We start from the raw sequence: 142,220 nt of genomic DNA on the forward strand, positions 1-142,220 counted from the left end.
AGATCATTCCCTGACTTATCCCTCTGCCGTCAGACCACCTCGGGATCCAAGAAAGCCGCTGACTGTGTCTGCAATATCAAGAATTGTCCTCAGATCTCCTCTAATCCTCTGTCCTCTCTCAGGAGGTGTTACCTGAACCTGGACCAAGCCTCCCGCAGATGATTATAAGCATTAAATAAAGATTGTTCATTTCCATCTTTTTTCCTCTCTGCGTTTCCTGCATTTGGGTCCACCTCCTAGCTCCGGTCCCTGACCATGACACTAAACCACATCCTGCATCCATCACAACAACATGGCTTCACAGGAGCGTTTGAGTGCTGAACTGGCCTGCCTGCAGTCCAGACCAACATCTACACACAATGCATTAAAAATGAATAAAGGAGAGATGTGAGAAGGTGTCTGCCACTCTGAAGGTTGTTGGTTTAATTCTTGACCTCTAAGCATTTAAGTGTACTGAACTGTGTAAATGTGAATAGGTGAATGCTGCTGGTAGTTTAAAAAGAAAAGTGCTATACAGATACAGGACATTTACCATTAAACAGCGCGGAGAGTGTGTGATAATCAGTCAGTAAAGCAACAATACATTTAAAAATGACTGATTATCTCAAAAGAACAGTAGCGGGTTATTAAAATGCAGAGTTGTGAGGGGGCTGGAGCTGCTCCTGGTCCATCACAGAACCAACACAAAGAGACGAACATTCAATCAGACTTACAGTCACTCCCAGCAAGAATTTAGAGAATCTACATGCATACATGAGGAGAACATGCTAACTCCACACAGCTTTCCTTCCGAAACCTACTTGTTAATATATAAGTGCTCCTTGGCGCTTCAGCATCTGGCCCTGAAGGAGGTCTGCAGGGCTGTAAGGTTCGCTCACATTGCACCGGTTCTGCACTGGGATGCTTCAGAACAGCATTGGACGCAAGCTGACATCAGATCAAGCAACCTCCATCACTGATCAATATGTCCGATTTTATTTCTATCAGGTCTGTCAAAGGCTGAAATTGTGACATTTCTGACTGTTTTACCAATCACCCATATATATAATTACTCATTTACACCACGAGTGTGGCCCTTCCCATCAGCTGTCATGGGGTTTGTGTTTTGACCATTGAAGTGTCACACACTTGCTTTTGAGCCCACCTCAATCATCTCATTATTTCGAGATAACAAGATAAATTATCCTGTTATCACAGGGAAACAGTCCTCGTTATCTCGAGATAACTATTACGAAAAGAATAATAGCCTATAATAATAGCCTAGTCCAAATTCTGTTCATCATCTTTTGTTTGTAGATAACTGGGCCCCTATTATAAGCTTTAAGTGCTTTCTTGGGGTGACCCAGTCACACTCCTACCACTCTTGGCCAAATGTTGTACTTCTTTATGTGCATGTGTGTGAATAAAACTAAAAATCATCCCAAATAAAATAAATTGAATTTGAAACCATCCATCCATCATTTTATTTTATTTTCCATCCATCCATCCATCCATCCATTTTTTTCCGCTTATCCGGAGTCGGGTTGCTGGGGCAGCTGCCTAAGCAGGGAAACCCAGACTTCCCTCTCCCCGGCCACATTCACCAGCTCATCCGAAGGGATCCCGAGGCGTTCCCAGGCCAGCCGAGAGATGTAGTCTGTCCAGCATGTCCTGGGTCTGCCCGGGGCCTCCTTCCGGTGGGACGTGCCCGGAACACCTCACCAGGGAGGCGTCCAGGAGGCATCCTAACCAGATGCCCGAGCCACCTCATCATTATTTTCCATTTAGTCAAATTTGGGTCGCAGGGAAGCTGGAGCCTATCCCATCAATTCGCGGGTCAGAGGCAGGTACACCTTGACAGATCGCCAGTCCATCACAATGAAATTAAAACAAGTCATCTTAATATCATTTGATCATTTGAAAAGGTTCATTGAAGCTTTCATCACATCTGTACAGGACTGTTGAAATGTCCCTCTAACTCTGTGTCAGTCAGGCCTCCCTTTTAAGACAGGAGATGGTGCAGAATGTTGAAGCTGGTCTAGAATATTATGGTTGGTCCAGGACATTGCAATTAGTCCAGATTGTTGTATTTGATTCATATTTTTATGAACAGAAAACATTTGGAGCATCATGAAATCAAAAATCCAGCAACGAATGTCCAGGACTGTTGAGCAGCTAGAATTCTGCTTCAGAGCAGAATGGGACAGCATTCCTCTACTAAAACTCTACAAACAGTAAAAGAGAAAGAAGAGGCGATGATACACAGTTGGGTTTCTGCCACTAGATTCGAAATTAGCTAATATTTTCCATAAAATGGTAAAATGTCTCAGTTTCAGCATCTGATATCTTGTTTATCTTCTATTGGGATAAAATATGAGTTGATGAGATTTGGAAATCATTGAATTTTTTTTAGTGACATTTTACACAGCTGTACTTTGCTCAAACATCAAACACATTTCTGACAAATTGATATTGTGTTGGATCATTAGAATTCAACTTAAACGTGTCTTCTGTCTTATAATTATCGATTGATTGGTTGTAAAGTTTATTTAAAAATAATGACAAATCATAAAAACAAAAATAGAAATAAAATAATTTGTCATAATTCTCTTTTGAAGAATAGCACTATATCTTCAGAATTTTCTTTTTCTTTTTATTTATTTGCCTATCTGACGGAATGTAAAACTTCATGTGGACTCCGGTCCAGTAGGTGGCACTGTGGAGCTGCTGTTGTCCTGCTGCCGTGACCCGAGAAGAAGAAAAAGGGCGACATCTGGCTGTTCCACACCTGATTTAATTGAATGAGGGTTAACAAAACTATAGATTAGTGTCGTTTTGGTTTCAAACAAAAAAGGAAATAAACAAACATATTCACTATTCAGTCAAATCTGCCGCTGAAGGGTAAGCATGCAATACTTACATGCTGCAACGTTATGCATGCACGCGCCGGGTGTTTGATGTAGTTGTTGCTAGCATGCTAATCTGCCTTGATACATCGCAGTTAGCCGACAACACGGCTACCAGCTAACATGCTAACACGAACTGATTAGAAATGAAGGAAGCATTTCGGTTATTTAACTTATTGCAGATTGTTTTTCGCAGTGGATCCGCGACTTTAATTCATTAAAATATCAGATTTAACATTTTTATACATGGAAATAGGTGTGTTGAGGCTGAATCGATAAGACTGGCGGCCGCTCTGTTCTGCGCGCAGCAGATAGCTTTAGCATGGCTAATTCTTGGAACACTTTTATTATGAGCTGGCTTACAAAGACTAGTTTAAATTAATCTGTTCTTCACATTACCAACCATGGTCGGTGCTCAGCTTTATTTATTTTTTAATTTATTCTTTTTGTTTTTATTTATGTTTGTGGAGCTGTGTAATCCAGGTTAACGTTCTGGAGGTAGATCGTATCTGACGTGCACATGGCGATAAGAAACTTGGATTCTGGATCCAGATTTTTTACTGTGTCTTGAAAATTAGCTTTCACATACAAAGTGTTTGTTTATAATAACTGAACATGTGGGTGATGAGTGGTTTACTTCTCGGTGGATTTCTGAGAGAGTTTTAGGTGGAAATCTTTGCAGGATATTGACATTAATTTAAACCTGATGTGACCTGCTGCAGCCACATTAACAAACTGAAGGCACAGATGGGTAATCTGACCCCTGATTAGCCGCTCTAGTCCTGATATTTAATCAATAACATGATTGTTGATCATTTGAATTCATCATTAGTCACATTCTAGCTTTAACACTCCAATGAATGATTATTAAACTGGTCCTGGTTTGTATCAGGAGTGAATGAAAACAGAACTTTTCATCTTGAAACCCCCTCCAGTCATGGAAAAGTTTCAGTCTTCTCCTTGTACAGAAATTAGATTTAAATTGCTCAGTTGTTAGCCACTATTAAAGTTCGGGTCAGACTGACCAGTTACTTGTGTTTTAACCTCCTATAAACACCAGTTCAGGTGGAATGGAGTGTATTTCTCAGATTGGTGAACCTCTGTCCATCTTAACAGCTGAGAGACTCTGCCTCTTTGAAGTGTGATGTTACTGACCTGTTGCCAGTTAACCTAATTAGTTGTCAAATGCTCCTCCAGTTGTTTTTTATTTGTACCAATAACTTTTCCAGCCTTTCCTGTTGCTGCCATTTTCCACATTGTCCCAACAGTTTCTACCCTGAAGTTCTGTATTTGATGTGACATGTCTGTTAATGCATTGGGAAACAAACTGAAATGCTGAGTCAAAAGTGGCGATATTTGGATTTAATGGCTTCAAACATGATGTAGTAGATGATGAAGACTCCACAGATGAAGACCTTTTAAAGAGATCGGTGTGGAGCAGCTGCATTATGATGATGTCTGACTCCACAGACTGCGTTTTCTTGTTTACAGGTGACGAGCTGGCGCAGGTGGTGGGTTGTCCGTGGACCATGCGAGACAGTGGCGGTAGCCTGACCCAGAACCGCTGGCAGGGGGACCTGGGACTGACTGCTGTGGGCCAGGACAACACAGGAGGAGGTGGGAACTTTAAAGGTAGTTACAGGCTGGTAAACATCTGTCTTTTAAACCTTAAAGTCTGAATCCAGCTGACAGGAAGTTTCTCCATGTTTGTTTAGGTGGGATCCCTGGAGACCACCTCATAGACCCGGTGTCGGGCCACAGTGTGTCCACCTCCATGCACCTCAGGCTTGGACAGAAGGATAAACTATGGACAGGAGAGTTTGTGGAGGAGGAAGACGAGGAGGAAGAGACAGGCTGCATGGAAACAATAGGTGATGAAGAAGAAGTGAACAATATGTATCCTGAAGCTCTGGCAGAGTTTCAGGGTAAGGGCTGGGATAGAAACAATGAGGAGGAGGAGGAGGAGGAGGAGATGGACGAGGCCAGAGACCATGAGAAGGTGGAGTGGGATGTCCCAGATCCCGGGCCCGACTCCTTCCATCACCATCATCCTCCACAACAACACCAGCATCATGGACCACAGCAGAAGGCCGAGAGAGACGCCTCCATGGAGGACATGTTCTCCCCACCTGAAGGAAGAGACTTGTTCAGGTCCCACCTAAGCAGGTACAGGGCCCTGAAGAGGCTTCAGAGACTCAGGTGCCAAGGGGGCCTTGGAGTCCGCCTTGCCCAACACTGGAAGAACTGGCGCCAGAGGGCCCGCTGGATATGCTCCCAGGGGCCCCAGTGGAGTCGGAGAGGACAGAAGAAGAGGCGGTACGACAAGGAGAGGAAGAGACGTCAGGTTTCTCTGTACAGTGATGAAGAGGAGGAGGAAAGCAACGAAGAGCAGTTCTCTTACAGAGGTACCATTCGCCCGTACCGTCAAATAATATTGATCCAAATGACGTAAACAAGACAGTTCACCTTGTTTGTTTGTCTGTGGTAGATAAACGGATAAACGGACCTTCGTCAGACAGACAGGAGGACCGAGGAAGACGGGACGTGGACTTCAAACCAGCAGAAGTGTCTCTCAGTGAGGAACATACCAGCTGTGTGACAGGTATGTAATAACATGCTTATTATGCTTTAAGCAGTGAAGATGGCAGACTGTCTTACTCCTCTCTGTTCACAGGTATCCTTGAAGAGTCACTGCAGCAGTACGGAAGTTTGATTCCCATCCACGTGGATGATATTGTAGAGAAACTTCAGGACATCTTCAGTGAGAGCTTCTCTCAGCCTCACAGGTCAGTTGGACTAGCTTTCTGGGAGCAATTACTGTTTGAATCTTCCTGAAGGTTATGTTTCCTAACTGAGATATTCCTACTGGCATGGGGTTTCCTCTGGGATGAGGTTCCCGCTGGGATGGTTTGGGTTGCTACTGGAACTTGGTTCCAGTTGGGTCTGGATTCTTCTGGTCAAGCTGTGAAACCAGCTCTAGGTCTGGATTCAGAAGGTCTTGGCAGGGTCCAGATGAAGACATCATGTCCAGTGTCTGAAAATGCTGCCATGGTGTCCATCTCTGTAGACTGAGTGGATAATTTCTAATCTGCTTTTCCATGTGACCGAGGTCTATCAGGATATTTATTGATTTTATAAACTTTAAATGAAACTTCATTGACTCCACCTGAAACAGAATCTGGGGCACAAAGAATAAATAGATGAATAATAATAACAGGTCACTAATATCTGTCTTGTTTTTAATTAGGAAGGCGATGGTCCAACATCTCATTCAGTCCTTCCAGCGTTCGTCAGGATCAGCTGTAGCTAAAACATTCAGAGTCAACTACAAGAGACATGTGTTGACCATGGATGACCTGGGAACTCTGTATGGACAGAACTGGCTCAATGACCAGGTAAAGTCTACAAACATGTCTCAGCGACCAGGGAAAATCTGAAGACATGTTGTTCCACCTGGAAACATATTATTAAAACATCAATACTGTTCTGGTAATCTACGTGAAAAGAACAGCCCGATTCAGGGACCCTGACCCAGCTCCGTAGAAAAATAAAGGGAATCTACATTTATTAATATAATGTGTGCAACAGGACGGTCAGACCACAATTTAGTTTGATCTGATCACAGTAAAATAACAGTGTAACCAATAAATAATGAAAACTCCACATTTCCCTTATATAAAAATTAGTGCAGGGCAACGATTAAAATTTTTAATCGCGAATAATCGCATGACATGCTGCGATTAATCGCATCGTTACGCGCAAAATGTCTCTTTCCTTTAAAAGAAGGCCTACAGCTATATAAAGAAAATACAGCAAAATTTTGGTTTACAAGCATCAGGGGTCTCCAACCTGCAACTCTGGCGCTGCAAGTGTCTCTCTGGATCTTCCACAATGCCTCTAAATACGTGGCTAAAATATTTTTTTAAAATCTATCTTTCTTGTCATTAGGCTGGAAACCATGGACTTTTTTTCCTTTCTTTTACATCATTTTCCACAAATATCTACATTCCTTAGCAGAAAGTCTGTCTATCCTCTTTTTTTTTATAAAGGTTTTTTGTTTTTCTTTATTTTAAAACCTTAAAATGGAAATAAAAATGTGGTTCTTCAAAAATAACAAACATCCTATGGTGGCTCTTCATTAAAAATATATATTAACTTGCCTTTTTAAAAAGTCTCGTAACATTTGCGTCTCTAAAGTAGTTTTATTTAGCTGGCTGAGGGAAAAATGGCTCTTTGGATTGGAAAGGCTGCAGACCCCAAAACTAAACACATAAACAGGTTTAGCAGCAGTTTTCAGATAAAATATTTCTTCATATATATTTATAAAATCAAATATTTATGACAAAGAAGGATGAAATGTTCAGGATTTACTAACTAAAAGGTAAAAAGTCAGCAGGATGAATTTAAAGCTGTGAAGCTGCTTCCTTCTAAACACAGAAGGAACAATATGTGATTAATATCAGCATCAGGTGAACAGACAGAAAGCAGGGTTAGAATCTCACAGCTTCTAGATGGTGAGGAGAGAGAAATATTCACAATATGCACAATAACTTCCATCCATGCACCTTCAGTGCTTCATTATCCAGATTTCTTGCCTGTAAATTCTCTAGCTAAATTCTTAGATTGGCTGCTTAGCTCTTGGTCCTGCACCCTCCACTACCGGGAATTCAGGGATTACCATCCAATTTTACAGGTGTAATGTCAGGTTTGTATGTAACTAAAATGTAACGTGTGGTATCCACAGAAAGTCCAGAATCTCAGCTAACAGCTCAGTAAAACCATTTTTTAGTTTTCAGTCCTGATCAGTCAGCCATCCATGCACCTTCACTGCTTCATTATCCAGGTTTCTGACCTATAAATTCTCTAAGCTTTCATTCTTAGCTTGACTGTTTAGCTTAACACCTCTGCACCTGCAGCCTCCGCTACCGGGAGTTAAGGGGTTAACATCTCGTTTCCGGGTGTAACGTCAGGTCTGTAGATGTAAATATAAACATGTGTGGTATCCACAGAAAGTCCAGAATCTCAGCTACCAGCTCTCTAAAACCATTTCTATCACCAACAAACACAGTTAAGACAACAATAATAAAAAGACCAGGTACACAAAGTCCGAAAAATACATAAACACAGATGATGTCTCCCCATGAACACGAACAAACGATTCCTCTGCTGAAAGCTCACATCTCACAGATTCCACAGCTGGAAGTTTCATCTCACTATGACCAAGATTCACCGAACCAGATGCGTTGATTAAAATTTTTAACCATTTGACAGCCCTTAAATATATAGATAGATAGAGATATGTGGTTGCAGATGTCTTGAAACGTTTTTGTAAAGGGGGAGAATAATGAAATGATTGCCTAGTGGTTACAGAAGTGAGCTTGGGTCTGGAGGACCCAGGTGTAGCAAAAGAGCTGAAGCAACGTGCATGTCAGTTTGTACTGTAATATCTCCTCTATGTTGATGAATAAGTTACCATGTCATTGAGTAGACAGTATCCCCTCGACATGGGCAAGATTGATCAGATCTGGGCCCCTGAGCATTAATAAAGTAAAATAAATTAAAATTAAAGTTAATTTAGATATAGTAGAAGTGTGTATCAACTTAACATGTTCCGTGTTGTTTCTTGTGTCCAGGTAATGAATATGTACGGTGACCTGGTTATGGACTTTGTTCCAGAGAAGGTAAGAAAACTAAAAGAAAAAACTGTCAGACATTAAAACACCCCACCCCCAGTTCAGCTCATCATTAGCTTTTTCTTTGGTTGAGGTGATGGGCATACAAGGCATGCACAATTACCTGGTTGATGTGGCGATGATGGTCAACCTCTTTATGCACATCACACATGGTGCAGATTTAAAATTAGAAAAGAAGAAAGGGAAAAATACTCAAGAGAATCGCAAGTCCAAACATGTTAAAAAGCCGCATTTGATCCTCCAAAAACACTGACTAAATATAAAAGGTGACAGGAAGTCGCAGCCTGTATGTAAATAAATGAAAGTCAGGAAAAGTGGGCATTTTCTGGAAACTTCCCTATCTTATTGTTTCCTGTTCTCCTCCTCAGGTCCACTTTTTCAACAGCTTCTTTTATGATAAGCTAAGGACTAAAGGATATGAAGGAGTTAAACGGTGGACAAAAAATGTGAGTACAATTCTGGATGTTCCCCAAGTCTGTTTCTTAGTTTTCTTCAAGGTTTATTGGATGTGTGAATGAACACGCGTCATGTTTTAGCTTTTCACAGATGATGATAAACTTATTCATTCACAAAGCTGAATTAGTAATCAAGGTTTACTCACTGAGGTAAATGGCTGGTAATAACTGACACACCTGTCTTTACCTGAACATGAATATCTACCTCTGTCTCTTCCCTTCTGTTGAGTCAGGTTGACATCTTTCAGAAGGATCTGTTGTTGATTCCCATCCACCTGGAAGTCCACTGGTCACTGGTCAGTGTTGACATTCCCCGTAGAGCCATTACATACTTTGACTCCCAGCGGACCCTCAACAGGCGCTGCCCAAAGGTAGGACTGGATCAGCACCACCCACAGGGGTACTGGCAGATGATATATTAAGAAATCAATTTAAAGACCTTCTGCATAAAGAACCAGGTCACAGTTCTGGTGTAATATGGACAGGAGGTCTTAACTTTTACATACTGTTCATATTTTGTACCTTCATAGTATAGTCGGGGTCAATTATGACCCAAACCAAGAATTCCCTCCAAGTTAGGTGTCCAAATTATTTTCTGGAATTTACAATATAACCATGTTTTTCCATTATAACCATTGAACACTGTCTTAATAGCTATATCATAAGAAATCATAAGTGTATTTTTTTTCAAAGATTTTCTTTGCTCTAGTGGTCTTCATTAATCAGTTAGTGGACAGGAAAGGGGATCAGAGAGAAAGGGTTAGACATGCAGCAAAAACCACCTTGTAGAAAAGCTACAGCCTCTGTAAATGAAGTGGCTGTTCAACCAGTTGAGCTAAACACCATCCCGCAATTATCAAAATTAATTCAAAATTTTGTCACTCAGAAGAAAAAACCAAGGTTTTGAGTAATAGAAGTTACATCTCCTTCTCTTCAGTCCCCTTATGTTGACTTCTTGTGTTAAGACCAACATTTATTTTATTTTATTTTATTTTCCTGCCGGCTCCTCACCATCAGTCATCAGTCATCTTGGGAATGGCCTTTTCCTGACAATCTTTTCCAGGCTGTGGTTATCCCTGCTGGTTGTTCCACCTTTTTCCTCCACATTTTCCCCTTCCACTCAGCTTTTTATTGATGTGCTTTGATGCAGCACTTGGACAGCATCCAACTTCTTTTGCAATCACCTTTCTAGGCCTTCCCTCCTTGTAGAGGGTGTCAGTGATGGTTTTCTGCTCAACTGACAGATCAGCAACCTTCTCCATGGTTATGAATTCTAATGAAATAGACTGACAGACCATTTAAATGCTCAGGAGTCCTTTGCAGATGTTTTAGATTAATTAGCTGATTACAGTGTGGCACTTAGAGGCTACAACATTGAACCTTTTCACATTTTTCTAATTTTCTGGGATATTGATTTTTGGGTTTCCATAAGCTGTAAACCGCAATCATCAGAATTATATCAAATAAATGCTTGAAAAATTTGTTCATTCAGGCAAGTACACCCTGGACAGGTCACCAGTCCATCGCAGGGACAAACAACCATGCTTGAAATATCATACTTGCATATAATGAGTCTAAATAATATATTAGTTTACCTTTTTAAGTTAAATTACTAGAATAAGTTTTGAGCAATATTCTAATTTTTTTAGTTTCACCTGTATTTGACCCTGAACCAGAGATACTCACAAGTCCTTTTTTACAAGTCCAAGTCAATCTCAAGTCTTTGATCTCAAGTCCAAGTCAAGTCACAAGTCACTTTTAGTTGTAATGAGTAAACCGCCATTCAACGCTTGCCGTCTGGTCTGCTAAGAACCTCAGAATATCTAAGGAATTTATAATCTCACATTTTATCTACCAGCATTTAGTGACAGCACTGATCTTTAGCTGAGAAATGCTCTGTCCCTCTCCTCTGGACAATTTCTGTGCTTTACTGAATTTAGAAACCTGTAGATAAACATGGAACTTTATTTAGATTAGTAAATATGCTCTTAACATAACTTGCCCAAGAGTTTTTAATGTGAACCAAAATCCATTTGGACCCAGTGAGAAATTTAAAATACTAATACTGCAGTTCATAGCAGTTGAGAGGAAACCAACATGCTGCACTTTAGTTCAGAATCAGCAGCTGTTCTGCAGGTTTTAGCTGTTTCCATGTAACAACACTTCTGGGGCTTTTTCCAGAAAGCATGTTATGTCAAACCTCTGAGTATGTTATTCCAATGTGACTCCATAAAGTAAACCTCCTCGCTGGCAGGTTCATCATAAACACTGAGACACTGAGTTTCCACCTGAAGCATCTGTCAGACATGGCTTGTCCATATCAATGGGATGCCAGAAATTAAGAATCTGAATTAATACACAATGTTTTACGTAGGGAGAAGATTTTTTATTTTTATATTTTTCAGAAATCAAACGTGATATAATTTCTTCAATATTTCATTAAACGGTACTGTTTTTGCTGTCATTCAGGTTCTTCTGCTGTACATATCCAACATGACACGCGGTGAACATGAGATGACGCAGCAATATTGGTACTTTGGGTTGCAATAGTTTTTAAAAAATGGGACCTTTATTCATAATGTTGGCAACAGAGAATATTTTAGAAAGACATCGGTATGTTTCTTGATCAGGAAAGTCCTCATGCATGTCTGACATTATAATTCCTTACACGCCCAACCAGAAGACGAGCTGCAGCATTTTGGACGAGTTGGAGATGTGAGAGAGATGACTGGCTAGGACTGGGCAATATATCGAGATTTTCAAATATATCGAGACTTTATCAAACGCAATATAGAAGGAGGGAATATCGTTTACATTGATATCTTGTTTTGAGTTAAAAGAATCTTTTCTTTTGCATTTTGCACATCTGTATTTTTGCTTTGGTCATTGAAAAGTATTTTTAATTTATTTTGTCTTAGGAGCATTTAATATAAATATACTTTAATTTCAGTCAGCTGTTTTAATGCACATGCACTGCTGAGCCTTAATAAAAGTATATTTAGCACTGAAAGGCTGTAAATTAGAACTGTCTCTTTGGTTACTTGACAAAAAATATATAGAGATATATATCGTATATTGTGATTCAGGTAAAAAATATTGAGATATAAGATTTGGTTCATATCGCCCAGCCCTATGACTGGCTTACTCCAAGATTAAGTGCATTACAGTAATCCAGCCGGGAAGTGATGAAGGCATAAATTACTGTCTCAAAGTGCGTAGCAGTTAAAAATTATTTTGCCTTAGTGAGTTGACAAAGGTTAAAAACAGCTAGACTTTACCTCCAATTTATTCTGGCAATCTCGTTTAAAATCACTGTCCAATGTAAAACTGAAATTAGTGACAATTGGATTTAAAAAGCTAGACAATAGAATAGAATAGAAATACTTTATTAATCCCTTCGGAGAGCCCTCAGGGAAATTTGGGTACCGGCAGCAATACAACACCAACAGTAAAGCAGGACAAGCACAAGACACAATATATACAGGTACAGAGCAAAATAGAGGCAAATAGAATGCAATAAATATAACAATAAGATAAGTTAAATAAACAATATAAACAAGCATTGCACACAGTAGAGGTGGTACAGATTCCCAGTTCACTATTGCACGTATAAGTTATAGCAACTGTTTGTATGGGTTATTGTGCATGTGTTGTATCAGGCGGACTGCACACCTCCCTCTCCCCCCTCCTTCTCCCCCTCCTCCTGCCTAATGCAGAGTTGTACAGTTTGATGGCTCGGGGGACAAAGGAGTCTCTGAGCCGGTTGGTCCTACTCTTGGGGAGGAGCAGCCTGTTACTGGTCAGGCTTCTCTGTGCACTGATGACAGTGTGCAGAGGGTGACTGGCATCATTCACAATAGCCAGTAGTTTTTTTTAGTGTTCTCCTCTCTGCCACTGTCACCAGGGAGTCCAGCTTCATGCCAACCACAGAGCCCGCCCGCCTGATGAGTTTCCAGCCTGTTAGCACACCTTTTTGTCATGTTACCCCCCCAGCAGACAACAGCATAAAAAAGCGTACTAGCCACCACAGACTGATAGAACATCCACAGGAGCTTCCTGCAGATGTTAAAAGATCTCAGTCTTCGCAGGAAGTACAGACGGCTTTGGCCCTTCTTGTACAGGTGATCTGTACAGCATGTCCAGTCCAGCTTGTTATCCAGCCACAACCCAAGGTACCTGTAGTTGTCTACAAATGGGCCCAGATCAACTGTGGAGGGGCCTCTGGAGCCGTTTGGCCTAAACGCTGTAGCCTTTGTTTTTTTTTTTTCATTAAAATTCAGGAAACTCTGGGCCATTCCTGGCCATCTGCTCCTTGATGTCATGGAGGCTTGACACAAGAGGCATAAGAGAAAAGGCACCTTTCTGTTTTTAAGGTAGATATATCTGGCTAGTAGTGATGCGCGGTCCGCCTCCTAACCCGCGGGTCCCGCGGGTTACCCGCGGGTCGGGTTGGGGCGGGTCAAAGAATTTTCGCTTCACTGCGGGGCGGGTTGGTGTGGTTTACTATTCTGAAATATCTAGTTCTATCTATTAATTTTATTTTTTGTCAAACTGAAAATAAAGACCTTAATCAGTGTCTACATTTTGTTACTATAATATGTAAGACAAAATATTTATCAGTTATTTAAACACAGGTCACGTTTTATAACGTAATGTCCACGTAGGCGCGTAGTAGGCTACGCAGGCTACGTGCAGAAAGCGCCAAGCAGACAAGCAACAAAAGATGGAAGAAGTGTTGAATAACATTCGTTCGGGAGTTTACGTCCTTAAAAAGAAGAAAGAGGGTCAAATGGCTAAATCACAGGTTTGGCACAGGTTCAATGAGGTAATCAGTGCAGACAACAGCAGCAGCATTGGCTTTATAACACTTAAACGCTTTAAAACACTTTTTTTGTTTGCCTATTTATGTTTATAGACTTAACGTTCAAAAGAAAATACATTTTGTGTTGCCAGGTTCCAGTGCCAATTTAGGAGACCATATGCACCTTTCTCAGACTAAATAAAAGCATTCGTCAATATCATAACATGTGTTTTAATGGGGCGGGGCGGGTTAAAAAAATAGAAGCGGAGGTGCGGGGCGGGTTGGTGCGGTCCAATTTTTTTAAAAGAGCGGGACCCGCGGGTCGGAAAAAAACCCGACCCGCGCATCACTACTGGCTAGCATCAGTATACAAATGGAAAAGAATGCCAGGCTTTCTCAGGATGGACCTTAAAGGAAGCAGATATAGCGAAAACAGGATGGGCCCAAAACTGAGCCCTGTGGAACTCCATAGGACACCAGAGTAACTGACGACAAGCCACACATGCCGGCACATGCTCTTTAGAGTCATCTAATGTGTACAAAATAAAAATTCAGCACGAAGACATATTCATCACTACAGATTTGAAGTGCAGGTAAAGGTAAAAGTGAACATTTCTGTGAGGTGCAGTGAAAAACCTTGGCTGAGTGTCTGATAAAAAAACAGGTCATTTAGTGAGGTGATTAAATGAATAAATGTTGTAGAGGGAGGTGGGGGAGACTGAAAATCCTAGAAATTCTAGTCACAACATAGCAGAAAGTGTTTTATTGCTTTCTAGGTTTATTCTTTTTTAAAAATGCCTTCTGCTAAATAGTATAGACTTTTCTTTTATTCCTGTTTTCTGTAAGCAGATTCCCTGCAATATAAAGTGCTATACAAATAAAATTTATTATTATTATTGTTATTATTATTATTATTACTAGGTTGACTCCATGTAAACATTTACAGAGTTTTTACATTAAGAGGATGCTTTATTTATCCTTTTCAGACCAGATCTGTAGTTTTGGCATCCAGGTCAGATTTAAGATTTTGAGTTGAGTCATTTTCTTTACATAGTTTGTGTGGAATTGATAAAGATTATAAGCTACTCCACTCTTTTTAGAGCTTCGTCAGACAGTCTTTTGACACCATAAATCGTGTTGTAGATAATTGTGTGTTCTTAAAAAAATTGGGTCAGATATTGGTAAGAAAATCAATAAAATGTTATTTCCCATCCCTAGTGATGGGATTAATCGCGATTAATCGCATCGTTACTGGCAAAATGTCTCTTTCCTTTGAATAAAGGCCTACAGCTAAAAAAAGAAAATGCAGTAAGTTTTGGTTTACGAACACTTCATCAGGGGTCTCCAACCTGCAACTCTGGAGCTGCAAGTGTGTCTCTGGACCTTCCACAATGCCTCTAAATACGTGGCTAAAATATTTTTTTAAATCTATCTTTCTTGTCACTAGGTTGGAAACCATGGACTTTTTTTTTCTTTCTTTTACATCATTTTCCACAAATATCTACATTCCTTAGCAGAAAGTCTGTCTAAAAAAATTAACGACGTTAATTAAGCGTTGCGTTAACGCGCGATTAAAGCATTAATGTGCCCAGCACTAATATATATATATATATATATATATATATATATATATATATATATATATATATATATATATATATATATATATATATGGTCCCATATTACGCAAAATTCACTTTCTAACTGACTGTATGTGTATTCATAGCCTGTGTATGAGGCCCAAAAATGAGAAAATTGTCTCCTCTCTCACTTGCTTGCTCCACTTTTTAGTTTGTGCTCAAACGGGTGAGTCTGAGATCTTTCCCTTTGTGACCTCACGAAGGGAAATAACTACTCCTCCCGGTAGTAGATACTTTGGCTGGAAGATTAATGTAATTTTAATCTGAATTACGATCTGGGTTTTCAACGATCATAAAAATTAAATTATCTGATTTTTTTTTTCCCCCGCTCCTTCTCAGTTTACTCTTGTGCTGTTTTCAGTTGTAAATCGAGCGTCGCTGGCATTGCAGCGCTCTGCTGCAGACTCCTCCCACAGCTTCAAACACTTTGGCTTTATTTAGCGCGAGTTGCCAACACCTCTCAAGTTAGATTGAAGAGTCGCAACTAAATAATCCACCAGCTCCCAGAGACACAAAGAGACAAACGTTACAAACAAACATAACTTTTTTTTCTTGCCAAAGACCAAGGCTCAATTAACACAGTGGATTTAACCCTGGATTTAAGAAACTCATCAACACTTTGAACAAACTGGATCACTGCCATGTCGTCAGCATTTTAGTGGAGTGTCTTTCCTGCCCTGTATGATGAGAGTTGTAAGGGTGTTGTGGAGGACGACGCTACAGGCCAACGTTCCGCCACCGCTACTGACCTGTGGTCATGCCACACCATAGGGCCACATATAAATGTCACGCTGCATTTTTTTGGCGCAGATTTCAATAGATAGATAGATAGATATAAATTCACATTATTAAAGTGAATAATACATAATTGTAGATCCTTTCCAGGAGAGGGGCGTGGACAGGCACCACCCATGAACATTCAAAGGTTGAGACACAGAAACAGCCTGTTCTCAGTAGAGCTCACTAGAGCCACATTTGGAATGGCTGAGATTAAGGAACAAGGCAGAATTTGGTGTAATACACTTTGAAAACAATAATGTTGGACCTCTGACACCTGTATGAAATTGTTGAAAAAATGTATAATATGAGACCTTTAAATTTTTTTAAAGCTCTTGAAATATCAGCGAGATGAGTACAGGCCTAATAAGTATACATTCCTAAATCAGCAACAGCTGGTCTTTTCTAATAAACAGACCCAGTAAAACCATGTTTACAGTAAGTGTGATACCAGTTAACATTATCATGGTGAAGTCACAGTTGATGGAAAGTATTCAGTAAATTTATTTATATATTTCTAACAATGCTGTGAAATTAAGAATGACTCTACTAGTCACTCCTAGTTTTAAGTTTTTAGAAAATACTAGAACGTGATTCAGGCTGTAACAGCAGCTCACTGTGTTGTTGTGGAGTGGCATAAATGACAGACTATTTGTGACCATTATATGTTTAAAATGCAGCTCTGTCAAAGAGGACATGTGTTGACATCTGAGAAAAGCGTTTCTAGTTTTTATTTTGGTTTATATGAGTCACTTAATGGCAAAGAAAATAATGGAGTAGAGAAAATGTGATTTCACACTGAAGGGCATCAGAGGGCTGCATAAATCATGTTTTGACAGTAACTTCACTCATTATATTACTTATATATAGTGTACACCTATGGTCTAAATCAAAAAATAAATTAATTAGTACAACTGGTAGCTATATTAATGCATGATCCATTGAAAGAAAATTTCACAATGCAAATTTAAAGTAAAATAAATAAAATAGAACTCTTTTTATTCATATATATTTTTTGATTAATTGGTTATCAGAATTTTTTTTCGACTAAATATCGGAACCAGCATCGGCCTCAAAAATCCATATCTGTTAGGCTCTAGTTTTAGAGTAGGTGAAGGTGGATGTGGTGGATCCAGAGTTCTGGATTTTTATAACCCTGACGTTCCTGCTTTTTATTTGTCCCTTTTTATTAAGTTTTTAAATCCTATAAGGTAAAACGGGGCTATAGCAACACCTGCATTTACCGGTGCTGTCAGTGTTTTGATTGATTGCCGGTGCTTTTGTGTGACGTCAGTGTTTCATCTGGAGAAATGACAGCAGACAGGTGGTCAGACAGCTAGCTCATGAAGAAAATAAGATTATTCACCAGTCTCTTGAGTGCGAGTCCAAATCTTCTGAAGTCACTGAAAATGCAACTTTAGTGTGACATGGGCGACACTGTTCATGATGTAGGTGGTATCCCCTCAGCATTGATGAAATCAGTCATCATGTCAGTGTCTGATGTAGACAGTATACCAGGGCTATTCAGCTACATTTTCCCATAGGTCAAATACTCGGAAGGCTTTGGCCAATGGGCCACATTCCCCTCTACTGTTGGATGGCAACTGTTTCTGGTCTGTGGGCTGCCAGTTGAATAGCCATGTGCTATACCCTCAACATGGGTTAGATCATTCATCATGTGAGCCTGTGATGTAGACGGTATCCCCTCAACATAGATCAGTCATGTCAGTGTAAGAGGCTACATGTTTTTTGTTTTTTTACATTAATTTGATTCAGTTTACTTCTATCCAAAATAACAGAAGGCTAATTGTCCTGAGTTTGTGACGGACTTTCAGTTCTCGACTTCAACATGTTGTAGAAAAGATCAAAATGAAGGGTCCTTCACTCTGTACAGGATTTGAGAAAAAAACAATTGTCAGTAGGGATGCTCCGATACTCGTACTTTGATATTACAAAACCGATAACAATGCGAAAATAATAGTGCTCTCAAACTTAAGACGTTAGTGTGAAGAGATTAATCTGTTTAATTGACACACATTTCTTTTAAATGCATTAACACATAAAACACTAAAAACCACGAAACCAGGTGAAAAGTCTGAGGCTGGCACCCATGTTAGCAAACACTACTAGCTGAGCACAGATCAGCTCTGCTTTCCAAGACGTCCTTCCAAAAACATAATGACAAGTTGAACAGAGTTCAAGCAACTGTCGCTAGGCACCACAGCCACTGTCGTCACTGGATGACGATGCTGACTCTGTTCACCTACAGGATGGATCCCCTGTCAGTGACTGAGGCAGAGCAGCATTTAATAAACCCTCCTGACTCTTTTCTTGATTATTTCTGGGGTTAAAAATATAATCAGACCTGAAGATGATCATGTTTGCTATGCTCAAATATAACCACTTTAAATTGAAGTGGTCATCACAATCATTACTAGTATTCTCCTTTTTTATTTAACTTTTTGTCTCCTAACATTTTTATTTAATTCTATTTAACAAAGTTATGCCATCTTAAAAATCTGAGTTTGGCACCTAAAGTGAACAGAATCCACCAAAATCACTTTATCCTCCTTATTTATGAAGAAGTCGTATGATATAACACAATTAACCACACATCTGGTCCACACTCCTTACCAGTGAACTATAATAGGTTTTATTAGTAGTACTCGTATCGGTACTTGGCATCAGCAAGTTCTCACATGTAAGTACTTGAACTCAGTTTGTAAAAATGTGGTGTTGGAGCCAGTTTAGTAATTTTCATTGTTCCAGTTGATGAATAAAAGCAACAAATGCCTAAAACAAACTTTTTGTTAAATAGAGCCGATTCTGACTTCATTCATGTAAAACAAGAGAAATTCCTTTATTTCAGCCAGTAAACTAAACACAGTGTGTTAACATGGACAGTCGCTGATGTGACCCCCCCACCCCCCCTTTTGTGGGAGCACTTGCTGAACAAATACAAGTAATGCAATGAAGGGAGAGATGGGGTGTATTTACCATTAGAAGGTTGGGTCACGTTTTACATCCTACGTCATCGGGTTGGGTCCAGATTTCTCTGGAAGATATCCATGTGTTGGGTTTGGTAATCATCCTAACGAGGTCGGGTGGGTACGGGTTGGTAGGACTCTGCAGACAAACTCAGCTGCATTGTCTGTACATGCCTCTGTACAGAAGTAGGAACCCTACTCCACAAAAGGCCATTGTTACCATCCTTTTTCTGTCTCCTCTTTTCATTCATCAACTGGGCATAATTTTATTGGTTCAAAGTGGACAAGTACTTCCAAACCGATAAACGGACATGAAGCATCCATTACATCAGTCAATGCTACGCACTATGTTACATCATGTAATCCCCTGACATACGTGTCATTTCAGGGCCACATACCGTTCACATTTCAGCCTGATGAAAGTCGCATTTAAATGATGTGAACGACCACACAAAAAAAATGGGATTTCATTAAAAAATTGGATTTGAGCATCAAGACCAGCAGTGTGAATGTAGCCCCTGAAAACTTCTGTGGTTTTTCTGACATATTAACGCGGTAACTTCATTTTGTTCAGTTTCTTGTTGAAGAACTCAAATCCCTTCCACCTGGATCCACTTCTGTTTTAAAGAAAAACATTTATTTACCAACTCTGAGCACTCACAAACTCCTCTTTTAATTTTCACTGTGTTGAAAATGTTTTGCAGGCTGTTCTATAACATTTGTTTTCTTTGATTACAGCATATTTTCAAGTATCTTCAAGCTGAAGCCATAAAAAAAAACCAAGAAGACTTTTTGAGTGGGTGGAAAGGCTTTTTTAAAATGGTAATTCCTTCTAGTTTGACTTTTCTTACCATATCCATCCTCTGATGTTCATTAATCCCTGTGATTGGCTGATGGTCCGTTTGGGAAAAGTGGTTGTCTGATGATTGTGATGTTTATGGTGTGTTTCAGAACGTGGGTCGCCAGAACAATGACAGTGACTGTGGAGCTTTTGTACTCCAGGTAAGTTCTTCATGTCTGTAGAGAAATATCTTAAGGAGGCCTTTGGTTCATGTTGGGCTCATATCCAGCTTCAAGGCCTGACTTCAGTGACCTTTTCCCAGTAACCCTGTCCATGTAAAGATTCCTGACCTTGAACTGTTTCCTGTTTTTCTTCAATTTTCCTGCAGTACTGTAAGTGTCTGGCACTTGGGCAGCCGTTCAGTTTTGGGCAGCAGGATATGCCCCGGCTCCGACGGCAAATGTACAAAGAACTGTGCCACTGTAAGCTCACCCTGTGACCTGGCGGCACCCCCACCCTGACCTTTCCAACATGGAGTCCCAACATAATACAGAAGGATAATTGGATGGAAAAAGAAAAGCTTTTCTCTCTGCCAACACCAAGAGAAATAACTTCTACCATAATGGATGTCATCTATTCTGTTTGATTAGTCGGTCACTGCCTCCTCTCTTCATCCTGGAAGATATGTTTGAGTTTTCATGTCAGTAATTTACTGTGGTTCACAGAGGTCAAGGCTAGCTTCCATGTTGGGAATGTGGTAAATTCCCATCCTGTTAAAGTCCACTTTTCTTTTTTTTCTGAATGGGAACATGAACAATGTTAAGACGAAATGAGATGAATGCCTGTGTTGGCAGTTGACAGAATGATTCAAACTGGTGGGTTTCATCACGTCCAACACCTCAGGTGATCTACAGGCGGCGATGTGGACGTTACAGTACAGATGATTATCAGCAATGCCACATTTCCAAAGTATACTCTCAAGTTTCCATCTCTGTGTTTGGAGTTCATGGATGACACTGCTGGTTTTCCTGAAGGAAATCAGGCTTTCCATCCACATTTTGGCCTTTTCTATGATAAATTTGTTCCATCATTCAGATGGGATCTGCATCTATGGATCGCAGTTCAGATCTTTACATTTATCTTTTTCATGTGTTTTCTTGCTGTCAGTAAACGTGGTGATATGCTTAAAAAAAACTGTGTTAAAAGGACGAATGTGTTATTTTGGAATAAGTACAGAACATGTTCCATTTAGTATTTCACAAAAAAAAGCCATTTTTGGTAAGGACCACGACAGCTACACAACAGGCACAGTATGTCCACCATGGAGTTACAGTGCTTTCATTTTTTTATAATTAAAAATAGTTTTAAAAATCTTTCAGTTTTTGCATTATTTTTATCTGAGTGGTGACAACAGATTGTTTTCTATATCTGCAACGATGCATTATGGTTGCTAAAAATAAAAAAACCTGGCAAACGTTCAATGGTGTAATTTATTAACCAGATGTAGGAGGCATCTGGTTAGGAGGCAAATGTAATCAGGCCGACGTCCTCTGGCAGCTGTCTGGCATCTCAGCTCATCCTGGGATGCCGTGGTCCAGGTCACCTAAGGCATTCATGTGTCTGCTATATAGACATCTTTTACTTTCAACTTTAACCTTCATCCACTACAACAGGTATTTTACTGTCCTGTGATTCCCAAAGAACCATAATATTCCCAAGACCTTCATCCACCAACTGGCCGAGTACAACTAAGCTGTGAATCTGGAAAAAAAAAAACAACAAATGAAAACCAAACATCACCAGACAAAGCTTTGCATTGTTGGGAATATTTTACCTGCAAGAAAGATTCAATAAAATGATCAGGTATAGTTAAAAACAAGTGCTCCCAGAGAGGATTATTGATTATTGTTCTAAAATTTGACAAACTTTAACATCAATGCTACACAGGACCTGGAGCTGCATCCTGAGAATATTGGTGTATAAAATTTGTAAATCATTCTGTTTTAACATTTCCACAGCTTCACAGCGCCCTTGGAAGTGAAGTTGTTTAGCATTTCTGGTGTAAGCTCTTGTCTTCCACATGAAAACTGAACATTTCTACATTTAAAAAACTGGTAGAAGCCACTCTGTTTCAGCTGAAAGTGTTTATAAATATTGTTATTCTTGCTGCTTGTTTCTTTCTATTTCAGGAGTGCTGATAATAAATGACTTGTGTCGGAACGTGCAGATAAACTTAATGTAAATACAGTATGAAGTGTCTTGAGTTTATGGTGTAACTGGAGGATTGGGATGACATAGATGATCTGATGGTATCTATCTATCTATCTATCTATCTATCTATCTATCTATCTATCTATCTATCTATCTATCTATCTATCTATCTATCTATCTATCTATCTATCTATCTATCTATCTATCTATCTATCTATCTATCTATCTATCGTGTATTAAGAGGTCCAGACTTCTGTTTCTTTAAAGGAAAAATGAAACAAGCTCCGCCCTTCTGTCGAATGCGTAATGCAATATCAACCAATCATCAACGACCTAGGCGGGGTCACAGCTGAATGACGGCTATTTTCTCCAATGACAATGCCTGCTGATCTGTTCAGCGTATAAAAGACTTTCCTGCCACTATTTCTTTCTTTGGAATAATGTCGGCTGAATATGATAACAGGTGAGTTCATGTACAGCTGCTGCCGCTGTGAAAACCAACATTTTAACCTGCAATTAAATCTGTATACGTCGGGATATGAGAGATTGTTAGTGAAAGACGTTTTGAGGAAACGGACATTAAGTGGGCCGTCTTGCTATTTCTGAACCGGACCAGCGGTTAGGCCCGTTTGTCCCTCAACCGTTCAAGAATAAAAAGCTCAAAAAGCCTTAAACCCAAATGTCTGATCTGATATTAGTATGAATCTTAGGAGCTTTACGAACGGTAATCTGTAGGTTTATTTCACGGGTGGAATGATGGCGGCTGTTTATCCGGAACATGACTGGGTGAAATGAACCGGCAGCCGGCGCCTTGAACAGCACGTGAGCAAGCCGGGCCTTCTCTGGTTGTGGACTTTAATCTCTATTGGTTCCGATCTAGTCGAAAAGACTGCTAGTTTGGATCAGAGAAAACCCACACCCGGTCGTATCGTTTGAGACTCGTCGAGCAATGGTAAAACCGTGACACTTTTACTTCCTTTATAAGGGCACATGGCCACCGGCAGTACGAGCTACAGTAATGGCGGCGGCCCCTCGCTGGCCCCCCTTCTTCCTTTTCGTTTTTCTTTCTCGTGTGTGTGTTTTTTCTTTCTCTCATCCCCATATTACAGCTTGTAGATGTTGGTAATTCTACAACGGTGTTGTTTAATTTTTTTTAAACTGTTAAACTGCCTCGTTACTCGCTGTTTCCTCTATAAAGCGAACAGAAGGCCTGAGCTGTGGGAGCTAACTAAGCTAACTGCTAGCAGGCCGCGGCTACCTCAGTTAGCTCCTTTTTATTCTCCCGCTTTATGATAGAACAGCGTTATAAACACCCATCGGCTCGTTCAAGTTTATGCAAAACGGGCTGAAATGATTCTCTGCTCAGTCTTTGGTAGTTTTGTCGTGGCTTTTACGTGTTTTCTTTTTCGTGTCCTGATTGGAGAAAGGACCGTCTTTAATGAGCTGAACTTAAGAGAAATGGCGGATTCGGGAGTTGGCTCAACAACATGTGGATTAAATTTAATACAGTTCACTGAGATGTACACACACATTTACGCCAAAATCTGTTATTTATTTAGCGCATTATTTTCTGGGCTGATTGGACCTGGAATGTCCAGTGGTATGCTGATGTGGCATGGAAAAATGTGGCTTTCATGGAATACTGACAAACTGTTTTGTCTTTCCCAGAGACAATGGCCCAGAGGGCATGGAGCCAGATGGCATCATTGAGGTGAGTTCACTTTACCTTTTCAGCCAAGTTAATGCTCATTATTTCTTAGTCTTTGGGGAAACCTTTGTTATAGCTGACAATAATTGGTTAGATTTGGATTTTGGATAGTTTGTGTTTACCCCCCCCCCCCCCCCTCCCCCTCCCCCGCCGGCACACACACAACCACCACAAAAAAGTTTCAAATTTCCAACTTGTTTTAACTTGGAGGTGATTGTCATTATCTATCAGAGTATCAGGTGTAAACAAATGATTCTAAGCTTTTCCCAGAAACATATGTAAAGAGAAGGTCTCAGGAATGTACTTTTTTGGTGCCTCTCAGGGTTTTTTTGTTTTTTTTAAAACCATGTCACAAAATGTTCTGGAAACCTATTGGTTAGTTACCACCATCTTCTGGTGTCAGAGGTGAACTACCAGCTAGATGTCATTGACTGACTTGAATATCAGTGTGTCCGATGTAAAGAGCAAAGCCAACATTAGGCTCTCTGACTTGGTTCTGTCACTTTCACTCTGCAGAGCAACTGGAACCAGATCGTGGACAGTTTTGATGAGATGAACTTGCGTGAGACTCTGCTCAGGGGAATTTATGCCTATGGTTTTGAGAAGCCTTCTGCTATCCAGCAAAGAGCCATTATCCCTTGTATCAAGGGTAAGTAAGAGAACCATGGGTAAGTCCTGAAGGAAGACCTGAAGTTCCTCCTGTCATTAATATTTTTCTTGTCAGGCTACGATGTGATTGCTCAGGCCCAGTCTGGTACTGGGAAGACCGCCACCTTTGCCATTTCCATCCTGCAGCAGATTGATGTGGAGCTAAAAGGCACTCAGGCTTTGGTTCTTGCTCCCACCAGGGAACTGGCCCAGCAGGTAGGATCGCATTATGGCATGATGGTGTCAGAGCTCAGTCTGACACATTTATCATTCACGGCTGATTGTGGCTATGGTTACAGTACTTCAATTAAACTCAATATTTTTCCTGTCATTGCTTCCTCTAAGATTCAGAAGGTGGTTCTGGCTCTGGGCGACTATATGGGCGCAAGCTGCTATGCTTGCATTGGAGGCACCAACATCCGCAGCGAGGTCCAGAAGCTGCAGGCTGAGGCCCCTCACATCGTGGTGGGGACCCCCGGACGAGTCTTTGACATGTTGACTCGCAAAAACCTTGGTAAGTTCAAATCAAACTTTATTTATAAAGCGCTTTTCATGCTATAGGCAATGCAGTGCTTTATATGCTTAAAACATTAATGCATATTTCTGTTCATGCATATTAAAAATAAAACTTTACAAATGTCCAAGTAGAATTACAAAGCAATAAAACATTCATTAAAATCTTTCACATGGTTGCACACACACATTTACACACTCACACATTCTGTACAAACATGACTCTGATTTCCATCTCCAAACTGGATGTTTGTATAAAATACTAAGTGATAAAACATCTGGTCTGATGCTGCTGTGAGGAAACAATATCATGGTGATCCATCCTTACCAGGAGCCAGTCCACCATGTCTAACAGCGTCAACTCATGTTTGATACTGAGACACTACTGTCCACCACCTCTAGGTGGACCTGTGGGCTAGATGGCTCTTAGTCTGTGGTCTGAAGATTGAAACCAGTAGTCTCTTACAACAAAAGGACAGGATGTGAGCAGCAACGTCTGCTTTCAGACACCCAGACTGATACACTGTCAACCTGTCTGTTTACACTCATGTATCGTCTGGGGTTTAGTCTGACAAATCTGTTGGTCCAGGTTTACTGTAACTGATCAAACTGATCTGTGTGTGTCAGGCGTGGTAGAACTGGTCTGTATGGTGATGAGATCCATGCGTGTCAACTGACTCTCAGACCTCCTGCTGTGGTGGTCATCTGGTCAACGTTCTGCTGACTGGGTTTTTCCACACAGCAGGAATTCTGAGGAATGATCTTGCATCCATGGTTCTGAGTACAGTACCAGGACTAGCACTTGAACTGGGTTTGGTTTATGACTGCAACAGAAGAAAACCAGTTCGGTCCAGTTAGTTTACTGTCTTGCATGATTAGTTTAGGGAAACGAGAAACTTCCTGACTTGATTATGGTTTTCCAGCTTCCAAGTACATCAAGATGTTTGTGCTGGACGAAGCCGACGAGATGCTGAGTCGAGGATTCAAGGACCAGATCTACGAGATCTTCCAGAAACTGTCGAGCAGCACACAGGTAATCTTGAAGCTCAGACTTCTCTATAAAGGGGTGTGTTTTTATTGGGAGCAGTAAAAAGTAGCTTGGTCCTGGTACTAGTCTTTTTTCTGGTCTTCAGGTTGTCCTTCTGTCAGCCACCATGCCAGCTGATGTTCTGGAGGTCACCAAGAAGTTCATGCGAGAACCAATCCGAATCCTGGTCAAGAAGGAGGAGCTGACCCTGGAGGGTATCCGTCAGTTCTACATCAATGTAGAGAAAGAGGTGAAGTCCAGTTAATCAGATTAAATGGATCAATAGTCGTTACACTTGACAAACCCTGCACTCCTGAGCACTTTTTATATCATCACCAGTGTCTGAGGAACAGCAGTGCGTAACTCTGTGGGGTAAATTCTGACGGATAGCTTACCCTTTAGGTCAGGGATCTCCAACTCCGGTCCTTGTGAGCTACTGTCCTGCAGGTTTTGGATTCTACCCTGATGCAACACACCTGACTCAAATCAGGCTTGTACAGAGGTGTGTTGTAGTAGGAGACATCTGAAACCTGACTGAAACCCCTTTAGGTGATCTACAGCAGTTTTCCAGGCATTTATATATGCTGTCCAGCTACAAATTGTAGTGTTTATTCAAAGACTCCATGGTAAATCCACAATGAGTCATCCATGATAAAATCATTATTCATTATTTTTTCATAATAATAAAAAACAATTACTACTATGTTAAGAGACCTCTATTTTGACCTGGATGTTTATGATGGAACCGCTACCTGTCAAACTGTCCACCAGTCAGTTTAAGTTGATGTAACGTCCAATCAGGAGCAGCCAAAGATCAACAAGTGAGCAAAGTGTCCTGAAAATTGAACGTTGACTGGGATTAAAATGGTTGAGCTTCTACATGCAGTTTAATAAAGGTTCAATAAGTCAGATGTTGGACAAAACATGTAACTAAATGAAGGTCTGACCACTGATCCATCCGTCCTACAGGAGTGGAAACTGGACACTCTCTGTGACTTGTATGAGACCCTGACCATCACCCAGGCAGTCATCTTCATCAACACCAGGAGGAAAGTGGACTGGCTGACGGAGAAGATGCATGCCAGAGACTTCACCGTTTCTGCTCTGGTGAGGAGACGTTCTGACAGCCCCGCTGGGTCTGCAGGTGGTTTCTGGTCTGAACTGCTCTGTTTGTCTTCCAGCATGGAGACATGGACCAGAAGGAGAGGGACCTGATCATGAGAGAGTTCCGCTCTGGTTCCAGTCGTGTCCTGATCACCACTGACCTGCTGGTAGGTTCATCTGGTATCTGCTGACTTCACGGATGATTGACATAAATCCACACAAGACTGGGAACTGGTCAAACTGGAACCCTTTGGTTCCAGTTTGGATGTTCTGTGGTCCAAGGTTCCCTCTCCTACCATCTGCTGTGTTGGTAAAGGACTGAATGTTCCTTGGAAGAGAAACTTACTGCCCTCCACTGTAGTCTGGTTGAAGTTCTGGACTCACAACTAAATGGCAGCTCACACTTGATAATGATGAAAAGTCAGATTTCCAGACTACGATTACACAGGACTCACCCAGAATAGCTCCCATCGTTTTAACTCTGAGTCTCACCTGTTCACCTGCTTCTAAGTCCATATCCTGGTTGTGTAACCCTGTGTGTATCTTTTTCTTCAGGCCAGAGGTATTGATGTTCAGCAGGTGTCCCTGGTCATTAACTATGACCTGCCGACCAACAGAGAAAACTACATCCACAGGTAAAGTTGGGACCGGTTCTTGTCTCACTGGGTCCTTTTTTATTATTCCCAAAAAAAACTTACACAGTCATTACAAAACTACAAATGTATAGAAAACCGTCACAATGATATAAAAGATAAAAGTGAGCTAAAAGTAGCACAGAACAGAAGTTGACTGCGTTCCAGCATAGACCACCAGTTTTCTCTTAAAGGTGGAAGAAAATGTTCTGAATTACCTTTTTTAAGATGGTCAAAAACACAAAAAAATGGGAAAAAGAGTCAAATTTTTGATTAATTTCAGTCCAGTTCTTACATAAGTTTCATTCTAAAGTCCACCTTTCTGTAGCAAGTCTGAGGTTCTTTAGGCACGTGAGAAAAGACTGGTTGCCATTTTTTTAACAATCTTGTGTAGCTCTCTAGCACTGTGCTACTGTTTGTGGATTATCTTCAATCCACTGAAACAAAATACAAGGTTAAGCTAGTAAGAGTAGTTTTGTTAGAGAATACTGTGTGGGATGAAGATGACTTTCTGGTGGACAAACCCAAGAAACTGGTCTGTGTGGCCAGTCAGGAGTGGTAGAACTGGTCTGTATGGTGATGAGATCCATGCGTGTCAGCTGACTCTCAGACCTCCTGCTGTGGTGGTCATCTGGTCAACGTTCTGCTGACTGGGTTTTTCCACACAGCAGGAATTCTGAGGAATGATCTTGCATCCATGGTTCTGAGTACAGTAGCAGGACTAGCACTTGAACCGGGTTTGGTTTATGACTGCAACCGAAGAAAACCAGTTTGGTCCAGTTAGGAGTTCGGACAGTTGGCACACGTGGAATGAAGACTGAAACTAATTGTGTGGTCTTCCTCTAAAACATGTTTGGTTTTTTTTTTTTTACACCAGGATTGGTCGAGGAGGCCGTTTTGGGAGGAAGGGCGTAGCCATCAACATGGTGACGGAGGATGACAAACGGACCCTGAGGGACATCGAGACGTTCTACAACACCACCGTCGAGGAGATGCCCATGAACGTGGCTGATCTGATCTAGAAGATTCCTCATGTCCTGATTGTTTTAGAAGTAAAATCTTGTTTCTCAGCTGAATTCCTCCATGACTGTACCTTTTACATCCAAACATCTTGGCGTGTTTTTAGCCTGTCTTGAAAGGAGAACTTCATGGACTGGTTCTGGTTTCATAGCAGCGGTTGAATCTCAACTCCAGCCGCCTCCACATTTTAACAGAATATTGATTTAAATTTTTAGAGCCGTCACTAAACTGCAGAAGGCTAATACCACAATGATGCTAACAGACGAGACGGTATCACTCCAGTATTTCAGTTCTAGGACTGATCCAATAAATACCAGTATGATAAATCCACGAACCACTGGTTAACCAGTTTCACCTCCAAGGCTTTTTTTTTTTTTTTTTTTTTTTTTCCCTTACCAACACATTTGTTTTTTTTGAGTCACTTTTTGGGGGGTGGGGGGGATGGGGTGACTGACCAGAACGGACCAAATTACAGCTGATTACAAACTCCATGTCACCAAACGCGCTGAGCTCATTATTAAAATAGTTTCATCATGGGGTGTAAGGTGTTTTTTTTTTTTTTTTTTTTTTTTTTTTTTTTTTTTCTCCTTTCTTTCTTCTGCCTCTAAATGACTATGAATTGTTAACCTTTTTTGAGACGCTGTTTCAAGTTTTCTACATTGGATTCTGTAAAGTATTTATTTTAATGGTCTTACAAATAAAAAGGTTTCTCCATTTAACAGTAAACTGGTCTGAGTTGACTGGGATGGAAACTAAAACGAGTTCATCTTTAGCAACTCAACCACAGCATCGTTCACCAGACTCGTAAACATTGTGATGTCTGGTTTTTTATTTTAGATTTAATTAAACTTTTAGATAACATGAACCATTTGGAATTTCATGGGGAAAGTAAAGATTCAGCTGTTCTGTCTCACTTAAACTTTTTTTTATGTACAAATTTAAATTTTTTGTGTAAAATGAATACGTTTTTGTGAAAGTTTCACATTTCTTCTTCAATGACTTGCCATGTATGTTTACATCTGTGTATGTATATACATGTATGTGTCTATGTATGTGTGTATACATATATATATATATATATATATATATAGGGGCAAAAAAGTATTTGGCAGCCACCAAATGTGCAAATTATCCCACTTAAAAAGATGAGAGGTCTTTCATTTTCATCACAGGTACACTTCAACTGTGAGAGACGCTGTGAAAAAACAAATCCAGGAAATCCATTGTATGATTTTTAAACAATTTATTTGTAAATTCTTGTGTAAAACAAGCGTTTGGCACCTACAAAAAAGCAAGAATTCTGGCCCTCGCAGACCTGTTACTTATTTAAGAAGCTCTTCTATCCTCCACTCATTACCTGTATTAATGGCATCTGCTTGAACTTATCTGTATAGAAGACACCTGTCCACACCTTCAAACAGTCAGACCTCTATCACCATGGCCTAGAACTGTCCAAGGACACTGGGGACAAAAATGTTGACACGCTCAAGGCTGGGATCAGCCAGTTTACAATAGGCAAGCAGCTTGGTGAGAAGAGAGCAACTGTTAGGGGAATTATTAAAAAATTGAAGAAATACAAGATCACTGACAGGCTCCCTCGACCTGGAGCCCCATGCAAGATCGAATGATCTTGAGAACGGTGAGGAATCAGCCCAGAACTACATGGGTGATGCTGGTCAATGACCTGGAGAGGGCTGGAGCTAGAGTCACAAAGGTCACTGTTGGTAACTAAAATCATGAAACTCAGAAGGGTCCCATGCTTAAGCCAGCATATGTCCAGGCCCGTCTAAAGTTTGCCAGTGACCATCTGGATGATCCAGAGGAGGACTGGGAGAAGGTCATGTGGTCAGATGAGACAAAAATAGAACTTTTGGTATAAACCCCACTTGCCATGTTTGGAGGGGGAAGAATACTGAGTTGTGTCGGTTGCATCCCAAGAACACCATACCCACTGGAAACATTATGCTTTGGGGCTGCTTTTCTGCAAAGGGGACAGGGTAGTGGGGCCATGTATGGTGTGATTTTGGGCAAAAACATCCTTCCGCCAATGAGAGCATTGAAAATTAAATGTGGCTGCGTCTTCCAGCATGACAATGATCCCAAACACACCGCAACTAGGGAGTGGCTCCATAAGAAGCATGTCAAGGTCCTGGAGTGGCCTAGCCAGTCTCCAGACCTCAACCCACTAGAAAGTGTGTTAGCCAGTAGTAATCCTGACTACCTGAACGGACTCACCTGACAATAACAACTGAAGTTGGATCTATTACGTAAGAAAGATATAAAAGAGGGAACAAGTTATCCTCTTGCCAGAAAGGGACAGAACAAGAGTCAAGAAAGCTCACAGTATAGGTAGGATGCAAGGTGGATGTGGAATTAGCCGACGATAGGGTGCGCATAGTTCGTCTTTCAAATAAATGGATGACCTACCTACTTAAATGGAGCATAAATGAAGCCTATCACTAATAAGTCGTAAACTTACACTTACATACTGACATATGACGTTTAAATCATACAACTCTGCGGTATGCGTTCAGACAGCGAAAAACAACAGATAAGTCATAGCACACCACCAAAGATTTACTTGAAAAATGGCGGGAAAACGGTTATTCATACGGCTGCGATGGCCGAGTGGTTAAGGCGTTGGACTTGAAATCCAATGGGATCTTCCCGCGCAGGTTCGAACCCTGCTCGCAGCGTTTTTATACTTTTTTTTTTTTTTTTTACAATATAAACTTAAGGACACAAAATATATTCTAAAGATTTTTTTTTAAAATAAAAGACAGCAATGAACTAGTACTGGGCACAGTACACTAATTGAGCATAAGAACACTATTTTTTTGTTTTCAATTTGTCATTTTATCTAGTGGCCACTGAGCTGCTGTCAGTCAATCATTTCTGCATGTGTAACCCGACCCACTCACTCTCCACTCCCTGATCACACCACATTTTCCACTCCAAACCTTGCAGTTCAAGCATTTGGCAATGGGTGGAGTTACACTATATATATATATACAACTTTCTGAAGTCAAAGTGTGACTTCAGACTGTAAATCTTGTAACAAAACTAGCTAAATACATCAAATTGTCATCATGCACAGCTGTCTATAAAAGGCACCGCTGGGATTCGAACCCAGGATCTCCTGTTTACTAGACAGGCGCTTTAACCAACTAAGCCACGGCGCCGCCGGTACGAGAGGGGGTCACGTGACAATATAATACAGCTACCCACTACTCAGCTACAGTCTCCGCCTCTGAAGCCTCAAAACTCCAGCAGCTGGGAGAGGGAGGAGTGCAGTGACAGAACTGAGAGCGAACGGGTCACTGCTGCGAGGACATTGGTCCACATATGTGAACACAGTGGATTGATGCGCTCTCACGAGGGTGATTCTCTGCTTGTACATACTGTGTTATTCCCTCGCAATGCAGAAATGCCTCCTCGTGATGTGTGTTTTAACTCACGGGTACTAATTTATTGCAAGCCAAAGTGGTCAAAATTCGCCACTTTATTGGTGCATTTGTAATAAAACGGCGTTAAATACGCCGTTTTGTGGTCAAAAACGGCGTTAAAAGCGTCGTTTTATGTGGCAAAAACGGCGTATTTTACGCCGTTTCTTAAAGCTTCGGTTAACGCCGAAAAATACGACGTTTTTGGTGGTCATTAAACGCCGCTTTTTGCGGCGTTCAATGAACGCGCGAAAAAAGCGCTGTTTTGTCGCACTTTAACGCGCGTTAAAAACGGCGTTTTGTGCAACTAAAACGCGCTTAAAAGGCGCCGTTTTGTTGTATTAGAATTATCCCAGCCCCTTTTTTGTACAGCCAGTAAAATTGAACCGTGATCATCCAGTCAGTAAAGAATAAGAGCAGACCACTCCAGTTCATCACTGATCTCTGCTGAAGGATCGTCTGCATTGTTCCAGTAACCCTGTGGTCTGCTTGTGTGCTTACATCTCCAGTCATATTCAAATGCACTGCCAGGATATCCATTCAGATATTGATCAAATCTTATTAATCCCACAACATGTAAATTTGTGTGTTACTATAACTCAACTACAGGAGAAAAAAGAGGGACAAAAGCAGATTAAAAAAAATACAAACATTAAATACAAATGCAATAGAATGAAAACTATATACCACAGTAACTGGCGTTCTATGTATAAGCACACACAGTATGCATTATGGAGTGCTGTTCTTCTTTAAGTACAATATACTATAGTAAATATATTAGAAAATACGCTTTATTATCTATAATATTAAATATAGACGTTATTAATTTAGTCTGTCTCATTGCAATCAATAGGTTGGTGCTCAGTGTGTGGTTTCAGACAATAATGCATGTATGTCGACATCTGTGAAGAAAGAATTCTCTTTCTTTCTTTCTTTCTTTCTTTCTTTTTATTCAGAAAAGATAAAACAGATTTGATCAATATCTGAATCTATATCCTGGCAGTGCATTTGAATATGGTTGGAGATGTAAGTACACAAGCAGACCACAGGGTTACTGGATCAATGCAGACGATCCTTCAGCAGAGATCAGTGATGAACTGGAGTGGTCTGCTCTTATTCTTTACTGATTGGATGATCACGGTTCAATTTTACTGGCTGTACAAAAAAGGGGCTGGGATAATTCTAATACAACAAAACGGCGCTTATTACGCGCGTTTTAGTTGCACAAAACGCCGTTTTTAACGCGCGTTAAAGTGCGACAAAAAAGCGGCGTTTAATGACCACCATAAACGTCGTATTTTTCGGCGTTAACCGAAGCTTTAAGAAACGGCGTATTTTACGCCGTTTTTGCCACACAAAACGACGCTTTTAACGCCATTTTTGACCACAAAACGGCGTATTTAACGCCGTTTTATTACAAACACGCCAATAAAGTGGCGAATTTTGACCACTTTGGCTTGCCACACTAATTTACTCGCTCATATCACGTACTCGCGCGCCTTTTGGAACTGAAAAAACGCCATACTTGTGCCATAGTCATATTTGTCAAGGAAATGTAGCCTTCTGGCAACAAACAGCATGTCTGTTTATTTGTCGTCACTGAGATGGCCAACACCAGTAGCACCAATAGAGAGCAACGATGAGCCCAGTGACACACGATTCTGGTGTTTTGGATAAGGTACAAGGTTTTAATATCATCCCTAATCATGATGCAGAAAAGCAGTTATATTGTGAAGCATTTGAAAGATGGTAATATTACTTTTTGTATCACAACTGTGGACCAACAACGAGCATGTTTGGTTATGAATAGATGAATAAATCATGGTTGTAACAGTTCACTGTGCTGAGATAAAGTCAATGATCAGATGATAACGCATCTCTCAGATCTAAAAGTCTGTTATCTGAGGCCATGAGATGTTTGGGATCTTTTTGCTGTTTCTGTGTTCTGAATCCTGACTGAAACTGTCCATAGTGAACAACAACTTCACTCAAGAATTTTTAAAATTAATTTAAGTTGGTTAGTTTCAACTGGATCAGAACCTGGAAATGTTTTAAAACCATCCTTCAGAATCATGTTGTTGTTCAGACTTCTGCCTCATGATGCATAAAAGAATGCTGTCAGGGTGAAACATTCCCTTTTTCTGGTTTAAATATAGCCTACTATTTTCTATCGTTTATCACTTCTCTGAAAATAGAAATCTCCTGTGTGTAATGTTCTTTTTCCATGAGTAACTTCCTGTTGCTTATCATCCCAAATACCAGGCAGGGTTCTTCCAGCTTCCCCCTCTCTCTTTCCACATTCCCACTTTCTTTGGAATGAATTTCACACTGTCATGTTTGCAGAGTTTGAAAAACCACACCTTTGTTAACTCAGCTTCAACCCCTTTTACAGCTTACTTTTTCTTTTTCAAATAAAATAAATATGACAGGCTATCATGTATTTGGAGCAAACCAGCTAAGTTGTCCGGTGAACAACCATTTCTGTTGATGTTAGCTAATGAGGCTAACAGATACAGTTGTTCAGGATAACTGTTGACTTCAGCTAAAGAGGCTGACACCCTTTAGTTGTTTTGCTGGACAACTGTGAATGTGAACTTGGCTAACAGGTAGCTTATGATTGTACAACTGACAACTGTACCTCTTATCTTACTAAGGAACTGATATTTTTTTTTACATTTACTGCATTATGCTGTGCTTCCTAACTCAGAGGAGTACAGCAGGGACGATCCTCGAGGCCAGTGGTTCCCAACCTGGGGTCCGGAACCCCCAAGGGGGTCCCCCAAAAAGCACAGGGGGTCCCAGAGGTTGAACACTCAGAGCCATTGTGATTACTGTCCATATATTGTCCCTATTTTAAGAAAAAAGTAAGGTTATATGTTGTTATTTTAACATAGGCTTTATGGAAGGACAGGACTCAGCCAGAATACATTATTTATGGTGAGAATCTCACTTTTGAAAGGATAAAACCAAGCATGGTTTCAGCATGGGGTTCCATGGCTTTTTAGTATTTGCATGAAGGGGGTCCCCAAGGAAAATAGGTTGGGAACCACTGCTCCAGGCCACACAACCAGGGCAATCAAGGTCTGTATGGAGGATCACCACATCAAGAGTCTGTTACGGCCAGTTCTATCTCCAGATCTGAACCCTGTTGAAAAGCTCTGGAATGACATCAAAAGGAAGATGGATGGTAAAAACCCATCAAGCAAAGCTAAGCAGTTAGATTTCTTTTTTTTTTTCTTTTTCTTTTTTTTTTCTTTTGTAGAAAGAGTGATAGAGAGTTAATCAACGGCAGTTTGAGCAGTGGTCTCTTATGTTTTTCCTGGAGCTGTAATAACACACACACACACACATATATATAGATATATACAGTTAATTAATATTGCAGTTAATATTGTCTGTGTGATTTTCATATTTATCAGATTCATTCTGCAAACCACATTGGACGGTCGGTTTTGGTCCACGGGCCATATGTTTGGCTGTAAGGTGACATCGGCTTTGATTACAGACCATCTCTGACCAGGGTCTCCTCATGTTGGTGAACTTCAGATGGCTTCCTCTCTTGGTATGGGCTGCTTTAAAGATCCCAGACTGAATAAAGCTGAGAAATGGTGATGTGGACTGGGTTGAGTTAGCATTCAGCCTCCACCCAGTATGATTGCATAACAACGTTGTCTGGGAGATAAATAAACTGAAGTCAGCTGAGGAAGGTGTTGAAGGTTTTCACAGAGCCACTTTTAAGCCCATCTTTACATCTGAGAGGCTCTGCCTCTCTGAAACGCTCATTTTATACCCAGTCATGTTAGTGACCGGTTGATTCATTCACAGTTTTATCCTTAAACCTGTGAATGAATCAATAAGTTAATGTGATCCATCTAATTCTACCAGGCAACTGCGTGCCATGAGCTCAGCATAGAAACAAACACCTCTGGATGGAGACAAATTGCCCAGAGAAGTGAGTGGGTGGTTCAAACCAAATTTCCATTCACAGCCTTTTATGGAATCTGTGGAGTCCTTGGGGTTAGGGGAGTTGGCAGCAGTGGACAAACAGCTCAGTGATCAGATCGTACTTAAAAGATGACTCAGAATTCCTGTTGGTTTAAAGACCACGGCACAGGTTCACAACAAGCCACCTCCTCTACAGACACAATCCACTTCATAGTAGGCCACTTACTATCCACTTAAAACAATATGATCCGCATCAGTCGTATAATAACCAAACCAGGGGTGTCAAAACAATTTATTGTTGTTTAAAGTCACATGGTAAATAGACAGAACACAAACTGCTGGATGTCTAGTATCCTCATTTGTTTCTGGGTCTTGTTCTTCCTCATTAAAATTTAAACAAGGCATCACACTGTATGATGCCATGCTGTTATGTAGCTGACCCATCCAGCTGATACCCACTTACCAGGTAAGGGCACAGTTTGCTTGGAAATGCAACAGAGATCCGGGTTTACCGAACTAAACCGTAATGTAACAACACAGACCCATTGATGGAAACGGGTCTTTAGAGTTTGCCTCCTGTTGGAGGACCTTTAGGTCAAGTTCATCCAGCCTCTGGAAAAACAATAGAGCAGACAATCATCAGGAGCATACAGGAAGATAAACTGAGAAAACTATGAAGGAGTATTTATAAACATAATTAGCTGTTGGTGATTAATAATGTGTTCCAACTGTTTCGTAATTCTGAGTACTTGAAAGGAGGTGACGTCATTACTAGGAAAAAATTCTTGTTTGGTATTCTTGCTGTGCTGCATCAGCAAACAACCGACTTAATAGACCTCCAACATAGTTAATTAGTGAGTATCTACAATTATGCTGCATAAACATCACAGCATAACATTACGTTAATATATAGATAAATTTATATGTCTATGATCAAAATGTGACGTTACATTACATTAGTTACACTACACTTTAAATTGACATTACGTTACATAATATTTGCATGTAAATGAAAAAACTGTTAACATTACATTACCTTTAAAGGTCCCATACTACGCAAAATTCACTTTCTAAAGGTTTTCTAACCGTCATATGTGCCCTTTAAATAGCATTACGTTACATTATATTAGTTTACATTTACATCAAAATACATTACATTATGCTCCATAACTTTACATACTATTAACATGACATTGATACTAGTAACATTACATTACTTTTAAATAACATAAGATGATGTCACCTTAGTTACCATTTACATCAAATTGCATTGCATTACACTCCATTACATTAGATACTGACATCCTTACATAATATTTACATTTACATTACTTCAAAAATGCATTTCATTACATAGTAATACCATTACACAATGTAACTTCACACTCAGTTTACATAAAATGACATTACATTATATTTACATGAAATTACAATGCACTGAAATTACATTAATATAACATTACGTAACAATAACATCACATCAACACAAAACTGCATTTACATTTACATTAACATTAACATTACATTTACTTAAAATTACATTTCTTTTTCATTACATTTACATAAAATGACATTGCCCAAAATGTCTAAAAAATCTCTAAAGTTAGGATAATGTTGTCAGATTCAGATCTTGAAATGATCTTTCTTGCTTTTATCTCATATCGTATTGATTATTGTAATTATGTTTTTACTTGTTTAAATAAGGCGACTCTCAACAGAGTGTGCAGAACTCTGCTGCCAGACCATTGACAGGTATGCCCAGAACATCCCACATTGCCCCTGTTTTATCACCAAATCAACCAAATTTTGTACTGACTCTAAAATTTTTGTTTTGACTATCCGGGCGTTACATGGTCAGGCCCCCCAGTATATTGCTGACTTGAGGTGTCCCTACTCCTCAGGGCTCACCCTTTGGTTTTCAGGCCAGAGCCTCCGGAAAGTCCCAAAGACCTGTTTAAAAACTCGGGCAGACCTGGCTTTTCAGGCTGTAGCCCCCAGACTGGAATGACTTGCCTCCGTCCCTCCATGTGGTCGACTCTGTGGACTCTTTTAAAAAGCAGTTGAAAACTGTTTTATTTAGGAAAGCTTTTTGTTGATGGTTGTTATTTATGAAATTATTATGTTTGTTTATGTAAAGCACTTCGTGATTTTTCTCTGTTAAAAGCGGTTTATAAATAAATTTTACTTATAATTATATTTACATAAAAAAGTCATATTATAATTAAATTACATTAAATTACATTTACATAAAATTATATTTAAACATAAAATCACAATATTATTACATTACAGTTACACAAAATTACGTAACATTGCGTTATACATCCCATCCATCTATCCATCCACCCACACACCCACCCATCCATCCATCTATCTATCCATCCACCCACACACCCACCCATCCATCCATCCATCCATCCACCCACCCACACATCCATCATCCATCCATCCATCCATCCATCCATCCACCCATCCATCCATCATCCATCCATCCATCCATCCATCCATCCATCCATCCATCCACCCATCCATCCATACACCCATCCATCCATCCATCCATCCATCCATCCATCCATCCACACACCCATCCATCCATCCATCCACCCATCCATCCATACACCCATCCATCCATCCATCCATCCATCCATCCACACACCCATCCATCCATCCATCCACCCACCCACCCATCCATCCATCCATCCACCCATCCATCCATACACCCATCCATCCATCCATCCATCCATCCATCCATCCATCCATCCATCCATCCATCCATCCATCCACCCACACATCCATCATCCATCCATCCATCCATCCATCCATCCATCCATCCATCCATCCCTCAGTATTGCTTAAACCAGTTCATGTTTGTAGGGTTGGAAAATATTCCAGCTGCTATCAGGTGAGATACAGGGTACACCTTATCATGTCACCAGTCCACCACAGAGATAAACAGCCATTCACCACCAACTTTATTTATTTGTTTGTTTGTTTATTTGTTTGTGTATTTTCATTCATTCATTCATGTTTGTAAGAGTATCATGACTCAATCGGAAGCAGGAGAATTCAAGTCCAGAATCCCATCCCCCCGGTTCCTGAGTGGGTCTGGGGGCCCAGCAGCAGTGATGGATCTTTAGTGGTTCTCTTAAAGAAAACAGAAACAACACCTCTGATAAACTAAACATGAAGTCTGACTCATTCATCCTTCTTTATCATCAACAGGCTTTTAGATAAGGAATGTTTTTCCTTCTCTGTCTCTGTCCTGTTTACCAGGTTTGGTGAGAAAACTACAGTTGGACTTGGTGTTTTGATGTGTCCAGTAAGAGTGTGTGAAAGGTAGAGACAGGTTGAAGCTGTGCTTGGAATAATCAGGAAGATGACAGCACATGTTGTTCTGGGATGATGCGGCTTCAGATGGATGTTCCACTGAAGAACCTTTCTGGAGGAAGCATCAAATGTTCCAGGTTGGATTTTTAGCTTAAACTTGGACATTTTGCAGTAAACAGGAAGAGAGAGTTAATGAAAACTCCTGCTATGCTGAACCACATCTTCATGCTCCTGCTTCATCCTAACTCTTTGCTCCTGTTTGGAAAGCTTCACGTGAGTCATGTGTTCAGATTCCAATTCCTGACATAGCAGAATCTGAAACATCCCAGCCATATTCATGTGCTTATCCTTCAGGAATGGACTGATTTCAGACCATCCACAACTTTCCAACCCTTTTCCTGCGTGAGTAAGGTGGACATAGAGAATGTGAAAACAACTGGATGACTTTCCATCTGCTGTGTCATGTTTTAGTCAGAGGAGAGTGGAAAAGTGTGTTCATGAAGAGGAAACCGTTCCAGACGCTGTCAGATGATGTCATCGTCTAATGAATTTAGGGTGTGTGTGTGTGTGTGTGTGTGTGTGTGTGTGTGTGTGTGTGTGTGCAGGAGGAGGGAGGATCTATAAAATGCTGCAGAAAAGGACAAACTCTTCACTTCTTCACACTCCAGCAGCAGCAAAGCAGAACAGAGACCACAGAAACCTAAAACCACAAGGTAAGACCTGCCGAACAAGACCAGGAACCAGATGTTAACTCAGGAAAGTTTCCACTTTCACCCGGTGAAGAGGGAACTTTCTGTTCTTTCTTGGAGGACTACAACTAATCTAGCTTTCAGACATCCTGATACATCAGGATATGGTAGTGGGAACACGTCTGACTTATTTAACCAAACACAGAAATGTTCTTTCTATAAGACATAATTTCATGTGACATCATTTTGAACTCAGATCGACCTGCAGTTTATGTAGGAACAGGGATGTTTTAGACCAGAGGTGTCAAACATGTGGACTGGAAGCCTGAAATGGCCCACCAGAAGGTCCAGTTGAAAGATATTAAATGTAAAATTTTTTATAAAAGTAAATGTAATTCCTAATTTTACCACATGAGGTTTCATTTTTTATGTTTTAAAGTAAAACATTTCTAAAGCAGGGCATTAACTTGCTTTATCTTTTCTATTTTTCTGACTTAATAGATCCGATTTTAGTTTTTATTATGTGGTGAGTCCGTTCAGGTGGTCAGGATAACTACACATTATGTGGAAATGGACACGTATGTTTATTTAAAATAACCTCTAGATCTGGAAAACTTACCCTGATCATAATGTGAATTACCGGATTTGTCACTTTCAGTTGTTTGGTGATTTATTGATTGTGATCTGCAAGCTGTAATTCATGTGGAAATGAGAAGAAATACATTCTGTTAAATAAATAAAATGTGTAAATACATAATATAAATATAGATCAAAATATATATAGGTTGAAGAAATTGATAAAATCTTCTATAATCTACTAAATTATATAAATGCCTAACTAAAATAAATCATAGTTGAACCTGCATTTCATTTTCTCCAGAAAATTCAGGTAATTCATTGTGTTATCTAAAAGGATAGTTCATTAAATGTAAACATCTTGATAATGTTCTTGTACTTCTTTGTACTAAAACAAAGGGGAAATGTGTAGTTTTACATTATTTATAGGTTATTCTGTTGTTATTTTACTGGTCCAGACTACTAGAGATCAGATTAGCTGAATGTGGAACATGAACTAAGATGAGTCTGACTCTCCTGGTTTGCGGTTACAGCTAATGGTCTCAGAGGTTAGTTGGGACTGAAGGGATCTGATTCACCCTGATCTCACCCAGAGATACTGATCTACTGTTTAGTCCTGGGTTTGGTAGATCTGCAGATCTGTAGTTGCAGCTACAAGCTGCCTGGACTTGCACAAGCCAATAGAAATGTATTCAAGAGAGAAGAATCCAGAAATACATAATTTAATCATATTAACATTTAAACAGATACAAACAGCAAAACTCTTCTTCATTTATAAAAGGTTTTCAGGGAAATTAGGTTTGGGTCAGACTTCAGGTTTTCCAGGACTCTCCAGGTCTGGATTCAGGTTTTCTGGTAGTTTGTTCCAGATATCAGGAGCAGGAAAAATAAATGTTTGGTTTCAACCCTCGGGGTGGAAAGCAAACTGGACCCAGATGATCCTAGAGGTCTCAGCGGCTCATATGGTGCCAGCAGATCAGATCTATGTTATAGACCAGAATCAGAACCAGTGTAGAGATGGAAACTTTTTCTGGTCTTTGCGAGGACACGAGCAGCAGCAATCTGGATTAGCTGCAGTCGTCTTAGTTGTGTTTTTGGAGAGACCCATAAAAACATTACAGTAGGCAAGTCTACTAAAAACAGAAGATAATGATGTTTTTCTACATCAAGCTATCAGTCCCTTATTCTAGGTATATTCTTAAGGATGCAAAAGGCAGATTTGGTCCCTCCTTTAATATGGATGTTAAAAATTAGGTCAGAGTCCGAAATGACTCCAAGATTTCTGGATTGGACCATTGCTTGTGACATGGCTGACTGAAGCTGGACCCTAATCTTTGTACTCTAATCTTTGAACACGTGCACTCTGCTGTAAAACCTGGTTTGCTGAGGATGTGCTGTAAAGATAACATGTCACAGACTGAACAAGATCAGGAGAACAGTCAGATTCTTGTCTTCTATTGGCATGAAGACGTGATGTTCCCTCAAATGGAAAACATGAGGAACCGCCTCAATTTTTGTTTCTAGAACAAGAAGCAGAAACTGATTGCTTGTAATACAGAATGTGAATGTGTCTTTTTCCTTCCCAGCATGCAGTGTATGTACATCTTGCTGTTGCTGACCCTGAGCAGAGTGGGACTGGCTTCTCTGCAGGATAAGCAGACTGATTTTGGCCTGAAGGTCTTTTCCCAGCTGGTCCAAGACTCTGCAAACAACAGTCTGGTCTTCTCCCCATATGGAGTGGCCAGTGTGATGGCCATGGCTCAGCTAGGTGCAGGTGGAAACACCCACAGAGCCTTGGCTGTAGCTTTGGGGTTTTCTCTGCAAGGTGAGTGAATCACAAATTTATGTGAATATGCAAACTATGTCACAGCTTCTGATAATAAACTTGGATATAGAGTTCAGTCCATGTCACAGCCCAGACCTGAACGGTACTGAGGCTTTCTAAGATGGTAACGGTGTTCAGAAATGAGAGACCAAAGCAAACAACCACAGGGATCATTTACTGTGTAGGGCTTGTGCATGAGGTAACAAACCAGAGGAGATCCAGTGTTGTTCAGCCTTTGGGTATTAAACTTAACCAAGACATTCCAGACAATTTCAAACAATGCCAGACTTCCCATTCATCCCAGATGTCCCATATTATCTCAGGCATCCCTCTTTTATTGACCTTCTTCTTCTCTGGTAGAGCGAGGGATGCCTCGACAGCAGCGTCTGCTGCAGAGAGACCTGGCCAGTGAGGAGGGAGTGGACATTACCAGTGGAGTGATGGTGGAGAGAAAGATGAGCCTGGAGAAGGGGTACCGTCGGGCCCTGGCCAAGACCTTCCAGACCCACCCCCACCAAGTTGACTTCACCAATCCAGAGCAGGCCATCAGTGTCATCAATGCATGGGTCTCAGACCACACTGCAGGTACCAATAGCACCTCTGGAGTCACCGACGTCATGTAGAAGAATTTCCAAAATAAGACATGTCCATGTCATCTCCAGGTACCATTCCGGAGCTCCTGGCATCTGGATCTCTGACAGAGGAGACTCGCCTGGTCCTCCTGAATGCTCTCCACTTCCAGGGTATCTGGAAGATTCCCTTTGACCCCAGACTGAGCCAGGAAAGGATGTTTCACTGTGCTAACGGCAGTGATGTTCCGGTCCACATGATGAGACTCACCCACAACTTTAACTATGGTAGGTTGGCCACACAGCTGATCAACAGTGTCTTCTCTAGAACAATACGGAGCTTCATCTGTTCTCTACGCCTGACAGGTGAATTTGTGACTGCTGATGGGGTGGACTATGATGTGATTGAGGTACCATATGAGGGGGATTCACTGAGCATGCTCCTGGTGTCACCGTTTGAACCTGAAGTTCCTCTGAGCATCTTGACGGCGGGCCTGAGCAGCCAGATGATTCGGCAGTGGAGGTTGGAGCTGAGGAATGTCAGGAAGCAGCTGGCCATGCCGAGGTGAGGAGGAAAGCCTTCATCTGAAGGACTAAGGTCACATAACCTAGATTTCACTGGAACTGGAGGATTTTTGTGTTTTCACAGGTTTTCTCTAAACTCTGATCTGAATCTGAAGAACGCTCTTCGTAACATGGGACTAGGAGACATGTTCAACCAGGCAAAGGCTGACTTCACACGTATAACCTGTAAGTTCATGTCAAAGACACCAGTTAGTATGATTAAATATGGTTCAGGTTAAAATCTGACCTGCATGTGTTTCTGTCTTCCAGCTGATGAGCGGCTCTGCGTGTCCAAGGTCCTTCAGAGGGTGAAGATCGAGGTGGATGAACAAGGAACTAAAGGAGCATCAGCAACAGGTAGGACTGAATACTAGGGATCGGCCGACAGAATTACTTGCCGATCCTACCAGAAGTAAGGGGATCGGTGTCTGCAAGTAATTCTGTCTAACACCATCCAGTACCATGGAAACTGAATCATAATAACCACACACAGACAAGGGAAGCTACGCAGTCCTGTGTGACCGTTGTTTTGAGCTGGTAGGTGGAGAAGAAGCTGTACATGAGTCACTGTTGCGATAACATTTAGCATTAATGGCATGTTAGTAATTTGCCGTCATTACTCATTAGAAAATCCCGCTAGCAAAACAGAGACATGCCTCATATGCACGGCTGAAGTGTCCAGAGGCGACATGAATACTGCCAAATTTACCAGCAGTGACTTTATAAAGCATTTTGGTTAAAATCACGTGAAAGAGCACGAGTTTGTTGCCTTAAAGGAAATGTGCATCGAACCACAGCAATAACAGGAACCATGTTTTTTAAAAAACATGAGGAATTCGCAGAAGAAAGCCACCACAATAACAGAAGTCTTAGAATTTATTGTCCTGGATTAACAGCCCCTGTTCTTTGTGGAAAACATTCATTGTACGTCTAATTTCAAGATAGTTTTTAATAGAAATTCTTTGATCCGAGTTTATTTACTCAATGATTAAAACAGTTCTGTGGCCATCATGGATTTGACGTGTTAATAAAACATTAATTAAATAAATATTAAGGCTGTCAAAAATAACATGTTAACAACAGTAACTAATTATGTAATTAATTGCGTTAACCAGAATTAACGCTCCCTCATCCCCCACACTTTTCCCTTTGAGAGGGTTCAGCACTCGCACTCTTTCATTAAAAAAAAAAAAAAAGAAATGTTTCCTGCAGTTTTGTACTAATTTGCCTTCTCCGTTTCTCCTCCTCCTCTCTCTCCTGTTGTTCCGTGTCCGGCTGTCATGATCAGCTGATCGGCTTCTCTGGTGCTAACACCGTCTTTCTCGTTTCACTTGTTTATTGTTCACCTGAGAAGGAGGAAACTAGCAGTTCGTGGTTCATCTTATATTTAACCCAAAGTATTGTTACTGGACGCAGAAATGTATCAGTCTCATTTCAATCAGATCCAAGCTGAAGAAAGAAATACAGTTTATACACCTTTTAACAAAATATCACTAGTATCGATCTGTACTTGGTATCGGCAGATACCTAAACACTGGGTATCGGAATCGTATCGGACAAAAAAAATGACATCGGAACCTCCTCACACACCTATAAATGGTTATTATACCCGTGGATGGTACATCCTTGGAGTTTTTTAAAACACTTAATCTTTGTAAATCAAACCTTGAATTTAAATTTAAATCTAAGCACCAGTCACACATCTTCCTGTTGGTCCTACTCCATTTTACCTCTGCATGCTGGAGACGTCTAAGTGTTGGATGGCCGTGACTCAGGAATGGCTTGAAGAAAATGGACACACTGCTGCTCTCTGTAAACTCTATGGTTGTGTGTGAAAATGCCAGTAGATCAGCAGTTTATGAAATACTCAGACCAACAGCCATGTCACTTAAATCCTCTTGAAATCCTCCTTCACTTCACTTCAGCAAGTCGTCTTCACCATGACTAAATTACTAAATGCATTGAGCTGCTGCCATGTGATTGGCTCATAGATGTTCACAAGTTTCTGTTTTTTGTTTGTATTTCTTTTTTATTTTTTTGCAAGTCGAGTTACTTTTGGTTGTTATAAGTAATCTGCCATCTATTATGCTCAGAACATTATAATATGCAAAGAATTTAAAATTCATCCTTCATCTTTATCTCCCTTTTGTCAAGGCTAGTGGGTTTTGTTTGGGTTTTTGTTAGATTTACTGTCGCTGTTTAAGTTACTGTCCTTGCTTCCTGTTTTATTTGGAATTTTTTAGCCCCTTCTGTATTCTGTTGAGTCTACTTCCTTTCAGTACACACCTGCTCTTACGTTGCTGATTGCTCCACCTGCTCCTCATTTGGTTAGTTCTTCTCTGTATAAATACCCAGTGGTTTCTTTTGTTGTCTGTCAGGTCATCGTCTTTGCGTAGTCCCTTTCCTTGTCGTCATAGTTGTTCCCTCAGTGCGGTCTGTTTATCTATTTTTCATTTGGTTTGTGTTAGTCTTCATCCACCTTCCTCCTGCCTGGTTCCACATTTTTGGTCCTGTCACCACACGACACGGTGACACCAGCATTTAATAACATCACAGTAAACTAAACTGACAAATACTCTGTCCCTCTCGACTGGATGATTTATTTACTTTAGAAAAACCTGCAAATGAATATTGATTTTTTCAGATTAGTAAATATGCTCCTAACAGAGAAAATAACTTAAAGTTTTTCTAATACTGCAGCTTTTAGCAATTTCTTTCCTTAATGGAGAGATGATGGAAAAAATGCTACCAACTCCAGATCTCTAGGGCCGCCATCCTGCAGGTTTTAGATGTTTCCTGCTGCAGCACACCTCACTCAGATGAATGGGTCATTAAGATGCTTGTGCAGAACTTGACATCAAGATGTTTGAGAACCATTTAATTTGAGTCAGGTGTATTGTAACAGGGAAACATCTAAACCTGAAAGACAGAAGCCAAAGAGGTCTGCAGTTGGCAATCCCTGCACTGGTGCATCAAATGTTAATTTAAAAATAAAAAAAAAAGCTTTAAAAAACTTTATGTGAGACGAGTACAGAAACCTTGAACATTAAACGTCAGGTAAACACTGTAACTCACCATGTGATGATGTCTTTTCTTACTCTGTAGCTGCAATCATGTTCTCTCGTATGGCAGTGGAGGAGATCACTCTGGACCGACCCTTCCTCTTTCTCATTCAGCACAAACACACAGGTAACACTCAGGAAACATTTCCATAGATATTCACAGCAGCAGCAGAGTGTAACTGATATCCTTCTGTCTGTTTTCAGGTGCAGTTTTGTTCATGGGTCAGTTCAACCAACCTCAATAAGACTACATCTCCTCCGGATTCCCACCCTTACTTCTCATCTCCTTTATTTATAAATTTGTATTTTTAAGTATTTATATTTATTAAAGTTTAATGATTTTGAAAAGTTTACTGTCTCCCTCATTTCCATCTCTTTGGATATTTTTGTTCACTTCAGCTTTCTTTAGACAGCACCAGTTTACAATAAAGTCTTCTCAAGTCAGTTTTACAGATAGTCTCATTCAATCCAAATAACTGTGGTCCAGTTCTAATTCACTTAAATCCATCATATGATCCACATTAGTCCAGTTTATAATAACTGTGTTCATATGAACTAATTATTCAAATAATTACATAGTTCAGGAAACCAATGGACTCTCTTTGATTCAAACCTGGAGACAGCGGCGATAAAAACCTCCATCAGAACCAGGACTAGGAATCTAGTTGTAGTGTTGTGATTCACTGTCTTTGTCAAATATCAGTCTGAGACTCAGACTTAAAACCCTAAACATTTGTCTTTAGATGTGAGCTGGTAGTTTTCTAGAGTCTTTTGCAAATCTTTTAAAAGTCTTCTGATGTAAACCCAGCATAAGCCAGGGATACCTGTTGAGAAAGAAGAAGGAAAACACAAATTAATGACAACAATAATAATGTCACATGGAGAGTAAAGAGTCACAGATGAAAAGCAAGCTGTGACATGATGTCCAAATATGCCGTGTTCTTCCCCATGCCGTGTTCCAGTCAGCTCAGTAATAGTTTTTTCTTATGAATCTTCCTAAAATGAATTAAATAACCTGGAAGTATCTGAGCAGCAGCCATGATGAGCTGTTCAAATTCTCCAAATTCTGAGAAAACAAACTCCAGTGTTTCCTTTATCATCGCCTGCAGCTCAGTCATGGACTGTAACACAGCCTCATCTCCCTCCACATCAGAACACGCTGAGACCTCCTCTGCCTCCACCTCTAGCCTGTCTGTCTCCTGCAGTCAGGTAAAAAACAACGGGAGAGACTGAACTGGAGAAAGGCTGCCGGTCTAGATGGAGTCAGTCCAAGGGTTATGAAAACCTGCTCATAACAACTTTGTTGGATTTTATGTTGCACCTCCTTTTCAACACCAGCCTGAGTCAGAAAAGAATTCATGCTGCTCCATTTAAAGGGGAAATAAACAGACTTTCTAATGGTAGAAAATTCATCACCAAGAAGCAGTGTTGCAACAAAGAAGTAATCCATCAGTTTACTGACATTTTCTGCTAAGTTTAGATGTTTGCAAGAAAAGAAACAAACGTGTGGTGAACCAGAGTAACACCAGACAGGAAACACAGGAAACAAAACAGTAATTAACTTAAAAGACAGCTGTAGGTGCATAAATAAATAAAACGAATGATAAAAGCCAAGCAGTGTTCACTGCTTATTATTTTAGGTACAGGTGAGAGAATGATCTAAAACATTTATTTATTTATTTATTTATTTGCTTGCTTGCTTTTCATTTGGTTATTTTACATTTAAAGTATGTTCAATCTCGTCATTTCCTAAATATTTTGTCAAAAATTTTCCTAATAATCATATTTTTGTTAAAACATAATTATGTCACTGTCACGTTAACGTGCAAGGCAACTGCGAAGTGCGCATGCTCAGTGGATGCGGAACTGCTTCGTGGTGTGTGGTTCGGCAGGGCTGTAGTACAGCTCCGTAGTGTAGTGACGGACACCGTTATGGGCTTTAAGTGTTAACTCCGGTGTCACGTCGGGCGGGGAAGTTCGGAGTTCGTTTGTAACGTTACAAAAACGTCCTCAAATTCCACAGGATGGTAAGTTTTATGTCTCATTGGTTGAAATGTTCCAGGAGCTATGCTAATGTTAGCAAGGTGTAGGATTCCCGGAAGTGTCCACCTGTATTCACCTGGCTGCAGTCAGCTAACAGGCCTTAAAGCAGCGGAAGGCGTCTTTCTTGAAGACTGTACAGCTTGTAGTCACCATATAGGCTGTGTTATAGTAAATATGTTTGGAAGTAGGGAAATTTGAGGTTCGGGTTTGAGCCGAACCTTCCCGGTCCGTCTGACAGCAAGGTTATTCAGTTGCACGGACTGACTTTTTTTTTTTCCCCCGGTCCTGGGTCGGAACGGAAGACGATCAGTCTGAATGCTTGGCTCAGAAATACTTTGTTAGGTGTTAGCTGTTTGTCAGATTGTTCTTAAAACACTTTTTAAAAGTTTGAATGAGATCCGTTCGGCTACTTCCGGTAAGTCTGGAGAAAATGGAGAAAAACCCACCAAAAAGCTACATCCTGTCATTAACCTGCTTCATTTCATGATGGCATTAGTTTTCTCTAATGAGCATATAAGTTGTACGGAATCAGTTATACTGTTAACAAACCCCATGCTGAATGTCCACCTGTGTAAACATGTCATGTTGTTTGTGCAGATGCGTTTCATGCTGCTGTTCAGCCGGCAGGGGAAGCTGCGACTTCAGAAGTGGTACACAGCTACAGCCGAACGGGACAAGAAGAAGATGGTCAGGGAGCTGATGCAGATCGTCCTCGCCCGCAAACCAAAGATGTGCAGTTTTCTAGAGTGGAGAGACCTCAAGATTGTCTATAAAAGGTGAAAATCTGCACAGGTGTTTAGGAAGTTTCACATAGTTTCTGATTATTAGAGTTCAGGGAGATCTTCCTGTCAGCTTCAAAGCTTTCCTGAGTTCTACATTTATATTTAAATTTTTACAATTCCAGTTAAAAAAAGCTTAGATGCTGGGCACATGTAAATTATAAGCTCATTTTTAATCTGATGTCAGAAACACATCTGTAAAAAGTAGTTCCAGGGTGATGTTTATCTTTGTGTAGCATCTCTTCTTTTAACAACTGTCTGTAAACATCTGGGAAATGAGGAGACCAGTTGTTGGACTGTTGATAGAGGAATGTCGTCCCACTCTGGTCTGATGTAGGATTCTATCTGCTCAACAATCCTGGACTCTGTTGCTGGATTTTTGCTTTCATGATGTTCCATATGTTTTAATTTGAATTATATTACGGAAATGTCTGTCACATGCTCCTTCTGTTGTTTTTTATTCACACCAATTACTTGTCCAGCCTTTTTGTTGCCCCTGTTCCAACTTTTTGCAGATGTGCTGTCATTAGATACACAATTAGTTCATATTTTCCATCCATCCATCCATTTTCTTCCGTTTATCTGGAGTCGGGTCGCGGGGGCAGCTGCCTAAGCAGGGAAACCCAGACTTCCCTCTCCCTGCCGCATTCACCAGCTCATCCGGAGGGATCCCAAGGCGTTCCCAGGCCAGCCGAGAGATGTAGTCCATCGAGCGTGTCCTGGGTCTTCCCCGGGGCCTCTTTCCGGTGGGACGTGCCCAGAACACCTCACCAGGGAGGCGTCCAGGAGGCATCCTAACCAGATGCCCGAGCCACCTCATCTGGCTCCTCTCGATGTGGAGGAACAGCAGCTCTACTCTGAGCCCCTCCCGGATCACCGAGCTTCTCACCCTATCTCTAAGGGAGAGCCCGGCCACCCTGCAGAGAAAACTCATTTCGGCCACTTGTATTCGAGATCTTGTACTTTCGGTCACTACCCACGGCTCGTGACCATAGGTGAGGGTAGGAACGTAGATCGACCGGTAAATCGAGAGGTTTGCCTTTTGGCTCAACTCCTTCTTCACCACGACAGACCGATGCAGAGTCCGCATCACTGCAGACGCCGCGCCGATCCGCCTGTCGATCTCCTGCTCCATCCTTCCCTCACACTTGAACAAGACCCAGAGATACGTGAACTCCTCCACTTGGAGCAGAACCCTATTGCAGACCCGGAGAGAGCACTCCACCCTTTTCCTGCTGAGGACCATGGTCTCGGACTTGGAGACCATGGTCCTTGGTGCATAGGTGTTCGTTATGGACAGTCCATGACAAGCACAGAAGTCCAGCAACAAAACACCACTCGGATTCAGATCAGGGGGGCCGTTCCTCCCAATCATGCCCCTTCAGGTCTCGCTGTCATTGCCCACGTGAGCATTGAAGTCCCCCAGCAGAACGAGGGAGTCCCTCGAGGGAGGGAGCACACCTGAGGGAGTCATATTTTCCATGAAATTGTAAAATGTCTTAGTTTCAACATAAGTTCTAAAAGTCCCAACTGTTATGGATCTGGAGTCGTGTTTATTTATTTTTCTTAGTTATTAAGTAATTGTTAAACAAATGCCATAAATGCTGTTTTTATTCAAAATGACAACTGCTGACAGGAATGACCCTTTCTGTCTCCAGCAGACCAGAAGAAGGGTGCATGTGTGCTGCGGCCTCCACAGCTATTCAGAGCCATTTTTAGTCAGTGGTTTACACCGGGTGCGCCGCGGTGTGTGTCTCCGCTAAACATACATGCCAAGTCTATTTTTGATGGAGCACACATCCAGAACGCATCAAATTCAGCAGTTCAGATAGGGACAGACAGGAAATCAGCCCTGTTAGCAGTGTAAAAGCTTCCACTAATTTTCAAAATAAAAGCCCCTGTACAGATTTACGCTGCTGAAGCACATAAACATTACACCATTGACTGGTCAGGGTGTCTCCGTTTTTTTTTTTCCTCTCATCATGGACGATGAGATGTTTATCCTAGAAGTGGAGAAACACAAGATTCTCCACTTCTCCTGTGATTTTCTGATTCAGGCGGATTCAGGTGGACTGCACTTGACTCGGCACCTGACAAGCTCTGTGTGGACTGACCCTCCACGGAGGTTTGATCGAATTGTGGGGCACATGCACCCTTTGTAAATTAACAGCTGGATAGCTCAGGTGGCAGGGCATCCATCTATCAAGCGGGAGGCTGGGGGGTCTTAGGATAGATCCTTAATTCTACTCGGTCTAATAAATATAAATAAAGTAACAGCAGCAATAGTAACTCAGTACACATTCTATAGTGAGTCATATTGCAAATAATAAAAAATAATTATTTACATATAATTGTGTGATAAGGTGGCAGATAGACAGGGTGATGGGTTGACAGGAACTGAATGGCATATTGGGTGTTATATGGAGGTGTTATACATTCGAATGTATGTAGGAAAGAATGACCTGCTGTAGTTCGCCTTCCTGTACTGGGGGTGTAGAGGTATCCGAAGTGCCCACACAGGAAAAATAATACAAACAAAATAAACATCAAACAATGAAATAAACAATAATGGACAACAGAGAAGAGATTGTGCAAAGCCTGGCCTAATGATTGTGCTCTCTGGAGTTAAAAGTCAATGTAAAAAGCAGAGTTTTTTAAAGAGATTTAAATTCATCCAGGGTTCTGGCAGACCTCACAACAAAAGGGAGACCATTCCAACGTTCAGGGGTTGCTGAGGAAAAAGCTCTGTCTCTGAGTCACAGTCCTGGGGACTAACAACCTTTGTTCTTCAGATCTCTGAGCGCTACAAGGACGCTGAAGGTGTTAAAGCACCATGGCAGCTGGATTGCCAGAGTTCACTGTTAAAATAAGATCATTAAAAATGTTTAAAAGAGCAGTTTCAGTATGGGGATGCGCTTTAAAACTAGACTGAAATTGATTAACAATTCCGTTTGACACTAACTAAAAAAGGAGTTTATAAATGTAATTGGACAAGACATTTGGCTCCAGATGGTGATAATTAATTAAAGGATTTACAAAAAACAAAAAGCAGTAGGAACACAATTGAATTAAACATTGATCAGGTGATCATGGCATGGCTCAGTGGGTAGAGTGGTCGTCCTGTAGCCCAAGGGTTGCTGGTTCGATCCCGGACCGTCGAACTCATGTCGAGGTGTCCCTGAGCAAGACACAGAACCCCTAATTGTTCCTGATGGGTCGTGGTTGAGCACCGTTCATGGCAGCTTCCGCCATCAGTGTGTGAATGTGACGTACATGTAAAGTGCTATATAAGTACAGACCATTACCAGACGTTTTCTAGGGACCCCCAGTTTGGGAATCATTAGTGTACAGGAACTGAAACATTGTTCATCATGGACAGTCAGCTGCAGGAGTTGCAGATCAGTCCCCAGAACAGAAACAGAAACAGATTAGTCCCCAGAACTGAACTAGATCAGTCACCAGACCCAGATCAGTCCCCAGAAACAGACCCAGATCAGCGCTCAGTGGTCTAAACAGCAGTAAAACCAGTGAAATCTGTGAGGTGAGCTGTGGTGTTTCTATGGTTGCAGGTATGCCAGCCTGTACTTCTGTTGTGCTGTAGAGGAGCAGGACAACGAGCTGATCACTCTGGAGGTCATCCACCGCTTCGTGGAGCTCCTGGATAAATACTTTGGCAGCGTGAGTGAGAAACTGTGTCTGAATTAGGGATGGAGGATGTTTTATGATCCCTTCATGGAGAACTGGTGTGTGTGTGTGTGTATGTGTGTGCGCGCGTGCAGGTGTGTGAGCTGGACATCATCTTCAACTTTGAGAAGGCCTACTTCATTTTAGACGAGTTCCTGATGGGAGGAGAGATCCAGGACACGTCTAAGAAGAGCGTCCTGAAGGCCATTGAACAAGCTGATCTGCTGCAGGAGGTAAACTGAGATTAATGGTTTCTTCTTCAGGACTGACTGGAGAACTGCTGCTGTTAACATCCACAGAGATTCAGTTTTTCTCCTCAGAACTGATCAGAGCCAGGTCTTTGTCAGTATGGATTGTGATGGCGTTGGTTATCTCCATCCATCAGTATCTCCAGTGACCTCCGTCTTTTCCACTTCAACATGAAGATCAGGAGGGTGTTGATCTTGGTTTCAGATATTCTTGGTTTTCTGAAGTATTTTAGCAGCCAAGTGATGCAGCAGATTATCCGTAACTAGAACTTGGGTCCACGTTGTTAATCACAATTTTATGATTATCGTGATTATTAGTTAATTAATTTCCCAACACTATAAATGTGTCTTAAGTTTTAATTAAGGCTGTCAAAATGAGTTAGTGCAGAGATTAATCTCTAGAATTGATACATTTTCTTTTTCTTTCGCATTAGCTCATAAACAGCAAAGTTATTACTCATGTTATACTAAAATCCTGCGTTATCTCAGAGAAAGAAGCACATTTTTGTCATATAGGTGACTTGCCACAGCGGTGAACCGAATCCACCAAAAACAGTTTATCCTCCATATTTATGAAGATTCTGACAGTTTTCAGGCCTTTTGTTTAGAGGATGGCTGCAGGATGATTTGATATTAACCTCTTCATTCTAGCTGAACTGTTATGTTCAGACATTATCTTTTATATAAAGTTACAATATTGAGGGATCTTTTTGATTATTTGATCGTGGCATTAAATACCACAATTAATTCTTATCAATTAATTACACAATCGGGACATTCCTATTTCACGTCTGATCTTTTATAAACAAAGTATGTCCAGACAACAAATACATCTTCATGTTTAACGTCTGCTTCAGCTTCACTTCCTGAACTTTCTCCATCCATCCATCCATCCATTTTTTTTTTTTTTTTTTTTTTTTTTTTTTTTTTTTTTTTATAAATGCTTGTTGGCTCTTTTGTTCGAGCCCCCGAAGAGCTGGATGGGAAGTTGAGACTCCAGTGTTTTTAAAAATTTAGTTATTGGCAGAGCAGTGTCACATTTATACGATTTCACACTCTTGTTTTGGTCCGTAAATGTGCGCAAATATAGACTTCATGTTTATATGGATTCATTTATACAAAAATATTTTAAAAGTATAGTAAATAACACTAATAAATAATTATTTAAAAAAAAGTTGAAGATGGCGCCGAGGATGGCTGCTGCATCTCAAGCGCTTTCCCCTAACGTTATTTATTCCTTATTTATTCTTCTTATTTATTCTCTTGTAGTTATGCAACCTCCTAAAGCGAGCCCTGTCATACAGAATGATAAAGATAAATTACTATGAATCAGGTCGCTGGTGGAAAAAACTTTTTTTTATCGCCACCTCCACCAGCTTACAGCGGGGAATCTCCATGGCGGCGCCTACCTGTTGCGCCGGAGGAAAAGATAGTCACGAGCTGGATTCCTGGTCCAGCTAAGGAAACGTGGGAATCAGCCTCCTCTACCGAGTATTCTTCTGGCAAATGTTCAGTCTTTGGACAACAAGCTGGATGAACTTTGGAGCAGGATGGCGTTTCAACGGGAGATTAAAATCTGTAACATTTTTGCTTTAACGGAAACTTGGCTCGACCTCTCGATCCCGGACTAGGCCATTTTTCCCGAGGGACTCTTTGTTTATCGGTTGGACCGGACTCTGCATTCAGGAAAGAGGAAGGGAGGTGGTGTCTGTTTTATGATGAACAACAAGTGGTGCTCAGATATGGGAATTATTTCTACAGCCTGTACTTCGGACCTGGAGCACCTCATGATCAGATGTCGGCCTTATTATCTTCCATGTGAATTCACATCGGTTGTTATGACAGCAGTGTATGTTCCACCACATGCTAAAACCAACGAGGTCATGGAAGAAGTGTTTGAAGTTATCGACAGGGCAGAGACTTCATGGCCGGAGGCTGCGTTTATTGTAGCCGCGCATTTTAACAACGCCAACCTGAGGAAAGTCCTGCCGAGATACAACCAACGCATCCGCTGTTCTACGTGTGGCAAGAACACAAACATGTATAAGGCCCGCCCTTGCTCTCCATTTTGGAAATCTAATTACACCTCAGTTCTGCTGCTGCCTTCCTATAGACATAAACTGAAGTGTCACGGACCAGTCGTCAACAGTGGTCCGTCCAATCAGACTCGGCTCTGAAAGCATGTTTTCTTTGACCCTAAAAAACATCATCAGTTTTTCCAAAACAAAAATATGAACATTTCAGCTGAATGCAGCTTCTCCATGTCTGGTTCTGACTCTGGGAACTGATAAGAAACTGGAACCAGGTTCATACTGGGTCAAGAGGTCACTGATGTATTTTGGTCCTAAACCATTCAGAGCTTTATAGACCGGCAGCAGAACTTTAAAATCTATTCTCTGATGAACAGGCAGCCAGTGTAAAGACCTCAGAGCTGGACTGATGTGGTCCATTCTCTTGGTCTTAGTGAGGACTCGAGCAGCAGAGTTCTGAATCAGCTGCAGGTGTCTAATTGATTTTTTAGGTAGAACCTGTAAAAACACTGTTACAACAATCAAGCCGACTAAAGATGAAAGCATGGACTAGTTTTTCCAGGTCCTGCTGAGACATCAGATCTTTTACCCTTGATAGGTTCTTAAGGTGATAGTAGGCTGACTTTGTAATTCCATTAATGTGTTTCTCAAAGTTAAGGTCTGAGTCCATAGACTGAAGTTCTGTGGTGACCTTTAGTTGTTTCTCTTTGGCTCCAAATACAATCACCTCAGTTTTGTTTTTGTTAAATGAAGAAAATTCAGGCACATCTAGTCATTAATCTTCTCAGTGCATTTACCAAGAGCCTGTACGGGGCCTCGGTCTCCTGGTGACATTGTAATATATATCTGTGTGTCATCTGCGTAGCTATGGTAACTAATTTTGTTTTACCTCATGACCTGTGCCAGTGGGAGCATGTAGGTGTTAAACAGAAGAGGCCCCAGGATGGAACCTTGGGGAACTCCACATGTAATTATTGTCTGCTCAGATGTAAAATTACCTATTGACACAAAGTGCTTTCTGTTCTCTAAATAAGATTTAAACCAGTGTAGTGCAGCACCAGGGACACCCACCCAGTTTTCCAGTTGTTTAAGTAATCACTCCTAGGAAGAATTTAGAGTGACGTGCATGTTTTTGTACGATTTTGTTCAATAAACTCTAAAACATCTCCAATAACACTTTTGTCAATATAGGCATGCTATACTTCGTTAGAAAGCTTAGATTCTCTGCAATCGAGCCACATAATTTATTTTACAGTACTCCTAAACACCCAAACACAGTTAATAAAAGAAACACTATGGCTAGCAACAAAGCTAATGGGACCTACCTGTTTCATGGTAATGACGTCACATTATCATCTATTCCATGATCAGTTGTATTACTTTTCCACAGTGTTAAAAAATATCAAAAATGGTTTGCCATAAAATTATTCTAAGTTATGTATTTTCCCAGTATAGTCCTTATGAATGTCTGTCTGCAAACTCCTTCTTCACATATAAAATCAAATTTGTGGTCCAATAGCCATTAGACCTTTCTGTGAATCCAGTGTTGTTTGGTACGTTGCATTCCTCACCTTTCTGGCCAAAAATGAAACGTGTCCCCACTGTTTTATGTGGCATTTTCATCCTAGGACATCTGGACATACACAACAAGTGCACCCTGCTTGGCTAGCCAAAACGCATGCGCGTCTTTTCGTTGCGGCCTGAAAAAGTCTGTGATTATAGGCTGTGATTATATCATTCATGCAAGTCACAAGTGTAGCCAATCACTGAGTGGTTACGCAAACACTTCGGGTGGGTTTTTCTTTGTTGGTGTTCGGAGGATTTGTCTTCTGTTCAGCGGTCCGGGTATTGAGATTAGGAATCGAAATTTAAAAATTTGAACGATTCCGGGACAATTGGAAAATAAGTCCCGGTTCCAGTCGATACTCGATGCCCAACCCTAACACTGAGCAGGGAGACTGTTAGTGCAGGGAGAGCTATGCAGCCGAGCCTGCCTGCCTGGCTCTGACTGGCTCTCCTGCGTTTGGTCTCTGGGGGGAAATGAAGGTTTTAGGTGGGTACAACTCCAGCAGAAATGGCTGACTTCCAACAGGAGACTATACAGGATCTTTGGCACAAAATCACATAATTTACTGATGACTGTTTACTGTTTGGTGGGGGTGCAGTAACTAAGAGGGTGTTCCAGCTGCTGATAGTCTGGCTGCAGAGCTCCACTGTGGCGTCAGTTCAGGTGCATGCTCCATACTCAGGTGACTTCCACCATAGGGAAGGAAGAAATAGCATGTTGGACCCGTTCAGTCTGTTGACACATAAATAAAAAAAATAATAAATAACGAGACAATGATTTCTTTCATTTTTTTTTATATTTATTTGTCTCTTTATTTCCTCTTTTAAATTGTCCTGTTGTTTTAACAGATTTTTTTTTATCTCATTCTGTATTCTTGATCTGAGCTAAAAGAACTGGTTCTGGTTGGTTCCATCTTTGTCCTGTAGGAAATGGGCTGAGTCTTTTTTTAACTGTGTTTGTGTCCACAGGAGGACGAGTCTCCCAGGAGCGTCCTGGAGGAGATGGGTTTGGCATAGTCTGCTGTCGAGATCCAAGGAGGATGGTCTGAACTGACGGTGTTGGTTCTGTTTTGGAGACTCAGTCACTGGACTCGGTTCTGTGTGTATGTGTGTGTGTGCGCGTGTGTTTGTGTGTGATTGTGTGCGCGTGTGCGTGCATGCCCATATGTAAGTGAGTGTATGGTTCAGGTCATGGTGACAGGTTTTATTTAAATGTGAGCGTGTGGTCCAGGATGAACCGGATCCGGAAAATTCTGACGGGAAGCAGGTTCTACAGCAGGCAGCTCAGATTGACATTCACCTCTATTCTTGGTACTGATCCAGATAGAACCGGGCAGCTGGGTTGGGTTCTGATGATTTTCATGGGTCTTTACTATTGTACTGACTTTCCTACAACACAGAGAAGAACCAGACTGGCTGGTTTTGAAAGTGGACCAATTTTCCTGATCCAATGGGAACCAGGTTCTGCCCCAGACTTGACACTATGTTGTCCTGGTTCCTGAGATATTCTGATGATGTTTTCTCCTCTTCATCAGTCTCTTCATCAGTCCTTCCTACAGAAAGAATAAATCTATTTCCTGCCCAGTTTACCTTCTCCATCCAAAACACAGAACACCAAACAGAACCTTCACCTTCCTGGACAAAGTCCTGACACCTCCCATCACCCCATCATCATCGTGAGGGTTGGTTTGATGTTCAGGATGGAGCTGGAGGACTCCTTGGATCTGAACCTGTTGATCACAACTGTTCTGGACAAAACTGTAGTCAGTCGGGGTGTGACTGACCTTTGAACTAATCCTCAACTCGCCTTTCAGTCATTCAGTCCTGGTGGTTAGTTTCAGGTTCTGATCTGCACTGTTGGATTGATGCTTCATGGTTCTGATTACAGGGGCAGCCTGACCTGTTGGGGTCACACCAGGATTTTAAATGATTGTTAAACTGGACCATCTGTTGGGCTCAGATAAAAAGTCTATCATGGTTTTAAAGAACCGGGTGGTTCTGAAAGGCTCAGAATTCCAACTGAAGCAAAAGCTCATGATGGAGTAATCCTGCTGTAGTTCTGTTTGGTTCAAGATCAGGGGTCCTCCACTCTGGTCCTCAAGGCCCACTATCCTACAGGTCTTAGATGTCGCCCTTCTGCAACACACCTGATTCAAATTAAACGGCTTTCAGACAAACTCTGCACAAGTCTGCTAATGAGCCATTAATTTGAATCAGGTGTGTTGCAGCAGGGAGACATCTAAGACCTGCAGGATAGTGGGCCTTGAGGACCTGAGTGGAGGACCTCTGGTCTAAACGACTGCTGGTTTGATCTGGACAGTTTCAGATGGGATTGTCGCCCCCTGCGGCTCATGTAGGGAACTTCTGCTTCAGTGGATTAAAACTGACCTGCAACAAAGAGAAAAGTTCCTTTTACTTACTTCCTGTTTCCTGTCCAGGTTTGTTATTTTAATGAATACACACAGGGAATTATAAACTACACAAATAGTACAGGAAGGTGGGAATCTAACTTATTAAACTGTCTGAACCTTTTCATCTAATCTGATCAGAAACGGTCACTATGTTTACATGGAGCACTTTTAATTGAATCAAACATCCAATCAAAGTAAAAATGGGTCATGTAAACATGTCAGCTGATCCGATCGGCCTGATTGGAAAGATTTTTCAATCCAAAGGGTGATTTAAACTTTTTCACAGTTGGATCAGCAGGAAAAAAATGATTCAGATAGGTTGTTGATAGTTTGTGGAGTATGTTGTCTCTGCGCATGCTTGACCCACATGGGGGTTACGTGACATGAGTTTCAGGAAAAATGGCGGCAGCAAAACAGAACTGGACTGTGGTGGATAAGTTTTTGTTAGAGACTGAAAAAGTTGAGGATTGTTGAGCCTTTTTTCTAGTGAACTAGCAGGCACATATCACAAGTGTTACGATTTTTTAAAATGTAAAAACTACTGACTGGATCACTTTATCTAACATCCATGTAAACGTGTTTGCTGGAATCTCTGATCCGGTTGATTTTACCTCTGCTGCATATCCCATAAACACATTTTCCCTCCAGATGTGGCTCCATTTAAAAGGGAAACAAACTGTTTTTTTGTTACAAAAGAAATAATGCACCACTCGCTGTTTCTGATCAGATTAATTTATGTACCTCAGATAACTTCCTATCAGTTAAAACTGGTTTGATAATACAACTGTAAAGTTTTCACTAAAAACAATCTGCTAGCAGTTAGCCTGTTTATGACTTGCTGTCACACAGGACGGAGACAGTTTCCACATTGTTTAAAGAATCATTAAGAATTAGAAAGGAACAGTTTGAAATGTGTTTTTCCAGTAGTAGCTACTCCACTTGGTTTGTAGGGTTTTCCATTAGCATCTTTCCAGACAGGGTACATAACCTTTTATAAGACTTTCCTGATCCCTGAGGGAGCTGAAGCAGCCTCTGACTGAACACACCTCACTGTGGTGTGGGCTCCATCTGGGTGAAATAAAGTAGTGAAGTGAGGTTTCTCAGCCTCAGGATGCTACAGGACTACGACGGCTCCATGAATGTACATAAATAAAAAACAGGTGGATTTATTCCTGGTTTTGTTTTTGTTCTTTTGTCTTTCCACACCCACATTAGTGGGGCTGAACACGAGCTGAAACGTGATTTGTCATGTCCTGTGCACACAGGAAGTTGTTTCAAACTGAAATTGAGCTTTTAGACCAACTTTCTGACCTCCAGAACCAAGTAGAGCCCATCGGACTGCAGCTCTGCGTCCTCACATGGAGCACCGTCTCTGGAGAGCTGAGCCTGAACATGTCGGCCTGGTTTCTGAGTTTACTTTTACCTTTATTTTAAAGTGAATTTTTATCTTTAAGACTGTAAAAATTACTAATTTTTAAAAAATAATCAGCTCTGTGTTTCTTCAGTCTGACACTGAGTTGATTATTTTTTTGTCTCAACACACTGCAGAAGCTGAATCAAGTAGTAGTTAAAAACATTTTGGCTGCAGTTGATGGAAAATGCTTTTCATCTCTCTGGAGGATGTTTGATTTCTTACCAAGAATCCATCGGCTCATATCCAACGACAATCATTTCCTGGAAATGAGACTAAAACATCTGGAATCTGTTAGATGTTTGGAGCAAGTGGACACAAGATGTAGATCTAACTGTAAAGGCTGAAGGGACTCTTGGTGTTTGAATGTAATTTTTCACAGTGACAAGAAATAAAACCTCTTTAATTGAATAATTGTTTTTTTTTTATCAGTTTGTTTCTATCAACTGGCAAAAGGTTGATGATAAAATTAATTCATAGTGTGCTGTGTTCATGGTTCACACCAGATTGAGATTCAATGAGATTTCTTCATTATCTGTTCAGTCCGGCTTCTCTTAACAAACAACACCGACTGTAAAATTTAAAAACAGATTTCAATGATTTCCAAATCTCATCCATTTTATTCCCAATTCACGGTAGAAGGCAACGACTCTTCAAACAAACAACAATCTGTACAGAAACACAATTTCCTACAGCTTTTACAGGAAAATCATGACAATTGGCATCAGATTCAAAAGTAGCTGATATGGACTGAAGAGACCTGGAAATCTTGAATTCTTTTATTTATGTGGTGGTGCACACAAAGCAGGAAGTTAAAGATGTATTAAAATGTTTACATGTTGTGGAAGCAGAAAGATGAGAATGAAGCAACAAGTCTTATGAGACTGTAATAGGGAAACTGTCATTCTGATCTTTTGGAGGTATTTTTGAGGCGGAAACTCATTCCATCCCACATTTCAGGATAAGGCTGCTTGTGTGATGATTTCTCCTTCAGCAGTAAATCAGAGATAAAGACCATGAAGGGTTCAGAGAGGAATCTGAATCCATTCAGCTTCTGGAGGAGTAGGTGAATGAAGGTGGGGGCAATCTCATGAATGAAAACCTGCCTGGTGACGTCAATGGGGATCGCTTGACGCAAAAGTCACGTGGGCAGAAAGGCGGAGGCACACAGTTCGCGATCCGCAGCCGCTGTCCACAGTTCTGAAAACGACGATCCGGATCAAGAAGCAGGATCCAGGAGCAGACCGACATCAACAAAAGGAAAATACACAAGCACGCGACGAGGTCTCCGTGCGCGAGAGCAGGCGGTCCAGTAGCTGACGTGAGGAGGACGGGAAGCTGGATTTCCCAGAAGCTCCCACTCACCTGCAGGTATGAGAATCATCATCATCAGTGAATCTGGTCGTGCTTGCCTGTTGGTTTCCAGTAGAGCGCGTGCACTCATGTTGACAGCAGGCTGGAGGTGACGCCCTCTGCTTCTTCTTTCTTTTAGATTTTACAGGTTGGTCATGGTTCTAGTTCTGGATCTGGATCTGGATCTGGAAGATTTTCAATTATAAAATCTAACATTTTGTAAATTTTATCATTGTTAAGGTAATTTTAGATATTAAAAAAAACTTCATATAAACTATAAGAGTTATTACACACACACACACACACACACACACACATATATATATATATATATATATATATATATGTATATTAGAGCGAGAGAGAGAGAGGTGGGGGTTCGGGTACTTATTATCGCCGCTAATTGTTCTATCACGTTAACGCCATTATTTATTTATTTATTTATTTATTTGTTTATTTAACGTATTTACTCATTGGCTCTGAACACAGATAAATCACATGCAGAGGCTCCTCTTGCCAACAGTCAAATGCTTGGGTCCGGAAGGGGTTTTCCGAAGACCAACCAACTGTGACTCGCTACAGAACAGTGACAGTGGTCGACTGGAGTAGAGCTCCCTAAAGGGGACCCACCTCCACTACTAGGTCTTGCTGCAGCTATGCGTCTTATGTAAATAGGAGAGAACAGGTTTATCAAAATGAATAGAAGTTTTCTGCACTATATAAATATATTTTTTAATTATTAAAAACATTTAACCACGGTTAAATTAATGACATATATTAACCTACAACTTCCAGATTACAATGGATCTACAAAATTATTAAACATTTAATTATAGGTTACTGGAAGTGAAAAATCCAGTTTTCTACATTATGATCACAGTAACTTTTCCATTTTTCATTGTAAATGTACATACATGTTTATTTCCGCATGTGTGTAGTAATCCTGCACCACCTGAATACAAACTGAAGTCAGATCTAATAAGTCAGAAAGATATAAAAGATGGAACAAGTCACCCCCTGCATTGGAAATGTTTTACATTTAAACATTATAAATGAAACCTCATGGACACATTAGGAATTACAAATACTTACAGTTAAGATCTTCTATGTTATTTTTATATTTGTTTGTTTGACGCCCCTGTGCTGTTTGAGGCTTAAATGGTTGAGGGAAGTTCATGAGCTATTAAACCTGGAAACCTAACTTTGTACTCCTGTCTCCTCTCCAGGTGTTTCTGGTTTTCTCCAGTCTGAACTTCAGGATTTGATCCATGATGCAAACTTATCCCAACTCAAGTGTCCTTACGCCCCTGGTCCTCCTCATGTCAGTGTCCCTCCTCCATCTGTCCACCTCCAGCTTCATCAGCAACCTCCAACATGCTGATGGCTCTCACAGACATGCTCTCTCTGAGTCTGAAAACCTGGTCCAGTCATCAGTCCAGGAGGAGCAGGAGGAGCTCTTCAAAGATATTGATCCCAGAACGTTAGCAGCTGTTCTACTGGAGGCCCTGAATCACTCACGAGTGGAGAAGGAGAAGGAGGGGAAAGAAGGAGGGTTGAAGGATGAGAGAGGGGTGGAGGGAGCAGACAGACACAGAGATGGACGACAGGAGTTAGAGATGCTGATTGCCTCCCAGGGAAAGGACTGGGAAAAAGAGGAGGAGGAGGAGAGGAAGAAAGCTCTGGAAGAGGAGGAGAAGATGACTGAGAAAGTGACCAGCCGGACCACCAGCCAGACAATTCCAATCCAAATGGAGCAGCAGCCAGGAGCTTCTGACGGAGGAGTCGAGGGTGCTCTGCAGAGCAACCCTGAGGAGGAGGAGCAGCTCAGCCCAGAGGAGCTGAAGAGCCTGGAGACCATGATGAAGGAGTTTCCCCGTCTGGACACAAAGACAGAGGAAGAACCGCAGCAAATGCATCGGGAGAATCGAGCGTACAGCAGCTACAACGACATAATTCCCGTAGGGAAAGGAAGTGACCTTGCCATGTCCAAGAAAAAACTCAAGTGGCAAGAGGAGACGCAGAAGGCTTTGCTCCTGCCAACCTTCACAGGAAGTAACTCCCTGGATGAAGGTAAGGACAGGCAGTATGGCAGCGACGCAGCCCAGCAGGAAGAGGAGGTGGAGGAGGAGGTGCTGAGTCCACAGGAGGAGGAAGCTCGAGCCAGAGTGGAGCAGGAGGAGATGATGAGGCAAGCAGCCGAGGCCCAAAGAGCTAAGCTGGAGGAGGAGAAGCTGGCCGACATGGCATCCGACATGCTGCTGCGCTACATGGTGAAGGAGAACAACAGAAAGTACGGCTCATCTGTGTCCAATGCCGCTGAGGACAAGCGGTCCGAGGAGGAGCTGGACCAAAACGAGGAGGAGGACATTGATCCTCAGACCATCGACAAGCTCATTGAGATCTCCAACAAACTGCACCTCCCTGCCGATGATGTGGTGGACATTATCACTGATGTAGAGAAGAAGAAGAAGAAAGACGTGCCTCCTGAGGTTACCTCAGCTTGGCAGCGTCCTCCATCTCCTCAGTCTTCGTCTTTTCTACCTGGATGGCAGGTTGAGACCAGTCAAAACAACCCTCCTGTCTCCAAACAGCCATCTCCAGCTGCCAATCTCCTCAAATCCTGGTTCCAAAAGAAGAAAACACTCAAATCTGAGGATTCACAGAGAAAGCTCTCCAAGTTCTGGTCCAAACCTGAGAGGTCTCGGCTCAAGTCCTCCACATCTCTTTGGGCCAATTTCCCCTATATTTCCCCTCCATACCATCAGAGGAGGGTCTTCCCAGACTATTACCCCAACCATGTCCGCCGTCTCCCCGGACCCAAATCCCGTTACTACCACTCCAAACCGGCTCTAACCTTTAACAACTTCCTGGATAACTCTGTAGACGACACCTACACGCTCCAGCCCAGGTGGTATTATCCCAGCTGGATCCACCCTCAGCTGAGGGAACCTCCTATGTCCTACTATCCCCCCATCACGTACCCCCGACCATTTCTGAGAGCGCAGCCCCCTCCCCAAACCACTCAGAAGCAGTTTTATGGCTCTGCTCTGGGAAGAAACAGGGATTATTATGAATCCAGAAAGCCACTGGACAGCAGCTTGGGTGAGGTAGAGAAATACATCCAGCAGATCCTAAAGAAGAGACCACAGAGGATGAACTGAAACAGGACCAGAGACTGAAATGGAAAAGAAGACAGGAACTCTTTCCTTTATTTTTGGTTTAAAATACCTATGAAGTTTCATTGCCCTGTTTTGATTGGTTGTTTACAAACAGCTGTTTCCCAAGGTGTTGCTTTGATAAAAAGCTCGGACTGAATGGATTTAACTCCTGAGTGACATTAAAGCATCCGATTACACTGACTGTCTGTAGTTACAGAAGGAAGGTCTGTGGGATTATCTAATGGAAATTGAAATTATGAACCACATGTGACCATTCAACATTTCAGCTAGATGGAAGTGATGAAGAGGAATTAGGATCCTTCTGATTCCCAGACTGGGAAGATCTTTTTCTTCATGGAGCTCATCTGGTGATTTGATTGGCTGAGTTTATGGTGCAGTTAGAGACCTGAAGCAAGAATACTGAGCTCCAGCAATTCATTTCAGATCAATTCAGTTAAATATTTTCATTTAATTCATTCATGCATTTTCTATACCGCTTAGGCACATATTTATTTATTTATTTAGGGTCAAGAAAGCTGGAGTCCATCCCAGCAATTAGCAGGTGAGAGGCAGGTACACCCTGGGCAGGTCACCAGTCTATCCTGCGATGGACTGGTGAATTTAATTCAATAGCTTAAATTAAATTAAATTAAATTAAATTAAATTAAATTAAATTAAATTAACCCATTTAATCCAACTGTATTGAGTTCAAAGAAAGTCTCTTTAAGAAATTCAATTCAGTTAAAACTAATTCAATTCAAACCAAATAAATTCACTTTAGTTCAATTCAATTTATCTTAAATTTAATGTAAAACATTATAATACATTTAAAACAGTTCACTTAAAACTAAGTCAATTGAAACAAATTAAGTTCAGTCAATCAATTCAGCTATAGTTATACAGCACCAGTTTACAAGAAAGTCATCCAAGTTACTTTTACAGACATAGTCCAATTCAATCTAATTAATTGTTGTCCATTTATAATCCAATTAAAACAAATTAATTCAATGATCCACATAAGTCCAATTTATAATAACTGTTGATGTAAACCAATTCATAAAAATAATTACAAAGCAAAGGAAACCAACATATTAGATAAAATATTCTCTTTGATTAAATTCTCATCCTGAGCTGCACAATGAGACAGTGCAACTTGTGAGTAACACTAGGGGGCAGTGTAGGGACCAGTTAGGCCAGATTTAAGGTCACAGGGTCAGCAGCGGTAAAAATGGCAGGAAACTTAAGCCTCGTTTTCACCAAGGGGTGGGGGTCGGAATGGGATGTTTAGGGTGTGGATATGGTTTGTAAACTGTAATCTTGTCCCACAGCCAAACCTGAGAGGCGGAGTATCAACCGGATAGCTACGTAAGAGCATAACACCATCGCAGCGCAGTGCCTTCCTTAAAGCAGAACCAAAACACAACTCAGAAACAAAGGAGGAGAATGGTGGTCATCCTACAATTTGTGTTCTTTCTTCTTGGCGGTGCTTCGTAACGCCATTTTAAACGGATATTTAATCAAAAGAATAAAAAAAGAAAATCTGTTGCTCAAAACAAGGAACCATTTCTGCTTTGTTTTATGCCAGGTCATACGGAAGGTGACTTTTTTTTCCACCAATCAATGGATTGCAGTGTGTCGAGCTCTATCCCTTTGGGTCAGATTGGTTAGATTGGTACCCCAACGGATGGTTCCAAAAAAAGTAGGATGTGTCGAAAACAAACAAACAAAAAAAAAAAAGCACCCCACCCTGACCTGCACCCATTGGTGGAAATGGGGCTTTTGCTATTGTGTAAACTATTCAAACACTAAACTCAATTATTTTCTCCACGTGTATTGTTTTGTTTACACCCTACAAACTCAGCGACTGTATTTGGGCTAAGTTCTCTCATGTGCCCCCTGGTGGAATCCTCTGGTAACAACTGTAGTACCCAAGCTAGTATGTGAACAGTTACATTCACAATGGCACCCTTTGGCTAAGATAACGTTAGCTTAAACAGGAAGCATATTTACAGCCTAAGTAATATTATGTAGGTTCATTAGTTTTGTTCCCACTGAGGTCGAATATAGATTGAGTCAACTGATTGTAAAAGTGGGTGGTAGCAAGGTATGGCACAATCTGGAAAAGAAGATAGAATAATACAGCAGTTAATATGTGCTAGCTTGAATTATGCTAGCTTTGGCATGCTAGCAACCGCAGCAGTAGACAGTGTAGTAGGATGGCAGCTTCTCCATGCGTACTGCCAGTCGAGGCAGTATGTAGTCCAATGGGTCATTAGCACACAGAAGCTACCAGCTAGATTCTCTGAAGCTAACATATAATAGACAGTTATCTTAATTTATTTGTGTCATACAGGTTTCACCTGCACCAGAAAAACAGATCTCACTCAGATCACCTCATGTTTTAAATGAGTGCATCATTTTAAATTCACCCCACCGACATGTCCACCACAGCTCTATGTGATGGCACCTAAAAGCATATTTCATATAAAGGCCAGAGGAAACCACACCAACATGATGTAACAGCATGGATGACTCATTCGTGCGCTTGACTTTAGGTACCTTGTTGCTATGGTGCCAAATCCTGGAAAACTGCTCATTTCACAGCATTGTGGTTGCCTTAAACATACTGAATAACTCAACCACTGAAGCTTTAAGGTGTATAAAAACAAAGGAAGGTTGGTTTGTATCAAACTTACTGTAGTTTCTAACCTAAAAGAAGATGTTTCAGTGCTGGTTGGTGATTTGTCAGCTCTGCAAATTGGAACTTGTCATCATTTTCACCTCAGTGACTTTTCAGCTAATTTTTCCTGGTGCATCTTTATCATCAGTGAGGAAGGATGTGTTCCAAACTGAAATTTGCTGTTCTAAAGTCACCATGATGTTCCTCTTATTCCTGTTCATGTATGTTTCTCCATTCTTTGACCATTGTGGGATGTAATCTAAAAGCAGACAGAAAACAACAGGACTAGATGATTATTTGAACTCTGTTCTGAGGTAGATGCTGATAATCAGTAATCAATCAATCAACTGATGCTTGCTTTGTTGGTACTGACCTCTGCAGCTAAAAAAAAAAAAGGAAAATGAAAAAGAATGTTGACATAATGATGTCTGTCAGTAGAGACGGTGAACTGAATTAAGAGACGGAGCTTTAAAACCTTTGATTTGTTTGAGATGAAGAAGGCGGTTACAGATTGGAGATGAATGTCTGCACGTTTCTGTATACTTGCATCTAAAATAGCTTCTTTGGAGATGTCAAAGCATCAGTAAAAAAGTTTTAAAAAAATCTTAAAGCCTAAAGAAACAGTGATGTTGGTATATGTAAAAACCTGCATATGTGTGCAGTGAAAGTTGTCCTGGGTCTTTCTTTGTGTATCTTGTTGTAACCGTCGTAATAAACATTCGTTTGCTGAATGTTGGTATGTGCATGTCAGTCACTGCTTTTACACATAAACAGTCAAATAAATATTTTATTACAATCAATTTTCCTTGTAAACCACGAGAATTTTTAAAGTGGATGATGAGAAAAAAACAACTGAGGTCTAGATAAGCAGGTCAGGCCGATACCACAGGTTCTCCAGGTCCTGAACGATCCATCAAAGATCAACCTAACGTCTAAAGAAATAGTACAATTTTCTTGTTGAGAAGTCCAGTTACAGAGCAGCTGATGATCGATCCAAGTCAAGTCAGTTCAATTAATTCATTTCAAATTAACCAGCGGATTGGATCAAATCTTGTCATTGAATCAAGTCTTCAGTATTTAAAACTTGTTTTATCTTGTTTTATTTATTAATATATAATTTATTTATATATTTATAATAATTTTGTCCCAGTTTTTCTGATGAAACCTGGTGGTTGTCAGGGTGACGGAGGGAATGAAGACATCTCAGATGCCTCCAGCTTTTCTATCCAGGCTGTGGAGGAGTTTCTATTAGAACAGGATGTGGGTGTGTTTAACAGAAACATAAAGACAAACAGGAGAACGGAGATAAAACCATTTTCAGGTAGAATTCAGCCAAGGGATGATGGTAAAAGATGAGAGGAGGAGGAATGAGATGAAGGAGTGCAGCTCTGCCCACACAGAGGTGCGGTGAGTCATGATGTCACGTGATGAAGACCGGCTGACTCATCCACCACCATCATCATCCTCATGCAGCCACTGCAGAGCACCAAACATGTGTGTGTGGGAGGGGTTATATATCAGTGTGAGGACCAACAACTGGCATGACTGGAGACAGAACATTTTATTTGGTTAGACACAGAAACGTTTGTAAAGCAGATTTCATGGTTTGGGCTCTGTGTGCCACCATGCTGGATGTGAAATGAAAGAACTGATTTTCAGGTTTAATTCGAGTGGTCGAACAAAAATATCCTACAAAACCTTTAGGAACACAACCATTTTATATAAAGTCTCCTCATTTCAGAGACTCCAAAATAACTGGACAATTAACATCAGCACAAATAAAATTTTCATTTCTAATATTTTGAGGGAATCCTTTACAGTCAGTGACTGCCTGAATCTGGAAACATCAACATCACCAAACGCTGGGTTTCCTCCTTTGCAGGGGTGTTGCCAGACATAGGGCTATAGTGCCCCCCCCCCCCACACTCAGATCACATTTTCATTTTTTTTTTTTTAACTTGTCCTGTCCAGCATCATAGCAGCAAAATGATAATCTGGTTGCTGTATCGTGCTGAACAAATTTGCTCTGCCAAGGGGAGGCCTATGGGTAAGGCTCCTCTTGATAATGTGATTCATTTATTTATTTATTTACTTTGAATCACGGAATCTATGTAATCTTGCTGGACCTGACCGGAGGGGACAGAAAAGGATGGAAAATAGCAAAAAGAGCAAAAGGGAAAGAAGAAAGGAGACAAAAAGATCACAGACAGAAGGAAACGACCCTTCAGTCCACACCATCACCAGACAACAAACTGTTACACCTGTACATGAACACACCAGAAAAACACTGAGTTGTCCAGTGGGTTTTAATACTGAGCAATAATTTTTTTTATTTATTTATTTATTTTTTTTATTTTTCCTGTGAGTTAGTATCTGGTCGCTGTTATGTCTTTTGATTTGGTTATTATTTAAAAACTCTTAATGACTAGCAGCCCTGTTTTTTCTGTGGGTGTGTTTCTGCTTTGGTAAAAGTTGTAGGAAATTTTCTGGTGTGTTCAGATCACATTTTCATTGGGACCTGCTATGTTTATGAAATATTATGTTGCATCAAATTATTTTTCTAAGCCTGTTACTGCAACTGAAACTGGAACCCAAGTAATATAATAAATGATGGTAAAGAAACAGGCTTCCGAAAAAAGACTAATAGAGAACTCAGGATCAAATCAGATTATAAATTCATATGCATTGACGTTAGAAAATAATTTTACCTGAAACTCAGATAGTTGTAATAAATACAGTCAGATGATGGATTTTTGATCTAATCTGAATTTGGAGTTCACGTTGGAAAAACCAGCAGAATAAAAGGCAAATATTTAGACTTCACTCATCTTCATTTTTATTCGCAGAAAAAATTTCTATAGCTTTTTAAAAATCTGTTTGAACAAATGTGTTGTTTTACAAAGTGATGTTAGAATTTATGCTCCAGTAAATGTCTAGTAGGTCATGTTTAATATTTAACCTGTGAAGTTTCAAATTCTGGATGAATGACATATAAATGGACACTTTTCTGATGGATAGTACGGATAACTTTATTTTTATAATCCATTCAATTAAGTAAAAAACAAATTAATATTAGACCTTTTTCAATATCATATAGTTTATTTTATTTGTTTATTTTTTTTTATAAATCATTAAGTCCTCCTCAGATGCATTGGCCATTGTTAGACTCTGGTTTAATCATCTTTTTTTATTATTAATTAATAAAAAATCAACAAAAGACAACTAAACAACATCAAACATATTTAAACACAAAACAATGACAAAACGATAAGATTATAACAAAAGAGCACCCAGATCAAGGCTAATGGCAACAGACCAATACATAATATATGCTCAGAAGTAGTTTGACATTGATACTAGAACAAAACACAAAGACTTTGCATACATCTCGAAATTCAGAAAAGAAATGTTAATTGTGGTTGTTTCATTTTCTCGGGACAAACAGACTTCATGACCTCTCTGTTTGGATAAAACTGTATTGTTTTACCCCAGAACAGAAAATAAATAAAAAAATCTTTCTTTTTTTTTAATTTAAAGTTAATAAGTCTAAATCAGTAGTTATTTCTTCCTTCCTAAGGTCATGGCTAAAAGATAAATAGACTGATGTATCTGAAGAATCATGCTGGAGGACACTGAACAGTGTTGTGAAAGTTCATGTTTCTCATGAACTAGTTCAAAGTTCAGTTCATTCAGTTTAAAATTAATAGTTCACATTCATAGTTCACCATTTTTAACCAGTTTAAATAATAACGAAAGATAATGAAAGACTGTTGATGAAGCTGATGTTTAACTTGTTTTTTAAGTACAAGCAGACAACTTGCATAAAAATGTTAGATGTTTACTGTTGGAATCTTCTGCAGACAGTAAAATTCACGTAGGTAATCATAAGCACACAAAGCTTGTGATGCACACACTGCATCAGCAGCTTCTCCTTTTACCTTTACTTGCCATTTCAGAGCAGGACTGCACCAGCGTTGCAGAGGAGCATTGCTGGTTCATTATGTGCGAGTGTGCAGCATGGATGTATTATAAGAACTGGATAACGGACTGAACAATGGCGGCACGCCGATTTTTCCCAGTGGCCACTCGTGGTACTGCAACAAAAAATCCCATGGGGCCCAAAAAGCATTTTTCCCATAGGCCACAATGGTAAAAGACACGGCTGTAAAACTGTTGACAGGACGTCTTCAGCTTTAAACACAGCTAATTACTAATCTTTCTATTCAATATTTTTAATTCATGGACATTTAATCCGTCAATTATTTTTCAAAAGGCCATAAAAGCCACAGAAAAGTCTCTATTTCTCCGGTGACGTCACGGCTGTGCACATGCACTGCCGAAGCGCGGTCATGCTGTGTCGGGAGCGAGGAGGACGGCTGTTGACTTCAATATGATGGGAAAGCTGTTCGTAAAAGTTAAGTTAAAGTTAAGTTTCTTTTTTCTGATATCGAGTAACTTAATACATTTGTATTCTTAATGTTTGATATTACATGCATGATAGTTCCTGTTTTTAAACGTATTGTGACCTAAATCCTAATTAGCTCTAGGTTGTAGTTACGACCACCTGTTTAAACCACCTGATAGTGCGTTTTACTGGTTTATTTTATGTAAAGAGAGATTCAGCCCATGAATAGATCGGGGAAAGTGAGGGTGGCTTTTTTTTTTATTTGTTAATTTCTTATATTTTGGTTCACATTAGTTCACTTTTTGTTAAGTAGTTTAATCACACTGTTCACCCAGAGGGCAATAGAATTTTTTTTAATTAAAATATTTTGTCTTATGAGCTGCTATTCTATTTTCGTTAGTTCAAATAAAATATGAATAACAGTCTTGACGCATCGCTGTCAGTGATATTTTGTTATACATATACAGTTAAATATTTTGGGAGTGTTGAGCCATTTCATGACAGCGACACAATGTCGCCAAGTTAGGTAAAATAGCCTACAAAACCATTTTCAATCCCTAACGGAAATCACGATACATAAAATACATAACTACATAATAAATATGGAATGGTGATAACCCAAGTGGCCTAGTTTTCCTTAACATAGTCCTCAGTTTAAACAAAGTTTTTTTTTCTTTGTCAATTAAAAAACTGCAGCATTTAACAAAGTGGAATCCGGCAAAACACAAGAAAGGAACATTTTAAGAGACGCAATTGATAATCTTGGTGTCATCCAGGGAATAGCAGAAAAATAAAGAGAATATGCATGGGTAGCACAATGAAATAATGCATTAACAAGGACTTCTAACATTTATTACAAAAGACGTGCCTGAAATTATTCATGAATAAAGGTAGGAATTGTAAGTCATCGTGAAAATTTGACACGGGATTATACAAATATACAATATAGACTGACTTATATTGGGCTATTACGAATCCCATATAGAAATTCATCAGATTAAAACAAACCATCATTTTAACAATTACTACACAACTTTTTCCACGTATATTATATCATTACTTTACATCGAGGTCCGATCGTGTGCCGTAGAAAATCATCATCTGAGTTTGTACAGCTCTCATACTGCAGATTAATGTCGTGACCGCGCGTCGCTGGATCAGATCACTGGGCTGCGCATTGCTCGTTCACAGTGACGTGAAGCATGATGGGAGGTGACACTACTGCGCATGCTCTATGGGCCCAATATGCGGAAGTAACCCGGAAGCCTGAGAACTTTTTCGGCGTATGCGCTGGGTGAGCAACTTCCATAGAAATGAATGGGCCGCCATTTTCAGTCCGTTATCCAGTTCTTATAATACATCCATGGTGTGCAGTGCTTGGTGGGTAACGTAGCGTGAAGTTGGTATAGCACTTGTGAAAATGTAGGCATTGACTGTTACTGAACCTCACATAATCCGAATAAGTTCATATTCAAGTTCATCATTTACAGTTGTGTTGAGTTCAGTTCAGCATTCAGAGAAAAATGAACATATTCATTAAACGCGTTCATGTACAACACTGTTGCTGACTGATGTTCATTTTGATTTTTTAGTTCTTGCAGAGCAGAACATGAAGAGAAGTCATTAATTAAGAGAAACACAAAAGAAAATTTTAAGAAGATTGTTATTATCATTATATATATATATATATATTTTTTGAGTGATGTTGCTAACAAACAGGAGGACACACCAAATGCCGCCGACAACAAACTCCGCTTTGGCGAAGGTAATAATAATTAAAGCCGCAAGCGGCATCCATCGGGTCCGAGCGGCCTGGACCCCGCCACCCGATGTCGCCATGACAACAGGTGGTGTAATGCGTTAAGGACCCAACGTGTATGAATCCTGTCAAGTATGGTGCAGTTCCCATGTATTCCTATGGAGATATGAGGAAACCGTGTTTCATGGCGAGAAGGCGTTTTTCCGTGGGTTGCCACGGTAACACGCTTTCTGCTATTTGAAAGATTTGAATAGCGTTTGGTCCCCAACTTGTGAGGAAGGTTCCCACCAAGTATGGAGTCGGTGGCACGAATCGCCTCAGACTAGTTCGTTCAAATGGCAGTGAAATCCAAGATGGCGGGCACACCGTTGTCATGGCAACAGGTGTTCGATTGACTTCTTTGCTGGACTTGGGGTGTCACACGTATGAATACTGTCAAGTTTGGTGGAGATACCAAGTATTTCTGTGGAGATATGAGCAAACCGTGTTTCATGGCGAGAAGGCGTTTTTCCGTCTGTTGCCACGGTAACATGCTTTCTGCTATTAGAAAGATTTGAGGAGCGTTTGGTCCCCAACTTGTCAGGAAGCTTCCCACCAAGTTTGGAGTCAATCGCACGAATCCCCTCAGACTAGTTTGTTCAAATACGATGTGTGTAAAGTGGAAAAAATGGCCAAAAAATGGCCGCACACGCCAAGATGGCGGGCACCCCGTTGCCATGGCGACAGGTGTTACATTGAGTTTTTTGGTCAACACGGGGTGGTACACGTGTGTGCCGAGTTTCGTCTTCCTACGTTGAAGTAGACTTCCTGGGCCCCATTCATGTGGTGATTTTTGGTGACTCTAGGTGGCGCTGTTGAGCCAATTTTGCATTGAATAGTATGCGGACCTTATAATATCCGATTTTCGCCGGGCTTGACGTGTGTGCCAAGTTTCACAACTTTTCATGGGTGTTTAGGGGGTCAAATTTGGCGTCGAAATGCTTAGGAGGAGAACAATAGGGCCTTGCCATACTTTGTATGGCTCGGACCCTAATAATAGGATTCCTGATTCCTTCCCCGCTCCGCTTGGTGGCGATAATGAGCCCGGACGTGCCTCAGCAGTCAAGTAATAACCGATCGAAGAAGAAGAGTCACGTGATTTTAGAGATGCGCCGGTTTGAGTAGGGAAACAAAGTTAGCGTTATATCTGTATACAAAACTGTGAAGTTAGTTGTGTGAGCTTTGGTTTAAATAGAAGAAGAAGGAAAAAAATCATCTTCCGGTCTAGGTTTTCTGTGTAGGACCTCTCTGGGTCAGCAGCGACTGGGATGAAGCCTCCTCCTCGGACTCGCGGTAAACGACACTGCGATCCGCAACCTGAAGCGACGGGCCCGCAGCGGTCTCGGAGACCGTCTGGTAAGTGGAGCCATGTGGAGCGAAGGAAGCTACTGAACGGCCTGAGAAGGCTCAGCAAAACCGCGGCAAAGGGAGACATCAACTATGATCAACTTAGGAGATATGTTACTACTCGATCCGTTTCAGAGGTAAGCTGGTTGTAGAACCAGGTGATGCGTTCACTGACTGGATAGTGAATGAGTTGATCTAATACATCAAATAACAGGCCAGAAATTGGACCAGAATAAATTTAGAAACCAGTTAGACGATTTTCCCCCGAAGTTAGGTGTAGATGAAGACCTGTGACCCCACCCCGCAGATCCGTTCCATGGTGGATTCTCTGAAGACCAAGGTGGTGTCCTGGGCCAGTCTGAAGCTGAAGACGAGGAGGAGGGAAGAGGAGAGGGTGAGGAAGCCCATCGAGGAGTGGATTCACATGTCTTCATCTGTGACTGGAGGTCTGGAAAAGACCATTTCTACAGCTTTCTGTCAGGTACTGTTAACATTTACACATTTTTATTTTCTTCTTTTTCTTCTGTACTGTAAACCATAGACATATGTAGTCATACAATGTTGTTATCCAGCATAAATTGTTAATTATATCAAATCAAACTTTATTTATAAAGCGCTTTTCATACAATGAAATGTAGCACAAAGTGCTTTACAGGTTTTAAAAGAATTAAAAAGAATAGCCCACCAACCCCCTTCCCATCATGCTCCCTTCCCCCCATCTCCATCACCACATATATATTTTCACACTCACACATTCAGATTAATATGTAGCTGAGCACAGAGGAGCCAAAACACTATCCCAGGAGCCAGGGCACCACCACAGGCACCAGACAAGAGACCAATACCAAGGAAGGCGCCCCTGCACACATGGCCGACCCAGCTCCCAGTGCAGAGGGCTCACTCTGAGATATATATATATATATATAAACAGTAAAAACTAGAAAGAATTAATAATAGAATAAAATAATAAAAATAAATTAATTAATAAATAAAAATATCCACACCTAAACAATAAAAGCTAAGTAAAAGCCAAATTAAAAAGGTGAGTTTTGAGCCTATTCTTAAAAACATGAACACTCTGAAGTCCTGAGGTCCTCCGGCAGGTTGTTCCAGAGGCAGGGGCCATAATATTGAAAAGATGCCTCCCCGTGGGTACGTGTCCTGACTCTAGGAAGGATTAGAAGACCAGTGCCAGAGGATCTCAGGTTCCGTGAGGATTTGTAAGGTAAAAGCAGGTCAGAAAGGTAAGAAGGCCCAAAACCATTGAGGCATTTGTAAACTAGTAAAAGAACCTTAAAATCGATCCTGAAACACATGGGGAGCCATTGCGGTGACCTTAAAACGGGTGTAATGTATGCCCGCCCCCTGGTCTTTGCCAGGACACGTGCTGCTGAATTTTGTAGTTATTGCAGAGCCGAAATACTCTTTTTGGAAAGACCAGAAAGCAGGGCATTACAGTAGTCTATGCGACTCGTGAAAAGAGCATGCATTAGCGTCTCCGTGTTGCCCTGAGAGAGAATAGGGTGGACTCTGGCTATATTTTTGAGATGATAAAAAACAATTTTTGTGGTATTCTTAATATGTGGGATAAAACTAAGGTCGGAGTCAAAAATGACGCCCAGGTTTTTCACTTATCCTCTCATATGCAAGAGGCTTTAGTCCCTCTTCAGAAATAATCTGATGCATCTGAATGACACCTTGTCAGTGGTGCAGGGTTCACTATAACAACATTTACTACTGTTGGGGTGGAGGGTTCACTGTGCAATTCATTTCTTAAAAAAATTTATATTAGTTTTCATAGTATGATGTTTCAAAATTATGTGTAAAATTTACATTCTGTGCCATTTAACTGTCAATAATAAAATAGATCTACATATAGATACATTAATCTACAACAAATTAGGCTTTACTACTTTATATAGGGATGCATTTTAAACCACAGGATATGAGTCTATTGTATATAGATATATACTGTATATAATCTATATCTACTGTGTTAAAAAGTAAAAATTCTACCACATCTATTTCTGGCAATTACCTGGTTTTGTCTTTGACAATCATTTCCCTCACCCATTAAGTGTTTAACTTACTTTAATCCCAATAAATCTCAGTCTATTGCCTTTCAGTGATTACTGATTAACAATTAGGTTACAGTTTCAAACTTTTTTCACCATAGCAAAAATATTAAAACTCAGTCAGCTGATTTTTTATAAATATATAATCCAGTTTAAACTAAACAGCCTTTCATTTGTGAATGTCTAACAAGCTCTATTGCCAGTACCAAGATGGCGGATGTGTTGATGTGCCGCCGCAGCGGGCTGAGGTGGTCGATGTAGGAGCCATAACTATAAACATGTTTCATGTTTGTACTTTGTTGATGTGTACACACTTAATTGGTGTTTGGGAAGTGGGTGTGGCACTTGGGTCTTAAGTGGTGATAAATAATTGCTGTCACCTGGGCGCTTGGTCGGTTCTTGATGATGTAGAGGTGGGGTGAGCCGGGGAGCGTTATTGTTTGTTGACTGCATAAGGGTTTGAGAGGATGTAAGAAATTATGTTAGTCATAGAACCATGGAATATGCATTGTTTTGTACTCACGTAAATAAGGATAATATTGGATTATGTGAAAGTATGAATAAACAATTGCGAGACATGAGGTACGTAGTGCGCGTCAAGTTCACTCCCCTGTTTAGCCTGCTGCGGCTGAGCAAGTTGACGTTGGATATTTAGCCGCAATAGTCGATGTGCCGTCTATGTATAAATGTCTGTGCTGTTAACATTTACACAGTGATGAGGAAAATTCTTCTTCTATTTCTTTTTCTGCTTCTTCTGCTTTCTGCCAGGTATGGTCAAGCTGATATGGGTGATTTTTCTTTTATTACACCCTGATGACCTCATCTCTCCTTTACCTGCTGCTTTTTCTTATACTTTTTCGTCTCTTTTTTTCTTTTTTCTTCTGTGGTGTTTGAATATTGATCTGAGCAGAGTCTGCTAACCTGTTGAGAACTGCGTCTGTGGGTGTCACAGCCTTCATGGTTGGCTCATCTCTGTGGGGCCTCTAACATGGTGTTGATGAGAAGGAGGAGGACAACCTGTAGTGGAGACAGACTGATAAAGATGACCTCCAGTTGGAGGAGAAGTTCTGAACCTGGTCTCTGTCCCTCAGATGCTGACGGTGTCATCCACGGAGCCCTGCACTCTGAGGAACTGTGACCCCCCACAAGTCCACAGACCCCCCACTGAAGATCCTCCCCCTGGTCGCATCATCCCTATGAGACCAATGCCCCGTATGCCGGTCCAAGATGTGGTTCTTGTTAAAGGTGAGTCTGATAAAGAGAACCCTGTAAACTGACGTTGGCTTGAACATCTCATATCTTTACCTTCTCGTGTCACATTCTTTGTATGGCCCGTCTTCTCCGGTCAGATAAGACTCCAGCATCAAGGAAAGGCCCATCCAGCAGATCCCCAGCACCTTCTCAACAGGATCAAGTTAAGAAAAGTAAACGCTGTCCTCCTCAGAGACCTCCTGTTACCTCCAACCAGCAGGATCCAGTTCCAGGACCTATCACAACCAGCTCTGCAGGACCACAGACCACATCAGAACAAAGTCCCGTAACCACTGTGTCTACTAGCCCACCATCTGAAGCCTCCACCAGCTCCTCCTCCACCCAACCCACCCCCCGAGTCTCCTTCTCCATGGCAGCGTCCCACACAAAATTTGGAAAAACTAGTAAATATCCCTCCACCATGAGGACAATGGGAGTAAAGTACGTGGTGGACTTTGAGAAGATCTACATGTTCCTGAGTGAGAGCCAGAAACCAAATGGGACCTGTTGTCTCACACCCATGGGTGAGTCAGAACCTGGTTGCCAGTTTACATCCCCCCATTACTGGTTTACACCACCTGGACACTTTCAGATTGGCAAAAAATGATATTACCAGTATTTTTTTAACAGATGTCAGTTACATCACAAACGATGTTGATGTCTTTGGCTAAAGAAGAAATCACAGCTTCAGTAACATCTTTCCACCGTTTGTCTGACTTAGGTAAAAAAAATATATATGTGAAGCTTTTTTTTTGTTACATCTATTGTTTCTACCAGTTGGTTAATAAAGTTATTTGGAAAGAAGAAAAAAGACAAGCCCGTAGCTGTTGAGGGACTGCTACGCAAGGCACGGTGTTGTGTTGAAAAAGCACTCCTGCCAAAGAGTGTGTTTCAAGGTTTTACAGCTGGGGTACTTATTTCAACATTACACCGGAGGGATCTACGATGGCACCGATATGTGATGAGAACGATACGTGATTTCAGTGTCAGTTTCCAATTGGACCAGAAAAAGTTGCTGGATTTGTCGTTACTGCTGTTATGAAAAAGTGTCGCTAGAATGTTCTGAATTCTTGATAAATATAGTGACATTTCACTAAGTTGGCAGCGTTTGGTAGCAGTGGTGGCAGGTCTACTTCCAGTATTTGCCCAGATTTATCTTCAGAAGTGTGCTGTTTTTAGGAGCACATGACAAAATAGCAGAGCATGTTACAGCAAAATTATTTTAATAAGCACAGTTTTTCTTTATATATATATAGTTTGAAGCCGAAGTCAACATTCTGCATATTGTACACTTCTTTGCTCTGCCATGTTTCCTTGTTCATGCGTTCAGCTGAGCTACACAAGTTAAGGCGCAGTTAAATGATGTCATCATGCTGGAAATGTGTGATCATGTGATCTCACAGTATTATATTTTCTACTGGTATTATTGCAACCAATATGATATTGCACACCCCTACTGGTTACTGGTTTATACCCCCTGGTTACCATCTTGCACCACCTGGTTACCGGTTTACATCTCCTGGTTATCGGTTTACACCACCTGGGTTACCACCTTGCACCACCTGGTTACCAGTTTACACCTCCTGGTTACCGGTTTACACCTCCTGGTTACCGGTTTACACCACCTGGTTATCGGTTTACACCTCCTGGTTACTGGTTTACATCTCCTGGTTACCGGTTTACACCACCTGGTTACCGGTTTACATCTCCTGGTTACCGGTTTACATCTCCTGGTTACCGGTTTACACCACCTGGTTACCAGTTTACACCTCCTGGTTACCGGTTTAGACTACCTTTCTCCTCTAATCTTTGTTTTCCACCTTTCAGGTGTATAATGGCAGATTTTAAACGTGTTTGAGTTTCTTTGTTTTATGTAAATGATGATCAGAGATGGGTTTTTTTTATCAGGTGTACTGATATTCAGACTAAATGTTGGACTGATGCCGTATATTTCATCATTTGTGTTCCAGGTGATTCCTCATGTAGGGCATCAGCTGATGAAATATTTAGGTTTCAGTTTTTTGTGTCTGACTGAGCTGCTGTTGTTTCTGGATGCTGCTCCATCACCCTGATGGAGACCTCACTGCTTTGAAATACGTCTTGTTGTCCTCTGTCCTCCAGAGAGCGCCATCATGTTGGACCTGTTGATGTCTCTGCCAGAGGAGCTCCCTCTGCTGGATTGCAACAAGCTGAAGAATCACCTGCTCCAGGTGAGGCCTGATGTGCTGGTAGGAGCTCTTCAGGATAGATGCTGCCGGAAACAAACACCACAGCAGGTTTTCCTTCTCTGGTCTCATTCAGTTTAAGCTGGATCTGAGGTGGGTTCTGATCCAGACCAGTTTAAACTAGTTCAGATCATAGCTGAGGAGGGAATGTGGCAGCCCAGGTTCAGGAATTCTTTCCTTTAAGTCTTGAATTTTCATTATTGGAAATATTCCAAAATATCCTTAATAGCCGCTGTCTTTTTCACTGGAAAGTTTAGATCTGGAACTCTCCCAGTTTCTCTTTGATGTTGATGGATCATGGAAAACATAAGCGTGATGGTTGAATCAGATAAATATGACAAAAAAAAAGAACATAACTTGTTAATTGGTTAATCTCAGAAGATTCTTCATCACACCACAAGAGGGAGCGCCAGTACCACAGTTTGAAATCTACGGAATTATGGGAATATTTGTAGGGATGCTGCGGGGTGAAATTCCATGACCACATATTTGGAAAATTCTGGGAAGTGACATAATTCCAGTGTGCAGATGTGAGTTCTCTTCTGGTCAGGGAGGAGGAAACATCCAGGTTATAGAGCTGCTCTGCAGGGTGTTCTGGTGTTGGAAGGTCACATCTTCACCATGGAAGAGTTTTTGGATACCAGGAAGAGGAAGAAGAAGGTCTTCCTGCTCAGTTTGCTGGAGCTTCCAGACTCTCATCCACAGCTGCTGTTACTTAGGGTCTTCCATTTTTCTCCTCTGATCTTTGTTTTCCACTTTTCAGGTGTATAATGGCATGTCGGCTCCTGCAGACTCCAACAGAGGAAGAGAGTTGCTGAGGGGCGGAATCTCTGCTGACTGCAGGCGTGAAGCCGAGAGCCAATCAGGACAGAGCCATGCTTCCTCCGGCCAATCAGAGGATGGAGCTGCGTTTGAATGGTGTCCTCCTCTGAACCCCTTCATGGTGCCTCTGAAACTGTTGCTGCGTAGATAGATGACGCTGCTTTAGGACATTATGGTTCTGTAAGCTGGTTCTGGCTGGTTTTCTCTGTTAAACATGTATCAGATGCAGCTGCTAAAGTTTTCTGTCTCTCATCTTCATTAACACTTTGGTTCTGTTTTATTCTGTTATTAAAATATTTTTTTCTGGAACTTTTCTTTTTATCATCTAAAATGATTTATTAATATTTCTGTTTCTTTAGTCCTGGTTGTTTAACTCTGAGCTGAGATTTATCTGAAATATTTGGATAAAAAATCTGATCTGATACAGAAACTGCAGCTATCTTTACAGATTTAGTTTATATCATAATTTCATTAATGCTTTAAATCGGTGAAACATTTCAACTGATCGATCAGAACAAATACAAACATTGTCATAAAATTATTTCCTAACAAAATAATGAAGTGATCAATAAACCGAGCGACAGGTTTCTGTTCAGTTAAAGTTGATTTTATTTGATTTGATGTGATTTAAAAACAAAAGTCACTTCAAGGCACTTTTAAGCATCTATAAATCCTAACCTGACTGAATTTCTTCCATTAGATTTTTTCTGCACAAAAGGGATCATAGTTGACTTTAAACCGTTCATGTGGTTCATAATTAAACTTCATTTGGAAACATGTTGAAAATCCAGCAGTTGATGTTTCTTTAGATTAATGTGAACATTAATCATTTGTACAATAATTACATAAGTCCACTTATTAAGTTAATATGAATCCATCTATAACTATATGAGCTTTGTTGCCGTGTTGCATATCATCATTATCTGAAAATAGTTCCTAAACACTGAGTCATATTACAGTTGTCAGAGAGCTGCTTCGTGGTGAATGAGTAAATAATTTGTGCATCATACCTCTACTGAGTTTGGCTAGTTATTCATTGAAGACATGTTCAACACTTATTGCGCAATCTTTTTCTTTTTTTAACTTGTTAATTTGTAGATTAGATTAGAAACTGATCAGATAATTTGTTAAAGGAATATAACATCTCTTACAAGTTGGAAAGGAAGGGACAAGGGTTGCAAACCACTACAGGTCTACTACACGTTAAGGATAATTACCATGGTTATATGTTTGTGTTGACACTAACAATGAAAGTAGAATGAAATGACATGCAGGGTTTAGCAATCTTGTCATGCTTGTCATGTGTGAGCTCTGATTGTGACCGGGCAGCCAAACATCCTAGTGGATGTAGAAACAAAGATACTGTCACCAATCTTTCTGGGAAACAGAAACTTACAGTAACTCCATGTTTTTATTGCTTTAACCTCTTACCGAAAATCCCATAACTCTGAAATGCTTCCAATGACCAAGTCAAACCTCAGAAACCACAAACAAACCAGCATAATCAGTTTTTCAAGCTGCTGAACAGGAAAACTGTTTTCTGTCAGGTTATTGACATCCTCTGTAAAATAGAGTCGGCTTCTTGTTTTTTACTCTATTAAAACTTTGTTTATTGTACTTATTGTCATAGTTAGTGAGGTTTGGTCATGCAGTAAAATAAAATAATTTAGGGAAACTATTAAGGTTAAATAGTTGCTGTTTTCCTTGTGATCTAACATTTTGCCAGATATCTTTTTCAATTTGATCAAATCTTTTATTGGACTCAGTTTTCCATCCTGAGCTGCACAAGAACATAGTGGAAAACCTCCATTTAAACAAGAACCAAGCAGAAAAACCTGCATCAGAACCAGGAAGGAGAACCTGTATCAGAACCAGGGCCAGGAAGGAAAACCTGTATCAGAACCAGGACCAGGAAGGAAAACCTGTATCAGAACCAGGGCCAGGAAGGAAAATCTGTATCAGAACCAGGATCAGGAAAGAAAACTTGTATCAGAACCAGGACCAGGAAGGAAAACCTGTATCAGAACCAAAATCAGGAAGGAAAACCTGTATCAGAACCAGGACCAGGAAGGAAAAACCTGTATCAGAACCAGGACCAGGAAGGAAAACCTGTATCAGAACCAGGATCAGGAAAGAAAACTTGTATCAGAACCAGGACCAGGAAGGAAAACCTGTATCAGAACCAGGGCCAGGAAGGAAAACCTGTATCAGAACCAGGATCAGGAAAGAAAACTTGTATCAGAACCAGGACCAAGAAGGAAAACCTGTATCAGAACCAAAATCAGGAAGGAAAACCTGTATCAGAACCAGGACCAGGAAGGAAAACCTGTATCAGAACCAGGGCCAGGAAGGAAAACCTGTATCAGAACCAGGATCAGGAAAGAAAACTTGTATCAGAACCAGGACCAGGAAGGAAAACCTGTATTAGAACCAAAATCAGGAAGGAAAACTTGTATCAGAACCAGGACCAGGAAGGAAAACCTGTATCAGAACCAGGACCAAGAAGGAAAACCTGTATCAGAACCAAAATCAGGAAGGAAAACCTGTATCAGAACCAGGACCAGGAAGGAAAACCTGTATCAGAACCAGGGCCAGGAAGGAAAACCTGTATCAGAACCAGGATCAGGAAAGAAAACTTGTATCAGAACCAGGACCAGGAAGGAAAACCTGTATTAGAACCAAAATCAGGAAGGAAAACTTGTATCAGAACCAGGACCAGGAAGGAAAACCTGTATCAGAACCAAAATCAGGAAGGAAAACTTGTATCAGAACCAGGACCAGGAAGGAAAACCTGTATCAGAACCAAAATCAGGAAGGAAAACTTGTATCAGAACCAGGACCAAGAAGGAAAACCTGTATCAGAACCAGGATCAGGAAAGAAAACCTGTATCAGAACCAGGACCAGGAAGGAAAACCTGTATCAGAACCAGGACCAGGAAGGAAAACCTGTATCAGAACCAGAAAGGAAAGCATCATAACTAATCCAGGGATAGCTGCTGAGAAAGAAGAGAAACAGAAATTAATAACAACAATGTCGGATATTTCTACACTTAGAACAAAGACAGCAGAGAGGGGCCCAGTGCATCATGGGATGTCTCCCAGCAGAACTAAAGGGATAGAAAAGGGTCACCAAGCCAGACCTACTATAAGATTAATCAGAAAGGAAAGTATGAAGTCAGATCTGAGTGGTAGATAGGGTGTCTGCTTCCTGAAGCCAAACTGGGAGCCAGTCCAGAGAGGGTCTGGCTGTCTGCCGTTCGAGTTCTTCTTCACGTCCACAAACGGGCAATAGTTGACGTCTTTGGTGTCATCAGACGGCCAACAGGAGACAAAGTGTGTCACTGCTGCACAGCTGTGACATCACCTCCCATTTAACCAGCTGATGCACGAATCCAGGCTGCTCGCGGGTGAAAACTTGTCTCCCTGTTTGTGTGACTTTCGCCTCGTCGATTGGAACAGTCGAATACACGACAACTGTCCGGCATCGTTGTAATTTACTCAGTAAAGATGACCTCAATGAACCTACACCACTGAACAACCCGCTTTCAGCCCTCCATCGTGCTTATGCACATGCGCAGGTTATAAATTACAAAAATCTCCCATTAAGGAATACATCAGCATTAACACTTTCTATGGAGGAATGAATCAGTGTTACCTACCAACTTTCCCAGATTATGAACATGGTTTTGGTAACTTGTCTGTCTGTCTACATTGTTTGTAGAAAATAAATCAGACGGTACAATTAAACTGTTACTCAGTACTTCAGCAGTCTTTTCACCAAGTATTTTTTTTAACTCTTACTTGGGTAATTTTAGAGGGTGACTAATTACTTATACTTGAGTAATGTTAGCCTAAATTAATGCTGCTCTAACTTAAGTACAGTTTTTTGCTCCTCACCTCTAATTGAATTCACTATGTTTATATATTTTTTTGTTTTTTCACTGCATAGAGCAACATATATGTGATGAGTATCACTGTTTTCTTCTGTTTGTTTGCTGAAAAACAAAGTTTAAATTTAGTGAACAGTTGAGTATAACTCATCTGAATTTACGTCAATATATCATGACTGTACATGTAATCTCTGATCAGTTAATATGGATTAGCTATCTGTAGTATTCAGATAATCGAGTAGGTGGGGATCGTTTCCATTCTGATGTTGTAAAACACATTTTTCTGTTCCATCATCATGTTTTATTGCTGACTGTGTGAACTATTGCCTGGCTTTCTGTAATGTGTTCTGGTGTGATAAGGGAAAAAAGTGCACTTTACCAGTGGGAGAGACTGGTTTCACAAGACGTTCTTTACAACAGCCCTCACCCTGTTTTCTAACCTCGTGTCAGTAAAACTTTGCTCTTCTCAGAACTAAGAAAATGTGATGCGCTCTGAGGTTATCATCCGTTTTATTGAGGACCAGCGCTGCATGCCACCATGTTAGTTATTGTTTCTGATAAGATGTGTGTCTTCGGAGGACATACTTTCAGTTAAGAACATACGATTGACTTGAACCATTAGATCATGTGGTTATTCTTCATTACTGTGTAAGACAACAGCTGCATGGAGAGCCTGAATGTCCGTTATTATGCGTGTCAATAGTTCTGAAGGCTTCTTATCAATCGACTCTGTTGATCATACTTTTTGAAATATATTTTAACAAACCTGCCTCCTACTTGGAACTAATCTTAGCACAAAAAGTCAGAAAGCTTGTGTCTGATGGATTAGTTCTCCTCTTTAAAAATACCAACTGGTGTTGTTTTCTACATGGCTGGAAAGCCTGATTAGTCACCTCTGCAACCAGTTAGAACTGGTAAGGTTTCTGCTTCTGTGGAATGAGCAACGCAGCTAAATATGGGGAGTTATCATAGAGTTACAATAAACCAGGGGTGCCCAAAGTAGGGCCCGTGGGCCAAATTTGGCCCGCCAGCTCATTACATCTGGCCCACCACCTAGATATCAAAACTATTTGAGTATGTCAGACTTGACATACTTGTCAGTCACTCTCTAGTGTTAGCAATTTGAATTGGTGTACATGCAGTGTTTTTCTTTTTGTTGATGACATTTTGCACTATATTTGGTTACAATTTACTGTCTGCAATTTTTGTTTGTTGTCCTTCTAACTATGTCTTTATTGTTATTTTGCCATATTGATGTTTGTAGTGTGTTATTTGCAGTGAGGACAAGAATGCATTTGCATGCATTTACAATAATTAAAAGAACCACAATTTACATTTATTTGTGTTTCACCTCTAAAATCGCTGTGTTTGGCCCGCGGCTCATTGCTACATTTTCACTTTGGCCCATGGATGCAAAAAGTTTGGGCACCCCTGCAATAAACAAAACTCTGTCATCTGCTGTCATGATCAGTGTTGAGACCCCCAGAGTTGTATGTGTTCAGCAGTTAATTTCACATGGCAACCGTCATATTGATGAACCAAATCAACATTTAAAAAATTATTCAGATTACAAAGTTTAACTCACTTTAGCATCTTCTTCATGAGATCTAGGAAGGAGCATGAGATCCTATAGTCCAGAACATGTTTACACACACCAGGAAGCAGCAAACCTAGCATGTAGCATACCAAAATTATGGGGAGAAACTCAGATGAAAGGCTCTTCCAAGGATTAGCATCCAAACCAAACACACTTCAAACCCCTCAAACTGATATGGGAATGTAAAAAAACATGACAACAGCACTGTCCATTTAAGAACATCTGCTAATTTCTCCACTTAAAGGAAACCATAATAAACAAGGTGTCATATGAAAGTAGACACAAAATTAAGAGAATTTCCAGAAGCTAGCAGCCAAAATCATAAATCACGTGTCCTATTTTTGCTGTTTTGTGGTCAAAAGTTTTATCCTTGCTCTAAAAAGTGTCTGCTAATGTGTTCTCCTATGACTCTGCATTTGTTTGAAGTTAATCAGGAAGGTGTTGATGGTTTCCATGGAGATGAAGGGGTTATTGTAGTGAAGTATTCACGCTTCCCATCATAGACTATCTTTGGCATTGTTTTTTTCTGGATCCTCATGGTGTTTCTAAGGTGAATTTTCGGGGCTATTCCTCAATTCTCCTGACTGACCATTGATGGAGGTGTCCATCATCATCATCGGCCGATGGCTTCCTGAGATATTTACCTGCGTAACACTTCTATTAAAACACCTGGAAAACTGCTCAGGTTCACTTTTGTACCTTCTACTATTGCACAGCTCCCCATAAAAATGAAATTCAGTTAAATGGAAAACTATACTTTTATTAATCCCAAAGGGAAATTGCAATATTGTAGAAGGCTTTTCTTTTAAATAAAAAACAATAATAATTAATTAGAAAATGAAAATGATGGTGATGATGATATTGTTTTGTTCCGGAGGGCGATGGCTGCTGGCAGGAATGATCTCCAGTACCTTTCTGTCTTACATTGGACTTGATGAAGCCTTGCACTGAACACACTTTGTTATTTCTTCACTGTGTTGTGTAGAGGACACAAAGACTTGTTCACTATTTTCAGCAGCTTGTGCAGCCTTCTTTTTTGGACAATCAGCTCCAGCGGCCCCAAAGATATCCCCAGTACAGAACCAGTCTTCCTGATCAGTTTCTTCATTCTCTTGCCTTCTCTGGCTCTGATGCTGCTGCCCCAACAGCAAAGCTAATCGCACTTTCCACAACACACTTATAGAAGATATGCAATATTTGATGCAGACATTGAATGATTTTAGCTTCCTGAAAGGGGAAAAAAGCTAAATCATTTCACCGCAAGGTGTACTGTTGTTCTGCCTTTAGACCAAAACAAAGTGTGTCACGAGCAACACCTCCTTCTTCCCTCTTCCCCCACTCACCTCGTCTGCAAAAGAATGTGCAAAGTGCAAACACACTGAGCAAAACAATCATTTTGTGGAACATGTTGAAGTAACGTATAACATTTGTGTTGTTACGTATCTTGTCCAGGAGAAGAATAGCTAGCTCTAAATCAAATTGTAGCCTCTTTTGCTCTAGCTGTGATCTTCTGTTTGGAAATACAAGGCCAATGTCAATCCAGGTTTTTCCTGTATCTTTCTTTATCTGGCAATGTCTTTGCCAACAACTGTTATTTCTTTAGAGGTAATATCGGATTCTGTTCATCTTCAGGTGAATGTTTTGTTCTGCCATTTCACGTAAAAAATCTGCACTACCATAGCTTCCTGGCTGGATCTTTGTATAAAGAAGGAAGACCAGGGGCTCTGAAAGGAGAGAGGATGCGGTGATTCACATTAACGTACATGAACATGTGGTCGGACCGGCTGGTAAACATAACACCTTTAACAGATAAAAATCACAATGTGCTTTACAATAAGAATGAAAAAATAAAATTAATAAAAAGACAAATAATAAAACGCATACCACATACACACAGCCATAAAACCACGTTTAACTAAAAAGCCTGTGTGAATAAAAATATTTTCAACAGTTTTTTGAAAGAATGGACAGAATCTAGACATCTTAAAGCGAGAGGCAACAGATTCCACAATTTGGATGCGACTGCCTGAAAGGATCGATCACTTCTGGTCCTGAAGCGTGTATCTGGAACTATTAGTAACCTCTGATCCGAAGCCCGCAGAGCACGGCCTGGTACGTGTAGATGAATAAAGTCAGAGATGTAGGGAGGAACCTGACCACGTGGAGCTCTTAAAGTAAGGACCAGCATTTTAAAAAGAATTCTAAAATGGACGGGTATATCGGGGTGATATGCACTCTTTTATGAGCGCAAGTTAAAAGCTGTGCCGCAGCATTCTCTACAGCCTGAAGATGGTTTAACTTTCTTATTTAAACAAGTAAAGAGGCTGTTACAGTAGTCCAAATGGGAAGTAATAAAAGCATGGCTCACCATCTCAAGTTCAATCTTTGACATCAAAGTTCTCAGCTTTGCTGTTTTTTAGTTCAGTTTCTGACAAGATGTCTGAAATGATTTTCTAGGGACATGGCTGAATCAAAAATGACCCTTAAACTGACAGAAGGATGGTTTAATTTTATCCAGCAAGACAGAGATTGCCTATCTGTTAATGACGCAGGTTCAAAGGAGGATGAAGTGTGAAAAGGAGAGGAAGCACTGGTAGAGTGTTGAAGAGTTGACAGTGAGATGTTCTGTCTGATAGCTCTGACTTTATCAACAAAGAAATTAAGAAACACGTTGCTGTCCAACTGAGAAAACACAGAGATTTGGGGCATTGATGGGACACTATAGAGCTAATGGAGTCAAACAAGGTTTTGAGGGTTTTCTATTCTATTCTATTCTATTCTATTCTATTCTATTCTATTCTACAGTCATTTATCAGATGCTTTTCTCCAAAGTGACTTAAATCTGAGAGTAAGAACAACACAAGCAAGACTGCAGTGAGTCGAGTTGGACACAGGTGCTCCCTCCCTACAATAGTCCTTATTTTAATTACGAAATCAGGATTTCATCACACAATATTATCTTGGGCAAAAGCTAATGAGTAAGTGCTCATTCAGTGCTGAGTTGAGCCAAAGAGCTGGACAAATCTTTCTCACTCATTCCGACCAGTAGAAGAGTTAAGCTAAGTGTGGAAATGCTTCTTAAACAGCTGAGTCTTTGGCTTGCTCTTAAAATTAAGACTACGGATCTTATTCTGAGAAATGAACTGAGACAAATAATTAAATCTAGCTGTTTTAACCATTTAATTTAAGGAAGCCTTTAATTCGTTGGGGTGTGTACTTGAAATTTAGTAGCTTATCGTAGACGTTCAATTTTACGACAGTTTCTCTGAAAACTCTTAATAGATTCAGAAACCCAAGGCGAGGCAGTTTATTTAAATAGCACATTTCATGTACAGGTCAATTCACAACAATAAAAAAACCAATAAAAGCATTACAGATATTAAGAAATAGTAAAAGGCAGCAACAAATAGCAAGAACCCCAATAAAATCATAAATTACATTAAAATGATTAAAAGAGAGATAAGTCAAAAAAAGACAGGGAGTGAAATAGATTGATGATTAATAATGTTCTTCAAGGCCATGGGATAGACATTAGTGCGGGCAGAGGGCAGGGATATGACAATGGTGCAAACATATCAGGGAAAATCAAGGGAGTCCAAGCTCATATACTGAAAAAAAATAACCTGGCTACTTGTGCACCTTGTGCCTCCCACACGTTAAATCTTGTTGGTGTGCATGCTGCGGAGACAAGCCCAGAAGTGTCTACATTTTCTGGCTGCATAAATCGCCTGTACACATTTGTAAGTACCACCCGGAGAAATGCACCAAGGTGGTGAACTATACCACCAGGCACCCAGGTTCAATATGCATGAGGCACAGACAGCAGCTCCAATAAAGAGATGAATTTATTAAACAAAAAAATATCAATTAAAATAACTGTTAAGACCAAGGGAATAAATCAGAGCTGAAACCTACTTGGTTGGGGAGGGTCCAGACAAAACGAAAAGGGGGTCCTGCTTGCCTTTTATATGATCGCCCCCCCCAGTAATTGGCCGATCAACACATATGGCAATCACTAACACACGTAACACACGTGTGTCCTGCTACACATAGTTATGACATGCAGTCTTATCAGTAAAGCAAGATCGGAAGCTAATGACCTTAGAAAATATTTTATGTCATTTGATGCCATTGTTCTTCTCACTGTCTGGCTGAAACTACTGCAAAGGATTGGGAACAGGAATGTTATTCTCCAGTCAGGAAAAATCTCACTTGAAAGAAAAGGCTAAATATCAGAGCCTTGACAGAAGAAATGCAGTCTCTAAGAGATGCATGGGAGTCTCTCCTAGCTGAGGCCAAGTTAGTAGCTAGTGAAATGAATGTGACACCTCAGGAGTGCAGCCGCCAGAAGAAAAGGAGAAAGTTCAGAAACTGCGTTTAAAAACACTGTGTTTCTTACTGCTGTGGACAGTATTATTAGTGACCTGGATTCTAGGCTCCAGACCACTGCACATATTGTGAAAGTTGGGCAGATTAGTGAGGACAAAGTCTCTTCTGTGTGTAAGTATTGTAGTGATCTTATGACAGATTCTGAAGATGAAGTAAGACACCTAAATAGTGTGAATGCTTCCAATTTCCCTCCTGACTTGTCCCCTCTTGAACTCTTGAATGCAATTTATAAGCTGCAGCTGCACAGCACCTTTGGAGAAATGTGCATTGTTTTGCAGATATTTTGCACACTGCTGCTGCTGGTGAGAGAGCTGTCAGCTAAAACTGATTAAAAACTACTTGAGGTCCACTATGTCTCAGGAGAGGTTTTGCGGTCTTGCCATGCTGTCCATTTAGAGTCAGCTGGCTGGAAAGCTGGACTTCAAGGACTTAATAAATGATTTTGCCAGGGAGAAAGCTCGACGATGGGGTCTTGGTGAAAAAGGCTGAGCAAGGGCCAATGAATGTGATTGCAAAAGCTTGACCCAGCAATAGTGTACCTTTACCACTCCTTGATATGTTATCACACACAAAGTTCTGCATTTTAAAATGTGACTATTATTATTTTAAAGACAGCTCCAAGCTACTTTTGTTTCTGAGCCTGCCTAATTTATTTTACCATTTGCTTCTGATTTTATTTATTTATTTTTATATAATAATTTTTGTTACCTCTTTCAGTGATAATGTTCAATGATAACACTCACAGTACAATAAATCATAAAAAAAGAGTGGCCATTTTGTTTATTATGGTGTTTTAGCTGAGATTTGATTTGTTTCTCCACAGATTATAAATGCATTTCATTTTCATGGAAGAGCTTATTTTGTATTTAAGTTTTGTATTTTAAGTAAATGATCTCAAGATAACTTATTGTTCAAATATTTAAAAAAACAGAGATGGGTTTTGGAATATGAAGTATCCGTCTTTCCTCAAAGAATTTAATCTAAATAAACTTCATTGCATTTTAAATGCTTCCCCTACCAAGGAGCCTAACTGTCTTGTTTTTCTTTTCACACATACAGGTATGATGCTCAAAATATCATTAAAATGGCTAATTTTATGTATTACAGTATCAAAATTTTCAAGGGGGGCCCACTTCAGTTTCTTTTCATGGGGCCCAAAATCACTACCAGCGCCCCTGCTGATCCTTGAGCAGTTTGTGAACCGTGCTGCTGCACCGTTTTCACAAACGCCAGGACACCAGCCCAAAGGTAATGCAGCCCACTGGGAATTCTTCTGAACCTCTCGATTAGCCACCATTGCTCTTGATGTGTATTGCAGCGTGAGAAATCAGAGGTTTAGCGCGGGAGCATGAGAAGCCACTCAAATGTGTAAGTCTCTTGGCCAATGCGGGAGAGATGGCAGCCCTGTAAAACAAATATACTGGCATACTGGCTCGCACAGGTTAAGTGGTTTACCAGGTCTCATGCTGCAACATGCTTCTGTCAAGTATGACACGAGAGAGAGATCACTCCACAAGAAACGGATACTCCATAGTGAAACCTATTGTTATACAGTCTATGGTAAAGTAAGATAGAAAAAAAAACACACACACACACACAAAGAAAAAAAAAAATTACCGCGGCTGGCAAACTTATCACTATAATTTTTTATTACTGTACAATTAATTGACTTATTGCTTATCGCGACAGGCCTATCAGGAAGTTGAAGCGGACTCTTCTTAACTGATCGTTAACTTTTACCGTCTACCCGATCTGGACTCCATCTACACTGAAGAGGGCAAGACGCATTGCAGCAGACTCCAATCACCCCAGCAATGCACTGTGTACCACTTCCATCAGGAAAGCTGTACAGTAGCATTAACGCCACAAAAAAAAAAAAAAAACAATAACTCAGAGACAGCTTCTTTCCCAGAGCTGTGAAAGCAATAGCCCCCCCCGTAGTTGAACAGTTACGAAATACCAGTTACAAAAATATTTACACAAGTGGCAAAGATGTGCTCTCTTTCTTGCTGTCGGCCTTCTCCATGCAACAATAACTGCATCCATTTGTGGGTAAAGTTGTGCCAGTTTGCACCTGCCTTTCAAATGTGCTAAATGCAGATGCAGAAATAGCCAGTGCATTCAGTTTCATGTTTGTTAAAAGGCGTTTGTTTCTACGTTGATCTTTTTGCATCTGCTCGTCCCAATATTTTGCGCTTTCTGGCAGAGACGCCCATATTTTGTGTATTCATCATGGGCAAATGTGCTAAATGGATTGCCACATTATTTTGTCCGTTTAAATTTAAATAATCCTCGGTACGCCCAGTTAGTAAATCAAATTTTTTTGCATGTGAATTCTAGTTTCCACGTTTTTACTCTTTGAAACGCTTTGAAAAGTCAGGCTCTATGTGATTAATGGCCAGGGGGTTTTTCGTGACAATTTCCTCCGCCCCTCCTTGCTGCGACATCTTTTGCTTGTGTTTGTTGTGGTTTGAGAGGGGTGAGGGCTTGGCGAGCATGTCTGGGTCTGTGTTTGTGATTGGTTGGGAGGAAGTAATGACTAGTATTAGGCTATGTGATACTTTTAATGAAAAAGCAAGGGAAGTTGTTTTCTATTGAACTTTTTATCTACCCTTTTTTTCTATCACATCACACATCAATTGATCGATAAATATTGTTTTATCATTGAATTATGGTCCAGCCCTTCCTAGTAATATCTTACTAATTCCTAGGATTATTCTACTCATTCCTAGGACTAGTTCACAAATTCCTAGATGAATTGTGATGCTATCTTATGGTTTTCACTGAAAGTAATATGGTTTTCTTTTAGCAGGAGATAACAATTTCAACTGTGTTCCAGGTGAATTTATTCTAACATAGTAGCACATGTTGATTCTGACATTCCTGTAGTAATCTCATGTCTCACCTTTCTTTTGAGACCAAGATTAAACATACAGCCATTGTAGTTGTGAAGATAAACTTAATTTATTTTCGGGATGACAGGAGGCAGAAAAACAGACCTCATCAAGAAGAGGTTAATAACACGGACTACCCTTGGCTGCATCATCAAGAAGTGAAGACAGTTGTTGAATGGTGCAATAGGAATGGTCTCCAAATAAATACTTCTAAGACTGAACAAATTATATTTAGATCACCATCTGACTGTCAATAAATTTCAACTACCATCCTTAATGAAAAAAATCAAACAGGCCCTATATACAGCTAAGATTCATGACTGACCAGCTTTTGTCCTGGCAAACCCACACTGAAATGATTTACTAAAAAGACAAAACAAAGGATATCTGACCTCCCTATCATAGCATCTGCAGATTTCACACTGTGGCATCATGTCCAGGCAGATGGACCTTGCTTTGGTTCTGATGGAGATATTCCTCTCTACTTCCTCATGTAGCTCAGGATAAAGGATTGAATTAAAAGGAATATTTGATCCAATCTGTTGGTTTCCTTAGCTAGGTAAATATTTCTATGAATTGGTTTAAACGAACACAGTTTCTCAGCAAGTCTATATGCTACAAGGAGCCTCGAGGCAGATGTCTAGATCTGACTTTGTTGTGAATTGGTGTTTTACAAGCAGATTTGGGCAGTGGTGGCTGTTTTAAATGTGTACATCGACATTGACATTGAATTTAGCAACGAATTAAACTGTCAAGGAAACAAAAGCTAAAAAAAAAAGTTGCTAGTCCTTACATGTGAATATGAAGCTGAACAGTTAGATGCGGTTAGCTGAACTGTGGATGTCCAGCTGCTGTCAAATGCACCCCCCTGAAATGCTGATGTAGATAGGATCATGTTGCAGGACAGACAGAAACTATTCATTCAATTTAGGGGATTTCCTCATCATTTTAGTAAAATATGAGGAAAAACTCAACTTCAGTAAGGTTTAACCATGTTTCCACAAGTAGCATCCATACATGTTGCATGGATATAAAATGTGATGGAGAACTGAAACCTGCTTTCAGCTGTGTGGCGAAGCCTTTTCTAATCATCTAGCTGTCACCATACTGAACAGTAAATCGGGGGTAAAGAATGATGTAGAAACACACAAGAAAAAGGTGTGGAAGTGCAATAAACTTGTTCCATGTTCAGTTGGTTTCGTAACATGTCCGCTATCTCTGTGACGTTCTTCTTTACCCTGACACTGGGTGGGTTCAGACTGAAACAGCTAATCATCTGAAGTCAGCAATCTATAAATCGTACATAGATCCCTGAGTATCAAACGGCATTTTGTCTTCTCAACAATCAGCTCTGCCTGGGATCTATCCTGAATATGGCGTCTTCTTTATGTTTGCTGATAATCTCTGCTTTACTCATCTGCCCCGGTTTTCCTGAGGGTAAGACTTATCAGTATTTTCCATTTGAGATTATTTTTTATCTTATTTTATTTTATAAAGATTCTTCTCAACGGATTCTGCTGTGACATGATGTAAAGTCCTTATAAAATTTAAGCTTGAGACTGAACTAACATTACATATTTGTTGACTCATTTATATTTTCTTCTGATTGTTTTGAAATAAGTTGGAGTTTTGATGTACTTTTAGCTTCTAAAAAACCAAGGAGCAGACTGTAGAGTCAATCACTGTTTAAAACTCATAGTTCAACATCATAGACAGAAGTAAAGACGCTTTATCAACAAGACCTTTTTATTAGTAAAGTTGTAAAAAGTAACAGTGTCAGTGTCTGGAGCAAATAAACACCTGGGTGAATTTTCTACAATGAAAACAAAACTGAGATTATTCTGTTTGGTAGCAAAGAGGAGAGGGTCAGCATTGGTAAACACCTGGAGACTCTGGATCTTAAAAATCACCCAAAAAAAGTTTGTAACCTGGGAGTGTTGATAGACTCAGACCAGACTTTCAGCAGCCAAATGAAAGCTGTCACTACGAAGCTTTTTACCAGCTCAGAAACATCAACAGAATTAAAAATTTCTCTCTCAGAAAGACCAGGAGAAACTCATCCATGCATTCATCTCCAGTAGGCTGGATTACTGTAATGGTCTTTTAACAGGACTTCCTAAAAAGAGCATTAAACATCTGCAGCTCAGTCAAATCGCTGCTGCTAGAGTTTTAACCAGGACTAAGAGATCTGAACACATCACACCAGTTTTAAAATCTTTACACTGGCTTCCAGTCAGTCACAGAATAGATTTTAAAACCCTTCAGATCGTTTACAAATCCTAGAATGGTTTAGGCCCAGAATCTATCTGTGATATGTTCAGAGAATATAAACCTAGCAGAGCTCTTAGATCCAAAGACTCTGGTCAACTAGTCCAGACCAGAGTCCAGACTAAAGATGGAGAAGCAGCATTTAGCTGTTATGCTGCAAACAAGTGGAACAAACTGCCAGTGGAGATTAAACTTTCACCAAATGTAGACATTTTTAAATCCAGGTTAAAAACATTTCTTTTCTCATGCGCCTATGCATGAAATCTGCACGGTAACTTTTTAACTTATCTTTCTTTTAATCATTTTAATGTAATTTATTTTATTGTGGTTCTTGCTATTTGTTGCTGCTTTTTACTATTTCTTAATATCTGTAATGCTTTTATTGTTTTATATAAAGCTCTTTGAATTGTCCTGTAGGCTCCCTGAAATGTGCTATACAAATAAACAGCCTTGCCTTGCCTGAAGTAGTGGCTCTAATGCAGTATGGACAGGATTTGTAATTACCATTGATGTTTTCCTTTTCAAAATTTCTGTAATGTAAATTCTAGCTGGATTTGCTCCAAAATACTCAGACCCGTTGCTGAAAAAAACAAAAGATGTTCAGTTTTAAATTTCAGTGGGTGTGACTGTTTCAATACTTGTTTAAATCCTTCAAAAATTAATTTATTAACACATAATGAATATAATTATATAGAAAAAGAAAACACACACCATATGATCAAACAACAAACTGCCATTAATGTAGTGCAATACTTGACATATTTACATTATTCTGATTAGCGACCTTGTATTTAAAATTTAAAAAAAAAAAAAAAACCTTATGCCCATGGAATACTAGATGGGTTAAAAAATAATCTGCATAGCTGGGTACATTACAGCAAAAACATATTGTCCCATTGACATAAAATCAAAACAACAAAAATAAGAACAAAAACAACAAACAAAACAAAAAGTGGTACAAAAAAAAACAAAACAAAGTACATAAATTCAGATCAATATTTTAAAGTTAAAGATCAAATGACGTTTTTATTGTAAAAACGACATTCTTCACTATGCGAAAGAAAATGTGTGTTACAGCAAAGAAAGAAGCTCAAATTACCTTGTTTTCTACAGCCCTTATGAAAAATGAAAAGATATTCTGTGAAATAATGGAATTGTATAAAATAGGTTCCAAATCACTCTCAATTGGTTCCACAGATGTATTCTCAATCAGGGATGTGACCAATGTACCATCTACCTCAGTACCTGAACAAACCAGTCCACTCTCTGAAACCACAACCCCTACTGGTACAGTAACTGCTGGGACATCCGAGACAACTTTGGAACCTGAACAAACCAGTCCATCCTCTGAAACCGCAGTCCCCACTGGTACAGTAACTCCTGGGATATCTGAGACCAGCTCGGTACCTGAACAAACCAGTCCATTCTCTGAAACTACAAGCCCCACTGGTACAGTAACTCCTGGGACTTCTGAGACAACTTTGGTACCTGAACAAACCAGTCCATCCTTTGAAACCGCAGTCCCCACTGGTACAGTAACTCCTGGGATATCTGAGACCAGCTCGGTACCTGAACAAACCAGTCCATTCTCTGAAACTACAACCCCCACTGGTACAGTAACTGCTGGGATATCTGAGACAACTTTGGTACCTGAACAAACCAGTCCATCCTTTGAAACTACAGCCCCCACTGATACAGTAACTGCTGGGACATCTGAGACAACTTTGGTACCTGAACAAACCAGTCCTTCCTCTGAAAGTACAACACCTTCTGGTACAGTAACTCCTGGGACATCTGAGACAACTTTGGTACCTGAGCAAACCAGTCCATCCTCTGAAACTACAACCCCCACTGCTACAGTAACTGCTTGGACTTCTGAGACAACTTTGGTACCTGAACAAACCAGTCCATTCTCTGAAACTACAGCCCCCACTGCTACAGTAACCGCTGAGACATCTGAGACAACTTTGGTACCTGAACAAACCAGTCCATTCTCTGAAAGTACAACACCTTCTGGTACAGTAACTGCAGGGACATCTGAGACAACTTTGGTACCTGAACAAACCAGTCCATCCTCTGAAACTACAGCCCCCACTGCTACAGTAACTGCTGAGACATCTGAGACAACTTTGGTACCTGAACAAACCAGTCCATCCTCTGAAACTACAACACCTTCTGGTGCAGTAACTGCTGGGACATCTGAGACAACTTTGGTACCTGAACAAACCAGTCCATCCTCTGAAACTACAGCCCCCACTGGTACAGTAACTGCTGGGACATCTGAGACAACTTTGGTACCTGAACAAACCAGTCCATCCTCTGAAAGTACAACACCCACTGGTACAGTAACTGCAGGGACATCTGAGACAACTTTGGTACCTGAACAAACCAGTCCATCCTCTGAAACTACAACACCCACTGGTACAGTAACTCCTGGGACTTCTGAGACAACTTTGGTACCTGAACAAACCAGTCCATCCTCTGAAACTACAACACCCACTGGTACAGTAACTGCTGAGACATCTGAGACAACTTTGGTACCTGAACAAACCAGTCCATCCTCTGAAAGTACAACACCTTCTGGTACAGTAACTCCTGGGACTTCTGAGACAACTTTGGTACCTGAACAAACCAGTCCATCCTCTGAAACTACAGCCCCCACTGCTACAGTAACTGCTGGGACATCTGAGACGACTTTGGTACCTGAACAAACCAGTCCATCCTTTGAAAGTACAACACCTTCTGGTACAGTAACTCCTGGGACTTCTGAGACGACTTTGGTACCTGAACAAACCAGTCCATCCTCTGAAACTACAGCCCCCACTGCTACAGTAACTGCTGGGACATCTGAGACAACTTTGGTACCTGAACAAACCAGTCCATCCTCTGAAAGTACAACACCTTCTGGGACAGTAACTGCTGAGACATCTGAGACAACTTTGGTACCTGAACAAACCAGTCCATCCTCTGAAAATACAACACCCACTGGTACAGTAACTGCTGGGACATCTGAGATGACTTTGGTACCCGAACAAACCAGTCCATCCTCTGAAAGTACAACACCTTCTGGTACAGTAACTGCAGGGACATCTGAGACAACTTTGGTACCTGAACAAACCAGTCCATCCTCTGAAACTACAGCCCCCACTGCTACAGTAACTGCAGGGACTTCTGAGACCACCTTGGTACCTGAAAAAACCAGTCCATCCTTTGAAAGTACAACACCTTCTGGTACAGTAACTGCAGGGACATCTGAGACAACTTTGGTACCTGAACAAACCAGTCCATCCTCTGAAACTACAGCCCCCACTGGTACAGTAACTGCAGGGACATCTGAGACAACTTTGGTACCTGAACAAACCAGTCCATCCTCTGAAACTACAACCCCCACTGCTACAGTAACTGCTGGGACATCTGAGACAACTTTGGTACCTGAAAAAACCAGTCCATCCTTTGAAAGTACAACACCTTCTGGTACAGTAACTGCAGGGACATCTGAGACAACTTTGGTACCTGAACAAACCAGTCCATCCTCTGAAACTACAGCCCCCACTGCTACAGTAACTGCAGGGACATCTGAGACCACCTTGGTACCTGAACAAACCAGTCCATCCTCTGAAACTACAACACCCACTGGGACAGTAACTGCTGGGACATCTGAGACAACTTTGATACCTGAACAAACCAGTCCATCCTCTGAAACCCCGGCCCCCACTGCTACAGTAACTGCAGGGACATCTGAGACAACTTTGGTACCTGAACAAACCAGTCCATCCTCTGAAACTACAGCCCCCACTGGTACAGTAACTGCTGGGACATCTGAGACAACTTTTGCACCTGAACAAACCAGTCCATCCTCTGAAACTACAACACCCACTGGGACAGTAACTGCTGGGACATCTGAGACAACTTTGATACCTGAACAAACCAGTCCATCCTCTGAAACCCCGGCCCCCACTGCTACAGTAACTGCAGGGACATCTGAGACAACTTTGGTACCTGAACAAACCAGTCCATCCTCTGAAACTACAGCCCCCACTGGTACAGTAACTGCTGGGACATCTGAGACAACTTTTGTACCTGAACAAACCAGTCCATCCTCTGAAACTACAACACCCACTGGTACAGTAACTGCAGGGACATCTGAGACAACTTTGGTACCTGAACAAACCAGCCCATCCTCTGAAAGTACAACACCCACTGGTACAGTAACTGCAGGGACATCTGAGACAACTTTGGTACCTGAACAAACCAGTCCATCCTCTGAAAGTACAACACCTTCTGGTACAGTAACTCCTGGGACTTCCGAGACAACTTTGGTACCTGAACAAACCAGTCCATCCTCTGAAACTACAACACCCACTGGTACAGTAACTGCTGGGACATCTGAGACAACTTTGGTACCTGAACAAACCAGTCCATCCTCTGAAACTACAGTCCCCACTGCTACAGTAACTGCTGGGACATCTGAGACCACTTTGGTACCTGAACAAACCAGTCCATCCTCTGAAACTACAACACCCACTGCTACAGTAACTGCTGGGACATCTGAGACAACTTTGATACCTGAACAAACCAGTCCATCCTCTGAAACCCCGGCCCCCACTGCTACAGTAACTGCTGGGACATCTGAGACAACTTTGGTACCTGAACAAACCAGTCCATCCTCTGAAACTACAGCCCCCACTGGTACAGTAACTGCTGGGACATCTGAGACAACTTTGGTACCTGAACAAACCAGTCCATCCTCTGAAAGTACAACACCCACTGGTACAGTAACTGCAGGGACATCTGAGACGACTTTGGTACCTGAACAAACCAGTCCATCCTCTGAAAGTACAACACCCACTGGTACAGTAACTCCTGGTACATCCAAGACCACCACAGTACCTGAACAAACTAGTCCATTTTCTGACGCTACATCAACTCACACAGTTACAACACTAAAGCCTCTTAATTGCAAAAATGGTGGGTTTTTTAATGGATTCAACTGCACATGTCTGTCTGGATATGGTGGGAGATTATGTGAGTTTCGTGAAACCTTTGAACCAGGTATTGTTTTATTGAAATTCTAGTTTAATTTTAATCTACACAATTACAAAGACATGTTTCCTTAACTGCTCACTTCTGGTGTCCAATATGTTTGTTTTTCTTTGCAGTGACACTCAACCAGTCAGTGATTGTTAATCTTGTGATCAATGAGTTTTACAATGACAAATATGATGATAAAACATCACCGGAATACATAGAATTTGTTGGAAAGTTCAGCGAACAGGTAAATTCAAGGGATACACAATTACTTAATTCCCAAATACAGAAACCTTTCCTCCATTCATGATGTTTAAGTATGTATTGATAGGAATGATGAGCTAGTGATCTTAAAGTTGTATTATGCTTCAAATGCATATGTTGGTCAGTTTCACAGTTTTTGTATTAAATGGGGGGATATACACATGACCTACAAGTCTCAAAGAATTGGGACTTTCAAAACTTTCCGAAAGGGTAGTTGTTGCCATTAGTATTTGTAGATATTATTTGTTTTGGCATGTGAAATGGCTGGCAAAATGTAATTACATCAACCCATTACATACTGTTGTCACAAAATTGCATCAAACCACTTCTGCTCTGTTTAAAAACAATATTTCATTTTATTTCATTTATATACTTAATTTATTTATTAACTATTGTCTATGCATTCATTTTATATAACTATCTCTATTTATTGTTATCAATCTATTATTTGTGTTTTATTTCACTGCAGTCTTTTTTTTCTTATTTCTTTTACTGTATTTATTATGTGTTCATATAACTTTAAATAAATACAGGCATTAAAGGGTTAATGATATTTTAATAGAAAGGGGAGACTAGCAATAAAAGGATATGATCAATAGACTATAAAGATTAAAGAATGTGTTTTTAATTGATTCATAGTAAAATTCAAGTTGACATGGTGATCATTTTAAAACAACCCTGTGTTCCTGTTTCAGATGAAGGCTTATTACCTGAAAAAGGAAATACCTTACTTTAAAGAAGTTATAGTGACGAGTGTGAGGTAAAACATTCATTAACTCTGCAATCTGATAATCTCTACATAGTTGTGCTCATTCCAACCAGAAAAAACATATTAATATGAATGGTTTGGTTTTGATTTTGATTTTACTTTTCTCTCTGCTCCTTTTAGCCGTGGAGGTTCTTTGGTCAGATTATCAGATGATGACATGAAGAAGGTAATTTTACAGCCAGACATTAAACCAGAGACCAGATTTCAGTGCAGTCATTAATGAATCAACCTTCATTTCAGATAAGATCATCAGCTGGAGGAATGGCCTCCTTCCTCCCAGTAAGAGCAGACAGGTAAATCACCCATCATGTCCTGCTAGTTTCATTCAACACATCTGTTCACAATATAACCAGACTCAGGAAGCTTCTGGAATCCTCAGGTATAAACAACATAAAATACAAACAAAAGATCGTGTAAAAAAAACCTGCCCAGTTATCCAAACAAACAATAAACATCTGATCATTTCATAATAAAAGGGACACTTTTACAAACCAATGTGCATTTCATTCTACAGAAAGCTTTTACACTAAATATTTCAAGGTTCATGTTATATTAAACCATAAGTTACACAAAACTAAACTAATCTCAGCTCAGGTAGATGGCCGTCTTTCCTGGTGCTGGTACTGATGGAGGTTTTCCTTCCTGGTTGGGGTTCTGATGGATGTTTTTTCCTTGTTCTGGTTCTGATGGAGATTTTTTTTTTCCTCCTTCCATTGTCTCTTTCAATGTTTTGTTTTATTTTATGGCCAAATCCACTTTTTTTTACTGAGTCTTTTGATGGTTTAAGCTGTTCAGTGTGTTGTTTGCTAATTCTAGGCTAGAGTAGAGATAGCTGGTGCCATTGGAATACATCTTGTTTTTGTTTGTTTGTTTGCTTGTGGTGTATCCTGCTGGGTTTTTAGCAGTATCCATAGTGTGTTTGTGATTGTGGTGGTCGATGTATGGTTCTAGATCCCCCAGTCTGCACTAGGTCTGATCCGGTTCTGTAGTTGTGAAAGTGTAGTGCTAATTATTAATGACTGAAAAAGTTCTGTGGCTTTGTTATTGCTGTCAGTGTTGCCACGATGACTCCCCTCTTTCTTTGGGGCGTCCGTCAGGTTCTTCAGCACTTTGAGATGAAGAGTCCAAACTGAAACTTGGAAATAAGAGAAATTCCACATTTTGTTATTTAGGCTTGTGACATGCAGACTGAAAAATGTTGTGTATTTTTATTTGCATTGATTTGTGTTAATATTTACTGATGTATGAAAATCTTCCTTCCTTAGTGTAAGTGTGACACATGACATGGTTTTGGAAATCTCAAACAACAACTATGAACAAAAGTATCTTGATGGAGTTGCTGCAGTGACGGACGCTATCAATGAGCTTCGTGAATGCAAAACAGGTGAGGAAAACCTTTTGGTCTGACTCCAAGTTATTACAAGTTTTTATTTGGATGCATGAAATTATAGCAAGTTTTTATTGTGAAAAACTGCTGCTGCATCATTTTATATGAATTAATAAACTTAATTTTCAGATTGTCTCTACGAGGTCACAGACAGCACAGTGCAACAAACGGATGCTGATCTGGATGGTGAGCATGACTCAACTCTGTCTTCAGAACTAAATGTGTTTTGTTGTATTTAAACTCAAAATCAAGTTTCCTGACATTAAATTTTTAAAGTAAAAATGTGGTTTAAGATAAGAATAAGATCTTTGTTTACAGAAAAAAATGCTGTTTGCAGCAAAATAGCCATGACGTTTAAAGAAAAAAGGTGTGATGTGCAAAATATATATAAAAAAAAAAAAAAAACAACTTTATCTATTTATAGATCTTGATAAATCAGCTATTTTTTGTTTTTGCTCTATAGCTTTCCCCAAACATCATTATTCTCTAAATAAATAAATAAACAAAACATGGCCTGGAAGCAAAAAAAATCCTCTCTATCAGGATGTAAATATATTTGGACCTTGATGGAGGAAAAAGAACAGCTAAAACTGTGTGTCTTAAATTATAGTACAAGATCTGTGAGGGTGGAGTTGTAGTTTGACTTTTTGGGGGTGCCCTGTGGTGAAATGAGTCTGTTTCATAATGAACTCGTTCCTGGGTGTCCTCGTCCTCCTGAAGTCCAATTTCTTCATCTTTGCCTAAAATATAGAAAGCAACAATAATAATAATAATGAAAAAACATAAGAAAAGTTCAAAGAAATGGAAAAATCTAAAGGTATAAGAGGTTTTTGAGAAAAGTACCAGCAGAGTTTTAAATGTCACCTTGTTTTGCAGATGTATGCAAACAGCTTGCAGCAGATCTTGCAGAGTACTACAGCCCCATAACTGATGGAGGAAGCGTGGTCTGTGTGACAGTCTGTGACCATCTGCATCCACATCCTAAAACATGCAACGGCAGAGGAACCTGCAGACTGTACAGAGACACTGGACCACTGTGTCAGTAAGTAGTCTCAGCTGTTTGCTATTGTTTCCAACACCTTGTTGAATCAATGTCAACAAGGATTAAAAAGGAGGTCCAACCCTCCTTAAAGGACAGGGTGTAATTTCCATACTGTTGATTTGGCCACAAATGCTTCTATGAAGGAAGAAGAACTGGCTGGAGGTGTTAGTTTCCACCATCTTTTCATCTTTTTATATAATTTTTACTTCCCTTCGGGATCAGAAAAGGAAATACGGAAAAGGACAGTTTACTCTTCATGTGTCACATCACATGGTTTTAAATAAATGTACATATGTTGAACCAACAAGGATGTTTCTGCATTAACATGAGAGAAAGCATAAAGCAGTTCATCTGAGGTGCCTTTGTTCTGTTTGACTGGACATCTCTTTGCCCTCTTAGGTGTCACAATCTGGATTCTACATGGTACCTGGGGCAGGACTGTGCTTTGCCAATCCAGAGGACGGTGTTCTATGCAGGTTTAAGTGCAACCCTCGCTGTCCTGTTAGTGGTCGTGGGAGCCCTGACTACATATGCATTGGTCAACAAGCGCAGACAAACACAGTAAGCTGTACTCAAAATACTTCAACTCTCAGTCAGAAAAAGTACTTTGGATTACAACAATGAAAATTAATAATTCATTTCTTTTATCTACTTTCTATGATAAGTCATTGTATTGTACTGATTAAACAGTAAAGACAATCATCTCACTTTGAACTGATCTTAAAGTTTCATATAAAAGGTGATACAGATGTGAAATTAGTGAACATTATCAGCTCTGTATAGATATAAAGATATTACCTAATATTTCCACTCTTCTTCCATGTTTGTTCCACCTTAACAGCCAGTCTGAGTACAGTCTTTGTTACATTGTTACTGTAAATCCAAACCTGAACCTGAACAATAAAAATGGGATAATTTCTCAGCGTGTCCCCTATTGAAATGTTGAAATCTTTGTCTCTATAGAAAAAAAGACATGAAAGAAAAACTGGTGAACCAGTGGCTTAACGAGGACTTTGAATGGTCCCGACCCACCAGCGCAGCAGGAAGACCTAAATCCAGTAAGTCTATAACTTGTTATGAGTACATAAACATATTTGACTGCTGTGACACTGTAGGTTATGAGATCCCAATCTTCAGGTTGAAGAGGTCCTCCTAGTCAGAACTTTTTATATCTCTTTGTGCCTGCTGCCACTGGGTTTTATTTCCCATAAACACAGTATAACTTCCATCTTTATGCAGATGCAAAAGGTATATTTACTTGATGTTGTTCAGATCTAGTAGCACCAGAAGAACCCATTGCATCCATCTTTCCTTTCTGGCCTCATGAGAAATCCATAATCACAAATTTAGGTTTAGAAATTATTTCAAAACTTCATGTCAACACAGTGGTAAAATTCTGCTTTTTCCAGTTGAGGTAGTAATAAAGACACGAGTCCTGTTCTGCATAAAAACAACCTTGAAACAGTAACACGTGGCTTTGAAACCTCCACACTTCATTTTTACATTGAGTTTCCTTTTGGACCCGAGTGCCTGCTGTGAATTGTCATCACTTGTTTTTTTCACTGGTATAAACAAACAAATCCACATTATTTGACTTTAAGTTGGAAAACTTTATTTAATTCTTCAATTTGTTTTTAAGTCTTTTTACCCTTTATACTCGGCTAGACCCCTGAGTGTTATCTCTTATTTCATCACCTGTTTATCAGGACCAGTAATGTGTAACGCTATGTGGTAAATTGTGATGGATAACTTACCCTTAAGGTGATCTATGGAAGTTTTCCAGGTATTTATATGCCATCTTGGATGTTTACAATCCTGACACAAAATGTAGAGTTTATTAATCACATTTTCATTAAAAGAAAGATCACTAATCCCTACTATGTTGCTAAGAGATCTCTATTTTTACCTGGAAATTATGATGGAACCACTTCCTGTGAAATTTTCACCAATCAGATAGTTTAAAATGTCCAATCAGGAGCAGCCAAAGATCAACCAGTGAGCAGAAACTTTTATGTGTGTGTGAAAAGAGGAAAAATAATGCTCCTCTATGGCTGGAATAAAGCCAAGAAAATGTTTCTGATGCACGGTGGAGCCAAAAAGTAGCTGAGATAAAGTTGGCTTTGTGAGGATAGAAGGTAAATAGTAGCAGAAATAACTGTAAATACAAAAAAAGTGGAAGTAAAATTCTAAATATGTAAACAGTTTCTGTTGTGTGTTTGTTTTAAAGACAATATTTTTTCTCCTGAAAGTCAAGATTTAAGAGAATGATGTCACTGTTGATCTGTGTGTTATTTCCACAAATATCTGTTAATAATAAATTCTGTTTTGGTTTTTTGGTTGGTCTTTATGCTGCTATATCTATTCATACATTAATTTGACATCATTTTAGCCTCATAACCTGACAGCTGGGACATCTGAAAAAATGCCTGGATTTTGACTGAGGTTAAAACATTTGAGATTCTATATATATATATATGTATATATATATATATATATATATATATATATATATATATATATATATATATATATTTGCCTGGCCTTCAACAGTGGCAGATGCTGACTGCCACTGTTATTTTAGCAACTGTGATAATTTTACGGGCCTGACCAGGGCGAACCTGCCTCTCAGATGCTAATTGTTAGGATAGGCTCCAGTTTCCTGCAACCCTAACCTGAAACTTGTGGTACAATAAATGTATGGATGTATTTCTATGCTAGGAACCATGAGTGTTTTAAATCTCTCATCAACTCTCATTTTGCTGTTTCCAGGAGATTTAATGAACCCTTCATTCATTCGTGACACCTACAACGAGAATCCATATACCTCCAGGCACTCGCTGCCTCTCCACCAGCTGAACCACTCATCTTCACATCCCTACAACCAACAGCTGAACACCTCAGTGAGCTCATCTCCGCTGCCATCGTCTCTGCACAGAGAAGCTTCCTCGTTTTATAATCCTGTATACTCACCCCAGAAGGACAGAAACCAGAACCGGTACGTCCGTACAAACCAACAGAGTACCAGATTTCTGCTTCCATTTTCTCCGTCTAACAGTTATTGTTTCTGTCTTTCCACAGATGAGGGTCTGCAGGCCTTGGGTCAGGACATCATTAGATGTCTGATTTGTGCAATGACACCTTTTTCTCACTTATAACTATTTAGAACTTTATTTAAATATTTTCTTAAACTATTTATACCTGTAGGATTTGTATGTTTTTAACTGATTCATGTTTAGATTTTTAAAAACGAATCCAAAATGTTGTTGCAAAGAAGCACTTGGATGTATTTGTCTACATTTTATTTTACATTTTATGAGTTCTCCCAACCTCTGTTTATGATGGTTCAGATATCATCTTCGTACCTTCTCTGTAAAACTAAAACCTCATATTTAAAAGACCAGTTTCCACTGGACAGATAACCATTATCATCTTAAATCATTACACCGAAAGCTAAAAAAAAAGAGTTTTTAATATATTTTTTTTCTTTGCTAAAAGAATTTAATTTATTCAGATGTGTCAAATTCTAGGTTTGTCTGTTTGTCGACAACCACATCGCTGTCACCTCATCATCTCCTTGTATGTTCAAATTCTCTCAGTAGTGTACCCAGTTAGAGGCTGGACGTCTCCCACCATGACCATTTTGAAATAATAATATTTATTTTAATAATCCCAATTGGAAAATTTGTCTGGTAGACACTAAAGAGTAATGGGCTGCCATATATTAGTAGGGACTTGCTCAGGGGCCCAGGGTGGTCCACCTCTGTTGGCACAAAAGGAACTCAAACCTGGGTCCTCCAGACCCAAGCCAACCTCTGAAGCCACTAGTCTACCACCCCCTCTGAAAGAGAGAAGACATCAGCCAGGAGTGGGTGCTAACCAAAATCCACCAGATGAGCAAGAAGACGAGGGACAGTGATGTGCTGAGTGGTGATTTACTAACCCCACTCCTTTTATTTTCTTCTTTTGTACAACAAGAAGCCTTAAGCTGCATCTTCTCAGGCAGCAGTGTATACTTTTTTTTAGATATTTTTAATGAGTAAAAATCAAAACTTTTCATTGGTCCTGCATGATACATATTTATTATTCCTTTTGGACAATGCTGATAGTTTAGTGAGCACATGTTTCCTGTGGCAGCCAATGATGAAGAAAATCTGAGGCAGGAGGAGGATGAATGTGTGGAATGACTGAAGTTATTGTAAAACTGCACAGCTGTTTCAGCCTTAATGTTTTAGAGGCACATTATTAAAATTTTCATTGTCAAAATAAACACAGTCTTGAATTATTTAACATCCGTTAGAGTGAGGCTACATTCTTGGTGCTTCACCGTGTTCATGTAGTGTTGTGGTATTTTGTTCAGATCATGTGACACTCTCATGAAAGTTAACCAACCACCATGGATCAGAATTAAGCCTCTAAGTTTCGTTTACACTGTGGTTCAGGACAGAGTTTCATCATCTGTCCATCAAAGGGTTGCCGGTTTGATGCCTGGCTGCTTATCTGAACATCCACAGATAAAACCTAGAATTGCCCTGCTTTCATCTGCAGGTGTGATAATGGGAAAGGCTGGTTTACCTGGGAAGTGCTGTGTGACTGTGGCTTGTCAAAGGACTTTCAAAGGCCAATAAAACTTGAAGTGCTGAATAAACAGAGTCAAACTGTCATTTTATTATCCGGCTCAAGGCTACCTGTGAGATCAGTCCTGGAGCTTTTTTTCTGGGTGGGAGAAAGATGAGGAATAAACGCATATCATCATAGTGAGAGACAAACTTCCACTTTCCAGTAGCATATTTTCTACTTCTGCTTTAAGGTTCATATTTTATTTTAATAAATAAAATCTGTCACATTTTGTAACTGGTTTTGTCTGAAGTTTCCATGTCTACTAAGGTCAATTCAAACAACAGCTCTTGAGTAACTATGTGAGATGGAGCAATCTATTAACAATATTGGAAATGAGGGTGGTGCCCTGAAGTTTTGTCTGTTATTTACACTTGTTGCATGGGCTGTAAAAATGAGAGGAACTTTTGAGAGTTTGATTATGACTAAAAAATTGCTGGTAAATATTAATAAACTTGCACCAAATATTAAAAAGACAATAACAAAACTCAACATTTATACTCCTTTACCTAAAACTCTGGAGTTCTTTGTATGGTTTTAAATTAAATTTAAACTTTGAATATCAGTGCTTGGCTTAGGTTACACATCTTGGTTTCTTCATTTCCTTGTTTTGAAACATCTTTTTTAGGCATTTGTGAGTACATCTGTAAGTTATATGAAAAGCATATGCAGTGACACACATGTAGACCCAATCATGCAAAGAGGATGAAATAAGATGAAAAATAACAGATGTTTAGAAAGCAGTTTTCTGTATGCATGACAAAAGGGAAGAAATGCGCTAAATAAAGCGACGCAGAATTGCAGCAATGATCAATGGACTAATACTGTATAAATCATCAAGGAGGAGGACTGGAGGGTGTCATCTAACTACACGGGGATCACACTCCTCAACCTTCCTAGTAAGGACTAGGGTTCATCATATAGTCATACCAGGAGTGAGGAGAAGCAGTGTGGTTTTCATCCAGGTCATGGACCAGTGGACCAGCTCTACGCCCTCTGCAGGGATTGATCATGGGAGTTCTCCCAATCAATTTCTCATAATAATACAAAATAGATTTTTCTAATGCACATCTGAAATGATACATTGAGGTGACAGTTTTGGACGAAGATGATGCCCAAAGGAAAGACTGGAAACTGTCACTGTCGAGCCCAATATGGGTGGAGGAGCCCTGAAATACAAGCAGGAACTATGGTGTTGTTCGATTTGGAGAGGGGGAGGTGAGTCTCACAGCCAGGTGTGCAGGATGCCTGCCAGGTTTCAGGGGTTGAACGTTCTCTGAGTGATAAGCTGCATTTTGGTTTCGTTGTTCGGATGGGAGCGGCTCCACTGGCAGACTTGTGGATTAGTTGTGTTCCTCAGAGCCATTTTTTCCCAAGTGGCATCAAAACTCTCATTCAACTCAACTCAACTTTATTTATAGAGCACTTTAACACAACATCAGTTGAAACAAAATGCTGTACACAAACACTAAAAACAACAATAAAAACACGAAAAAACAATAGTGTCATGCTAGATCGAAGGCTATGTCATAAAAAAAAAAAAAAAAGGGTCTTCCGGCGGGTTTTTAAAGATGACCAATTTTTAAGACCAATAACTCCACGGCGTGGCGTGTTATTCCTCCGGAACAGCCAGTCCTCTGGTTGTCTGTTTAACTTCCAACTGTGACGTCCATAAAACCAATTAAATTCCCAAAGATGGCTTTTTAGGTGTGTCTCTTTTTGCTGAGCCCCTGTCCTATGAAATTTCACTGCACCAGCTTAGATTGATCTGTGACCTCACTGGACCAAAGACTCCCAAAGCATGCAGCACAGGTGTGGCACCACCATCAGCACACAATGTAATAATGCTGTATTTATATAAGGTGGGACCAGATTACAGCCTGTACAACCTGTTGTTTTCCCGGAATAAATGTAAAATGGGCAATGAGCACTAAACATAGATATCTAGTTCTGAGTATGAAGAAAAAACATGAGAACTAATGTGGATGAGCTAATAAAATAGACTGCAGATGAAGTTTTTAACTATTCATTGTTATTCAAACCTTGTTTTTTATCTGGCTGTCCGCTGTATAAGTTACATGAAATTAAGGGATGCTGCAGGAAGAGTTCAGCCTGCATGATAATTATGGTCAAATACAACCTGCAGTGAGAAGACAATAAATGTTGTAATAATTCAAACAATGTAAACAAAAAAAATTACAGGTGATCTGCAGGTGGAGCCATAAAAGAGTACTAATTCTTCAAGTCAGATTGGTAGTATTAATTTTCCAAACGCCAGAATCTTACCAGCCCTTCAGAAATTATCAGTATTTTCTGGTTGAAATCAACCCTAGGATTCACTTAACCCTGGGTGGGATACAAGTTCATGTGGTGCCGCAGGAAACTTTTTGAGGGGGGACCTTTTTCATTGCTGCACCACTAAACCAGCAGCAGAGCAGTTGTGTAAATGGAGATGTAAAGTGGTGAAAATGGATGGAGAAAGTTCAGACAATTAAGCAGACGCTGAAGTTGAATATGATGACATATCTGTTGTCTGGAGAAACTTTGGTTTTAAAAAGTTGGACATGGACTTAACTACTGAAGACGATGTCCAGATAAAATCTTCTTGAACCACCTAAAGAGAATGTCTGAAATTAAGGTGAGCACCCTTCTCATCCTCAAGTAGAACTGGAAAAGTCAGGCATCACTGGTAGATGTGTTTGCTAGAAGTTCTGACTCTGACAAGAAAGAAAACCAACCCCATCGTCCACGCAGACAAAAACCCTGGTTCTGATCAGTTCTGAGGAGAAAGACAGATTTAGTGTAAAGATCAAGATTGCAGACATTAAAATGTGTTTTTTCTTTTCTTTTCTTTTCTTTTTTTTTAAATAGTCTATTCTCAGCCAGTCTGTTGCAGTAATTATTCTGCCAACCAGTGGAAATGTGGTTAACACCCAGTCATGGATAAAACTGGAAAAATGTAGAAAAACACTGTGAAGCATAATTTAAGTCGGATCATCCGGCACCAGGTTCATTCCCACATTAAAAGTGTATGATTTATCAGTCTTGGTATTTTTCCTTCTGATGGGTTGATGAACATCAAAATGTTGACAGCTGAAGTCTAACAGCTGGGATAAAAGTGTGGAGTCACAGATTAGAGCCACTGGGGGTCAGCATAGTCTAGCTTATTCCAGCCTCCAGACACTACAGTACAGTGAAGGAATAGTTTAAGAAACAGGCTACAGATGCTTCACCCTGTCTGCAGTCCTTTCACCGCTTTGTTGTGGGTAGGTGGTATAATCTTTACCTCTGATTCATAAAAAAAGAAAAAACAATTGCCCACAAAATCCATCTCCTGCAACGCTGTGACTAAATTAGACTGTAAACCACAAACACTGGCCCTTATATTGATAATTAAAATAGGAGAGAATGTGTCAAAAATCTGCCACTTGCAGCCATGTCTAATGGTTCTAGACATATTGTATGTGGGAAAATGTAATATTTATATGTGAATTCTTGTAAATATTCACTCAGCCTTGCAGTCATTCACTATATCCACATGGCTGAAGAATTACAATAAACAGGAGGAAGACGAAGAGTACTCCTCACTGCAGTGGGTTGAATAAGTGAAATACAAGCAACTGAGTGCAGATACAGTCATGTGCAGTCTGTATACCATCGTTCAAATGTGATATTTTACATATCAGGATATCATTAAAAATCCCCTAGTCTTCATCGTGAGAGATCACACTATCATTATTTACTGATCAGAAACTAAGGATGCATTCACTCTAGCACTGTTACCTTTAACCCAGCCCTGGTCCATTTCCACAGAAAGTATGGTTCATCTGGTTCAGTTCTTTTCCAGTGTGAAAGCAAATGAAGCAAAGAGAAGGAGTGACGTAGATCAACGTGATATCTGGCTGCTTCTCCTGCTGCTCATACCGGACAGGTTTGAATCAGAGTTGAACACCAAAGTAAAAACAGAAACCAAACTGCAGACAGTGAAAGAGTCCTTTTATTTATCCTGGCCAATCAATGAGCCTCATTTTATTCTTCTTTGTTCTGTGTCAGTGGTTGTTTTGGGAAATAGTGAGCAGCTGTTATAACTGTGTGACGTTGTTTAGGTGGTTCAGGGAAATATGACTGATATGACTGATAATCAACACAAGAGAAGCAAATCATGAAAATCTCTTAAAATTAAAGTATGTTTCTTATCTTAGAGACTTGATCATCATATTGATTTCTGCTGTTTTACAGAAACCCTGCTGCACCAATTCAACCAGGTTTATTCATCAGTTCTAAGTTGAGCATAACTTGCAGCTTTGTGTATTATCTGAGCATCAGGGAATGGAAACAAAGAGAAAAAATACCTCATCTCACTTTGTACTGATTACACATAAACTCACTGCAGGGTGCGGGGACTTTGATAATGATTGTCTACAAATCTTCCATATTAGAGCCAGTTAGGTTTAATATGCAGACGAAACATAGAGTTAACAAGAAGATCAGTTGTTTTCTTCTCTGTAGGAAACCTAGTAGCACAATGAGCTCATCGTCATGTTCTAGAAAGCAGGTGGAGATGATCTGAGCTTTGTGACATGGTGCATTATCCTGCTGGAAGTAGCATCAGATGATGGTGCAAAGGTCATATTCAGCAGCAATAATAAGGAGATACCATTCATATAGTTATCTCTTGTATGCTCACAAACTGTTTTACAATCTTTGTTTTTCAAAAAGAAAATAAAAAAATCACATGAACATTTTATTACATGTCACATGAAACATGTCATGAGAGAAGGATCGCATCTCCCTGACAAATAAAATAGTGATCTTAAAGATAATCATGACCTTTCGTCCTTATATATAGACACAAGTCCTGGCTCATCATATAACAGAACTGACAAAAGTACTGAACACAAGTACTGAGTATCCTACGGAAGCGTGGAGCTGCCACCCAAATTAAAAAAAAATCGGACCTTATCACGTTATAACGTGATATGTTTATTGTAAAAACGTAAAACGTATCACGTTATAACGTGATACTTTATTGTAATAACGTGAAACGTATCACGTTATAACGTGATACTTTATTGTAAGAACATGAAACGTATGACGTTATAATGTGATAAGTTTATTGTAATAACGTGAAACGTATCACGTTATAACGTGATAAGTTTATTATAAGAACACAGCCTGTACTGTATGCAGATGTTGTTACGACCTATATTGGAGCAAAATACATTTCATGGAAAATATACTCATCAAGCAGAAACTTATCAGTTCTTTTTGACAATGATTAATTGTTCTACTCTGGTTTATTGTTGTACAGAAATGTGGGACAGTTATGAGAAACACGTAGGTCACCTGCCTGCGCACAGTGACACGGTGCATGCCTGTGTGTCTGAATTGCCACAGAGCAGGCTTCCCCAACTTGGGACCTCTTGAGCCAGTGTCCTGCAGGTTTTCAGTGTGGTTTATTATTTCCAGAGAAATTCCTAATTTACTACATGGGATTAAGTTTTACTTCATTGGAGAGATTTGATGAAGCTTGGAGGACACTTGTTGACGTTGCACTCTTTAAGTAGACAGGACCACGTCTTTGTGTCGGCAACTTATTTCTCCCAGTCCCAGCGGTGCATAAAGCCTTTATAATTTTCATTTTTATTGTCAGGAGACAACATATTATTAACTGAAAGCAGCGCGCACACTCTATTGCCACTCAGACACATGCACGCACCGTCTCACTGCGTGCAGGCTGGTGACGCACCGTGTTGCTTATAACGGTCTTGTGTGCAAGAATAAACCAGGTCTGCACCAGCCTCTTAACGACCCATTATTTTAGTCAGGTGTGCTGCAGTATGGACATACTGAAAACCTGCAGGACACTGGCTCAAGAGGTCCCAAGTTGGGGATGCCTGCTCTGTGGCAATTCAGACACACAGGCACGCACCGTGTCACTGTGCGCAGGCAGGTGACCTACGTGTTTCTCATAACTGTCCCACATTTCTGTACAACAATAAACCAGAGTAGAACAATTAATCATTGTCAAAAAGAACTGAAATGTTTCTGCTTGATGAGTATATTTTCCATAAAATGTATTTTGCTCCAATATAGGTCGTAACAACATCTGCATACAGTACAGGCTATGTTCTTATAATAAACTTATCACGTTATAACGTGATACGTTTCACGTTATTACAATAAAGTATCACGTTATAACGTGATACGTTTTACGTTATTACAATAAAGTATCACGTTATAACGTGATACGTTTTACGTTTTTACAATAAAGTATCACGTTATAACGTGATACGTTTCACGTTATTACAATAAACATATCACGTTATAACGTGATAAGGTCCGATTTTTTTTTAATTTGGGTGACAGCTCCACGCTTCCGTAGTATCCAGAACCGACTCAGTGGGTTTATTTTATTCTGAACAACTCATCTATAAAGGGTCCAAAGCTTTGTGATGATGTCATGGCAATACTCAAAACAATAGGTGTGATATGTGATGAATAAAGCGTAAAATGGGGAGTGATAGGTAAGTAGGTAGGTCAGATAGAAAACAACGTCCCCCGCCCAGCAAGAAAAAAAAGTAACTGACTAACTAGTAACTAACCACCACATTTCTTATTTTTCCTTTTATACAAGCAGCATATATAAGAGGGTCAAAGCACTTTTAACTTGATCTCACCAGTCTGTAAAGTAAAGTGTGACTTTGGGTGTGACCAAACTATAAAGGCAAGCAGTTTATTATACATATTTTACTTGTGCATTGGTTTTGATAGTATTTGTACATAATTTCATAATTAAATCAATGTGTAAAAATATTTCATATTTCCTTTTATATATTATTATAAAACAGAAATAGATCATAAAACAGTTTGTGAATATTTGTCTCTTTTTCATTTAGTGTTGTGAGCATTTGTCATGGAATCGTTGATACAAAGCAGAATGGATTGATTCTTTCATGTTTCCAGCAGATTCTGAGCCTAGCATCTGAATGTGGAGCTGAAATGGAGACTCATCAGACCATCAACGTTTCTCCATCTTCTATTGTCCAGTGTTGGTGAGTGTGTGTGAATTGTAGCCTCAGTTTCCTGTTTTTAGCTGACAGGAGGCACCTGGTGTGTCTTCTGCTGCTGTAGCCCATCTGCTTCAAGGCTGGACGTGTTGTGTGTTCAGAGACGCTGTTCTGCAGACCTTGGTTGGAACCAGTGCTTACTGGACTTGACTTTCTTTCATCTCCAACCAGTCTAACCATTCTCCTCTGACCTCTGAAATCAACAAGACATTTTGGTCCAGACACCTGCTGCTCACTGGATATTTTCTCTTCTTCAGACCATTCTCTGTTAACCCTAGAGATGGCTGTGTGTGAAAATCCCAGTAGATCAGCAGATTCCCATATCCCAGTATCATACTGTACCGAGTCTGTTTATAAAGGAATTGTAAAGCAAAACAACAGGTGCTGAAACAATCACTTGTAAAATCATACAAAAAAAAAACAAAAAAAAAAAAAAACATTAGACATAAGAACAAGTAAAATCTAACACAATAAAACCGAATAATAAAACAAATAAGATAAAAAAAAGTCTTACTAAAGTTGAAAGCCAAAGAATAAAAATGGGTTTAATACTAATTTTAAAAATCTCTTTAGAGCGGCAGTTTCTGAAAAAGTCAGTCCAACAACATGTCACATTCAAAGTCACTTCACACCAGGATAACCAACACTGGTCCGGAAGACCAGGATGGTTGTTATATGCCCTGGACGAACATCCCCCCACCCCTCTCCCCTTTCCAGCAAGAAACAAAGTAATTGACTAACCAGCTACTAACCAGCCTAGTTGTTTACACCGTTTCACCACATTTTTGCTTTTTCCTTCTAAAATTCATCATTTAAATCTCTCCCCTCATTCAGCTGCACTTTGCTCCTGGAAAAGATTTGCTTCATTCACCACAGTGATTAACCAAATGGTTCATTTAGAATAATAATAATAATAATGGATTAGGTTTATATAGCGCTTTTCAAGGCACCCAAAGCACTTTACATTGTGAATCCATTATTCATCCACTCCTCACTCATACCTGGTGATGGTAAGCTACTTGTGTAGCCACAGCTGCCCTGGGGCAAGCTGACGGAAACGTGGCTGCCAGTCTGCGCCTACGGCCTCTCCGACCATCACCGAACATTCATCCACACATTCATACACCAGCGATGCCAACACTGGAGGCAAGGAGGGTTAAGTGTCTTGCCCAGGGACACAACGACAGATGACTGCGGGAGCGGGAATCGAACCGCCGACCTTCCGATCATTGGACGAACTGCTCTACCACCTGAGCCACTGCCGCCCCACGTTAAGCTTTTGTTCAAGCATAATTTAGCAATTATAAAAGATTTGTGTTGGAGATAAAGTTTATTCAGTGTTTATAAAAGCCTTATTTTTATGTTTTTTTCATTGTTTTGAAGTGTCTTATTCTCAGCATTTCATATTTACATTCATAATTACATAGATTAGGATTATACTGGGTTGCAGCTGTAAGCAGACTGCCAGTTGCTAAGGTTGGTGAATTTTAGACTCCATGTATAGACATGCTGATATAAGGCACACTCAGGTTTTTAACCATATAGTGTTTTAGGTGCCTTAGAGACTGGACACGAACATCATATATGTAAACATTTGTCTGCACATGATTGGTCAACTTAGAGAATTTCTTATGTCTTTGTCTTTGTAATGTCTTTTTCTGGAGAAGCTATATTTAGTGCTTCACACATATTTTCAGTGGTGATTCTTAAAAATTGGCCAGAGACCTCACAGATTCTGCAGATCTGTTTAAGATGTCACTTTTTGTAATAAATCATCATTTTTTATTATACATCAAGCCGGAGCTCTTCTTTTTACATGAAACTATTTTTGTCACATCACCTGCTTCCACGAATAAACAACAAAATGGCATCACAGTCCAGAGATGAAGATCACAACACAATGGTGTCACCACATCGCAGAAACAATAGTTTAACATTTTGGTCAAACCTATAAATGCACAACTGAACACAGGACCAGATCTGATAAGTCTGAACATTACAACATTTTGATGATGAACGTTTTGAACAGATTCTGCACTCAGCTTTTTAGTCTCCAGTACTATTTAAAAGCTGCCAGATCCTTATTTCTCAGGTTCAGCTCAGTTCTTCACTTTTCAATGCTTACATTAAAATCCTGCTCCCATCTCTCTGTTGCTCCCTGAACCTGGTCTGTACCACTACACTGTCTTCTGAGCGTCTGCCGCCATTTTCTGGCTTTTGCTGCTGAATTGTATGACACAAATCTGTAACTGGCCACTTGGTGTGTCCATCCAACCAAAACCCCCTCCCTTGTTTGCTGAGCAGCTTCTGCTGAAAATTTAACTTTCTCTTCAAGGCTTGTTCTCTTGACAGACGCATCACTTATTCATCACCTGCCAAAGTGGCTGTAAGGTTTTATTTACCTGGCAAATGCACTTTTGAAGGGTTGGCGGATGTTAATTAGGAGTCCTGGGTATAACCTTTATTTACGTACAGTTTATTTGGAAGCAGTTTGTGACTAGACTTTAGTTGATTTGTGGCCTGCAGCTTGAGATCTTTCGCCCCCCCTCCTCCTTACCCTTCTTCCAACACAGACTGCTGCTGACAGCAACTTTCTCAGCACCACCACAGTGATGTGCTGCCTCCAGAGAGAAGGAAGCACCCACCCCCATTTCTTAATGAGGAAATAAGCAAAAATTACATCTTTTCTTTTGCTCTGATGCGCTGGTGCACTCACACACACTCACACACGTGTAAATATATATACATATGTATATATGTATATATATATATCGTACATACATACATAGATATATATATATATATATATAGAGAGAGAGAGAGAGAGAGAGAGAGTGCCCTTAAACTCCCTTTCTTCCTCATTCTGATGTTCAGTTTGAACTTAAGAAAGTTGTCTTCACCACAGGACACAGGTACAGGTGGACCTTATAACTGATGGTGGGTGTAAAAGGATTCGTACTGAAAACAGCAGCATGAAGGAAATTGTACCAGAACAAAATATTTATGAAAATTGGATTATTATTTGTGCACGTTTGCACATTTTTTTGCATGCAGTGTTGCTGGGGATTGAACCATTAATCTTTACATTCAAAGACAGCCAAAATACCACCACCAAAAAAAAACAAAAAACAGCCATATGCTTGACAAACTATTGTGAAATTCCCCTCCTCCATCATGGTGGAACATTTTATTGTCTGCTTATAAAGCAGATAACTCCTTCCAGTTCTTTGGGTTTGTGAATTATTGTATTCCAGTCCAGAAATGTGGGTAAAATGGTGAAAGGATCATTAAAAATTCTATGTTTGAAAGTGAATTTGGCTCCACAGCAGCCATAGTGTGCGTCTAATAACATCTTAGTAAGCAGTGAGTGGTTAACAAACACAAATGGTACAGTAGATGAAAGAAAAGGAGGACAGGAATGAGCGCAAGGAAGATTGATGCATTATAGCAAGTCAGTGTTGCTGCAGTTGCATTTAGATAATAGGCCTGGCTCAGCAACAGACAGTCTGATCTACACCATTACAGATTAGCCTGAGAAAGCTGTTTCTCTGCCGGCTGGACGTCTACCAGCTGATGAACATTTAGCTTCTATGGTCTTGTTTGTACACTTGCATAACTGATTGCTCTTTTAAATGCTCTGTGCTTCGATCAGAAATGAATATTTGGATCAGTGACAGTAGTGTTTGGTGTATGCTGATACTGAAGCTGTATTCTCGTTTCAGCAATATCCTTAAAGATGCACTACAGCATTTTTGCAATTTTCCCAGTGTGGCGCCCTCTATCAACGGCCTATTCAGCACCATCTTGCATCCTACCTCCCACATAGCAGACACATTTGGGACAAATCCGGGCTACTTTTGGCACTTCTGGCTTAGTTACGGCACTGGCAAGTATGTTGTGAGCCACGTGTGGTTCAGATGTGATTAGCGGGCCTAGACTAAGGTTACGACAACTGTGTTGTGGCCCACATGTGGAAGAGATGTCATCAACTGGCCTGGAAGAGCATGTTGTTTCGAGGAGCTGTTGAAGATATTGAGGATTTACTGGCTACAGCTATCTAGGCATCTCCAAAAGGTTTACAAATTATGCCCCCGTTTAGCCACATTAACACCAGATATGGCTCACAAATGGGCCAAATGCTCTTTTGGCATACATTCAGTCTGTTGAATGTTGGCGTTGATGCTATGCGAGTGTGGCTGCTGAAATCCAGCCATATAACCAGCTGATGTGGCCACATCTAAAATGTTCTTTTGGTCCTTATTTGGTATTGATTTGCAGCACTGACGTTATGTAAGTGTGGGTACAGAAACTCAGCCACATCACAACCAGATATGGTCCACAAATGGGCCAAAATGTTCTTTTGGACTACATTTGGCCTTGACTTATGGTGTTGCCATTATGCAAGCATGGCTGCAAGAAATGGACATCCTCAACAGCTTCTGCTTGGAGGCGCACACCCACAGAGCTGTTCTGAAGAATAAATGAGTTGTGCGTTCCTCCAGGCCACCGGGAAACAATGTTTAACAGATATATACGTGGATCATAGATTGGTTGAACAATAACTGAATGAAAACCTTTCCTGTTCATGTAGCAGAATTCATTGCTTGATGGTGCTTTTATTGAGATGTGGGTGCAATCTATGGCTCCAATAATGTTTGGGAATGAAATGAAATCTTTAATTTTTTTCTTCTTTAATTTTGGCTTCTTGGTTGGGTCTTTATGTGAAATGGATGTAGGTTGGGGCCAGATAAATTACTACATCCAACACTGCCACCATAATTCTGCTTAGTGATGGCTGCGAAATGCCGCATATGTCTCCAATCTCTGATATATTGAAATATTCCAGAGGCCAAGAATCCCAAGGTAGACAGGAGCTGGATATGCACTACGTTTTGTCTCTCGCTCCAACATGGGTTGTAAATCACAGCATAGATCCAACAGGATCTGGAGAAGCGGTACCTGTTGAGAAGCCACTCTGTGCTCTCACTGAACAGATCAGCACACTTTTTGAATGCACGCTCCCTGCAGAGCGCACGGTTCTCCAAATCCTCTAGTAGTCCAAGAAAAGCCATGGCACATGACTTTTCTTTCAGGTTGTCCTGTCACATCTGTCTCTTATAACCTGTTAAACCAATTATTCAAATATATACTGCATCACTAATTGAGAACTTCTATTGGATAACGTGAGGTTTGAGATTGCTGAACACAGTGGCTCTCTCAGTATGTTTTACTTGTAGTTTCACTGTTCTACCACTAGGTTTTGTGGGGTTTTTTTTGTGGTAGGCTTTTCCTACTCACAAGTACAAGTTGATAAATCCCATACTTTGAGTGGGAATGTTTATACGCACAAATTACGCACAATCACACCAAATTTGCCCCAAGTACACATTATAAATTTAGACCAAGGATTTTATTCTATTCTATTCTATTCTACAGTTTTTGGCAGACGTTTTTCTCCAAAACAACTTACATCTGAAAGTAAGAAGAACACAAGCAAGAATTTAAACAGGAGGGGACATTATATTTAAGTGGTAGTCTGACTGCTATGAGTCCAGTTGGACCCACTGGCTGTCATGTAGTGCTAGAGGTAGTGCTTTTTTTCTTCTATAATAGTACTTTGTTTAATTACGAGATCATGATTTCAACACACAATATCATCTTGGGTGTAAGAGCACACAGCTTATTCAGTACCTGGTTGAGCCAAAGAGCTGGACAAATCTTTCTAACTCATTCTGATGAGTAGAAGAGTTAAGCTAAGTGCAGAAATGCTCCTTAAAAACGTGAGTTGCTCTTATAAGTAGATAAGGGCTCTACAGATCAGACGGAGCTTGGTAGATCATTCCACCACCGGAGATCAACAGAGGAAAAGAGTCTAGCTACTGATTTCATGCCACGCTGTGGTGGGAGCACTAGGCGTCACTGCCAGAGCCTAACTGTTGAGAGGGAGTGTAGCTCTGGATTAGTGAAGGTAGGAGTGAAGGTAGACAGGACCCATTTGGGTTAATGTTTTGAAAGCCAGAAGCAGAGCTTTGAATTTGATGCGCTGCAACTGGAAGCCAGTGAAGAGTGATTAGCAGCGGAGTGACATGAGCTCTTTTGGGCTGGTTGAAGACCAGACGTGCTGCTGCGTTCTGGATCATCTGCAGAGGTTTAACTGAGCATGCAGGCAGGCCAGCCAGTAAGGAGTTGCAGTAGTCAATGCGTGAAATGACCACAGCCTGGACCAGGAGCTGTGTCGTGTGTTTAGTCAGGTGGGGTCTGATCCTCCTGATGTTGTAAAGAGTAAATCAGCAAGACCAGGCAACATGGTACTTAAAGGTCAGCTGGTTGTCTATCATGACACCAAGATTCCTGGTAGAAGATGTAGACACAAGCCTGAGTCGAGTTGCACGAGTTGCATCTGCAAAGGTAAGGAAGGATTGGCTAGACAGACAATAAGTTCAGTCTTAGAATTAGCTGAAGGTGGTGATCTATGCAGAGATATCAGCAAGGCATGCTGATATTCACATTGAGATTATTTGTGTAGTCAGGTGGGAAAGAAAGGAAAAGCTGAGTATCTTCCACATAACAGTAGTAGGAGGAGCCATGAGAGCTAGTGACTGTACTGAATGAGGAGGTGTATAGTGAAAGGAGAAGAGGGCCAAGCACCAAGCCCTGAGGCACCCCTGTTGTCAGCCCATGTGATCTAGACACTCTCCCTCGCCAACATACTTTGAAGGATCTTCCTGTGAGGTAGGTCATAAAGAGATGCCAAGCTTCGAGAGTGTGGAGACGAGGATCTGATGGTCTAAATGTGGTCGAGAAGAACACATCCTGACACATAAGTGTGAGAACGCTGTAAGTCAAGGCCAAATATGAGCCAAGAGAACATTTCAGATGTGGCGCACATCAGGTTGTGACGTGGCTGAATTTCAGCAGCCACGCTTGCATAGCGTCAGTGCCAAATATGGGCCAGGATAACATTTCACCCATCAAACATGTCCACAGATGTTTTTATAGGTAAACCAGTTCAGTCCATTCAAGCTTTTTTATAGCCCAAAAAAAGATATTGAAATTTGGGCCGTGTTTACACGTCCAACACAGACCAAAGCTTATCTGAGTCAAGCCTGATACACACAGAATGATATTTTTAATCTTATGAGATTTTTATCTGGATGAGACCTGACATGTGAAGATAAAAAAAAAATTAAAATCAGTTTTGATTGTACTGTGTGTGGTGTGCTCCAATAATGTAATCACAGAACAACACACATGACAATGCTGTCCTGCAACTCATGTACAATCTAGTCCTCCTAGCCAGACAAACAAGAACCATAGCAACAACCAGCAAAAAACGCAGAAGAAGAAACATAGCAACAACCAGCAAAAAACGCAGAAGAAGAAATATAGCAACAACCAGCAAAAAAACACAGAAGAAGAAACATAGCAACAACCAGCAAAAAATGCAGAAGAAGAAACATAGCAACAACTAGCAAAAAAACGCAGAAGAAGAAACATAGCAACAACCAGCAAAAAACGCAGAAGAAGAAACATAGCAACAACCAGCAAAAAACGCAGAAGAAGAAACATAGCAACAATCAGCAAAAAACCCAGAAGAAGAAACATAGGTCGAATCCCAAATGGAACACTTGAGCACTCCTGCACTCACGGGCGCGCTCCCACGAGGGGCTCGAGGGTTCAGTGGTATTCCAATTGGAATTGTGTGAGTGATCAAGGGATGATGGCGGACATTTTTGAGCCCTTTCTGCCCCCTTTCCATAAGTCAGCATCGATGCCAACTTTCGCTAAGGAATTACCCATAAATCACTGCGATGTCACGTGAAACACGGAGTTTACCGAGAGAAGCCGACGTGTGAAACATGTTCTTCAGTATTGTGGCGCTGGGTCGTTACCCAGCAACCCATGTGCATAAACATTAAACAGGTTAACCCTATATTTCTTCTTTAAGTTTTCCCATTTCTTTGCAGCCTGGCTGGGGGTCACAACCTTCTGCAGACCCATTTCTGCAATGATAACACTATACACATACGCACACAGACACAAATGCTGCTCATCAACACTGGTTTTCTTTTGTTTTCAGCCCATTTACTTTTATATGGATTACAAGAACTCAACACTTACTCAAATCCTTGTAAGGACGCGTTGCGGAAGCCCGTAAATAGCGCTTCATGTTTTATCCTGAGACAAATTAATTTTTTGGTTTGGTCTTCAGACCCTGTTGATGGAGATATTACGTTGTTATTAGCCACATTCTTTCAGACATTCATGACAATAAATCATGGCTGCAGTGTTTTATACTTACAGACAAATCGTCGCTGCAGCAACTTCTCTTCTGTCATTTTTTTTTTTTTTTTAAAGAATTGTAATCCTCTCGTTTTGGCGTCTCTCTCCTTGCAGTGCAGGTCTCAAAGTGCTGTCCCAATCCTATTTAAAGCATTTCGAGCCCTTGTGGCCTGTCACCCTCGACTCCTCATGCAGGTGATGTCATTTAGTCATCAGGGGCTCAGGGCGAGTGCTCAAGTTTTCGGTTTGGGATTGGGGGATAGCAACAACCAGCAAAAAACGCAGAAGAAGAAACATAGCAGCAACCAGCAAAAAACCCAGAAGAAGAAACATAGCAACAACCAGCAAAAATTGCAGAAGAAGAAACATAGCAACAACCGGAGCACAGCATGGAAAAGGATATATAGTATGAGGGAATGATGGTGGTCTTGGAACTATTCTTACCAAACAAATACAGAAATGAAAAAAAAATAACAGACTGGAGACGGCATGAACACTAACTTTATTTACCAACTTGTTCCCCAGCCAGCTCGCTCTCTAATTGACTACATTAGATCAGCACCTCACCATCCACACAGTCACAATTCACAAGTTGTCGGCGTTCCTCAGAAATCGGCTCTGAAATATTGAACATATTCAATTTTTCCGATTGTCGGCTACGACCCATTTTGGAGCAGATTATCGGGACAAATTGCTCGTAACACACCTCAAACCAAGTGATAATTGTACAGAAACATCTCACAATGATCGGACATTTGCCGTCCGAGGTCGGGAAGAGGCAAAATCGGGACAAAAACAGCCTGAAAAATCGTTATGTGTGTACCAGGCTTTAGGCACAGTTAATGACTTTGGGGCAAAATTTAATCAATATGTCTTGAATACTGTCTGATGCAAGTACCACACTAACTCCTCATTATGACCACCTGTGATCCAGTTTTAATAAAGTTGAATTATTCTTTTAAAACAGAAAACGAAATGTTGATAAACGTTTTGTAAAGGTAAATGGGTGTCACATAATGTCAAAGAGAAAAAAATGTGAATCAAAGAATTAAGTGCATTTCAGGAAAATTCTATTGCAAATTAGTTTTGTTCCATCCGAACCAGAACCTGGATGGAAAACGTCCATCAGAATCAGAACCAGGAAAAGCGACAATCTGCCTGGACTGGTTGCAGGTGAAGAGGACAGAAAAGAAGGGTCAACAAGCAGCATCAGAATTATCCATGGACCAGTAATAAATAATGTTTTTTTAAAACAGTTTAACAATAATGATGGATGTTAATTTACTGTCAGCTTGTCAACCAGATGAAAACCTTCAGAAGATGCTAATAATGTTTGCTGAGGCTTCTCTGTGAATTTTCTTTGGTGTGCAGCAGTGTAAATGACGGTGAACTGTATCTGCATTTTCTGGGCAGACTGTATCGATTATGTAATAAACAAGCCTTGGGCCTGAAAGACTCTTTAATTCTCTGAAAGCTGCTGGCTTTTATGCTGAGCTGGAAACTGCAGCTGTGAAGGAGATAAAGAAGACAGTTATATTAATTCAGGAGCTGATTGTGACCTGTCCTCCTGTTTAATAATCAAAGACCAATGATTCAGTGAAATCAGACAGCTGAGACTCTGCTCTGTAAGATAATCACAGTGAGCTTTTCTTTAGATGGATCCTTTCTAATCCCTGTTGTTACTAGTTTCCCAGAATGTCAGTATGCTACTTCCATTGCTATAGATATAAAACTACACCTGCCATCCAATTTTTCGGCTCCACCAGTTCAACCTTCTGTTGTATCTCCTTTCCCTCCTGATGGAGTATTGTTGCTGACCACGTCCACCCCTTTATGACCACTGTGTAGCATCTCCTAAAGGCTACTTCTAGCAGAATAATGCTCCATATCACAAAGGTCAGATTATCTCCAACTGGTTTCTTTAACATGACAATGAGTTCACTGTACTACAATGGCCTCCACAGTCACCTGTGCAGCAACAGTATCTCCATGCACGGTGGTGATGCAGGTCCTGTGTATTTTAGGGTCTGTTTCTATTGTTGCTTTTTTTATGTTAAGACTCAGATTTCCTCTGCACCGCACAGACAGCCTCATCAAATCTTTTATCTACAGACCTGCAGACCCATGTCAAATATTTCAGAGGTCAGCTTGTTGGGTAAGATGGTATTAAATGCAGAACTGTAGCATTGGAACGAAGTGGCCTTGGATACATCCCTTGTCTTCCCAGGTTGTGCAGTGGACATGGCATCATCTGTTGACCTGAAGTTCTTTATGAAAGTCATAGTCACCAGCTGTGGTGAAGCAGATCATATTCATGCAGAACCTGTGAGAAACAAGGCAAACAGCTATTGTTCAAAATAACATCATGATGAATTAGCTTTACTTTTACTCCTTATTAAAACATATATTTGGATTTTATCATCTCTGGAAACCATGGATATCGTGTCCTCTGGGTTAAAGAGGAACAGGACCATCCAGATTGTCCTAAAGCATCTGTGATGGTCTGGGGTTGTTGGTGTCCAAGGTAACATGAACATCTGTGGAGGCTTCGTCTGAAGCAACATCTGCTGTTATCCAGACATTGTCTCCTTCATGTGAGAAATGCTGAGATGTCCTGTTCCAGCGCCGGGTCTAGACTGTCCTGCCTGCTGTTCAAACCTGTCTCCTCTGAACATGTGTGGAGCATCATGAAGCTCAAAATATAACAACAGACACTTATGGCCGTTGAGGAACTGAAGAAAGAACAGAAAAAGAACTTATACAAAGCTAGAAAATGAGTCAAAAACAATGAAGTTTATCAGTTTGAAAATTACGTATTGTGTCTTTGTGGTGCATTCAGCTTAACATAAGTTCTAATAGATCATTGTTTTCTGTTTTTATTTCATTTTTACACAACTCCTTGTCAACTTCATTGAAGTTCGAAGTTTATTAGTTCCTCCAATGGAGGCAAGTACAAAACATAGATAAAACAATAAATAAGATAAACCAAGGGGTTACACTTACCTCTTTTACCAGAAGAAAACTAACACATAAGGAAAAATTAAATGAAAGATACATTTTCCATGGAAAATAAGAGAACCATTTACACCAATTTCAGTTATTTAACATCTCAAGGCATCTCATGCATCACTGTAAACAGTTACAGTAACGATATTACTCTTTTTTGGGTAACAAAGTAAAGTAGTGCGTTACACTTAAAATATCGGTAGCGAAAATACTTTACTGGACTACAGTAACGTGTTTTTCTGCATTACTCGAGCCGTGTTTGCCAATGTGTAAAGTTCTGATCTGTATTAAGTGGTACACGCGTGCTGCTGCCTGTGTGTGTACCTGCCTGGGCACGTTGCCATAGAGATAGATTTGCATGACGTAGCTGGAGACTGAGACAGGGGCTTTTGGTAAGTGACGATATTCGCATTATTTTCAGTTTAGTCCAGTTTCAGTCCAAACTTGTGATGAAAGATCCTGCTCGCTGGTCAGTAGAAGGAGTCCTTCAGCAGCCGACCCGCCTAAACAAGCAACTGACCCGCCTAAACAAGCTAAGCTTTTTTTTTTTTTAACATTTTATGGAGCACAGCAGTCGGTAAGACAGAAATTAACAAGCTAGTTGCAGGGTTCATTGTAGGAGACATGCTCCCCCTGTCGACTACTGAATCGCTCAGGTAATACTGGATAAAATGATTATGAGACAAGTATGTCCATTTCTTCCCACAGACAGGGATGTTGTTCTTATGGCTTTAAAGCCATTTTGTTTACAATATAAAGTAGGGCTCCAACTAATGATGATCCTGATAGTCGATTAGTCATCGACTATTAAAACAACTAGTCGACCAATCGGATTATGTATCTCATAATTATTAAATGGCTCCTATTTCACTTTCAGCTTTGAAATCTTGCATAAGGTTGTTATGCAAGTCCGACGTGCCTCTTCTTTAAATGTTTAAGCATTGCAGACGTATTTCCGTGGTAAGCAAGGTCCACTTTACAAATCTCACATGTATTTAATTTATTTTATTTTATTTTAAGTTTAACGTGAAGTTATCCAAGACTTTTGACATCCTCTGCGATCGTTTTGTCTCCTGGTCGGTCGCCATATTATTCCCCTGGCAGACTTTATTGCACATGTGCAACTCTGAGCAAAGATAGACAATGTTTCCCTCTGTATTTTTTTGCAGACAATCGTTGACGGGTTAATTCGTCGTCAACTATTTTTATTGTCGACCATTGTCAACAACGTCGACTAATCATTGCAGCCCTAATATACAGTAAACACTATGCAGACAGGCAGTGATGATTCAGCTATGATGTTTGTCCATGTCTACACTGTGAATTAAGAAATGGTAAAGTAATAAGTAGTGACGTTTTCAAATGCAGTAACTAGTAATGTAATTTCATTACAATTTACCAAAGTAACGAGTAACTATTAACTAATTACTTTTTTAGAGTAACTACCCCAACACTGACCGTAAAGAACCATATTGTCATTATTATACATCTTTTTATACACTTTCAGAGAATCACACATTTCAGTCATTTCAGGACAATTCCAAAGTTTAACACCAACAACAGAAACACAGTTTAATGTTGGTTTTATTGAGTTTTTCTAAAATCAGATCTTAGATATTTCCCTTATTCTGAAGAGCTTCTAGATATTAGGAGGTAAATGCTCTTACCTTTATACAATCTTTGGATTATTTTATTATCTATTTATTGACTAAAGTTGAGTAGATGTAATTGAATGAATGATGGATTAGTTGTTTTATGAAGTTATGCAGTTAATATTCTTTTGTAGTAAAAATTGAATTTATATTTGTTTTATAAATTTTTCTTCAAAACTTCAACGCAGTACGTCATATTGTAGAGGGTCAAATAGATAAGGGGATAAAAACAGACACCCCTATTTAATTCTGTTTTCATTAAGTTTTCTTTCTTTTATTTGTTTTGCATTATTCTACTGCAATCTCAGTTACTGCAGCACTATTCTACATCCAGCCACTAGGGGGCGCTTATCGCGCTGGTGGTAAAGGGTAGAGCAGGTCACAGAGGAAGAAAAAACGCTCCTATGTGAAGCTAATTCCAGCTCAGCATGTGTGTCTCCTCTATTCTTCACCACAGGTTGGTACATGTTCATTAAAGCAAGTGTATACACTACCGTTCAAAAGTTTGGGGTCACTTCCCTATTGAATCCCATGGCAAAGTGACCCCAAACTTTTGAACTGTAGTGTATGGCAGACTTTACTAGTTGAAATAGTTGTTTATTGATTAGTTTGTACCTGTTTGCCAACGAAGTGGTTTGATAAGACATGTATAAGGAAACGGCAATTAAGATCATCTGCCAGCTAATGCTAGCGGATTTGAACAATGTGTGTGTGGTTAACTACCCCAAAACATCTGAGAAACTAGTGGAATCCCTTTTAAACTTAGTTCACTTAGCACCTTATGAAAGTTGTTCATGCAGTATGAAATTTTCTGATTGAAAGGGCATTTTTTTGTTAGCCTTTTAGTTAATTATATGTAAAATTTGTTATATACTGTATTATGTACACAAAATAGGCAGTAAAATGGTTTTCAATGCTTATGTTTAAAATCTGTTTCATGTAGTTTGAATTAGAGTAATTATCTTAAGGTTAAAAAATGTGTTAATTGTTTTGAATAGACATTTAAAAGCAACAATTAAGAACAAGTTGATATAAGTGACAAAATTAATTTGTAATTGCTATTGTGTTCAAGTAACCTTGCTAGAAACATGTCAGTCGATGGAATGTTAGAAAAGTCCTAAAAGGATATTATGGCCAGGTTGTAAATGGGACTGAAAATGATGTCAAATTGTTAATACCTGATTTCTGTGAAGAATAAACTTTCCTGTATGAAGCTAACGCCAGCTCAATGTGTGTGTGTCCTCTATTCTTCACCACAGCTTTACACATTGAGACAACAAAAACTCTGTTGCTTTCTGAATGTAATGCCAGCGGAGCAACGAATTTGGGGGCTCGTCCGGGATTAGTGCCAACTGCTGGACTGGTGGTAATCGAGTTAGAACCATGGGTTCCTGATTACCTGTTTTCAGAGCCAATGACCAAGTGACAGACATCAGGTATCCAAAGATGGCCACTCTTCATGATCTACAGTGGGAAATCCAGCAACAGCTTTGCCAGTTGACCAGCACTGCCAACAGAGACCTACTTCACAAGCTTGCAGCATCATGCCAAGATGAGGTGAATGAAGATTTGCCAGGTGAAGACTCGACTGAAGTGGATCTCTTTGACTTTATTGTTGACTTCCTGAGAAGTAAACAACTAAGGAGTCTGGAGGACCAGGGTAGGTCTCCCCTACTCATGTTGTGTGACCTCATTGATGAACTGCAATTGCTCCATGAAGCAGGTGGACCAGACGACACATCTAAAGATAAGGGCTGCTGCATCTGTGTCAGAAACTGAACCAGTAGTACTAGCATCTGCCATAAAGGAGACTGCCCAACAACCACTGGCTGCCGATCAGGTGGCTGGGTTGGTAAGACTGACACATGTTGCTACATTGTTACCACATACAGAATTTAGGATCCATGGTGGTCAAATTTGTGATTCAGATTCTGATTTAAGCTTTAACAGTTTGTCTAAGCAAATTGATTAACTAACTGAAAGTTTTACTGAGGCTGAGGTTATCAGAACAGTGCTAAAAATAATTAAGCCTGGTAACTTTAAAGACATGCTCATTACCAAAGATGGCCTGACAGTATAAGAGCTTAAGCGTTTTCCCCAGGTTAGGCCAGACATACAAACAAAAAGCAGTCAGTGTCAGTGCAGTACATCAGGAGAACAACATGCAGAATGCAGTTCAGGTGAAGGTAAAGGTCCAAACCTCTCCCCCAGACTTTCCTCTCCCCGGCCAGCTCATCTGGGGGGATCCCGAGGTGTTCCCAGGCCAGCCACGAGATGTAGTCCGTCCAGCGTGTCCTGGGTCTTCCCCAGGGCCTCTTTCCGGGGGGATGTGCCTGGAACAACTCACCAGGGAGGCGTCCAGGAGGCATCCTGACCAGATGCCCGAGCCACCTCATCTGGCTCCTATCAATGCGGAGGAGCAGCGACTCTACTCTGAGCCCCTCCCGGATCACCGAGCTTCTCACTCTAGAATTAAAACATTAAACACACCCATTAAATGATTGTCAAAAATCTGACCCAGACTGAAGAGGATTTGAGGGGAAGTGCATCTGAAAAAGACAGAAGAAAAGGATTAGTAGATTTATCCTGCGTGTAATTTTTTTACCAGTCTTATAAATTAACGAAGGGAAATCAATCTGTGATGTGTGATAAATAGTACCTGATGTGCAATATCAAAACTGTAGTTCATCTTGATATTCTTGCTTGTTTAAAGGGAGGGACCAAATGACAACTGAGAGTCCATGCAGGTTTTTCTTCAGGCAGCATCATCTCATTGTACGCAGTCCTCTCTTGTTGTAATTCAAGTATATCATCAGGGTTTAGTGTTATTCAGATTAAAAGCAGTTGCTCCTATTTCACATCTAAACCTTTTACATCTTATTATCTGTAGTTTTGATGTGTGCATCATTTACATATTTCTTCACGTAATACAAAACCAATTCTCACTCATGGGAAATAGTGGTCTATCTTGACAAATTAATAAAATAACGAAAAACAAAAACACTGTTTGCAGTACCTGTATGGAAGTTTAAGTGTTTAAAATTCTAACACTGAGCTAGTGAACAGCAATGTAATGTATAGGTGGTGTTAAATAGATAATTGAACATTCTTAAACTCACCCCATGGATTCTGGGATGCTTTCGTTTTGTCTGGGGTTTTTTTGGTGGATGTAGTCATCTCTGAAGTAGCTACTGTACACCTGTTATCTTCAAGGTGTCCAGTTATTCGAATGTCCTGACACTCTCTTCCTCCTGCTAGAGAAACATATATCCTAATCCTGTGACTATTCCAGTTTAGTGTATCAACTACGACTCCAGGGAATTTTCTTAAAAAACAATTTTTTTCCCCCCAGCAACTATAATTTAGATTTCTCTATAATTATTTGTTGTGTGATTTCCAAATGTAATATTTTTAGTATTTTTCAGGGTGAAGGGATAACTTGTTGGCATCAAACCAGTTTTAACCTCTTGAACCCTAGGGTTCTTGGAGGTGTAGTTCGCCTGAACAGACCTACCCAAATTAAATCAACAATAACTCTGTAATTTTTAGGTCAATATACATAACCTGGATAGGTAAGACCCTATGGAATATAAATCCAGTGTCAGAAACATTGTGAATGTTAATATGCCTGTGCAAATTCTGATAAACCATAGGTAAAAATAAAAATATCCTTGCCTAATTTTTTTTTTTTGTTTTTTTTTTTTTTTACACAATTGAAAACATGATAGAAATCATTCTGTGCATACAGATACCACTGCATGCATTTAGCAACTCCTTGACTACAACTGTACAAGGTTTCATGAGAATAGAACAAAGCTCATAGCTTTTATTTCAGGTTTTAGTGTGGATAGAACCAGGCGGATTTTCTATTTGGCCACTTGGATACGCAAACTGTGCCAAATTGTGCTGTGTCTGTATTTCCTCCAGAGCTTCTAACACAGTGTATTTGGTTCTTTGTAATTTCTTGGACATGTTTATGGCTTTTATCCTTCGTTCTAAATGGATAAAAAGTCAAAATGAAGCAAAGAAATGAACGCTGTTCGATATTCGCTCTTTCTGGTGCACCCACTTGCTTAACTGCAGCAAAATGGCAATGATGCCATGAAGTATTTATACCTGACAGTCTCTTTCAAGTGTAAGATATCATTGGAAAGCTTATAAGATGTAGAATTTGACCAAACTTTATTTACACTGCCAAGACCCACAACAAGACAACAAAATGGCTGTGAATGGGAGCATTTGACATGTTAGCGCATGACGCAGTTTCACGATTATGGATTACTACGCTGTGAGTTTTGGTCGAAGAAGTGTGGATAGACTGAAAATTAACACAAAAAAGGAAATAAAAAATATCGCTGTTTGTGAGAATAGCTTTGGGATTTGGTGTTTTATTTGGTGATAAACATGCTATCTGATAAGGCTGCTGTGATATGCGAAGGTTAGCTTTGTGTTTGTTTTGAGACTGATGTGAAGTGCTTGGCGAATATCTTTTTATGCTTGGTATAATGAAAATGCAGCTTTTGTAGTTTCATTTGACACCCAATATGTTTGGGTGGAGTGAACGGATCACGTGTTGTGTTGCATTTTTTTTTGGGTGTTACTGGTGGCGCTGTTGTTTGTGGCATTTTAAAGTTGTTATTAAACAAATACTTTATTGACTAAATGCACTTGGAGAGTTGATTTAGTGGCATTAGGTATTCTTTGAGACACAATATCCTTACATCACTGAAACTTTTTTTTTTTTTTAAACACACATGAACTTGTGTTTACAGCTGTTGGACCCACCGGTGGGTCCGCCGGGCTTAAGGGGCTAAACTGGTTTGCAGCTTCTGATAAAACTGGAAGTTCCACCTCCAGTTTTATCAGAAGCTCAAGTTATGGAAGATCCGCCTGCCTGGCGATCACCAGGGCAAAATTAGACAGGCGGGCAGCCTGCGAGACAATCACCAGGGCAAAGTTTATAGTTGCAGATGCAGCGGCAGTCAGTGTTGTGGGAAGTGTGCCGTGTTTCCACTGCAGTAACAGGCATCTGCCAAGATCAGGGCTACTCAGTTCGGTCCTACGAGGGCCGCAATCCAGCAGGTTTTCCATGTATCCCTGCACCAACACACCTGAGTCAAATTAATGAGTCATTGTGTAGAACCTGATTGGCTGTTAGAGCCACCTAATTTGACTCAGGTGTGTTGGTGCAGGGATACATGGAAAACCTCCTGGATTGCGACCCTCGTAGGACCGAACTGAGTAGCCCTGGCCTAGATCCTCCGTGTCCAAAAAAAAAAAAAAAGCATGAAGCAGTGTCAAAATCAAGACACAAACAGTAATACTCAGCACATTTGCAATCATTTCACCTGGACCTTATCAGGCGAGCTGCCATTCCGCTCCAGGTGAGCTGCTATTCTACTACAAATTGATATGAGAAATGTGCAAACAGAGCTTTGGGTTCTTATTACCTGTCCGCTGGACTAATACAGAACAGCGTCTGCTGCCTGCTACAGTCAGAACTCCAACTATCTGTCCCTTATATATTATCACTCACTCCAGTTTTTGCTGACTAATGGTGCAGTTGTAGGAGTAGGGCCACATGCAGTCACAGGTCGACCACATGCAGATGTCTACAGCCTTCCTGTGACCCCCTCTGCTAGTGGCTTCTTGTGTTCTGAAAAACAGCAGAAAATGGATGGATGGATGGATGGATGGATGGATGGATGGATGGATGGATGGATGGATGGATGGACAACATATCACATGTTCTTCTACTGGCAACACAACGTTAGTCAGCCATGTTCTTCTCACTTCCTCCATATGAAGAGTCTCATTATTTCTCAAGTATTCATAACACACTCTTAGTAAATATATGAGCTTATTAATAAGATATATTTAATAAGACTAGAGGAATAAGAATATAAATCAAAATAAGTAGCACACCTGAGTAATTCCTTGACTGGTATCCCAATAAATTTATCCACAGTTGATATGCAATTTTCTCAAATTAAATAAAGACAAAACAGAAATGTTGCTTATTTTCCACTTTAACCAAATCTGGTATGAACTGTTTTCCAGCTGCATCTCTGATGAATGAAAATGGTTTGGTTCACAAAACGCAACAGAGCGAACTGCACTGTAGCGCCTGACAAGGTCATGAATTTCATATCTGATTGACGGCCTCCATCCATTACATGGCACTGTGGTGCACCATGAAATGGCTCAGAGCGGAAATAAACGGGTCAAAACGGAGAAGATGATGCTCAGAACTGACTGGAGAAGAGTTGAGAGATGAGCCGGGAAAGGCTCAGTGCATTCTGTCAGTCGGCTGGTACCACTGGTATTTGACAATAAGAGCTGTGTTGATTTATCAAATAAAATATCCATCAAGTAGTTTAATTTGGTTATTTTTCCTGTAAATTTGTCTTTACAAGTGAGGAAAATTTGTATGATGACAGAATTAAATATTAGGTATGTTCTACGATCCAAAAGGAGCATATTTTTCTCCGAGAGCAGCAGCTGTGGTGGACCGGGGGAGCAGGAAGGGACACGGTGCGTCGGGGAAGGTTCTTCAAATTTTAGTTGCGACCTTCAGCGGACGTTCACAGAACATTAAGAAAAGTTTTCAACTCAACGATTCAGGCAACATTCTCTGAACATCACGGCCAATTTTACCAGAACCTTCAGCCTGTTAGTTGTGCACGTCTGAGCTGGACCACAATCTCAGTTACTGCATCCACACCAAACAGTAAACATGCCATTTGTTTAAAAAAAGTGAAAACAAATGGCACATTTAGTATCAGCAGGATGGTATCTCGATACTCAAAGTATTGAATCCAGTATATTAACTTTTATCAAAGTATCGACTCCAGAGAATCGATCTGCCCATCCCTAGTTGGAAGAGTGGCTTTATATCATAATTTACTTCCAGTATTCCATTTAAAATGGATGATATAATTGATTGTGTTACAGTGGAAATAATAAGAAACAATAAAATATTTAAGCTGCCTTTATACTATGATAGAAAGATTTAAAGACAGAGTGTATATATAATTTAAGTGTTAATAAGAAGCAGTTTTTTGTTTTAGGAACCCTGGGCGTGCTCTGGCCGCTCTGGATGTCCGGTGTCTGGTGAGATCGGCACCGTCACTGACTTGTCCAGTGGGTTCACACACTAAGAGATAATTTTGCTTATTTTTTATTTATGTATTTATTTTTGTGTGTGTGTGTAACTTTGGATGATGTTGTGATAAATGTTTTTTTTTTTTTGTTTCGGTTATTTTTTTAGGAGCTCCTGCTGAGTGTCAGGTTGTTTTGCCTGGGACCTGACGGAACTGCCCCTGGCAAAACCACCAGGGGAAGGCAGGCCCCAGACCTGATCCTCTCTGCATTCACACAATGAAAACTGATGGTATCTTATCGACAGGAAAAATGTTGGCATTGCCTATCCCTACTTCCATCCATCTCTAAAGTCCTGTTGTATACAAGTCAGAGTTTTTCATTGGAACATGTAGTTTTAATTCATCAGTTAACCAGGTTTCAGAAACTGCAACAATAGAAAATTTGACTTTATAAAATCAATATTTGATTTTTGTCAAATTTCTACTGAGGTTTCTACTATTAAAATGTACTATTGAAAATGATTGCTCAGAAAAATTATGGTAGTGGTTTACAGTGTAATCACAAATCATCAAACCAAGTGTGTCTGCAGATTTGAGAATTTTAATGTTGTATGAGTCTTTCATTTAATCATATTCACCTTTGGATTATTCATCTTAATTTGTTCTAGAAAATCTGTTTTCTAACTTTTAAGTATCATATTAAATCTGTCCACATCAGTCGCTTTCTCATCATGGCGACCTTAGCCTGCCCAGGGGTTTTATTTTACCCTAACTTTTACATTTTCTTGTATTTTGTTCGGTTTTCTGAGAATCCTGGCCAGTCTCACTATGTCAGGGTTAAAATTGGTTTGAATGTTTTTAACATAAACTTTTGTTCTTCTGAGCTTTTAGCTTTATTGAAACATTAGCGCTTCCATTTACAAACCATGTGATTACCGCTGGATTTAGTAACTTGGAACATAGGTTTAACTAGGTTAGAATCAAACTGGATATTAACAACATGAAGCATAACTAGTCAACCGCTGCCTGCCTGCAGCTAAATCTCTCTCTGTTGGTTCAAACTTGGCAAGTGTACATGAACACACACACAGTGTGAGTGTTTTAATGTAAGAGGTGGCACAGGTCAGCTATAAGGCACTTACGTTAATTAAAACTCTCCACTGCAGTGCTTCCACTGCTCCCTGCCCGCCAATCATCCTTCACTTTCCTCCTCTCATCTACAACACTCATTCAGAGGAAGTCAGGACTCTGTGGAGAATAAAGACCATGCTACTATCTCAAATTTCATACAGCTATATCTCGTTTTCACTGCCTGACCAAAAGAAAAGTCGCCACCAAGGAAAAGCTCACACACACTAATATTTCCTTGATCAACCTTTAGCTTTGACTCCAGCAGCATTCGCTGTGCCATTGTTTTGATAAGCTTCTGCAATGTCACAAGATATATTTCCATCCAGTGTTGCATTAAGTTTTTACCAAGACCTTGTGTTGATGATGGCAGAGTCCGACCACTGTGCAAAGCCTTCTCCAGCACATACCAAAGCTTCCTAATGGGGTTCAGGTCTGGACTCTGTGGTGGCTAATCCATGTGTAAAATGACATCTCATGCTCTCTAAACTACTAGTTCACAATTTATAGCCCAATGAATCCTGAAATTGTCATCTAGGAATATGGCCATCAGGGATAAAAAAAATTCTTCTTTGCCTCATTCTTTGGGCAATAATGTTGCTGAACCAAGACCTGACCAACAGCAGCATCCCAGATCATAGCCTGCCCCCACAGGCTTGTACAGTAGACACTTGGTATGATGGCTGCATCACTTCATCTGCCTCACTTCTTACCCTGATACTGCCAACATTTTCACTCTGGAGCACAGTAAATCTGGACTCATCAGACCACATGACCTTCTTCCATTGCTCCAGAGTCCAACCTTTAATAATAATAATAATAATAATAATAATAATAATAATAACAATAATAGTACATATCAATTAATGAGATAAAAGTGAAGATGAAGTCACGTTGCCCATCTGGAAGGTGTTGCATGTTGGGGCATCACAACTCTCTGGAATCGCTTTAATTTCCTCGGTGAAGATGAGCACATTTCCTATTTCACTTAACAGCTTACCTTTCTGCCCTTCTTGTGGTTATACACGTGTGTGTGACCTATGTACAAATGAAGAAAATGGTTTATTGTCCCAACATAAAGGTTCAAGTTAAGGGTTCAAGATACTTTATTTGTCATTGTCATGGCCGTCACCTGTTGCCCAAAAAAAGATTTTTAGGTTTCAGATGATAAATTGTTATTTTCAAGTTAATTGACTTCACAAATTGTTATCAGCAGATATCAAAATGTAAGACTTATGTAAAAAAAATGCTTTACATGAACTTTTGAAGGGCAGTTAGTCATCTAAAGTCTTCTAAAATACATCCTATAAAAAACAAAGTCAGTGTCTTTTAGATCTGCTGCTCCTCCACATCCAGAGGAGCCAGATGAGGTTGATCAGGATAGGATGCCTGCTGGATACCTCCCTTGTGAGGTGGGCATGTCCCACCAGGAAGAGACCCAGGACACCCTGGAGTGACGTCACTCAGCTGGCCTGAGGATGCCTTGGGACTCCCCCATGAATCCCATGATGAGCTGGAAGAAGTGGCCAGGGTAGGGAAGTCTGGACTACTGCTGCCCCTGCAACCCAACCCTGAATAAATGGAGGTAAATGGATGGATGGAAAAAAACAAAAACATCTTGTTTTACCATAATTTTGTTTTCTAAACCAAAATGAAAAATCTGATGAACTGTTTTTTTTTTATTTGTGTTCAGAACAAAAATTAAAAAAACAAACGGCATGCATTTTAATTTGATTTAGTTTTGATTTAGACAAACGACATGATGAAGTTTTCTCTGCTCCGTGTTAACCACACGTCATCTGATCAAACCCATCTAAAGTGACATATCTCCAGACATGGTTTCATTAAGAAGACAAAACCTGATGTATTAGAGAATATCTCTGTTTCAACTTGTTTCCCTGGATAAGGAGCAACTGGTTTGATAGTTTCTAGTTGGACAAGTTTTCTCCATCTGTAGGCGCTTGCTGCTCTTTAACATGAGTTGAGTCGACTGTTTTACTCCCAGATGTTACATTAGAGAAGATTTTAGTGGATTTATCACCACAAACACAGCAGAATAGAATAGAAATTGGTGGATTATCAAGCTGAAGGTCAGAGTTTCCAGAGTCAGGAAGTTTTCTCTGTTTGAACCAGCTGATCATCATAGTAACTGTTGCTGATCGCCATGGTGACATGGCTGGACTCATCTCTTGCTCTGAAGTAGTTTACAGAAAGATTATTATATATAGTCAATGAGGGCATTTCTGAATGTTAATGAGCAGGGATGTTCAGGAACATGGTGGATTTATCACCAGATCTGTCTGACTGGTGTAGGAAAAGCTGACCAGTTCATCCATCCATCCATTTTCTGCCGCTTATCTGGAGTCCGGTTAGCAGGGGGCAGCTGCCTAAGCAGGGTAACCCAGACTTCCCTCTCCCCTGCTGCATTCACTAGCTCGTCCGGGGGGATCCCACGGCGTTCCCAGGCCAGCCGAGAGATGTAGTCTGTTCAGAATGTCCTGGGTCTTCCCCAGGGCCTCCTCCCAGTGGGACGTGCCCAGAACACCTCACCAGGTGACGTCCAGGTGACATCCTGACCAGATGCCCGAGCCACCTCATCTGGCTCCTCTCAATGCAGAGGAGCAGGGGCTCTACTCTGAGCCCTTCCTGGATCACCAAGCTTCTCACTCGAGCATTAAAGAAAAAAAACGTATTTTGGCCACTTTTAGTCTCGATCTTGTTCTTTCAGTCACTACACACAGCTCGTGGCCATAGGTGAGGGTAGGATTGTAGATCAACCGGTAAATCGAGAGCTTTGCCTTTTGGCTCAGCTCCCTCTTCACCACGACAGACCGATGCAGAGTCCGCATCACTGCATTACCGCACCCATCCGCCTGTCGATCTCCCGCTCCATCCTTCCCTCACTCGTAAACAAGACCCCGAGATACGTGAAGTCCTCTACTTGGGGCAGGACCTCATTCCCGACCCGGAGAGAGCACTCCACCCGTTTCCGGCTGAGGACTATGGTCTCAGATTTGGAGACCCAATCCTGAGGCCACCAAACCGGCCTCAGGATTGGGTCTCTGCGCTTTGTGTTCATGCTAGATAGTACTGATTGTTTTCAACTGTCTGCTGATAAAAAGCTGGCTTTAGTCTGCAGGACATGGCGTCCATGGTTTCCAGAAAGAATTTCACATTTTCATCCATCTGACTACAGAACAGTTTTCCACTTTGCCTCAGAACATTTTAAATGAGATTCGATCCAGAAAAGATGGCAGTGTGTCTGTATCCTCTTCACATATGGCTTCTTCTTTGCATGATAGATTTAACCTGCATTTGTAGGTTTTAAGGTGAATTGTGTTCACAGACAGTAATTTCTGGAAGGGTTCCTGAACCCCATGCAGTGATTTCCAGTAGAGAATCATGTCTGTTTTAAATGTAGTGCTGCCTGTGGGCCCCAAGATCACCAGCATCCAGTTTGAACTTCACCCTTGTCCCATGCACACAGAGATTTCTCCTGAATCTCTTAATTACAAGCTCAATCTGATCTCCACTGGGTTGGACCAATAAAATAACAGCATAATAACCCATAAATAATGAAAACCGCATATTTCCCCTTCAGTACAAACAAGTACAAGTACATAATTAAAATGTTTACATTTATTGAACTACCCTTTTAGAAAGTATAA

At 40.3% G+C, this 142,220-nt stretch overlaps 6 protein-coding genes and 4 non-coding genes across 11 annotated transcripts; 9 read left to right on the top strand and 1 right to left on the bottom strand.

Moving 5' to 3' along the window:
- The first annotated feature begins 2,718 nt into the window (after positions 1-2,718).
- On the top strand, positions 2,719-21,497 carry LOC121639533 (ubiquitin-like-specific protease ESD4). The gene is made up of 12 exons (XM_041984848.1): positions 2,719-2,880; positions 4,377-4,502; positions 4,601-5,290; positions 5,374-5,487; positions 5,560-5,671; positions 6,133-6,280; positions 8,519-8,566; positions 8,947-9,024; positions 9,267-9,404; positions 19,977-20,060; positions 20,190-20,240; positions 20,408-21,497. Exons 2-12 carry the CDS (start codon positions 4,415-4,417, stop codon positions 20,516-20,518), a joined length of 1,662 nt encoding a protein of 553 aa, XP_041840782.1. The 5' UTR covers positions 2,719-2,880; positions 4,377-4,414; the 3' UTR covers positions 20,519-21,497.
- Positions 21,498-22,596: 1,099 nt separating this feature from the next.
- On the top strand, positions 22,597-29,691 carry LOC121639545 (eukaryotic initiation factor 4A-I). 2 transcript variants are annotated; one of them, XM_041984860.1, is made up of 11 exons: positions 22,597-22,693; positions 23,899-23,941; positions 24,455-24,587; positions 24,663-24,802; positions 24,932-25,100; positions 26,023-26,132; positions 26,233-26,376; positions 27,096-27,233; positions 27,308-27,397; positions 27,786-27,865; positions 28,740-29,691. In XM_041984860.1, the coding sequence occupies exons 1-11, from the start codon at positions 22,671-22,673 to the stop codon at positions 28,882-28,884; spliced, it is 1,215 nt and encodes a 404-aa protein (XP_041840794.1). In that variant the 5' UTR covers positions 22,597-22,670; the 3' UTR covers positions 28,885-29,691. The 2 variants fall into 2 exon arrangements, with proteins under 2 accessions (XP_041840794.1, XP_041840795.1); XM_041984861.1 differs by lacking the exon at positions 22,597-22,693 and adding an exon at positions 23,165-23,190.
- On the top strand, positions 25,745-25,884 carry LOC121640891. The gene has a single exon (XR_006010620.1). It is a non-coding gene; the product is annotated as a small nucleolar RNA SNORD10 (small nucleolar RNA).
- On the top strand, positions 28,434-28,573 carry LOC121640892. Its single transcript, XR_006010621.1, has one exon. It is a non-coding gene; the product is annotated as a small nucleolar RNA SNORD10 (small nucleolar RNA).
- A 1,805-nt stretch (positions 29,692-31,496) lies between the features above and the next one.
- Positions 31,497-31,578, top strand: trnas-uga. The gene has a single exon. It is a non-coding gene; the product is annotated as a tRNA-Ser (tRNA).
- A 412-nt stretch (positions 31,579-31,990) lies between these two features.
- Positions 31,991-32,064, bottom strand: trnat-agu. Its single transcript has one exon. It is a non-coding gene; the product is annotated as a tRNA-Thr (tRNA).
- An 8,020-nt stretch (positions 32,065-40,084) lies between these two features.
- serpine1 (serpin peptidase inhibitor, clade E (nexin, plasminogen activator inhibitor type 1), member 1) lies at positions 40,085-47,241 on the top strand. Its single transcript, XM_041984862.1, has 9 exons — positions 40,085-40,310; positions 42,449-42,687; positions 43,048-43,272; positions 43,350-43,544; positions 43,623-43,821; positions 43,906-44,006; positions 44,091-44,177; positions 46,926-47,009; positions 47,087-47,241. Exons 2-9 carry the CDS (start codon positions 42,450-42,452, stop codon positions 47,125-47,127), a joined length of 1,170 nt encoding a protein of 389 aa, XP_041840796.1. The 5' UTR covers positions 40,085-40,310; position 42,449; the 3' UTR covers positions 47,128-47,241.
- Positions 47,242-48,733: 1,492 nt separating this feature from the next.
- ap1s1 (adaptor related protein complex 1 subunit sigma 1) lies at positions 48,734-61,465 on the top strand. The gene is made up of 5 exons (XM_041984904.1): positions 48,734-48,909; positions 49,523-49,701; positions 53,274-53,382; positions 53,484-53,621; positions 58,202-61,465. The coding sequence occupies exons 1-5, from the start codon at positions 48,907-48,909 to the stop codon at positions 58,247-58,249; spliced, it is 477 nt and encodes a 158-aa protein (XP_041840838.1). The 5' UTR covers positions 48,734-48,906; the 3' UTR covers positions 58,250-61,465.
- Positions 61,466-62,189: 724 nt separating this feature from the next.
- Positions 62,190-66,087, top strand: vgf (VGF nerve growth factor inducible). Its single transcript, XM_041984845.1, has 2 exons — positions 62,190-62,425; positions 63,634-66,087. Exon 2 carries the CDS (start codon positions 63,676-63,678, stop codon positions 65,566-65,568), a length of 1,893 nt encoding a protein of 630 aa, XP_041840779.1. The 5' UTR covers positions 62,190-62,425; positions 63,634-63,675; the 3' UTR covers positions 65,569-66,087.
- A 9,426-nt stretch (positions 66,088-75,513) lies between these two features.
- Positions 75,514-83,114, top strand: snapc2 (small nuclear RNA activating complex, polypeptide 2). The gene is made up of 6 exons (XM_041984859.1): positions 75,514-75,932; positions 76,103-76,276; positions 78,962-79,115; positions 79,220-79,645; positions 81,243-81,331; positions 82,110-83,114. The coding sequence occupies exons 1-6, from the start codon at positions 75,717-75,719 to the stop codon at positions 82,317-82,319; spliced, it is 1,269 nt and encodes a 422-aa protein (XP_041840793.1). The 5' UTR covers positions 75,514-75,716; the 3' UTR covers positions 82,320-83,114.
- Positions 83,115-142,220: the final 59,106 nt, after the last annotated feature.

The sequence above is a fragment of the Melanotaenia boesemani genome, chromosome 5 (assembly GCF_017639745.1).
Source record: "Melanotaenia boesemani isolate fMelBoe1 chromosome 5, fMelBoe1.pri, whole genome shotgun sequence".
Lineage (NCBI taxonomy): Eukaryota > Metazoa > Chordata > Actinopteri > Atheriniformes > Melanotaeniidae > Melanotaenia > Melanotaenia boesemani.

What these genes read in the sequence shown, in the direction of transcription:
- LOC121639533 (XM_041984848.1), top strand. Translation starts at nt 4,415, where the DNA reads ATGCGAGACAGTGGCGGTAGCCTGACCCAGAACCGCTGGCAGGGGGAC. An exon ending in AGAACTGGCTCAATGACCAG is followed by an intron (nt 6,281 to 8,518) that starts GTAAAGTCTACA and finishes TCTTGTGTCCAG; the next exon opens with GTAATGAATATGTACGGTGA. An exon ending in GTGGAGCTTTTGTACTCCAG is followed by an intron (nt 20,241 to 20,407) that starts GTAAGTTCTTCA and finishes ATTTTCCTGCAG; the next exon opens with TACTGTAAGTGTCTGGCACT.
- LOC121639545 (XM_041984860.1), top strand. Translation starts at nt 22,671, where the DNA reads ATGTCGGCTGAATATGATAACAG. An exon ending in AACTGTCGAGCAGCACACAG is followed by an intron (nt 26,133 to 26,232) that starts GTAATCTTGAAG and finishes TCTGGTCTTCAG; the next exon opens with GTTGTCCTTCTGTCAGCCAC. An exon ending in AGAGAAAACTACATCCACAG is followed by an intron (nt 27,866 to 28,739) that starts GTAAAGTTGGGA and finishes TTTTTACACCAG; the next exon opens with GATTGGTCGAGGAGGCCGTT.
- serpine1 (XM_041984862.1), top strand. Translation starts at nt 42,450, where the DNA reads ATGCAGTGTATGTACATCTTGCTGTTGCTGACCCTGAGCAGAGTGGGA. An exon ending in GGTCTCAGACCACACTGCAG is followed by an intron (nt 43,273 to 43,349) that starts GTACCAATAGCA and finishes TGTCATCTCCAG; the next exon opens with GTACCATTCCGGAGCTCCTG. An exon ending in TAAAGGAGCATCAGCAACAG is followed by an intron (nt 44,178 to 46,925) that starts GTAGGACTGAAT and finishes CTTACTCTGTAG; the next exon opens with CTGCAATCATGTTCTCTCGT.
- ap1s1 (XM_041984904.1), top strand. An exon ending in CTCAAGATTGTCTATAAAAG is followed by an intron (nt 49,702 to 53,273) that starts GTGAAAATCTGC and finishes CTATGGTTGCAG; the next exon opens with GTATGCCAGCCTGTACTTCT. An exon ending in TGGATAAATACTTTGGCAGC is followed by an intron (nt 53,383 to 53,483) that starts GTGAGTGAGAAA and finishes GCGCGCGTGCAG; the next exon opens with GTGTGTGAGCTGGACATCAT.
- vgf (XM_041984845.1), top strand. Translation starts at nt 63,676, where the DNA reads ATGATGCAAACTTATCCCAACTCAAGTGTCCTTACGCCCCTGGTCCTC.
- snapc2 (XM_041984859.1), top strand. Translation starts at nt 75,717, where the DNA reads ATGAAGCCTCCTCCTCGGACTCGCGGTAAACGACACTGCGATCCGCAA. An exon ending in TTTCTACAGCTTTCTGTCAG is followed by an intron (nt 76,277 to 78,961) that starts GTACTGTTAACA and finishes TCTGTCCCTCAG; the next exon opens with ATGCTGACGGTGTCATCCAC. An exon ending in AGATGTGGTTCTTGTTAAAG is followed by an intron (nt 79,116 to 79,219) that starts GTGAGTCTGATA and finishes TTCTCCGGTCAG; the next exon opens with ATAAGACTCCAGCATCAAGG.